Below are 144,179 nucleotides of genomic sequence, written 5' to 3'. Positions count from 1 at the left end.
ACTACAATGGCGCGTAACTAATATGGCGCGTAACGACTTACGCGCGCGGGGGGGGGGGCTTGGGGTTATTTGCGCGAAGTGCCCCCACCAACTAGGTGTTGGGGTGGCGCGAAGCGCCACCCCAACAGCTAGTATATATATATATATATATATATATATATGTATATATATATATATATATATATATATATATATATATATATATATATATATATATATATATATATATATATATATATATATTATACATACATATCTATATATATAAAAATAAGTTGTCTGTCTGTGGATCAGGTGACGTCATGTTTCTGTGTCGACTGACGTCATGAAGTTAGTTTTCATCATTTTTGCTATGACGGTGACGTCATTAAAGATATTTAAGACATATATGTTCACGTAGAAATCTATTAATGTTAAGTTTAAAATGACTGATGAACTTACAATGGCAAAAGCCGATTAAGATGCTCAAAGAGTCTATGCCAAAAAACTTGCTGCTGATAGAGAAAGTCAGAAAAGAAAGCGTGCCGAGGAACTACAAGAGCAACGCGAAAGCAGACTTGCTGCTAAAAGAGAAAGTGAAAAAAGAAGGCGTGCCGAGGAATCACAAGACAAGCAAGAAATCAGGCTTGCTGCTGATAGAGAAAGTAAGAAAAGAAAGCGTGCCGAGGAATCGCAAGAACAGCAAGAAATCAGGCTTGCTGCTAATAAAGAAAGTAAGAAAAGATAGCGTGCCGAGGAATCAGAGCAACCTGAAAGTTATCGCCTGGCATTCAGGTACAGCCCAGTCGATGATTATAGCTTGAGTAGATGTGTTCAAATCGGGACAATGTCTAAAATTTGTCCCTATTGCAAGGCCTTGAAATTCAATGGTGAAACAATGGAAATGTGTTGCGCCTCAGGAAAAGTTAAACTTCCTCTATTGGCTGCACCACCAGAGCCATTGAAGACTTTCCTTACTGGAACTACGTCAGAATCTAAGCGTTTTTTGTCAAAAATCAGAAAATACAACTCATGTTTCCAAATGACGTCGTTTGGAGCCCAAATCGAAAATCCAGATCAATTTATGTCTACTTTCAAAGTAAAAGGGCAAATTTATGATAGAGCAGAGTCCCTTCTACCATTCTCAGGCGAGAATCATAAATTTTTACAATTGTACTTCATCAGTGATAGAAATTCTGAATTGAATGCACGTTGCGAAATTTCTCCCAAGGTTGAAAGGACAATCGTTTCCCAATTGCAACATCTTTTCCACGAAAATAATAATTTAGTGCGTCTGTTCAAAACAGCCATCGATTTGATGCCTACTGATACGCATAAAATTGTTATTTCCGCTGACAAAACGCCTCCTGGCAAACATGTGCGTAGACACAATGCTCCAACTATCGACGAAGTGGCAATCGTTATGGTCGGTAATCAGTTTTTACCTCGAGATATTATTCTTCATAAGCGAAACGCTCAGTTGTTAAGAATTGCTGAAACTCATCGATTCTACGATGCCCTACAATATCCTATTTATTTTTTGGGATGGAGCCGACGGCTATCACTTTAATATTAAATTTATGAATCCAGCCACTAACAAAGAAATGAATAAGAAATGCAGTGCAATTCATTATTATTCCTATAGACTAATGATTCGGCAGGATGAAGAAAATTATATTTTAAAATGCCGTGAATTGTTTCACCAATTTGTCGTTGATATGTATGCTAAAATTGAATCAGAACGTTTGCTATATATCCGCCTGAATCAGACCAAGCTCCGCTCTGAACAATACATTCATTTGCGAGATGCAGTTATAAATGACGGTAATACCACAAACGTTGGAAGATTAACAATTTTACCTTCGTCATATTCTGGCAGTCCCCGTCATATGCATGAATATGCTCAAGATGCTATTGCGTATGTTCATCTCTATGGTCGTCCAGATTTATTTATTACATTTACATGTAATCAATCTTGGGACGAGATACTGCAGCTTTTACTTCAAGGACAATCGGCGGTTCATAGGCATGACATTACGGCCCGTGTCTTCCGGCAAAAGTTGAAATCACTGATAAACTACATAGTAAAACTTGAAGTGTTGGGTCAGTGCGATGCTGAATGTACTCAGTGGAATGGCAAAAACGAGGTTTGCCACACGCACATATACTAATCTGGCTACATAAAAAAATTACTTCGAACGAAATTGATGATGTGATTTCCGCTGAAATACCTGATAAAAATGTCGATAAGGGGTTACATGATATTATTGTAAAAAATATGATACATGGACTTTGCGGTGCACTGAACGAAAATTCACCATGCATGGACAAAGGAAGGTGCACAAAGCAATATCCTCGACTTTTAGTATCAAAGACAATTACTGGCAATGATGGTTACCCACAATATAGAAGAAGATCTACTGAAGATGGCGGTAAAACAGCAATAATAAAGAAGCGTAACTTTACCACCATCGAAGTAGATAACCAGTGGGTTGTTCCATATTCCCCATTATTATCAAAAACATTTAATGCACACATAAACGTTGAATACTGTAACTCCGTAAAGGCAATCAAATAAATATGTAAATACGTCAACAAAGGCAGTGACATGGCAGTTTTTGGCTTGCAGCCTGAAATCAAAGATTTCGACGAAATCGTACAATATCAGGCTGGAAGATACATAAGCAGTAATGAAGCTGTTTGGCGAATTCTTTCATTTCCGGTACATGAACGTAGTCCAGCTGTTGTTCACTTAGCGGTACATTTACAGAATGGTCAACGTGTTTATTTCACGGAAACCAACGTGCAACAAAGAGCCCTGAATCCACCGGATACAAATTTAACAGCTTTTTTTTACGCTTTGCAAAAATGATTCTTTTGCAAAAAAAACTGCTGTATACTGAAGTGCCTTCGTATTACACGTGGAATACTACAAAAAAAGTATTTGAACGTCGAAAACAGGGTAAGTCAGTCGACGGCCAACCTACCATCTTCAAAGATACCACGATAGGAAGACTCTACACCGTTCACCCCAATCAACATGAATGCTTCTTTCTACGCCTGCTTTTGGTGAATGTACCCGGTCCGACATCCTTTGAGTATTTGAGAACTGTAAACGGTACTATACATGACACTTACCGTAGTGCTTGCCAAACTCTGAATTTATTGGAGAATGACCAACACTGGGATAACTGCACCAATGACGCGTGCGAAACGTCAACCCCAAGTCAAATTCGTGCATTGTTTGGCATCATTTTAACAACTTGCTCTCCACCAGCTCCTACAGAGTTATGGGAAAAATATAAGTCAAAAATGTCCGAAGATATACTCCATCGAAAACAGTTAGAGACGTCAGATATGACTTTTGATTTTACATCAGAAATTTATAACTACACTTTAGCTATTATAGAAGATTTGTGCGTACGTATGGCAAACAAACCTCTTCAGGATTTGGGAATGCCTTCACCTAACCGTATCGCTGCTGTTTCGACATGTGCAGAATTGGATTGTGAACAAAGTTACAGTACGAGTGATCTATTGTCGTATGTACAAAATAATATTTCCAAGTTAACGTCGGAACAACATTTATGATACGATAATGCATTGTGTCGATAACAACGTTGGAAATTTTCTTTTTGGATGCGCCAGGAGGTACTGGTAAAACGTTTGTGATAAAACTGATTCTGGCATCAATTCGATCAAAAAATGATATAGCGTTGGCAATTGCGTCGTCCGGAATAGCCGCAACATTGCTGCCTGGTGGAAGAACTGCTCATTCCGCTTTGAAATTGCCTCTGAATTTGCATTCTACAGAAACTCCCACGTGCAATATTTCCAAATCATCTGGGATGGGTAAAGTATTGCAGCAATGCAAACTTATTATTTGGGATGACTGCACAATGGCACACAAAAAATCGCTCGAGGCTCTGGATCAATGCTTGAAAGATTTGAGAGGCAAGTCAAAACCCTTTGGCAGCACATTAATATTGCTTGTGGGAGATTTCAGGCAAACATTACCTATAATACCTAGATCAACTCCTGCAGACGAAATGAATGCTTGCCTGAAAAATTCTAATTTATGGGCACACGTAAAAATATTAAAATTAACTACAAATATGCATGTCCGATTGCAAAACGATGACTCTGGTCAAACATTTTCAGATCAATTGCTGGCAATTGGAAACGGAAAGTTCTCAGTAGACTCAATTTCAGGACGTATACAACTACCTGCTGATTTCTGTAAGTTAGTGACGTCCAAAAATGAATTGATTGAAAAAGTATTTCCGAATATTCTAAAAAATTATAAAAATAATAAATGGCTAAGTGAAAGAGCGATAGATCTTTCAGGGTTTCCACCACACGTGCTACAACTAAAAATAGGCGTACCAATAATACTTTTAAGAAATATCAACCCACCAAAGCTTTGCAATGGCACGCGACTTGCCGTAAAAAAAAACAATGGAAAATCTAATAGAGGCCATAATCTTGACAGGACCTTTTGAGGGTGAGGCTGTTCTTGCATTCCCATGATTCCAACGGATCTGCCTTTTCAATTTAAAAGATTGCAATTCCCAATTCGATTAGCATTTGCAATCACCATTAACAAAGCTCAAGGTCAATCATTAGAAAAATGTGGTATAGATCTTAATACTGATTGTTTTTCCCATGGACAATTGTACGTTGCATGTTCGAGGGTCGGTAAATCTGACGTCAAAATTTCATGACGTCAGTCAACACAGAAATTAAGTTCTGAAATTAAGTCATGAAATTAGTTGCCGTCATTTTTTCCTTGACGGTGACGTCATTCAAGTTATATAAGACATATGTTCACGTAGAAATCTATTAATGTTTAAGTTTACAATGACTGATGAAGATGCTCAAAGAGTCTATGCCAAAAAACTTGCTGCTGATAGAGAAAGTCAGAAAAGAAAGCGTGCCGAGGAACTATCAGCAGCAAGTTTTTTGGCATAGACTCTTTGAGCATCTTCATCAGTCATTGTAAACTTAAACATTAATAGATTTCTACGTGAACATCTTATATAACTTGAATGACGTCACCGTCAAAGCAAAAATGACGACAACTAATTTCATGACGTCAGCCGACACAGAAACATGACGTCACCTGACAACTAATTTCATGACGTCAGCCGACACAGAAACATGACGTCACCTGATCCACAGATCCACAGACAGACAACTTATTTTTATATATAGACTAGCTGTTGGGGTGGCGCTTCGCGCCACCCCAACTCCTAGTTGGTGGGGGCGCTTCGCACCCCCCCCCCAAGCCCCCCCGCGCGCGTAAGTCGTTACGCACCATATTAGTGACGCGCCATTGTAGTTGTGTCCCTATGTCCCACCTGTGATATATATATATATATATATATATATATATATATATATATATATATATATATATATATATATATATATATATATATATATATATGTTTTTAACTACGTAAAACTTGCGAATATACAACATTCTTTGCTGTCCCATTGTCTGTGCATATAAATAGATTGTCAGGTTTACCGACTCTTGAACATGCAACATATAATGGTCCATGGGAAAACAATCCGTATTCAGATCTATACCTCATGATTCTAATGATTGCCCTTGAGCTTTGTTGATGGTGATTGCTAATCGACCATTCCCTGAGTCGCCATCGTCATTTATATATCCCCCTGTGCACCCCGGCGTCCCCTTTGTAGTTATGTCCCTGTGTCCCGGTCGTCATTTATATTCCCTGTGTCCCGGTCGTCATTTGTGTCCCGGTGTCCCAGTCTGTGATTTCTCTTTGAGCGTCCCGGGCGTCATTTATATTCCTTGTGTCCCGGTGTCCCGGTCGTCATTTATATCCCCCTGTGCCCCCGGCGTCCCCGTTGTAGTTGTGTCATTTATATTCCCTGTGTCCCGGTCGTCATCCCGGTATACATTCGTTTTTGAATTGGTATATGATGAAATAAATTTTTAATTTTTTCCCTTTTTTTCCTTTTAGTTTTTTTTTATTGGTTTTGACCTTTTTTTAGGTTTTTTAGTTTCTTTCTTTTTCTTTTTAGTTTTTTTTGAAGTTTTTATCTTTTTAGTTTTTTTACTTTTATTTATATTTTTTTAGTTTTCTTTTTCTCCTTTATTTTTCAGTTTTTTTCCTTTTTTTAGTTTTTTTTTCTTTTTTAGTTCTTTTAGTTTTTACCTTTTTAGTTTTTTTTAGTTTTTTAGATTAAATTTTTTTTTAGTTTTTCACCTTTTTTCTTTTTAGTTTTTTATTGGTTTTTACCTTTTTTTTAGCTTTTTTATTTTTTTTTGGTTTTTTCTTTTTACTAATTTTAAGTTTTTATCTTTTTTATTTTTTTTTATGTTTATTTTTAATTTTATTAGTTTTCTTTTTCTCTTCTATTTTTCAGTTTTTTCCTTTTTTTTAGTTTTTTTTTAGTTTTTAGTTTTTTAAGTTTTTTCCTTTTTTTAGTTTCTTTAGTTTTTTTAGTTTTTCGGCTGTTTTATTTTTTATTAGTTTTTATTTTTTATTGTAGTTTTTGCCTTTTTTTAGTTTTTTCAGTTTTTTTTTTAGTTTTTAGTTTTTTACCTTTTTTAGCCTAACCAGGATTTGAACCTGGGACCTTCATTCTCCGTTCTGACACCCTCTCTCACCGAGTGACTACTCCAGCATGTTCATTTTGGTGTTTTAAATGGTATATTATTAACCAAATTAATGTGTTTTACAATATACTAAGCATTGTCATAACAAAAATGACGACAACTAATTTCATGACGTCAGCCGACACAGAAACATGACGTCACCTGATCCACGATCCACAGATCCACAGACAACTTATTTTTATATATATAGATATATATATATATATATATATATATATATATATATATATATATATATATATATATATATATATATATATATTTATATATATATATATATATATTATATATATATATATATATATATATATATATATATATATATATATATATATATATATATATATATATATATATATATTGTCGGCTGACGTCATGAAATTAGTTGTCGTCATTTTTGTTATGACGATGCTTAGTATATTGTAAAACACATTAATTTTGTTAATAATATACCATTTAAAACACCATAATGAACATGCTGGAGTAGTCACTCGGTGAGAGAGGGTGTCAGAACGGAGAATGAAGGTCCCAGGTTCAAATCCTGGTTAGGCTAAAAAAGGTACAAATCTAAAAACTAAAAAAAAAACTGAAAAAAACTAAAAAAGGCAAAAACTACAAAAAAACTAAAAACTAATAACTAAAACTAAAAAATTAAGAATAAAAATAAAAAAAAATAAAAAATATAAAAACTAAAAAAAAGTAAAAAGAAAAAACGAAAAAAAACTAAAAAAGCTAAAAAAAAGGTAAAAACCAATAAAAAACTGAAAAGAAAAAAAGGAATAAAACTAAAAAAATTTTCATCTAAAAAACTAAAAAAAACTAAAAAAGGTAAAAACTAAAAGAACTAAAAAGAAAAAAAAAACTAAAAAAAGGAAAAAAACTGAAAAATAAAGGAGAAAAAGAAAACTAAAAAAATATAAATAAAAATAAAAAAACTAAAAAGATAAAAACTTCAAAAAAAACTAAAAAGGAAAAAGAAAAAAACTAAAAAACCTAAAAAAAGGTCAAAACCAATAAAAAAAAACTAAAAGGAAAAAAAAGGGAAAAAATTAAAAATTTATTTCATCAGATACCAATTCAAAAACGAATGTATACCGGGATGACGACCGGGACACAGGGAATATAAATGACACAACTACAACGGGGACGCCGGGGGGCACAGGGGGATATAAATGACGACCGGGACACCGGGACACAAGGAATATAAATGACGCCCGGGACACTCAAAGAGAAATCAGAGACTGGGACACCGGGACACAAATGACGACCGGGACACAGGGAATATAAATGACGACCGGGATACAGGGACATAACTACAAAGGGGACGCCGGGGTGCACAGGGGGATATATAAATGACGATGGCGACTCAGGGAATGGTCGATTAGCAATCACCATCAACAAAGCTCAAGGGCAATCATTATAATCATGAGGTATAGATTTGAATACGGATTGTTTTCCCATTGACCATTATATGTTGCATGTTCAAGAGTCGGTAAACCTGACAATCTATTTATATGCACTGACAATGGGACAGCAAAGAATGTTGTATATTCGCAAGTTTTACGTAGTTAAAAACATATATATATATATATATATATATATATATATATATATATATATATATATATATATATATATATATATATATATATATATATATATATATATATATATATATATATATATATATATATATCTATATTCACAGGTGGGACATAGGGACACAACTACAATGGCGCGTAACTAATATGGCGCGTAACGACTTACGCGCGCGGGGGGGCTTGGGGGGCGCGAAGCGCCCCCACCAACTAGGTGTTGGTATACCAACAGCTAGTATATATATATATATATATATATATATATATATATATATATATATATATATATATATATATATATATATATATATTTACAGGTTTGAAGTTTACAACCGAAAATCCTCTAAATAACGGTTCTCTTATGCGCACAAACAGAAAACAGTTGGTTTCTCTCGATAATGGGCTAAAAATCATTTATTTGGTTTATACGTTGTCTTTAAAGCATATAGCTCTATGTAGCTTTGAATAGGTTCTAAGTCTCATAAAGGCTTATAATGCAAAACGCGCTTAGCTGGATCAAATAGAAAAATGTTGATCCCCTTCCCAACAAAAAATTAAAGTAGAAGTTCCCTTCTCCCCCTCTCAGCAATATCATAGACTACAACTCCATCCCCCAAGCCGTCCTCTAGGTGCTGCGAATATGTTATTTTGATAACCTGGATACACAGAGTGTCTTTCGATTTATTCCTTCTCCCCACTCCCGACTCTTAGTCTGAGATCCACACACTTTCGCCAACCCTCCCTAAAAGTTTCAAAACCGACCCTCCAAGCCATCCGTGGGATATTACAGATCACCTATTTTGAAAACTCGGCTACATATTACGTATTTTGTTCTGCTCAGGTGCATGCGTTTCACAAATATACCCTTGAGAATACCAAGGAGTTCCCAAGAGTTCCAGGCTGGTCAAATAACCGAGATCCAGCATGCCCTCGTTAGCCACTAAAAACTCTAAATGAACAATTGGTGATTTATATGACATAGGATCATTGCCCCTTGGGCTACTTGGTCATGTAGACCTGGATGGCCCACTTATTACATTTATCTGCTGTTCTGAATAGAATGAATAAGTTAAAGTTTTTATCTGATTGCTGTAGATAAAGAGGTATCAATTCCTGCGACAAGGGATAGGGGGGATACTGTGACGTTATATAAAGATATAGTAAAGTGTTCATGCGATCGCATAAAGGGGCTTAAGGGTATGTTGTACAAGGAGAAATTGAAGGATTAGGGACGAATAATAGGATGTACAGGGGGCAAATCATCGCTGCGCATAACGGGATAATGTTCGATTCGTAAAATATTCTCACTTTCAGACCGACCTAGGAACCCCCTACTTTCTCTTCTAGGAAGAAATGACATCAATCCACCCCCCTAAGAGTCCAATAATATAATTTCAAAGGGGTATCATGAAGACTAAGGTTAGGAGTATTAAAGGAGTGCGCGGAAATGTAAAACAAGGCTAACGAGCATTAAAATAAAAAAAGTTGTTTGAAATTAACAAATAAAGCCCCTTTTTTCTTAAAGCAGAAATCTAAGGTTAAGACTGTTAAAAGAGTACACAAAAATGTAAAAGGAAGGCCTAATTAGCAGTAAAAGACATTTGAATATGTCGCCTGATCTCGAATCCCAGAATGGCCAGTGCCCCTAAGATGAAGCCATATAATTCCACCCGTTAGGTCCAAAATGAAATTTTCCAATATGTTTTTCCAATATGAAATTGGAAAAAAAGCTTAAATTAGAGAAACTTAAAAAACACAGCCACTCTCAAACCCTATCAGGGCCAGTGCCCCTAAGATGGAGCCATTTTGACTCTTTGGACCTAAAAATATTTGGAGAAACGGAAATATGATACCCCTGCAAAACTTAAAAGTTGGACTCTTAGGGTGATGAATTGTATGATATTCCTAGGCCTTAAAGAGAAAATATGCTACGAATTGACCGTCATCCTGTCATACACAGCGATGATTTGCCCCCTGTGCCTCCTGTTTTCCGTTCTTAACTCCCCGTTATCTCCCTATCTGACATGCCTGCAAGCCCCGTATCTCATTAGGTGATGTTGTTAGGACTCAACTTTGTCTATATACATTGTCGCAGTATGCCCCAACCCTTGTCACAGGGATTAACACCTCTTTATCTACTGACACCAACTTCCGATGCTGCCTAAAGGGAAAAAAGTCATGAGAGGGGGGTTTCTCGGACTCCAATTAATTTTGAGACTTAAAAAAAGGCATCATAAGTTTCAAATTTTCGATCAAAAAATTTCCCTTTCAAGCTTGTGCGATCTCGCTTTCCATAAAGAGTGGTTGAGCAAAAAAAAACTTGGGAGGCATAGGGCTATTTACTACGTCAAGATCAGTGTTTTGACTCTGACTAAAGCAATTTTCATTTTGGAGCCACGTTCAAGGTCACCAACCCTCTCCATGCCGTGTTTGGCACGAGTAGCACTTTAGCAAGTGCTACGGCTGCAAATAGAACAAAAAATAGTTCCACACTGACTTAGCCTTTTTAAATCAGAACTTTTTCTATAGTCGGGTGTCAGAACACAAAATGCATATTTAGGGCAACATAGGGCAAGTTCTTTCATAGAGATTGCTAGCTCTCTCCAAGCTCAAGGGGAGGGCGAATATTCCCTAATAACCTTTTGTAGAGACTAAAACGACACTTTGACAAGGGTTGATCGATCTTTTAACTGAATTAATTTGAAAAAAAGTTTCCACAAAGAAGTGTTTACAATAAAAGTAAGGAAGAGCTCCATTAAGCCAAAGACCAGGAGAAATAAATTCAAATAATTTTACAAGGTTAAATTGCCAAAAATCATCATCAATAAATAAACAAAAACGAAGACGAAGGGAAATTACAGTAAATAACCAAGTTAAACTAACACAACAAGGAGTAGGGCTAAGGCCCCTCTATATTCTAAAGACTAAAACATAATTTGCACTTTAGTGAAAACAATTTGTTTTATTTTGCTTATCAAGTATGTGTTTTTGTTTTCATTACATAAGAAAAACCACAATCATAACCAAGATTACTGAAAAAACCGAAAATAAATGTGGATCGAAAGTTTAATATACATACAGTTTAATATTCGCAATTTAAGACTTATTAAAGTTAAAAAAGAGAAAACGTTTGAAATGCATTTTGTTTTCAGCAAAGGACAAATTATGTTCTGGCCTTTAGAAGTCACAGGGGACGTTTGTGGTACTTTTTGCTTCTTTTGAGTTTTGGCTTCGTTAATTATTGTAATTGTGTTGCGAGAGCAACACTTTGGTTTTGTCCCGTTTTTTTTTTTTCTTTTTTTTTCTATGCCGCCGATCTCAGCTTATTCCTGGAAACTGGTAAGGGTAACCTTTGCAGTTTTTACGGAAAGTGTGGACCTCAGGTCGGATTAATGAATATGACATTACATTTTGGAAAGCTCCGCAGAACTCTTGCCTTGGACCAAAAAGGACGGTTTTTGCTTGTCCACCAGCCAGAGCCTATGATTTGCGAAGTGAAGTGGAGTTATATAGCCTATGTCAGAGAGGAGTATCTGAAGTTTTGCAGCCAAGCTTTCGTTTCATCAAAGCATGTTTCTGCTTTCGAGTGGAAAGCTCCGCTCTAGCAGGCAAGCAAGCAGGCACCACTTTCAAATTGAAGATGGACTAAAATCTATAAGTGTTAAATATATGCGGCAGTTACCCGGCCCCACAGCCAATAGATTATATCTTCTTTGAGTGATAAATAGAAAAATTTATAGAAGCAAAAATGTGGCATTTTCCCACGGGTCCGAAAGTGCTGCCATCTATTGTTTCTATCCATTTCTGTTCGTGATTTCAACTGAGTTTATCATTCGGTTTTTCGGACTTGGGACTGCAGTAGAAAAATGGTATCAGATGTACCTATAAACTTTAAAAGTTCTCTCATTGCTAAAGAAATTGGAGCTTATCCTTTGCTCCTTTCTAAGTGGTGACGTAAGAAAGTTGGCCTACGGCAAAAAATCAAGTTTTGAACTAAGACAGATATAATTTTTTTTTCGACGGCAATCGATAGCGTTACTTTGATGAGCTGATCAAAGTAACGACATCCATCTTTTGGCACAAAAATCTCTTCATGAGGTATACCTGTTTGAAAGTTTCAAGGTAGTAAGGTACACACTGAAACGAAATCGAGGCCGATGCAGATTGTGAGACATATAGAGGACTTGTAAGCAACAGTTGGCTGTTAGGTAATACTCACTTTAGGTAATGAGTTAGCAACTTTTGCTAGTTGGTGTATTTATCATTTGTTTCCAGTGTATTTGATGGTAAACCCAATTTGGTTCCAGTGGTAAGACATGGACTTGTAAGTAATAATCTGCTGTTAGGTTACAGTCAACTTCAGCGATGAGGGGTTTGCAACTATGCTAGTTGGTGTACCCATTTATTTGTTTCCGGTGAACTTGATGCCTATCACGGGAGAGGGACTTAGAAGTAAGAATCGGTTCACTTTGGGTGAGAAACGGCTGTTTGCTCATAATCATCTTCGGCAATGAGGGGTTTGCCCCTTTTGCTAGTTGATGTACCTACTATTTGTTTCCGGTGTATTTGATGGTTAAACCAATTTGGCTCCAGTGGTAAGACATGTAGGGGACTTTTAAGTAATAATCGGCTGTTGGGCTACAATCATCTTCAGCGACTAGGGGTTTACAACTTTTGCTAATTGGTGTACCCATTTATTTATTTCCGGTGAACTTGATGTCTATCATGGGAGAGGGACTTGTAACTAAAAATCTGTTCACTTTGGGCTAAAATTTGTGCAAATGGGTGCACATTGTACTGGATATCTTTAAAGCTGACAGAATGAAGTGTTTACGCAACGGGTACAAACGATAACGTAAAACAATGAGGTAGCTTCGTAATAATTAGTGTCACGTTATTTTACTCCTGAAAAGTTACGGATAGCTTTATAATACCAACTAGATTATATAAGATATTGTTCTAAGTTTTCATCTGTCACGATGTCTACGATTGAAAAGGATAAAGTTCAACTGGCTGCAAAGTCAATTTAGTCCCTTCTTTCGATATTATTTTGAAGTTTTTTTTTTTCAACGTTGAGGAATAGCCTTTGTCATATGATAACTGATTGCGTTATTGTTAGAATATACCGTTTTAAAAACTTCGATAGGCTGAAAACTTCATCATTTAACCGATAGTGAAGAAACAAGCACAAACGAGGATGTAAAACAATGAGATAATATCGTAATAATTAATAGAATGTCATCTATGGTATTTTGATCCTTAAAAGTTAGGGATAGCTTTATAATACCAATTAGATTATATAAGATATTGTTCCGAGTTTTCATCCGTCACGATGTCTACAATTGAAAAGGATAAAGTTCAACTGGCTGCAAAGCACATTTAATCCCTTCTTTCAATACTATTTTGTTGTTGTTTTTTCAATGCTGAGGTATAGCCTTTGATCTTGTGATTACCGATCGATAGCGAAGAAACAAAACCAAAGTGTTGCTCTTGAAATATTATAGCCGGCGAAGCCAAGCAAAGGTTGCCGCAACACTTCACGTTGCCCGGGCAACGTAGGTCTAGTTTCTGTTCATTTTGGGTTTTGTATTTTTATTGATGGTGATTTGTTGTTTTATGATGATGTTACTACGCTGCCTATGAAAGAAAAAATTGTATCAGACCTTCCAACAAAAGACCTCTAGTCTTTAGAAGTCACAGGGGCTGTTAGTCCTACTCATCTTTGTGGTGCTTTCTGCTCCTTTTGAGTTTGACATCGTTATTTATTGTAATTTCTCTTCGTTTGGGTTTTATATTTTTATTGATGGTGATTTATTGTTTTGTGATGATGTTACTACGCTGCCTATGAAAGACACATTTGGTGTCAGACCTTGTAACAAAATCAGGCCTGGCTGCTTGTTTTAAAAGTATTCTATTTCGAGTGGTCAAGATTAGTAATTTCCCTACGTTTCGTCATTTGCATGGCAAGGTGAGGTAGGGAAAAAGAATTGAATGAAGAGAGGAAAATAGAAAAGGACCAATAGCTTGTATATGCCCCTGAATTAAGAGTTGTGATTATGGATGTGTTTTTGATGTGACAAAACTTGGTTGTTTTGGCCTATAGTTTCTGATGCGATTATACTTGGTTTTTAGGCCTATAGTTTCTGAGTTCCTAATCTTTGTGCTATAAAGTGGGGTTAGCCGTGCCCTTGATTTGGGAGTTATGCATTGAATGTAGGCACTGGCATGGATAATAATCTGACACTCTTTTCCGGTAAGATTGTTTCGTATATTTTTACATAAATATGGAGAAAAGAAAGAAGCAGAAAACAACTGAAAATGCATCAAGTGATGATGGCCCGTCAAACCGCTCAATGTTTGATATTTCGGATGCATCAAGTGGTCTAAATTCAGTGTTTTCGAAAGCTAATGATGAGTTATCTTTAAAATCTTTGGCAGATAATTTCACTCAGATGTTAGAAATTGTAAAAGATAATAAGAAGGTTTTGGAAGATAATAAGAAGGTTTTGGAGTCAATTGATGGTAGATTAAAAACTTTGGAATGCCGTATTTCAACAGTGGAATCTGGACATACAAATTTAAACACAAAAGTTAATCGTGTTGAAGCTGAAGTTACTGGTGTGAAAAGCGAAATTGACGAAAAAAGCGAAATTGTGAAAAGCGAAGAAACATATCTGTGTTGTCTCGGAAGAGGCTCGTTTCTTCAGAGATTATACATCTAATTTATCAAACCGCCTAGCGTCCCTTGAATATAGATCTAATGACAGCAACCTAATTGTGTGGAATGTACGTGTGAAAGCCAAAATGAAGCTAAAGTCATTTTTGAAAAAAATTGTGAGGACGGTCTGCAGATGTCTGAAGTACCGGAGTTCTCTATTGTGATGGTAAAGAAGGAGAAATTTTTTTTTAAAGTGAATGTTCGGTCATCTGATGCTAAGGTAGATATATTAAAAAGAGGTAAACGGCTGAAAGGCAAGTCAGTAGCTAATCACATTAACATTCATTTGAGTGATGATGCACCTATTTCTATTCGTGTTGCTAGAAAAAAATTATTTGCAATGAAGGATAAATTCACTGCACTGGGTATATCGTCTTGGGTTTCGAATTCCGTTCCGCCAGTTATTCGAAAGTATCGAAGTATCGAAAGGGCAAATGGAGTGAAAGCTGTTTATCAATGTGATCAATTCATTCCCGAAATAAGCCAACCAATGTGTTTAGGAGGTGTTCCACAGTGAAATTATAATTATGTAGTATGTCCATGTAAATGTTTGTTTTTTTTTGTTTTTTTTTGTTCTTTTCCCCTTTGCTTATATTTTTTCTTTTAAGTGTATGTTTGTAGATGTTGTTTTTGTTGTCAAGATTAATTTATGTCAAAGAGAAAAGTAAATATTTTCCCTTTTTTCCCTTTTAGTGTGAGTGTGTGGTGTGTTTGTGAGTGTATATTGTGTAGGAATTCCGTAAATAAATATTGAGAATTATGTTAGTTTGCAATTCATTCCTTCCTTGGCCGGAAAAGTATTGCTTGTATCTTTTTTCTGTTTGTATATTTTCTTAATCTATTTTCTTTTAATTCACTTGCTTGTGTTAAGGATAATTATTTCAGTCATATTATTGTTGGTTATATTTATTTCCGTTTTTGAAGGAAGTTACTAAAGTCTCTTTTAACTTTCATTCGTCCCGGGACTTACTGAGAAGAATAAAATCGAATAGTTATGATGATATTTTTTCACTTGACCAGTACCGTTTAAATGATTTTGAAAATGGTTGTAGATTTTGATAGATTGTGTCTACTTGAGAATAGTCCACTTAATTTGGCTCATTTGGAGTTAGTAGATGAAAGTAGAGGGATTGATGATTTTGTTGTAGAGGAAATTAAAATAGCAGTAAGCTATATTAGCCCGGTTGATATTTCTGAATCGATGCCTAATGACTCTTTTACAGTTTTTCATTCGAATTGTCGGGGACTGCAAAGCAGTGTAACATATTTAAACGAACTATTTATGTTTTCTGGAATTCAAATATTAGCTGTAATTCAAACTTGGTTACAGAATCATAATTTTAGTTAATTAGAAATATGTAATTGTCGATTGTGTCTTAAGAATAGGGAGACTCGTCAGCATGGTGGACTGGGTGCTTACATTAGAAAAGACTTGCTAGTTATAGAAAGAGAGGATTTAAGGGTTAATAGAGAAATGGTATTTGAGAGTTTGGTATTAGAGGTTAGCAAGAAATCCAAGGTGTTTTATTTGGTTGTTGTTTATAGACCTCCGTCGAGTAATATTAACGAATTTTTTATGTTACTAGAAAAACAGTTGGACATGATTAGGAGTAGAAACTGACCTATATTTTTTTGTGGTGATTTCAATATTGACCTAATGAATTTGTTTATTAATACAGAAGTTAGCCAGTTTTTAAATATTATGCTGAGTTGGGTTGAAGCCTACGATTACAGTCCCAACTAGGGTTACTATGAATTCAGCATCGTTGATTGATAATATTTTTGCTAATGTCAGTTACCATAATGCAAGTGTGATAATAAATGAAGTATCTGACCATTTTGGGGTATTTTTAAGTGTTCAAAATTTTTTTAGTAGAGGTACTAGGCCTAACACAAATTCACAAAATAGATATAAAAAGTGATCATTGATAATAATGTGCTCATTCTTTATAAAGTAATGTTAGAGAAATGTAATTTTGAATTTTTAAATAGTGATGAACTAGATATTAATGCTAAGTTTCAAAATTGGTATTCAATTATAAATAGTTTATAGGTTGATTGTAGTACTTGTAAAAATGTAACTCGTCGTAGAGAAACTCCAAAGAAACCATGGATAACCCGAGCTCTTTTAAAGCTCTTTTAAATTAGAAGAAGCATTTGTTCAAAATGTGTGCGGCTAGTAATAGTGTAAGTGATAAAGCAGAATACAAGATTTATAGTAACCAGTTAAATACACTACTTCTTAAAACCAAAGCTGATTACTATCGTAATAAATTTAATATCCGTCGTAATAAATATCCGTCGTAAGTTCTAATAATGATGGTATATTTCCTGACGGTATACATAATGATAGTACAATTGCTGATAGAATGTGCCGTTATTTTGCTAATGTGGGGAAGGATTTGGTCCAAAGTATAGTTATTTCTGAGCATGATGGTAGTTTTAAGAAATATTTATGGAATGCAAGTGATGTTTCAGTATATTTGAAGCCAATCAATGCTTCTGAGCTTTCTGAAACATTGAAAAAATTAAAAACTGGAGCTTCAGGCTCTGATTTTGTAACAGTTAAAACTTTAAAGTATATTTACCCTGTTATTTCCGGTCATTTAGTGTATTTATGTAATGAATGTTTAAGGATTGGAGTGTTTCCAAGTTTCTTTAAAATTACGAAAGTTATTCCTGTCTATAAAGGTGGAGATAAAAATGCACTAGGAAATTATAGGCCCATTTCTTTATTACCAGTAGTATCCAGGTTGTTTGAGAAATTAATAGTTAAAAGAATGGTTGAATTTTTGGAGAGTAAGTCATTTTTCAATCCAAATCAATTTGGTTTTAGGAGGGGTTCATCTACTGAGCATGCTGTTTTATTTTTGACAGCTTTTGTGAGTGATGCGTTGGATAATGGTATGAAAGTCGCTTCTGTTTTTCTTGATACTGTCAAAGCTTTTGACTGCGTTGACCATTTTATACTCATTGCCAAATCAGAAAATTACGGTTTTAGAGGACCATTTCTTGAATTACTGTCCTCGTTTTTAAAAGAAAGAACTCAATATGTACAACTAGGAGATAATGCTTCTTCAGTCAGTAGTGTTAAATTTGGAGTACCTCAAGGATCTGTTCTTGGTCCCCTGTTATTTCTAATTTTTATAAATGATTTATCTAGAGCTTTTTAATATGATTTCGTATGATCTTGACATTGGATGTGACGGGGAAAAATTAATTGTTTCCAGCTTTGCGGATAACACTCATATAACTGTTGCTGCACAAACAGGAATTCAGCTGTTGAGTCGTATTAGTTCTTGTCTGGAGTTTGTACAAAATTGGATGAAGCTTAGTAAGTTAAATTTGAATTATAGTAAATCTTGCTTTTTATTGTACGGTAGGAGCTCAAATTATTACCCTTGGATAGAAAAACTTAATATTGCTGATATGAGTATTTTACGAATAAATTGTACAAAATATCTAGGAGTTTTAATTGATGAATGTCTCAGCTTTAGAGAACATATAGATAATATTAGTCTTAAACTCGCTAGGAATGTTGGCATTTTAAGAAAGTTGCAGTATATTTTCCCAAGAGATATTTTAAGAACACTGTATTATTCCTTAATTCATCCTTATCTGCTATATTGTTGTAATGTTTGGGGTAGTACATTTCCTTCTCATCTCCATCATATTCGAGTTTTGCAGAATAAAGCGCTTCGAGTGTTATGTGGTGTAGGTTTAAAAGACTCAAAAGAGTCTTTTAAAAGACTCAAAAGTACAAAAGAGGTATATAGAATGCAAAATCTTGCCTTTAGCAGGACTTACTACTTTTTATCGAAGCCTGTTTATATATAAATATTTTCAAAATTGTTTACCAATATGTTTTAAAAGTATGTTTGAATTAGGAAGTGATATTCATACACATTCTACGAGACAGTCCGTTATAATTCGTCGTCCACTTGCTATTACCCGTGGATTTCAATTTTCTATTCGGCATCTAGGACACCATGCATGGAATTGTTTACCCACGACTTTGAGAAACATTGATAATTATCTTGAATTTCGGCGGGAATTAAAGCTATTTTGCCTTAATATTTATGGTTTTGATAGTTGAGTGGACCTCAAGTGTAGCCAAGATGTTGGTTTTGTTTTTGGCGATACTGGTCAAGTGGTTTTAGTTTCTTTTGTTTTGTCTCTCTTGAACTGTAATTTCGTTTCGATTGAAATGCAGGGTAAATGAATTTTTTTCTTCTTCTTTTCTTTTCTTTTTTCTTTTCCTTTTCTTTTCTTCTTTATTTTCTTCTTCTTTTTCGTATCGTTTTTATTTGTATGTGTATTGGGGTTGTAAGCCCAAACAAGCTTTGCTTCGGGCCATTTGCTTGTTTTGTTTTGTTATTTATATTAATAAACCTATTTTTCTCTCTCTCTCTAAAAAAAAAGATGCCAAGAAAGAAAAATTGGCATAGTAAGGAAACGTTAAGCAACCGATAGTAATCTGAATATTCGATCTCCGCTCACCAGTTGAATTTAGCCATTCAGAAAAATTAATTGAGCAATTATGCCAGGTTCAATACAACATCCCACAATTTTCTCATTAATAGCTCCTTATAATTGGATTAGTTCCACGTCTATGCTTTCTTTCTCAAGACAATACTTCCAAAACTACTGAGAAAGCAGACATGACTGGAGCCGTTGCTCTAGACTTTCTTATTCGTATCATTTCAAGAAAATAATCACTTATTCAGCTGAACGTAAATTGCTAGGCAGCAATGAGAGTCCTTTCCGCAGCAATTTCCTTGTGAGGGTTGCTAACATAAACCAAAATGTTAAGATTTACCGTCGAAAGGTAAAATAATATAACGTAGGTTATATTATGTAACATAATTTCATCTCTACTCATTTTCATCACTCCCACACTTGTCGAAGCCATCGCATATAAAAAAGGAGGAACAGAATGGTATATATAGGAATATCCTAACTAAATTAATGATGAACAAAACTTGGCATAGGAAGGCACGTCGTAATTTCTTTTGATTTTTGCTAGAACTGTACTGGTTGTAAATGTTTTAATGCCCATAGTTGTGTGATGTTTTTGAAGACACCATTCCTTGGTAATGATAAGCATTTCGCTGTACGATGAAACTTTTTGGCCCATTGAAAATGTTTAGTTGAAAAATTTTCGTGATGTTTTCTAAGCTCCATTCTTCGGTAATGATAACAATTTCTCTAAACAGTGAAATTAAACATTTTGGAGCATTGCAAATGCTTACTCGAAAAATTTTCAAGTAAATTTTACTTGAACAATTGCCCCTTCCCCTTCTCCCCATACTTGGGTTTTGCCCACCTGTAACGGTTAATAGTGTGAAATGATAAGAAGAATATACTAGATTTATAGTTCTTGTATTAGGTGTAGGTCTGTAGTTAGTTCAATAGAATGATGATTTTAATATTTGACTTTCAAATATTAATACTACAATAAAGTTACAGCTTCCTGGGCCCAATGAGAACAAGTATTCGATCTAGTCATTTTCAGCATGTACGGAGCTTATATTGAAAGGCCAATGAGAATACAAATTTAAACCGGTGTTTAAGGTAAGTTTATTTCATTTTATATTTAACATTAAAATAATACTCCTTTAAAATGTGCTAGACCTTCGACTATCATCAATGTTACGCTTTCGTAATTTATACATAAATATTTTATCAATTTGTTGTTCACTATCTATCTATTGATGGTAAATTCTCGGTTTAGTTCTATAAAATATCATCAAGAGCCAAGCTGGAAACCGTAGGATGGCTCATTGTCGTAGAAAGCGACATAATTTATAGCAGCTACTATTAAATATGTTTCTGCTGCTAAAATATACAATCCATTATTAAAAGTAGAAAAAAACACTCTTAAAAAAAACAGAACAATATATTTATTTTCAGACTCTTTGATGTTGACTCTTTGGTTCAACACCAAATACAAATACGAGGATTAGAATTGTTCCACTATTAAAGAGGGTATCTTATAGATAAAGGATGGTAAAGATGGCATTATAGATGATAGCGAGTATGCTCTTCATGTTTTTAATTTGTTAAATTTTAAAGTGCTTTGGGTAAAATTCTAGTTTAGTGACTTTTTGGCTATCTCGGAAAGGGGTTAGGCTGGGAAAATGAAAATTTCGTGAATGGGTCTATAGGCTGAAGTATATCCCGGGAAGGTATTTTAAAGTACCCACCTCCACTCCTTCTTCCTTTAGAGGGCCTTGAAATTCACCCACATGACAGGTCCTATACCTATTGAAATTTTGACAAAACACCATTTTACCTTAATTTTCAGTTACCAGTTGCTTTTCTCTGCCTTTAGTTCTGAAAATGCAATTCCTGTTATTTGAGTAGAATTCTGAGCCATATCAAATTTAAGCCCTGTTTGAGCTCTTGAAAATGACCAACATATTTTTTTTTGTTTTTGGGTAAAAAAAGACTTAAAACATTATTTTCAAACTTACTGTTTCATTATAAATCCATTCTTTTAAATGTTAATGGGCCTAGGAGTGCCCTTATTTGATTTACATCAAGTGTCCTTCAGCCATTATTCTCCTGTTTAGTTACAAGAAGTTAGCAAACGATTCAGCAAACGATTTGTAGTACCCTTCACCCTATTGCCTAGTTTCCAGATATGTTCAGATATGAAATCAAGAACCGAAATGACTAGTAACAAAATTCGCAACACTTTTGGAACACTAGGCAAAGATATCCTCTTTGGATCTTTTTATTTAGTTTGCTTATTATTGCAAAAATTTAGTTGATGATGGAGTCAGGAGCCATTGCAATCCGTTCGAAAGCTTTTGTGAATTAAATAACTTTCCATGTACAATTCAAACGAACTCAAATTATTGAAAATCATCCCTTATGAATCTTCGTTTACATTTTTATAATGAGTATCTAAGACAGGGTAAGTCCTATATCGCTGAAACGATTAAAGCTTTTTGGTTTAAGCACCTATAAGCTTTTCACCACCTTGTATATCCCAACGACAAAAACGTACTTTTCATGCAATTGTTGTGTTATATAATAACTTTGTGTAATAACATGTTACCCTTCAAAAAGTGGTAGCTAAGCCTCCAATGTAGTACGAAAAAATAATTAGGGAATACGAAGACCTTACACTAAATGGGGCCTCCAAACACCAGCGTGATACAATTGAAGCTTTCAAGTCCGTTAAATCTCTCAATCCTGAGGAGTCTGTATTTTTAACAAGAAATTGCGTTAGCCTGGCTAAAGAGATTCTTGCAACAATTTCAAAACGAGTAAAGAAAGCCCATAACCGCAGTGTAACTTTGATGACACTAATGACAAGTGTTTTAAGTCATTTCTTCTCTATGAACTGTTTATTTTTCGTATATAGAATTTTTTAAGTAACTGGATATGTGTTTCCTCCGTGCTTCCTTTTCCTTGGAAAAAAATTGTAATCCAAATATGAGACAACATGCTAGTTCAGGGGCTGCATTTAGTTTCTTTCTTTTCTCCATCTTAAGAAAAAATCATTTGTCGAGCTAAACGTAGAATTGTAAGCATTAATGAGGAGCCTAACGATTCCTTTCTATAGGATTTTCTTTCGTTTGTTTTTTCTGTTTCGTTTGTGGATACCCAGAGAGACAAGATAGGAAATCTATTGATACAGGCTAGTTTTAAAGGCTAGTTACTGAGCTTAACATTCAATACGCAATCTCTTAGTTTTTTTCTTCTTTTTCATTTTGTTTTCTTACTTGGTTATGAACACCGTCTATGTTGAATTAAAACAAATTCTTTTATCAGCGTAATATACTTGTGTAAATTCCTGGTCTATTTTAGTTTTGTACATATCATTAATGACAAGAAATTGACTCTGTTATTGGACCAATCCTTTTTTTTAGCTTTTTGAAAGTAAGCCCGCCTTGAGTCTCAGGTATTCGCTTAAATTTGGTTGGAAACAAAGTAGTGAGCATAGTAATCTTATTAGACTAAGAGATGGCGATGACAAAGGATCTAAGAGAAAAGCAGTAGGACATAAAAGAAAGATACGATACACTGACTAGGTTGTTATGCTTAACTTCACAGCCGTGAAGTGTTTGAATAGCCAGACCGATTTAGTCCGAGTGTATAGATTAGGAACAGGCATGTAATTTTCCTAATATGGTATGTGATGATCCTATTTTGGCATAATAAAGTAAATATGTATTTTAAAGTGACCATTTATATTGGAATTGTAACAATAATAATTTATTTGCACTCAATTCAAAAAGTTCAACAAAACAAAGCAACAAGTCAGCAGAATTTAGTGCATAGCACATAAATACGATCCATCACCAGCCTATAGAAAAAGAGCTCTATGGTCCAGTCATAGACTCAGGAATATCCCCTTATGATTTCCCAAAAATCCTTCGTTCTCAACCAATTATTTTTGTCAAAAAATTTCACCTAAGAATTATTTCCTTGATTCCACCAGTTCTTACATTTCCCTGCAAAATGACAAAGGTTTTCTTCATTACCGCAGCACATTGGGCAAAAGCAAGGATTGTTCTGGCTTCCAGTTTGACCCATATACTTCCTTTTCCCCCAAGCGACATATACGAGAATAAAACTGTCGTGGTCAAAGTAAAAAGAGAGGTAATTAGTTGGTTTGCAGCTAAATCAGGAGTTGCGCACGGGTTTGTCTTTATCCCATTTGTATAGATTAATCTGATAAACTCTGTCCTAAAGAAAATAACAAAAGCGACTGGAAAGCATGGGATTAAAAGAGAAGATAAAACTCTCCTTGTTTTAAACCTCACCTCGCACTATGTTAATAATTCGAGTATCTTAGATACAACATGTTACACAAATGGATGAATTGTTGTGAATTTAGAGAGTTCTTGATACGATTATTGGTTTAAAAATTAATATTAAGAAGACTAAGTTTTTTCATCTACGATGCAAGAGTAAATAAGGTTGAAGAGGCAATGCTAGGTAATGAGTAGATCGACCGAGTTATTTGTATGACAGTGTATTTTTTCGGATCATATTCTTTGTTTTTCAATTTCGTTATATTTTTAAGCTGTTAAGACAGCTATTTAATGGACAATAAAGTAAAATAAACTTAATGTTAAACATTCATACAATCACGAATCTGGCTCGATTCTACTACAACCAACTTCAAGGAGTGGGCGATGCAGCGAGCATACAGGGCCAGTGGGTATTTGCTTCAGATAAAGCCTGGACACCTGACAAATGTCCGCTCATGTATGAAGCATCATCGTACCCTCGTCTTCTGTGTACTTTCATATCAAGACCAAGTTTCTCAGTTCAGCTTAGGGTAAACTGACCGAAGCTATCGCTTCGCAAGTATTCAACAACAACAAACTCGACAAACTCTTCCCTGAAAAGTTTGCTGCCCGAAAACCAAAGTCTTAGAGCAATCAACTCCTGCCTTGATATGTTGGTTGTCTCATCCATCAGAATGGTAAAAAATGGCCGATTTTTACCTGATCAATAATCCTCGCAGTAATAAGCTGTCAATAAATATCTACCAGTTGGTCTGGAATTCCGGGATTGCATTTTATAATGTAAAACAAAATAAGGGTGGCGCCCGCACTTTTCTGAAATACTATCTTCACTATTGTATTTTCTTTCATCCGTTAGTGTAGAAAAATGTTAAAATGCCCGTTATTTTTACAGGCTCTACAACAATAAATTTTTCTGAATTTACGACCTCACGCAACATAAGTCCTTGTCATCCACAAATCAGTATTACTTCTGTGATGGGATGGGGTGTATTCTGCTTATTTTTATTTCTTGTATTTACTGAATATTCAAGATTTCCACTATTGTCTGCTCACTGTTGCCAGACCCCCCCCCCCCCCTAGACAACAGTGTCTTTATGTGGGGTTTGACTCTCATGTCAAGAAAATTTTTTCTGGGTATTATTCAATTCACGCGAGGCTCCTTGGAAAGCTGAATTAATTTTTGGTGAGACCACCTTCTGGCTTCATAAAAAACAAACAAAGCACAATATTTGCAGAAAAACTTTTTTTCTCAGAGAAAACCACCCAAGCGTACTTATCTGTCCAGTTAACTTGAAGCTTCCTTTTTTGAGCCAGTGACATGAACTGGGAAAAGACTGGCTTCGTTAAAAATGTCTCTTCTGTAAATTAAGCCTTTGCTTGGTTCGAAACCGAACCTCTTTTCTTCCGAAAAGATTCCGACGTCAAGGTCAACGTCAGTGTTTATTTCGTTTTGTTCGTCTGCTACTACCTTTTCATTGGAACGGGCTCTTGAGCTGAAGCCGAAGATTCAATCGCAATGGCAATGTCCAGATGATTCCTATTGTTCTTTTTTTCAGGCCCCATCTCGCTAATTTGTCATTTTTTTTTAAATCAAAGGCTGGAGAACATTCTGTTTTGCTTTCAATATTTTAACATTTGTCCTATATTTAGCAACACTTGGTTTTAGGTTGTTAACTGACTGGGTTTGATTCTATGAATGACCGCTTTATTCCTTAGAGGCCACAGAAGGACCAAGATCAGATGATATTTCACACTAACAGTTAGTGTTGGTTAATAGTTTGATTACTCAATCTATCGATACATCGATGTTTTTTTTCTGTCGATATCTGATAGATCAAAATCCTTATTTTAAATCAGATTTTTGCTCAGATTAACTTTTGATATTGCCAAAGCTTAGTAATAAAAATTGCATTAAAAGTGTATTTTGCCAATTTTTTTGAATTTAAGCAATATAGAATAATACAGAAACAATAGAAAAACTTTGATTCCATAAATGAATATCACGAAAACCATGATTTGAAATTACTTGGGCTCAGGAAAAAGAAAAATAAACAACAGGCTAATTTTGGCTATTAAAAAAAGCATTTGAATGTTTTTCTTCAGGGTAAGTTTTTTATTTTAGTAATTGAGTGGCCAGCCTTGGAAAACACTCTCGGAAGGGATACTGGTGGCGGACAGACATTAATTTCATGGTAACCTTGTATAGGCATTTTTAAGATCCCATATTGTGACACCTCAGTGGATAAGTTTTTCTCGGAACTATTGACAATCGATTGAAAATCTGAAGTAATGATAGATTCAGCTGCTGGCTGAGCATACCTGGCATTGAATATTAAAATCTTGTTGTTTGAACCGGATAAACTGGCTTGATTCTGCTGTAGCTAAATCACAGAGACGGTCACGGCACTCATATTCACTGATTCTGATTGAGCAGCCAGTAAGGCAAAGTCCCTTTCTCTTGCTATTTTACTATCAACCTAAAGAGGATCTTCAGAAAAGATTTACATTTACCTCGAACGTATATCAGGGTATATGGTAGTCGTGACCGGTGTGACCTGACCAAGGCTTACAAACCTAGAGAGCCTTTTATCCATACGTGACCACTATCATCAATGTAGCTTCCAATATTATAATCCAATAATATTAATTAAATATTATAATCCATATAATATAAATATTCCATATAATTAAATATTATAATCCAATAATAATATAAAATATTATATTCCAATAAGCTCACAGACGTGTCTTCCTATTCTTTAAAACTTTTTTTTATAACTATGAAAAAACACCCTGGGCCTTAGGGATTCTACTTTTAACATCTTCACTGCGCCCACCGTCTTTAATAATAATACTACCTATGTAAGGGAAGATGTCCATCTGATTGACGTTCATCATCTTCACTTATTCGTAGTTTTAGCAGCTTAGTCTTCTGAACATTAATTTTTAAACTATACTTGGGTCCCATGATCTATAAGGATGAGGACAAATGGGGCCTGTTGAACACGGTACTTCTCACTTACATTAATCTAAGTGGGAAACTTTGCTCGAATTATCCTCTCCCCTCCCTGAAACCACACTGCTCCCTCTCTCTTAAGCTCTTGTCTACAGTGTCTCTAAGTCTAAAAATTATATTTATACCAAGTATTTTACTTCCTGCAGAAACCAAGGTAATGCCTCTCTAATTACCAAACTCACTCTTATCATCTTTCTTGTACTACAGCTACTACTAAAAAATCGCTGCTGCACCAAGCTGCCTGAGGCCAATAAAGCTACGCATGCTACCCCTTCATCCTAATCTACTTAAAGCCATCTTTACGCCCTCCCAGGATATACCTATTTCCCTTAATTCTTTATTTACAGCATCCTTCCACCCCATTCCAGGACGTCCTACTTTTCGTTTTTTCCCTAGACGAAAGGGGTTTGATTAGAATTGTCCTAAAATAGCTAGCTAATTCCTCCTTTTTAAAAACATATTCAGAATCATCAGTAATTTATTTCTAACTTCAGAACCACCATGTTAAAAAAAGTCATTTACTGCACTATCAGCAGGTGGGGCTTTTCTTTTTTTTAAATCTTTTGTAGCACTGTCACTAATTCTTCCTTACAAAATAAATCTTCCTTCTCTTCCAATGTTTCACAAACTTTTTTTTATTCTTTGCCACATAGCTTCATGTATCTTTATCACGGTTTAGCCCATTCTCAAAATGTTCTGCCCATCTCTCATAAACACTTTCTTAGTCACTAAATACCACTAATCAGCAGAAGTGTAAACATACATTTCAAGGCCATCGTTCACGGACTAAACACACAGTGTCACATTTTTGTAGAAATTGAACCTCCGACAAGAAAGGTCTCTTTTATTTCTAATTTGATGATGTAATTTTGACCAATATCCTTCCCCTTTTTGGCGTGTTTTGCCTTTTCCGAAAATTAGGCAAGTTTCTCAGTCTCATAATCTTTGATGGATAACTTTGAAAATATTGAATTTTACATTGAATCTAGATAGAAAATTGATCTTTTAATACCTTCTTTGTTACCAAAGCTTTATTTTTAGAGCATGGGCAACTGTCTCTCCTTACTAATAGGTCCTTGCTACTATTTGTTTTAAATGAACTAAGTCTTGGATACTCACGCGATACGAGGACTAAATTAAACTAGTCTGTTCCCTAAGAAAACAGGCCTTAGATAAGCTTTGGATCCTCGATTCTCTTTACACATTCAGTACCAACCATCGTTGCCAGAGGCCTAAGAGAAGACAGTGCGGTCGTAAAAGCGGATATGTGCCTTAGGCCAATTCTATTATTAATTAAAAAAAACAAACAATTTTTTTAACTGCAAGTAAGGAGTGACATTAAAACTTAAAACCAACAGAAATTATTCCGTTTATGAAAGGGGTTGTCCCCTCCTCAACGCCCCGCTCTTTACGCTAAAGTTTGACTCTTTCTCACAACTCTAATTTAAAAAACAAAACAAAAAACTTTAGCGTAAAGAGCGAGGAACACGATTTAACGTGCAGTTAAAAAACTTATTTTTTTTTCATTTAATTTCTGAACGTTTTTGAAGTAATGCATGTTTTGATTTTGGCTCACCGAACATGAATAATTAAAACAAATTTGAACATTAATTTTTTTTGGCTAAATTGCTTTCGCATAATTTTGACCGGACGATTTTGATAAAAAAATCGGGGGAGGAGGCCTAGTTGCACTCCAATTTTTGGCTACTTAAAAAGGCAACAATAACTTTTTTTACGGATGTTTTAATTAGTAATAAATATATGTAACTTACGATTAACTTACGTAACGAAATTCTATAATTGTATATTTTTATTACGTAACGGGGGTTCTCCCCGTCGTCAAAACCTCGCTCTTTACACTTAAGATTCAACTCGGTCCCAATTCTTTCAGAACGACCCCTGAATCACAAACGCCGTAGAATAAGTAGCTGAAATTACTAAAAATACTTTAGCGTAAAGAGTCAGGTATTGTGGAGGAGACGAACCCCCTTATATACGTAATAATTTCTGTTCGTTTTAGGTTCTAATGCTGCTCCTTAACTCCATCCAAAATAAAGTTTTTTTAAATTTATTTTCTTATTGTTCTTTTAAAAAATGATAACAAATCCTGCGGCCCCTTCATGGTAATTTTCTTTCCTCATGATAAATTCCTCCATGAAAAATCCTTCCACGTAACCCCTCCCCCACCCCTCTTAAACGTGAAAAAGTCCCCCTAAAATCGTCTGAACACGTCCCAATAACCATTATTTTATGTAAAGAATGGTCAAAGTTTGTGACTTGCAGCCTCTCCCCCGGGGACTGTGGGGGAGCCAGTCGTCCCCAAAGACATAATTATTAGGTTTTTTGACCATGCTGAACAATATGGCTATCTCAAAACTTTGATTCAGTAATTTTGGGAAAAATGAGCATGGGAGGGGGCCTAGGTGCCCTCCAGCTTTTGGTCACTTATAAAGGGCACTAGAACTTGTAATTTCCGTTAGAATGAGCCCTCCCGCGACATTTTGGGACCACTGGTTCGATACGAACACCCCTGGGAAAAAAAAAACAAAAAAAAAAACAAACACACATCCGTGATCTGTCTTCTGGCAAAAAAAAAAAAAAAACAAACAAAATTCCACATTTTTGTAGATAGGAGCGTGAAACTTCTACATTAGGGTTTTCTGATACGTTGAATCTGATGATGTGATTTTCGTTAAAATCCTTTGACTCTTAGGGGGTATTTCCCGCTATACTCTAAAATAAGGCAAATTTTCCCAGGCTCCTAACTTTTGATGGGTAAAACTAAACTTGATGAAACTTATATATTTAAAATCAGCGTGTCAAACAGTTTGTTACCACGAACTGTTTGATTTTCTTTCTTAAACGTAATTCAGAGCATTATGCGATCTACGAAAAATTCTAAGAACATTTTCATTTTATTACTTCTGAACACAAAGGAGGCTAACTTTGCATCGATGAAACTTATATATTTAGAATCAGCGTAAAAATGTGATACTATTGGTCAAACACTTCGTTACCACGAATTGTTTGATTTTCTTTTTTGAACGTAATTCAGAGCATTATGCGATCTATGAAAAACTCTAAAAACATTTTTATTTTATTGCTTCTAAACACAAAGGAGGCTAACTTTGCATCGAAAAATTATTAAAGACACAAATGCGGCATTTGAAAAATTCGACATGCAACCCAATTCAAACACATATAACGCAATTCTGCTCAATCTGGGATTGCTAGTAGTAGCAGTTGACTAGCAAAACTAATCGTGACAACAACAGCCTCACAGCTTTCGGCCTTTGTTAGCATTTCAAAGGAGGCCAAGAAGAAAAATGAATTAAGCGTTGCGAACGCTTTTGCCGAATTGGCTGATTTTACTGATAAGCATCTCGAGATTAGTGGTTCTAGTTTACCAGATACATCGGCGAATTCAATAAATTCTGCTTTATCGGACTTGGACACGCTAAAATCCAATATCCGAAATGATATTGAAAAAGAAGTACGTGAAAAAGTTGGATTATCAAATAGTGCGGATATAATTGACTCTAATGTTTCTCAGATTCACGACTCTATACTTGTCCAGTATTTGACCAAGTTTGATGAGATTGAAAACAAACTACGGGCTCTCCAAAACGCAAACCTAGCCCTAGAAAACAGGATTGAACAGCTTGAAACCCGTCTTGATGATATGGAGCAGGAAAAGCGACAAAATCAGCTTGTATTTCATGGTGTTGATCAAAGTGGGGGTCTTCCCATCTCTGAGTGTATATTGAATGTGATTACGGACAAAATGCAAATTTCTGATTTTTCTTTGACCGCAATAGTTTCTCTATTTAAATTTCGAGCATATTTTACTGATCCGGACAGCATTGTAAATGCAAAAAAGCGTCCTGCGTCTGTGTTGGTTGTGTTCAAGTCTGCTGAAACTGCAAGAAAAGTGTTTTCATGGAAGTCAAAACTTGCTCGGTCGGAAATATTTGTTACCGAGTACCTAACATCAAAAAAGAAACAGATTCTTGACTTGGCTAAAAGTAAGCTCGGAAACAGAAATGTTTGGTCGAACAACGGGACAATTTTTGGAAAAGACTCAGCAGGAGTGATCCGTAAAATTAGAGCTATCGCTGAAGTGGTCCGTTTGCCGAATCCGACCGCATAATTTTGAATTATGAAATTATGTTGTTGCACTACCTGTATGTTTGTTTTCCTCTTTGCATTTTATAGCCAAAATGTCAGTTTCTTTCATGTTTATCTCTTTCTTTTTCCTTCTTCTTTCTGCCTATCAGACTCTTTTTTTGTTTCGTATTAAATAGTCACCTTAAATGAGCGTGAACAGATATGATGACGCTTTGAATGAATTTGAACAAAACCGGTTTATTCTCGGAAGCCAAGCTCGTGACACACTTGCGGGGGATGATGAATGCATCAATAATTTTTCGTTGAATTGTCGCCCAAGTAATTATGTGAATCCGAATAATCTTTATGAGTATTCAAAACCTGTGAGTGCAGATGAAAGAGCGATCGTGTTCTGGAATTGTCAAGGTCTAAGAACGGCATATTCTCCTTTATGTGAGATTTTAAGTTTACTAGATAAGAAACCGTGCATTGTAGGCCTATGTGAGACATTTGTTTCTAGCAAGTCACTGCCCTGGGATTTTTCTTTTCCGGGATATGTTTGCGAGCGAAGAGAACGGACAACCATGGAGCGGGGCGGTCTATGTATTTTGATAAATGAAGGTACCCAATATTGGGTTAGGGATGACCCCTCCCTGTGGCTGGAAGGTAGGATTGAAACCCTTTTCATCGAAATAAAAAATGAAGGGAAAAAAATTCGATTTTGGGGTTAATTTACAAAAATCCGTCATGTGATATTAGTTTTTTTATTGATGAATTTGAATTGTTATTAGACAAAATTAACAATGAAAATAAAAATAAATTTATGATGGGAGATTTTAATATTGATTTACTAAAAAAAGCGAATAGCTCAGATTTTGTTAATATGATGGTGTCACAAGATAGTTTTTCTCTTGTAACTATTCCAACTCGGATTTCGCATCTTTCGGCCACCTTAATTGATAATTTCTTCGCTAATGGTGGATTACTTGAAAGATCCCAAGCAGATGTGATTGTGTCCGACGGGTCGGATCACCTTGTTTTAATAAGTAAAATAAAGCTGAATCAGTCAAAGGAAAATAAACGGTGTGCAAGGGCATCGTTTTACCGTGAAATGAAAAGTAAAAACCTAAACAGTTTTGCAAATAAGATGGATGAAACGAATTTTTCGCGTGTAATAGAGGAAAAGTGTCCAAATGCAGCATATGACCTCTTCAGTGAGATAGTGACTAATGTAATGAATGAAACATGTCCCTTACGGAGAATTAACCCTAATAGAAATTTTCCTAAGAAACCATGGATAACAAAAGCCATTCTAGTTTCAATAAAGCAGAAAAACCAACTTTATGTGAATTATTTAAAGGATCGTTCAATTGATAATTTTATAAAATTCAAAAAGTTTCGGAATATTTTAAATTCAGTAAAACGGAAAGCTCAGAAACTTCATTTCCAAAATGTATTTCATGAAAATCAAGGGAATATGAAAAATACATGGAAAACAATAAATAAACTTTAGGGTAATTTTCACAGTAGGGAGGAGGTGAGAGCCATGGAGACGACGGAAGGTCGTCTTACTGATTTTCAACACATAGCGGAATTTCTGTGTGATTATTTTGCAAATGAAGGAAAAAGACTTTGCGATCAAGCGCGGGCTAGCTTACGCACATCTGTGAGTTTTGGATCTGTTATTGAAAGACAGCCTGCAAGTGAGAATTCTTTTGAATTTGCAAGATGTTTGGAACGGAAAGTGGCACAATTCCTGGCTACGATGAAATCGAGTTCTAGTGGGATGGATGAGTTTTCGCTGAAACTCATAAAAGCCGCAAAAACGAGTGTCTTACCTGTCTTGATGCACCTCATCAACCTTTCTCTGGATCATGGAGTCTTACCGAAAGCACTAAAAATTGCAAGAGTGGTTCCTCTTCATAAAGGAGGGAAAAAAGATGACCCATCGAATCGAAGACCTATATCTATTCTTCCATTTTTCTCTAAGTTATATGAGAAACCTGTACATGCCCAGTTAAGTTATTATATTGAAAAGAACAAAATTCTAATGGAAAACCAATTTGGGTTCAGAAAAGGACTATCTACAGATATGGCAGTTCTGAAATTGGTTGATTGGATTAATGATTCATTTGAAGCTGGTCTTATACCTGCAGCTGTGTTTTTGGATATGAGAAAAGCGTTCGATACGGTGGACCACCCAGGGCTTATTCAAGTTCTTGCCTCGATTGGGGTGAGGGGTTCAAGCCTTGAGTGGTTTTCATCATATCTACACAACCGGTATCAGATAGTACAGAATGGATCATTTTTATCTTCAAAAAAGAAAATAGAGTGCGGGGTCCCACAAGGGTCAATCCTGGGACCCCTCCTTTTCATCATTTTTATTGATTGAATGAAGCATTACCTGTCGGAGGCTAATGTCATCCTATTTGCAGATGACACTTTGCTCTTTCTAGCTGCGCCTTCGCTTGATGTTTTGTATAATAAAATTCATAATGCTGTCTCTGAATTTCTAACTTTTTCTCAACAAAATTTGTTAACCCTAAACTTTTCTAAAACTCTTTTCATGATATTCTCTAGACTTTCGTCAAGTGTTGGCAATGATCAAATCATGGTTCGAGGAAATGTGATAAAAAGAGTAGCAACAACAAAATATTTGGGGTTTTTAATTGATGAAAACCTGTCGTGGAAAAACCATTCAAATGCTATAGCTGAAAAATTAAGTAGAGGTCTTGGGGTGATGCGAAGAATTAAAAATCTATTCCCAAAAAAGACTCTAAAAATGATTTATTTTTCTATATTTTGTCCATATATTAGCTACGGATGGTCTATATAGGTAAGTAATTTTGTAACATGTTTCAAAAGGGTACAAAAACTTCAGAATAGAGCTGTAAAATTATTATCGGAATTTTATGATTCTGATGATGTTCCTGCTCATGAGCATTTTAAAAAGAATAAGTTAACGGATGTATCCCAAATTCGTGATTACCAAGTTGCGATTTTCTCGTATAAATATTTGAATCGCCTGCTCACCCCTGCTTTTGAAAATCTTTTTACTTTTAATAGAGACCATCATGATCATAATACAAGAAAAGCTGATAACTTAACTCATGAGTTTAGGAGTACTACTCGGGCATCTTTTGTGATTCGCCATTATGGTCCCCATGTTTGGAATATTTTGCCCGAGGGTGTGAAAAATGTGCCTAGTCTTCTGGCTTTCAAGTCACGGGTAAAGAAGTTTCTTTTATCTCGTGAATAATTTTGATGTAAGCCCTGTTCCAGGTTGTCATTCTATTTAAGGCATTTCCCTGATTTACTTGCTGTTAATTTTTTCTGTTAATTTTTTATCTGTCTTCTTCTTGTCTTTTTCCTCTTCCTCTTTTTCTCCTTTCTTCCTTCATCAGTTGAGTTTCTTTTGTATTGAGTAGCGTGATATGAATGTGTTTTTAATTAGCTGAGGGTGATAACCTCGCTTGCCTTTACAAGCTTATTGCCTTTCTTGGCAGGCGAATGGCGAATAGTGTTTGTTTTCTTTTCTTAATAAATGTATATCTCTATATCTCTACAAGTAAAAGGCCATCTATATTTCGTCGTCTCAAACGTTAACATTGACGCAAATGAGCTATGACCATATAATAGTACAGAAATGCAACTTATTATCCCTGCAAAATATCACAAGACTATTTTTAATTTTGTTAGGCCAAGATATTGTAGCATCAATAGGAATATGCATACCAACATAAAATCCAGTTCCCTTTTAATCCCCAGACTCTCCCCATAGCTTCTCGCATCGGTTTGAAATTTTGAAATCGTCGTTTCACTAAAAAATGGTCAAAAATGGCCTAATAATTATTTTACATTTTGTTAAAACCAGAAAAATGCGAACAGTCTAGCAAAGTACTTAAGTCCACACGATCGGAGGCACACAATGGGTTCAAAACCCATAACAAAGGTTACTTAGCAAAAAGTCATGCACGTTCTTGGTCGTTTCAACAGGAAATTTTGTAAAGGATTGCATTATCAGTACTAAAAGGAGCTACTTCCAATCTATGGACTTGTTTGGGATCAAAACAAGCTAAGCCTTGACTCAATTCATATAGGGTAAAGTACATGCTTCGGAATATCAGTGACGTTGTATAAGAACGAGTGAAGCCTTGAATCAGAGTAGAAACAGACCAACCATTACTTGATGCAGGAAAAACCAAAGCCTCTGGTATGAACATATGCTAAACCCTGACTCAATGTAAAAACAAGCTAAGTCCTGATTACGAGCAAAAAATGTCTGGTGTCGACAGCTCTAAGCGAGTCAGGAATAATCTTTCCTCTAAGAGTCTTCCTAGCAGAAAGAGACGTAGGTAGAGTTTTCATTCTCTGCAATTAGAAGAACGAAGTAGGCCCGTGGACTCTAAACACCACACGATCGCCATCAACTTTCTTTGTTGCAAGGTAAGCAAGATACACTTGTTTGAATTAGAGTCTTACAAGCATTTTTAATCTGAATGATTTGAGGCACAAAATGGGATCGCTGCGCTTTCAATCCCACTATCATCTTCAGCTTTTCAAAGTAAAGGTAGATCAAATTTTATAACTCGGGTCAGTTTTAAACTTTTGGGTCAGTAACTTGTGCCAGTCTGTGCCAGTGAATTCATTGTTTATTTAAACATATGTTCGTTTTACCTTTTATTTACCCCTTCACATCATTTACTGCTCGTTATAAGTTTGACCTGTGTTACGATTTTGTTCCAGCTTAGTTTTTTCCAAAACTCTCTTATAATTTATTATTAACGAAGACGGACATGGAAGCATGATTAATTTTTTCCCTCAAGTGCTATCGTATTAATTTAGAGATGTTAGAATTTATATGGTCTTTTCTGGTAACCGAAAACTCGCTAAAAAGTTCCATTTTTTGGACGTTTTGCTGTATAGATTATCAGTTATTAGTATAACCGGGCCAAAAATGTTATCGACAAAAACTTGTGAGGTAGTCAATAATTTTAACGATCTCTTGTATATAATGTAAAAACCTTTTAATATGGCTCCCCAGTTTCTGAAGACATGCTGCAACCGTTAGGTGCATTGTCGTGGCTCTTTGGTAACAAATAATTTGGTAACAAATTTGGTAACAAATAAGGGGATGGAATCATTTAAACAGAATTTCAAGGTGACAACAGGGATAAAAAAGTAGAAGGTATTTTAACAACGAGAACTATTCTTGGTAAGATGTTAAATGTGATTGTTTAGCTACGAGATGCAAATAAAATTTTTACTTGTATCAAACAGTTCGTGGTAACGAACTGTAGTAAGGAGCGACCCGACTCAATAGTAACCGAATCTCTAAAAAATGAAATTTTGATACCAATAGCTACATAAAAAGAATTGCATTTTGATGCTGGTTTCAAATATATAAGTTTCATCAAGTTTAGTCCTACCCATCAGAAGTTACGAGCCTGAGAAAATTTGCCCTATTTTAGAAAATAGGGAGAAACACCCCCTAAAAGTCATAGAATCTTAACGAAATTCACACCATCAGATTCAGCGTATCAGAGAACCCTACTGTACAAGTTCCAAACTCCTATCTATAAAAATGTGGAATTTTATATTTTTTGCCAATCACGGATGCGTGTTTATTTGTTTTTTTTTCTTTTTCCCAGGGTTGATCGTATCGACCCAGTGGTCCTAGAATCTTGCGAGAGGGCTCATTCGAACGGAAATGAAAAGTTCTAGTTTTCTTTTTAAGTGACCAAAAAAATTGGAGGGCACCTAGGTCTCCTCCCACGCTCATTTTTTCCCAAAGTCGTCGGATCAAAATTCTGAGATAGCTATTTTATTCAGCAGAGTCGAAAAACCTTATAACTATGTCTTTGGGGACGACTTACTCCCCCAGGGTCCCCGTGGGAAGGACTGCAAGTTACAAATTTTGACCAGTGTTTGCATATAGTAATGGTTTTTGGGGAAGTGTACAGACGTTTTCAGTTTTTTTTTTGGTTGGGAAGGGGGTTGAGAAGAGGGGTTTATGTGGGGGGTACTTTCCATGGAGGAATTTGTCATGGGGGAAGAAGATTTCCATAAAGGGGGTGCAGCATTTTCTAGCATTATTTAAAAAAACAATGAAAAAATAAATATGCAACAGTTTTTTCAACTGAAAGTAAGGAGTAGTATTAAAAATTAAAACGAACAGAAAATATTACGCATGTAAGGGGTTTACCTCATCCTAATACCTCAGTCTTTACGCTAAAGAATTTTTAGTAATTTCAACTATTTATTCTACGGCCTTTGTGATTCAGGGGACAAAATTTAAGCTTTAGTGTAAAGAGCGAGGTATTGACGAGTGGGTGAACCCTCTCATATACATAATAAAAACGTATGAATGTAGACGTTTGTTACGTAAGCTAATTCGTAAGTTACATATATCTTTTACTAATGAAAAAGTTCGTAAAAACTAAAAGTTCTAGTTGCCTTTATAAGCCTTTATCTACTTTACCCAAAAAATTGGAGGGCAACTGGGCCTCCTCCTCCTCCTTTTTTCTCAAAATCATTCGATCAAAACTATGGGAAAGCCATTTAGCCAAATAAATAAATATACAAATTTCGCTTTAAGTATTCATCTGCGGAGAGCCGAAATCAAAACATGGATTAACTAAAAAACGTTCAGAAATTAAATAAAAAACAAGTTTTTTAACTGAAAGTAAGGAGCAACATTAAAACTTAAAACGAACAGAAATTACCCCGTATATGAAAGGGGCTGTTCCCTCTTCAACGCCCTGCTCTTTACACTAAAGTTTTTACTGTTTTAAAAATTAGAGTTGAGAGAAAGAGTCAAACTTTAGAGCAAAGAGCAGGGCGTTGAAGAGGGAACAGCCCCTTTTTTGCCGTAGCAAAAAACGTGTTTTTTGCCGTAGCAAAAAACAGCAAATTTGCAGTCTCCGGTATTCGTCGTCATTACCTCTAGGATTCGAATTGGCCAGAGGGAATAGCCCGCAAATTTGGCTAGGAATAAATCACCGAATTTAATGTTCGCAGGATTCATGCCTAGTAAATGAAAGATTATAAAGGGAAAGAAACTTATCTTTCCGTGAGGGCCGAGCCTCACTAATGTATCCAAGTGAACAATCAGTCTAAACTGTGCGAGGTCGGCCCAACTGCTAATCCTTCTCGACACTAAAAAGTGTAATTATCGCGCAGGCAAATTATATCCATTTTTCTCTACACACCACACTTGGCTATCGTATCTAATTTTCTCAAATTCAAAACGCCAAAAATCTGATTGTGTAATAAATTCAAGTATTAGATTGCACAATTTCTGTAGTCACGGAATTAATTCATGGCTAAGGAATCAAGTTCAAACAATTCAAAAGTTCAAACAGGTGTTATCCCTTTGAGAGCTAGTTCAATACTGCAGCATATCAGTATACTGCAGGCATCTTCTTTGAATCAAATTCATTTTTTCGGTAATCTCGGTTATAACGTTTTTTCTGATATTATGAGAAATAGAAACGTTCAGATCGAAATAAAGATTTTTAATTTTATGAATGGCTTAAGAATATTAAGTCGAAACTTTCAGGGCATGATGAGGGGGCTGTACAACTGACGAAAAGGCAATATGCGCATACTTCCTTGTATGAAATTACTCCGTATATGAAAGGGGCTTGTTCTCTTCAACGCCCCGCTCTTTACGCTAAAGGTCTTTACTGTTTTAAGAGGTAGAGTTAAGAGAAAGAGTCAAACTTTAGCGTAAAGAGTGGGGCGTTGAAGAGGAAAAGCCCCTTTCATATACGGAGTAATTTCATATAAGGAAGTATGCGCATATTGCCTTTTCGTCAGTTGTACATCCCCCTCATCATACCCTGAAAGTTTCTACTTAATATTCTTAAGCCATTCATAAAATTATAAAATCTTTATTTTGATTTGAATGTTTCTATTTCTCATAATATCAGAAAAAAAACGTTATAACCGAGATTACCAAAAAAAATTAATTTAATTCAAAGAAGATGCCTGTAGTATACTGATATGCTGCAGTATTGAACTAGCTCTCAAAGGCATTACACCTGTTTGAACATTTGAATTATTTGAACTTGATTCCTTAGCCGTGAATTAATTCAGTGACTACAGAAATTGTGCAATCTGATACTTGAATTTATCACACAATCAGATTTTTGGCGTTTTGAATTGAGAAAATTAGATACGATAGCCAAGTGTGGTGTGTAGAGAAAATTGGATATAATTTGCCTGCGAGTTAATTACACTTTTTAGTGTCGAGAAGGGTTAGCAGTTGGGCCGACCTCGCACAGATTGGACTGATTGTTTACTTGGATACATTAGTGAGGCTCGGCCCTCACGGAAAGATAAATTTCTTTCACTTTATAATCTTTCATTTACTAGGCATGAATCCTGCGAACAAAAAAATCGGTGATTTATTCCTAGCCAAATTTGCGGGCTATCCCCTCTGGCCAATTCGATTCCCAGAGGTAATGACGACGAATACCGGAGACTGCAAATTTGCTGTTTTTTGCTACGGCAAAAAAAGATGCTGTTCCCTCTTCAACGCCCTGTTGTTTGCGCTAAAGTTTGACTCTTTCTCTCAACTCTAATTTTTAAAACAGCAAAAACTTTAGCTTAAAGAGCAGGGCGTTGAAGAGGGAACAGCCCCTTTCATATACGGGGTAATTTCTGTTCGTTTTAAGTTTTAATGTTGCTCCTTACTTTCAGTTTAAAAAATTTGTTTTTTTTATTTAATCTTTAACAAAAAGCAAGTTTCTGTATTAAGACATAAATTTTCCCAGGCTTGTAGCGTTTGATGGGTAACACTAAGTTAATGAGCCTTATATTTGGAATTAAAATAATAATTTATTTCATTTGATATATCTCTTGATATCAGAATTCTGTTTTTTAGAGTTTTGGTTACTATTGAGCCGCGTCGCTCCTTACTTATAGTTTCTCTATAAAACACTTTCTTTTTGGAAAGTGTTTTTAAATCATTCCCGTGAAATATTAGAGGTGATGCTATGATGTTTGATAAAAATGGAATATGTACCTTACGTTGCGAAAGCCACTGACAATTCATCGAAGCGCGATTACAACATTCATATCCTATCTATTGATAAACAGCGCGTCTTTTATAGCCATTGATTTATTTCTTTTTACGAAACTTTCATTTCACCATTCTATATTGTACGTATAGCCTAAATTTGTGTGACTGCAAGTCTGTTTTTGACAAGTCAAACACTTGTGACTTTTTCTTTTCTCTTTCAATGAAGAAATGAAGTCTTTAGAAAGTATGGCTGATAAATTGAGACTGAAAAATTTTCTCTATAAATAAATAATTCATTCAGGTGTGTTATTGACAGCCGATATTTGTTTCTTTTGTCCAATTGGTTTACAATATCGGGGGTGGACTGGGCCGCCGGTCTACCTGCCATCAGGCATGTGCACCCTCAAGAAAAATGGCACCTGGTGCCCTTCGAAAAAAAAATGGAAACGTGATTTTTAAAGGGAAGTGTATCAAGTTTTCAATGTATGCTGAAATCTAAAACTATTATAAAGATTAGACTAGCCATTGGTCCCGATTTTCATATATTTTTGTAATTAAGTTCATAGAAAATAGCAAAAAAGGATCTTATAAAAAAATGTACTACTAGACGGAAAACCTATAAAAAAGTGGACTTTTAAGTAGGTCTAATCAAAATTAATTTTTCTCAAAAAAATTGTTTTGTTAAAATCCGGTATAAAAATGCACAGGTATAAGAGTAGAAATACCCTAAAAAAGGATTGAAGGATGGTAGATTTTCAAAAAGTTCCTTGGAGAGGACCCCATGACCACTTTTTTTATGGAATTGGGGCTCCCCCTTATCTCCTCCAGTGAATGCAGTGAAAGTGCCAGTCTTTGTACCCACCTTGTGGGGCCGGGTTTTATTTTAGCTTTGAGTTATGATTCTGTTTGAAAATCAAAAGTAAGGCTGTAGCATATTAGGTTTTAACATCACACTTCTCTGAAACTTTTTTCTCTCGGGAAAAGCTTTTGCTACGCGAATTGAAAAAGTATCAATATTGTTTCTTCATTTCTATTTTTAAAAAATCATTTGTTTGAACTAAACTGAACTTACTTCTAAACGGTTTACACGAAAATCATGACTTTGCAGCACCGTTTTACTGAATGTGTTTTTGTAAGTCAAACGTTCATGATGTGTCCCTTCTTTTGTCGGTGAAGAAATGAAAGACTTATAAAGCTTGGTATTTGGTAAATATACTCCCAAGAACTTTTTCTTCATAAATGAGAGATTGAAGTGTATTCCAAAACTAATCCCTATTTCTTTTGTCCAAGCAACTTAAGCTGCGTTACAAAACATGTAGTTTTCTTATCTGGCTTATACAAGCCTTGCAGCTTGAAATCGTTACCTCTTCATTTTCCTCGGAAGAACAGGGAAAAGCTTGGAAAACATACTATTCAATCTCTAGGCTTAGTGGTTAGACTGGTGATTAATATCTTTGTAGCCTGTCTAGTGCTCTTAGAGAGTCAAATTTCATTGCGTTTTTTTCGTGAGTTGATTGCCTAAAAGCAAAATATCCAAGACATCAGATTACTAATCTAATTCGCGGTATCAGCCGTGAAGTTTAGGTAAAAAATGTTCATAACCTTTAGGTTTCCAAGCAATATTTTATTACAAAGATACACACCAATAAGATACTAAAGCATGAAATATTAGCCTAAAATTCAGGCAGGTAAGTTTCTTAACTATGAAACATCCGTAGCCTTAATTATGTGTAACAAAAAGCATGTTCAAATAAAGTAAAAATTCCCTTGGTCAATAAACTTCAAGCAAGCCTTTTGAAAGTGACACATGAGTAGTATTCCACCTTTAGAGTTTTAGAGGCTCCCCGCTCCATTCATAGCCCCAATTTCAAAGAACTTTCGTTTTATTTAATTAAAATCTTCCGGATAGTTAATGACCGGTTTTGATGTGTAAATAGAGACTAATATCATATTTTATCATCTCTATCAATGAAAGTGACTTGGGAGCAAAAATTGGACAGAATTCTCAGAAGCAAGGAGAACGTTTAGACACTTTTGTGTCTAATCAGCAGTACACATACTGCTGATTTCTGGAGTACATTTATAAGAATAAATTTCCTCTCTAAAATTAAGTTGATCTTATCATCAAGTAGATCATGATACATTTCTTTTCGCTGTAGAACAGCTTTGAGTGCCAAACAAACGCTAAATTCATATGAATACCCGTACCGAAGTGGAGCGGGTTCCACTTCGGTGGAAAATTTATCCAGCCAAGTACCCAAGTACTCCCTAACTTCACATTAAGAAATAAATTTGGACAAAGCGTGCACCGTTGGTGCTAACAGGTATTATTGTATAAATATCTTGAATATGAAACAAAATGCCATACCTATATATTTCCCTATGCAGAGGTTCAAAGGGTAGGTATTCTTAAAGTACATAGTTTGATCCCTCCCAATCTCCCAGAAACATTTTAAATGAATTGAAATTTCGGTTTGGGCAGTTAAGATGTCGAAATACAATTTTGCAGGCCAAAAACCCTCCCCTTGCACCTGTCTCAGATATAGTATAATCTTATTTTGTTGTGCAAGAATTTATATGTTTGTTTTATAAATTTTAATGGGGAATTCGATATATAAAACACTTATAGTGTAAAACACTTGACGCTACGCTATCTTTCTACATCTATTTCTTTTTAAAACATTCTCAGGAAACCACTAGTTAAACTTGAGCTCTAAAACCAAGAGGGGGGATTGATGGGGGAGTAGCTCTCATTGTTGTACTAATAGTTCTTGTTTAATCCCATGTTTAACGCTACTTTTTAGTTTCAATTGAAAATAATTAATTGAGTTTGCTCCAAAAGTTTAAATTACCACCCTTAACCTTTTGAATCAATAGTAAAAAAAGAAGAGAATCCTGATTTTTCAAAATTTTGTCACCAATTAGAATTTCAAACCAAAGAGCCGGAAAAATCAAACCTCTACATCCTTTTCTATAATAGGCTATTAAACCCCTTTTTCTGAATGTCGTTAATCATTTTTTCGTATATAATTTTGTTAATTTGCAGAAAAGGCATACTAAAATTATATAATTTCCCATATCTGAAATTAACAAAAGTACAAGCAAACAGAAGTATCATGGAATTTATGTGTTCTTATCGTAGTTAATATAAATGTGAAAACAATGTAGCATTTGCAATGAACTTTTGCTGCCTTAAGTTGGCCTAAAACTTAATTCAAAGTAACGTTTGTAAAAGAAAAGCCTTACATATACAATCAAACATGCTTTATTTTCAATGTAGTAAAATAACATAGACTAGATTGTTTTGATTTTATGTTTCTATGAATTTTTACTGCTTCACATCAAGCTACTAATTGTTCGTGCTGCTCTAAGTTATGTAAAGAGTATGAATGTTTTTGTTTTTCCACTGCAAATTGATATATGACTTTGTCTTCGCCAACACTGTGAACATATCGATGTTCCACATTTGGGCACTTGTAACGAAGTATCCTCGCTGGTCCATCTAAAATAAAAAAAAGCGCTGTAATAACGAATACATTTATACTTTTTAAAAGTATGAAACAATAAAATTCAAATTGATGAGAGGAATATTCCAAAGCCTCGTTCACTCAACTTTTAGCTACACATTTGTTTCCAAAGTTATTACGTTAGAGCAATCAGGGCTGCTTCTTGAGGAAGAACTCCACTGTGATTGGTAGAAAATGATCATGATTAGACATTAATTTCTAGCTGATCATGCATACAAGTCAGACTTAAAAACGAATATACTAAGAGTCTAGTGTACTAGCAAACATTTTAATTACCGAAAATTTAGAAAATTAATTACTACAGCCATATGGCTAGGAAACAAAATGTGGAATCTCACTTCTAGGTCTATGTCCCAATGGTTTGAATTACTCCTACTACATAACATCTTTAAATATTGATGATCTCATTTCCGATCAGGAAAGTACTTTGGGTGAGAAATAATGAAATTATAACGAGAGAACATTGATTCATTTTAGTCTGTATTTTTAAGGCTGGTTGTGTTGATGTGACACCTCAAACTGGGCCAACAAATTTATTTTCTTAAACATACAGAATTGTAGACAGCGACAGGGAGATCTCTTAGAAGGCAAAATGTATGGAAATACTACTTTCTTAATTCGTGATACCCGAAACAAGATCAACTTTCTTTTGTCTCTATTGTATATTGGGTCAAGCAAAGCTGAGAGGAAAAAGAAATAGCTTGCAAAGAAAAAGGGGTTATATCGATTTGTAAGATCCTGAAGTGAACCTGTCATTTCTCTCTTCCAGTCGGCATAAGACTCCAAGAGTAAGTAGACTGCACTAAGAGGAACTGAATGAGGACATCAGATTTTGGAAGAACATGGGGTTATATCGATTCCTGGTGGAAAAGATTTAACTTTTTTCCTATTCATCAATTTTAAAACGTCAGGTCGTGTAGACGCTTTAAGTAAAAAATCAAGTCGAAGAGGGCCTAAATTAAAACAAAAATTAGAGGAAAAGAATCTGACTGTACTAACCCGTTCTGCCTTTATTTTGAAGACAAAAAAAAAGGTAAATTAAGCAATAGCTTAAAAATCCTTTTTGTAAACAAACAAAGAGTGACAGGAAGATATAAAACAACAATTTTTTTTATTAAAATGGTGGATCAAGATACGTATATATTCAAGGGTGCTCACGGGATGGTTGATCTGGATTACGCAGATATTTAATTCGTCTGAATAATAATCCACCCCCCCATTCATTGGAAATTGATACCAATCTGTTCTATTGCCTTGAAGATAAAAAACTACAAAGGAACAACATCTAATATCCAGCATATTGCAGCAAGAAATTCGCAATTTCGGTAATTCGATTCTACCTAGGGACAGCTCGAACAAGGAACCGTGTTTCAGCATATGTCTAGGCTAAGCATGATGGGTAACGTTGCTCAACATTACCAAAGCTACAAAAAAGGTCAATTTCCAGCTAAAGATAGACCGAAAGAAAGAGCAACTTTAGTTCAAGTTTAGTTCATCAAGAACATTTAGAACATTTAGAGCATTCAGAACATTTAGAGCACTTCATCTCATTCGGGGCACATGGGCAGTGAGCTAACGAATGATGGATACTTTGGCATCTATGACACCACCTGGCAGTCCTTGTATTCCGACATTTTAAAAGACTCGTAACCCAAGCGTAGACTTGTAGCGATGGCAGATTTTAGTGCAGCGGGATCAAGGAACTCTAAAGGGAATGTAAGAGAAGAACCAATCTGGGTGGCTTTAACAGGACCAGGAATAGTGGAGATAAGTATACTGCTAGAAACACTATCGGGAATTCCCCTAATGACTCCGAGAGGTTTGCGATCGATCACTTTAGTAGAATATCTGGATAGCTCGCAACAGCAGACGCGGCAAGAGAATAGGCGGACACTTTATCCCGCGTGACAACAACCCATCTTTTCCTTACCGGATCGGACTTTACCGACATAATTCCGTCATATCCGGCAAAAGAATCAAGCTTTTCCTTACGAAAAGCTATTAATTTCTCAAATAATCTGGATACCATCGGTAACAAAGAAATCAGCCTATAATTTCCTAGTACATTTTTATCACCGCCTTTATATACAGGAATAAATTTTGCAGTTTTAAAACCATTTGGAAACACTCCAGTCCCAAGACATTCATTAAATAAATACACTAAATGACCGGAAATAACAGGGTAAATATACAAAGTTTTAATTGTTACAAAATCAAAGCCTGAAGCTCAAATTTTCATTATTTTCAATGTTTCAGAAAGCTCAGAAGCATTGATTGGCTTCAAATATGCTGAAACATCACTTGCATTCAATAAATATTTTTAGAAACTATCTTCATGCTCAGAAATAACTATACTTTAAACCAAATCCTTCCCCACATTAGCAAAATGACGACACATTCTATCAGTAATTGCATTATCATTATGTATGTATGTATGTATTTATTTATAACCCATCATACAAAATAATGAAGTGATGGAGTAAAGTAAAAAAAAGGGAAAAAAAGAAGAAAGAAAAAACATATCGTAATTACATTCTAAAATACAAACAAAAATAATTCTACGTCAAAAAACAACATTTTGCCATTCATGGCCGGTTTGCTTATTGTACATGTGTGCATTCAGCTCAGCTAACTTAGCACACGGGTCAGACACCGTCAGGAAATATACCGTCATAATTAGGACTTACGACATATTTTATAATTTGCCATTTTTTTCTAGGGTTACCCCCACAAGATTTAAATTGATAACGATAATAATCAGCTTTGACTTTACGAAGTGGTGTATTTAACTGGTTACTGAGACTCTTATATTCTGTTTTATGACTTACACTATTACTAGCCGCACACATTTTGAACAAATACCTTCTTCTTATGAGCCTTTAAAAGAGCTCAAGTAATCCATGGAGTTTCTTATCCACTTTGGAGTTTCTCTACGACGAGTTACACTTTTACGAGTACTGCAATCAACCAGTAAACTATCTATAATTGAATATCAATTTCAAACTTAGCATTAATATCTAGTTCATCACTATTTAAAAATTCAAAACTACATTTTTCTAAAATTCCTTTATAAAGAATTAGCATATTATTATTATCAATGATCATTTTTTTATATCTATTTTGTGAATTTGTGTTAGGCCTAGTAGGCTACCACTACTAAAAAGTTTTTGAACACTTGTTAATATCCCAAAATGGTCGGATACTTAATTTAATATTACACATGCATTATGGTAACTGACATTAGCACAAATATTATCAATCAACGATGCTGAGTTCATAGTGACCCTTGTTAGGACTATAATCGTAGGCTTCAACCCATAACTCAACATAATATAGCCAACAAATAACCAACAATATAACCAACAATAATATGACTGAAATAACTATCCTTAACACAGGCAATAAGTGAATTAAATGAAAATAGATTAAGAAAATATGCAAACAGAAAAAATTACAAGCTAAACTTTTCCTCCGCAATATCGGCCAAGGAAGTTATGTACTTTTCTTTTTATCATAAATTAATTTTGATAACAAAAACAAACACACACTGAAAAGAAAAAAATATATGCAAAGGGAGAAAAAATAAAACAAACAAAAAAACATTTGCTTGGATATACGAAATAATTTTAATTTCATTGTAGAACACCGCCTAACCACTTTGGTTGGCTCATTTCGGAAATGAATTTATCACAGTGATAAACAGCCTTCTCTCCAATTGCTCTTTCGATACCATACCTGACGGAACGGCATTCGAAATCCAAGACGATATATCCAGTGCAGTCAACTTATCTTTCATTGCAAATAACCTTTTTCGAGCAACACGAATAGAAATAGGTGCATTTTCACTCAAATGAATGTTAACGTGATCAGCTACTGACTTGCCTTTTAGCCTTTTACCTTCTTTTTAATATATCCACACTAGCATCAGATGACCGAACATTCACCTTAAAGATTTTTTTCTCCTTCTTTGCTATCACAATAGAGAACTTCGGTATTTCAGATATCTGCAGACCGTCCTCACAATTTTTTTCAAAAATGAATTTAGCTTCATTTTGGCTTTCACATGGAACATTCCACACAATTAGGTTGCGGTCATTAGACCTATATTCAAGGGACATTAGGCGGTTTGATGAATTAGAGGTAGAATCTCTGAAGAAACGGGCCTCTTCCGAGACAACACAAAGATGTTTCTTGAGTTCATTAACTTCGCTTTTCACGCCAATAACTTCAGCCTCAACACGATTAACTTTTGTGTTTAAATTTGTATGTCCAGATTCCACTATTGAAATACGGCATTCCGAAGTTTTTAATCTACCATCAATTGACTCCAAAACCTTCTTATTATCTTTTACAATTTCTGGCATCTGAGTGAAACTATCAGCCAAAGATTTTAAAAGATAACTCATCGTTAGCTTTCAAAAACACTGGATTTAAATCACTTGATGCATCCGAAATATCAAACATGGAGCAGTTTGATGGGCCATCATCCCTTGATGCATTTTCGTTTCTTTTCGGCTTTTTCCTTTTCCCATATTTATGTAAAAATATACTAAACGATCTTACCGGAAAAAAGATTATCAGATTATTATCCAGACCAGTGCCTACATTCAATGCATTAGTCCCCAATCAAGGACACGGCTAACACCGCTATTTAGCACAAAGGTAAATCCAGGAACTCATAAGCTATATAGTAGGGGAAAGATACGAAAAAAAAATGGTCGAACCAGGAAAAAATTGGTACAGAAATTATTTTTGCACCACTGTGTTCAAAAAAGAGAGCTCTACAACATATCAAAAATCTAAATCTCCATCCCGTTGCGAAATTCCCTTTTTTTCACGTTTTTTGCGCCTATTTTTTAGATACTTCCAGAATCCGAGAATGAGGAACCGTGAAAAGAAAAGTAGTTTATTGATGGTTTCCCTTTTAAGAAACGATTGTTTTTGTGCGCTTTTATTAGACAGAAACATCACGTTTAATCATTTAATTCTTTTTTATGTTTTGTTTTTGTTTTTGTATGAAGTAAAAAAAAAAAAAAAAAAAAAAATCAAGCGACACACGATCACGGGGTATTTTTCGAAGAGGAGCACGAATTGTTCGGTTCAGAATGAGGGTTTTCGTTGTAACATTCACCGACAGCTCACTTATTCCCAGTTCTCGTTTTTAGATGGCTGAGACCGCAGTTTTATGTCCCCTTTGTGAACGTTCAATAGACACCTCAGAATCGTCGGTACTGGCAGAAAAAGGAGCTACGGCGATCAATGAAGCTAGCAAAACGAGAGGTACCAGCATCTCTGTCGAGGCAGGGAACCAAGTCCATGTTGCTTGCAGAAAGACTTTCACAAACAAAATATACCTGTCGAAAATTGAGAATGAGAGACGACGAACCTTGCAAGAAAAGACGGAAGCAGAAAAAGTGGTACTCCGATCACGGACTCCAAGTTTCAACTTCCAAGAGTGTTGCTTTTTCTGCACTACAAGGATAAATCTCCACACTACCCACAGAAAAGGACACGAGTGGTACAAGGTTCGGACTAAAGACTTTGAAGAGAGTATAAAGGCAGTGTGCGAAAGCCGTGATGATGATTGGTCAAATAACGTTTTCCGTCGAATATGTGCAGTGTGAGACCTGCACGCAGTTGACGCCATTTATCACGCAGCCTGTTCTTCTATGTTTCGATTAAATAAGAGCCTTCCAGCCAGATTTGCGACGCAAGAACTTTTTGGAATACTCGAAGATACTGAGCCAGATAAAAAACGTCCAAAAAGGGGGAGGCCAGGTCACGATGAAAGATATCAGGCGTTTTTGAAGCTGGCTACTTTTTTCGAAGAAAATGACGAAGAACAGTATACAGTCAGTGAACTTGTTGTTAAAACGGGAGAGCTTTTGAATGGGACAGACCTTGAACCGTACTGTAACAAGTACTTGAAGAGCAAGCTTCTGGAATATTTCAGTGACCAGCTAGTATTTGCAACTATTGACGGTAAGGCTGACGTGGTGACATTCAAAGAAAAAGCATCAGTGATACTCCAGAATTTTTATTACTTGAACAAAACCGATAACGAAGAGAGTGAGAAAATCAAGCTTATTAGAGCAGCAGCAAAGATTATCAAAAGTGATATCAAAGGACTACCAGCACAGAAGGAATCATATATGACCGCAAAGCAGATTTCTTCTGGAGAACAGCTGGAAGGCTCTCTACCTGATAGCCTAATGGTGTTCTTAGATGAAATATTCGTTGGAACCGATATTTCCTTCAAAGTGCTTGCCATTGGCAATTCCATCGTTCAAGCAGCTCGCCCGCGTGCCCTAATTTGTCCACTGCAACTAGGCTTAGCAGTGCAACTGGATCACCATTTCAAGTCCAGATTTCTTATTGACACTTAACACAGCCATGGATTCTGCTCCTCCTATGCTGAAGTCCAGAAATTTAAACGCTGTGCATCAGTCCATGATGAATCTAGCCTTGCAGGAGTTACCTCCGCACATGCTGTGCAGCATGTATCTGATAATGCAGATCACGATGTTTGCACGATGGACGGAAGAAACACTTTCCTTGGGATGGCTCTGCTAACAACAGTCACGCCTCCTCTCATTAACAGCCGATCGCCCATTCCGAGAGTTGAAGTTTCATTAGATGAAGTAGCCCAAAAAGGAAAAATTCCCATCTACCCTTACCGCTTAAGTGAGACAGTGCTTTCAAAGGTGCAATATGAGAAGATCCCTGGCAAAAATGTCAACGACCCGTATGCCTCACTCGATCAGCTCTGGTTAGCTACCGGGCTCCTGAATGTCCCAAGGCCGAGCTGGAATGGATTCATGCAGTCAGTTTTCTCTAACCAAATACATCATGAAACGGGAAACCTTCGCAGCAAGGCAAGCGTCTTGTTTTTGCCCATGATTGACCTCCCGTCTAGCAACGAATCCTGCCTTTACTCAACCTTGCGCTTTGTAGCTTCGCAAGGCAGAACCTACGGATTCACACCCGTTCTCACATTTGACCAGCCGCTCTGGTGGAAGTCTATGAAGATCCTCAAGTCCGACACGACGAATGAGCTGAGTAGTATTGTTCTCAAGTTAGGCGGTTTTCATTTGATGATGAGTTTCGTCGGATGCATAGGACACCTCATGGAAGGTTCTGGTCTGAAAGAGGTTCTGGAATTGGTATACACGACTGGTGCAGTGCCGCACATTCTTTCTGGAAAAGCGATTTCTAGAGCTGTTCGAGCTCACATTCTCGTGATCTCGGCCATATGTGCTCATCTCCTCGAAGAAGAGCAAGCGACGTTGACGTCTCTAGACATGTCTACTGTCTTCGCTAACGTACTGGATGGATACCTCCCACCCGAAGATCTCAGTCATGATCCCCAGCTCAAGCAACTTGAAAACTTTCTCAAGCAGAGACGCCAAGACCTGCTGACTCAGACAACTGCGAAGCTCTGGTTTCAGTATCTTGACAGGGTTGGGATACTGCTTAAGTTCATACGTGCCGAGAGACTAGGCCTGTGGGATTTGCACCTACAATCTGCAGTAGAGATGCTTCCGTTTCTAGCAGCATCTGGACATAACCTCTATGTCAAGTCGGTCTGGATATATCAGCAAGAGATGGCTAAGCTTCAAACTAGTCACCCACCAATCTTCGAAGCATTTGAACAGGGAGGTCACACCATTAGAAGATCAGAGCGACGCTGGGCTGGGCTCTCGGCAGATCTTGTCATCGAGCAGCAGTATATGAGAAGTTTGAAAACATCGGGCGGTCTTACAACTGGAGGTGGGATGACAGAACAGCAGAGAGCCATTTGGGTTCTGTCAAGACCAGCATGCCTGGAGATCAACCTCTTGATGCAAAATTTGACAAAATTGGTTACTCGACAAGTGAGCAGCACCGCGACATGAGTTCCAGTAGAAAGGAGCTTGACTTCGACGATACCCAGAAGCTCGTCGGATACTTCGGAGAATCTTCTCCGTTCAGAGGTGACAATCAGCTTAGAGACATTGCCAATGGCATAACTTCTTCCCAAGATGTTAATGTTGACGAGGCCGATGTGGCTGGAAAGTTGATTTTAAGTAAGATGACGGGAAAAACCTTGAAGGAGCAAGTCTTCAAGAAAAAAGACCAAGTGACCCTAATGAATGCCAAAAAGGCGGGGTCCTCTGTGGTAGCGCACATAGATCCGGCGCTCCTTTTCCAGCGGTTTATAATAGTAGTCCAACGGACTGACCTCCGAGAAGAATACTTCAAGTACGAACTTTGTACGATTCCTCCTTCTCTTTTCGAAAGCGATGGCCTTATGAGAAAAGCAAATAAGCCAGAGCTTGCAAAAGCGATCTTTCTGGCTTGCGGGATTGAGACTCAGTCACCCTCAAGACCTGATTCTGCGTGTAACATCGTCTTGGATGGTGGTTCTCTTCTACATCGAGTTCCATGGAAGGTAGGGTCAACCTTCAAGGTCATCTGTGCTTCATACGTACAAGCAAGGTACCCTAGTGCGATCGTTGTGTTTGACGGATATGAAGGTGGTCCAGCAATCAAAGATGCTACCCATTTACGTCGAGCAAGGATGGTTGGCCGCCAAGTCTTTTTCACCGAAGAGATGACCCTCTGCATGAAGAAAGAAGAGTTTCTTTCATGTAAGACAAACAAAGGACGTTTCCTGAAGCTGCTTGGCAACCATTTGGAAGCCGTTGGTTTCCGAATTTTCCACTCGGAAGGAGACGCCGACGTTCTGATTGTAGAAAAAGCCGTAGAAGCTGCTAGTCTTACAGACACAATCGTGGTTGCTGATGATACTGACATCTTGGTTCTTCTGATCAGTCGATCAGATTCGCGTTCCGGGCGTTTATATTTCTCACCTGAAGCTAAGTTTGGCGGTACTAGTTCAGCTTGGGATATTAGTGAGATGAAGCAGAAGCTAGGAACAGATGTCAGCAATCTGATACCGTTCTGTCATGCCGTGCTGGGTTGTGACACAACCTCTCACCTTTACGGAATAGGAAAGGGCAAAGCCGTTCAGCTGCTACTTTCCAACAAGAGTTTCAGGGACAGCGCTGCTATATTTGGCGACAAGCTCGTATCGCTTGACGATATTGTGGCAGCAGGAGAGCGAGCATTGTTGATACTGTACGGTTGCCCTGATGTTTCGAACCTGGACACTGCCAGAAAGCTAATCTTTCACAGAAAAGTGAGCACTGCCACCACTTTCGTGCATCCACAAGAACTACCACCGACTCAGGCAGCAGCGAAGTACCGCTCGCTACGTGTCTACTGCCAAGTTCAAATCTGGCTCGGGAACCCAGTGGACCCTTTACGCCTGGGATGGAAACTGCAGGATAACGAAGTTTTTGCGCCAATAAAAACAGATCTCCCTGCCGCTCCGTCTCAGCTGCTGAAAATTATCAAATGCTCGTGTCGTATTGAGGGCTGTGATAGTGAAAAGTGTACCTGTAAGAAAAACGGACTTGAGTGTACTATAGCCTGCCGTACCTGTAAGGGAAGCTCGTGCAACAATTCGAAGTTTCAAGAAGAAGAACTTAGTGAAGAAGAATAACAGTTAACTGTGATGATGAAAAATCTAGTTCCTATATTTTGATGATGTGCAATTTTTATATATTTGAAAAATAAGATAAAAGCTTTTCTCTGAACACATTAAGTTAGAACCTACCTTGTCTCATGGTGTTTGGCGCTGAGGTGTTTCGTCATTCCTGTTTATTGTTGTTTAGTTTGTTTTTTTTCTAAGCCTTTCGTTTACATAGCCAAATAGACTACATCGCTGGTAAGAGTTTTTTTCCCCAAAGACACAGTTTTTTTCCCCATTTTTTTTTTGCTGATAAATATTTTTCTTTTGGTCAGGTAACGAAATGAGTATCAGAAATGAATTCAGAGCCAAAAGCTGATCTAAAAAGATGTGTAAAGCATTATAGTTTACGTTTTTAATTTTTTTTCCCGGTTTTTGAGAAAATAAATAAAAAAACATTAAAAAAAACAATTTCGCATTGAGCTAGAGATTTAGATTTTTGATATGTTGTTAAGCATTTTTTTCCGGTCCGGGTGGTGAAGAAACCATTTCTGTACCAATTTTTTCCTGGTCAAAACTTATTTTTCTCCTACTAATAGGCAAAAAAACAAGTATAATCGCGTCAGAAACTATAGGCCAAAAGAACCAAGTTTGATCACATCAAAGATACATCCATAATCATAACTCTCAATGCAGGGACATAAACAGGCTATTGGTCCTTTTCTAGTTTCCCTTCTTCTTTCAGTTCTTTTCCCTACTTCACCATTCCATGCAAATCATGAAACATAGGGAAGTTACTAATCTTGAACACTATAATTCATTTCATCGCACTTTTTGCGTAGGTACCCGGATTATGTTGTTACTCCTTCAAAGTCAAATTCGTGAAGTAATACCAGTCAAACTAGTTCAATTCAAAGCAAAATATCCAACAAGTTATTATCCTCTGACACTAAATGATGTTTATGAGGGGGGATTTAGACCCTTTCTTACAAGAATGCCTTATAGATACTCCAAACTAATGATCAAATTTATAATGAACTTCCAATCTAGACATACTAATCCGGTTATGCAACTTAGATAAATACTATAACAAGAAACCAGTTTTTCTCACTGATAACTTTCAGAATACAGATAGGTGTTCACGGAATGAATACTACTTCAGAACTTTGACTTCTACTTTAATAATTGAAACACACTATGCCCACATAGGTTGTCAAGAGGAAGTATCAGCACTGCTTCAGGACTTGTTGATGGTACTAAGTTAAAAATGTCATCCTGTGTTGAAGAGGATATTGAAAAAAAGGTGCTATGTGCATACTGCTAATAATGCTACTTCTGCTATTACAACTGCTACTACTACACAAGCTAAGGAAATTAAGGTGAAGTTTTTAAGAAATATTTAGACGGACACTTAACAAAATCAAAATGAACTATGATCATGTAGATTATCAATAGGGTGACAACGCAATATTACAATAGAGGCTTACATTACTGACCTAGACTTTTAAGGGTAAGTTGTGACGTAATTTAAACCGCCAGAAGACACTATGTGTATACTTTTAATACTACTCCTACGGTTATTGTAACTAATGACACTAAGGGCATTAAGTTGAAACGTTTAGGGGGAGTTTCAGTTGAACGAAAGAACTATACGCATGGAAATATTAAAAGGGTATATAAGTAATATCATAGGCAGTGCTGCTCTGTCATAGTAAGTAATATCATTAATAATTTAAAGAAGCTAATTTAATTGGAAGCTCGAAGTTCTTTAGTACCCGTTTTAAGAGTTAAAAGTTATTGGAGGGAAATCAGCCTCCCTCTTTAGCTCATAATTTTCCAAACACTTCCAATCGAAATTTGAGAAAGCGATTTTGTAGAGCATAGCTGAATGGTCTTGTAACTGTATATCTAGGGCTACTACATAGGATAGCCCTCATAGTTATGCAATTTGCCCATTATGTTCAAAAACTGGATGTTGCCGTAAGATTAAATCAAAAAGCACTGTATGTGTGCTGATTTTATATTTCAGCAGTATCCCTAGAATGACTTAGGGTATTATGTTCAAACTTTCGGGGCTACTTCTGCTACTTCTGCTCTTAAAATTTAACTAAATCAAAAGAGTGTAAGTGTGTCCAAGCTGTTGAAGAGCCTAGACAGATTTTTTCATGAATGGTATCAAGTTACATTTTTTTTAGGTCAACTAGTGGAAGCATAAAATTAAATTAAATACTACTATTTGTGCCCAGATTCCTAAAAGGGTGTATGTTGTTAGAAACTGTTGAAAAGTTTTCTTCAGTATAAAAACAGCAGACCAAACTATAAATTCTTAAAGAAAAACCAATAAAATTAAAACTATTACGCATGCAACAAGTTTGAACACCCTACCCCCCCTCCCTGGATACGGCCTTATCATTAACTGAAGTAGTTACTCGTGTGTTTTCTAATTTCTGTAGCTTCATAATAGGAAACAAAAGAAAAAAAAAACTGGCTTTCCATGCGGAAACCCATGGCTTTCCAGAGGATGATGACACTACAAACGATTGTTGCTGGCCGTCTTGATTTCAGATTTTAGAGAGATCGGTGGTTTTTCCCTGAAAAGACTATGCCAATATAAAACGAATAGAAATTAATAAAAAACTTTTTTCTACAAAGTAAATTTTTCAAAGAAAAGTAAAGAACTCCATTAAACCAAAAATGAGCAGGAATAAAATCAAATAATCTACAAAACATAAAACTACCACAAATCAGCATCAATATATAAATGAAACCCAAAACAAACAGAAACTGCAATAAATAACCGATCAAACTTAAAATGGGAGGAGATTAGCACGAGCAGGGCTCAAAACCCCCTATTTCTTCCCAAAACCAGAGCATAATTTGCACTTTATTAAAAAATTAATTTTAAATGTTTTCCTTTTTATAACTTTAATAAATCAAATACTATTAAAATTTTAAGGAATAAATATCAGCATATGTATATTGAATTGACAATGCATATTCATTTGTATTTTATCTATTTGCGATGCTGATTTGCGGTGGCTTCACACTTTATAGATTATTTGATTTTATTTTGCTCGTTTTTGGTTTAATGGAGTCTTTTACTTTTTTTTGCAAAACTTTTTTTGTTGAATTTTTTTTTTTAATTAATATTAGACAAGGAAGATTCTGGTAACGTTAATAAAGAAGATTCCCGTCCAACTGGGACGAGTCTCTGTTGAATTATACAAATCGATGTAGAGAAACACAAAGATAAGATTATATGTTTTCCAATCAAATTAGATAAAAACATTTATTCAACGTGATTTGCTATATCCTTGCAACATTACTGCAAAAATACTGCGATGCTACAACAGACCAATCAGGAGAAATGTTGAGCATGAAATTGTCATACGAAATGAAAACCAACTCACCTGGAATCAAATGATGTTCTGGAATTAAAGAGAATTGAGTTTAAGTTGGAAATAAAAAATTAGATTGAGGAAAAAATGATTCAGCCAAGCTGTAGCAACTGTAATAATCCTACGAATTGCATTTTAAGAAGAAACAATGAAATAAGAATTTCTATCGAGAGCAAAAATTGAGTATAATTGTAAATAGTAAAAATTACTTGATAATTAGAGCAGATAAAGTTGTAGGACTTCTTTCCACTGCCAATTAGAGTTCTGTGCTTGACTACAAATGTGGTTACTATCAAATAAACGACAAAAAATGTGGTTAATAGCCATTTTCATACAGTAGAAAATGGCACAATTAGGCCAAAGAAAAGAAGAGTAATAGTAGTTAAAAATTCCGAAGAGCTGAAACCTGGGGAAAAAACTGGGGAAAAGTGTGCTTTCATTACTCTTTGTGGCACCTTTGTATGATTTGCAATGTACTTCTGGTCCTTTTAATTTACTTTAAAGATACAGGGATGAAATGTTTTGTTAAAAGCGTTAATTTTGTTGAGCTCTATATGACAATGAATTTTTTTATTTAAGGCTCACCGAAATATTTCCAGAAATTAACCGTCCTTTAGCATTATCTTGTTCTCTGGGAAGACAAACATAAAAAGTTGTTCAAGTAATTAAAATCTGTTCTTTTTTCTTGCCAAGTGCTGAGCAGTCCAGATCTTTCAGTGTTCAGAATTCAAAGAGCCAGTAGCGATTTTATTCTACCTCTTGTATAGTCCCAAGATTTTGCTGACAGTCAACATCCTATTCTGTCTGTATCATGAATACTCCTAAGAAGGAAATCAATTATTCAGCGATTCAAAACGTGTCTTTAACATTTTATGGGGCAAATTCGAATCTTTGGTAGTACCTATATTGTCGACAGTTTTAGTTGGAATCTTACTCTAAGAAGCTCCAGTAGTGAGATCTAGTGAAAAGCAAATAACCTTGCTTATATGAATGGCCGATCTTCGACACCTCAACTTTCAGTAAAACAGTAAACCAGAAAACAGGAATGGTAATACAGATGCCATATCCAGATTGAAAACGAACAATTAAACTCAAGAATAATTTTTTTCCTTCGATTAACTAACATGTGGCATTCGTCTTTAGTACGAGTGGTTAGAACACAAGAGACAATGAGAATCCATATATAGAAGTCTCTCGCTTGCCATGCTTGGGCCCGGTGGTGAAGCTGCCGGGACCCAGCACTGTCTGCGGTTAAAACTCAAGGGAATATATATATATATATATTTTTCCAGGCCCTGGAACTTGGCTCGTGGCAGGCTTCTATATATGGATTCTCCTCTTTGCTCGTCTTCTAACGACAGGCAATTTGAGCCTTTTCTTGATGTCGTGACGTCACCATAGGTTCAATAGAGCCACCCTATGAAAAACAAAAATTCTTTCTTATAGTTCTCTTTCTTGTTGTCCAACGGTAGACATCATTGTCCATTTTTGTTCATCTTTACCTCAGAAAGTTTTTCCTACGCTTTTGCCTTAGCAATTTAAATTTATACATCATCTTATTTAATTTCGTAAGGCATTACAGATAACGGATACGTCTTTCCCAATTTCCAACCACAGGTCACTGTTAAAATTTCGGTTACAATTCAATGTGATTCTCGCTGTTGTTTGTTCCATACGTCATCTTATTTAATTTCTAAGGCATTATAGAAAACAATGAAGTCTTTTCAGTTTTCAACCACATATCACTTTCAAAATGTAGATTACAATTCAATGTGATTCTCGCTGCCATTTGTTTCATGTCGTTGTCGTTTGCCACTGTTTACTTATAGTTTTTGCTATTGGGAAAGGGGTGTATGTTTGACCCTGGGGGTCTAAAAAGGATAAGAACTTTAATTTAAAGCTTTCAGGGAATATTGAGGAAAAAGTTGAACTAAATCAAAACACATTATGTGCATGCAGGTTGTCAAAAGGGCGTATCAGCAATATCTTAGAAAAGACACAGAATACTAAATTGAAACTTTAAGGGCATGATAAAAGGGATATTCATCTGACCAAAAGGTGATTTGCACATCCTACTACTGCTTCTACTGCTGTTACTGCCGCTACTACTACTACTACTACTACTACTACTACTACTACTACTACTACTACTACTACTACTACTACTATAGGGCAGTGACGGTTGACCTCCAACTTGACCGATCTTGTGCCAAAGACCAAAGTTTATTCAAAGTGGTTCGGATACTCGTTGTGTCTTTCTCCAGGGATCTACCAAGTGTGCTACTTTGTCTTCCACTCTTTCGTATGCCGGGGTCCAACACTATAAATCGTGTGGGAGGCGCCCTTCGCTCATGCGGGTAATGTGCCCCCAATACTTCCATCATCTCATTCTTGTCTCAGTTCTTTACCCTTCTTTGTGATTTATGGTACTTTAACGCATAAAAAACTAATTGGCTTCATTTCTGTTCATCTTTGGTTTAATATCGCTCTTTAGTTTTCTTTTAAGACTTTCTTTTGTGAAAAAAGTTTTTTTCTAATTAATTTCTATTCAATTTCAATTAACATAGTATTTTCATTGGCTAAGAAGAGAATATTTCAAATCTCTTTGGTTTTTCTCTATGATAATCCATGTTTTTGCTTGTAATTTTTTTATTTGACAAAATTGTGCAACAACTTTAATAATAATTGTACTATAATACTTCGGTTTGAAGGGCCTAGGGAAAAATATTCAAAAGTATCGGTTAAAAATTTTCTTAATGTTTGAGACTCTACACGGATGACGCAATTTTATCCCGTATTATGTTACAACCTTGAGTATATACAAATATTAATCATCATTCCCATCCAAATCTCCTGAAAGATGTAACTTAATTTTATGAAGATTTGCTGAGATATCGCAGGTACACCCTTTTGACAAGCTTGAATACACACAGTGAATTTTGCTTTGGTTCAATTTCTAACTCTTGTTCGACTACTCTTTGTGTGATATTGTTTCGGATCGTTTTGAGTTTGACTTGGTTATTCTTTGTAATTTCTGCTCGTTTTGGGTTTCTTCTATTTATCGATTGGGACTTAAGCCGATTTTACGCTTGAAAAATTACTTGACTTTATTTTTTCTCATCTTTGGTTTCATGTAGCTCTTTTCTTTCTTTGAAAAACTTCTTTTATAGAAGAGTTTTTTAAATTTATTATGTAAAAGACCAAGTTTTTTTTCAAATTAAAGAAAAAATGGCACTAATAATGAAAACATACAGAAAATTTTTCCGCATTTGAGGGAAGGAAGGTTGTACCATTGTTAAACACAACTCTTTTAGCTGAAGTTTGACTTTTTTGTCAAACTTTTGTCGATAAAAAATTTTGTCTATACAGCCTTAATTAATCCAATAATGCTTGGATATCTTTTTGAGGTTATACGTATCCACTTAGATTGGTCTAGACAATACTCAGTCATTAAAGCAGCCTTAATTCTCAGTCTCGAAGACATCTAATCTAGTCCAAGTTTCTTAATAGCTTTTTTTCTAGAAGAGTTTCAGCTGCTTCTACAGCAATATTTTCAAATGCTGTAATTCAAATGTTACATTAGTAACATTTCGCAGGGACTATGACGAAAAATAAGAAATAGGATATGGGCATGAAAACACACTAAAATAGCTCTAATTACGACATTTAACTGTGTTTTGTAACAAAAATAGCTGGCTCCAAATAATAATATTAAAAATTAGGGTGAAAAAAATCATAGGCAACGATATAGCACTGCCTAAGTAAAGAGCGATATAGGCACAATATATCCTAGGACCGCTGTGCGCTTCTATTTATATATAGTCAAGGCCATGTCCAGGAAGAGAGGATAGGGTGTTTTACCTGATTATGTTTAAAGGACGGCTGCTCCAGCACAAGGGTGATTGAAATGGAATAGACAATATATTTTTTACAGTTTCTAAGCAATGGAAATGCTTACTGATTTAGTTTTGCCTTAAACACTACAAGTTTCATTTTAAATATTTAAAAATGCAATCGTTTGCACATTTGTTGTCCTCATTAATGATTCTAGCATAGAACTATCAAACTATAACGTAGAGTAAAGCGAGGGGCTTGGAAGGGAAAACCGTTCTTATTCAAAGAATAGTCTCTGTTCCTTTTATTATCAAGAAATAGCATGGCTATTTACTTCCAGTTGAAAAAATATTTTAAATTTAATTTGCCAAGTAAGCCTGTGTATTTTTTATTATTTATTAGTACTGATTCAAACCTCAGAGAGAATGGATGCCATGTCATATTTACCCATTTAGACAAGAATACCTTTTAAAATTCAATGATATATCCGTATGTTTATTCTCCATGTTTAGTTAATCGTAACACGACTATTTGACATGTAAATCTTAATCAAGTTTTAAAAGTCGCTATTGCCTAGAGTTATTTATAAAATTGATGATAATTGGCTTGGTCTTTACTTTTAAGTAAAGACCAAGCAACGATTTAAATATGCATGTATCATGCTTAATTAGATGGATTTGTTTTAAATAACCAAACATATTTACTTTTCCCACAACTACTTATGATAAGTTTGAGGAGGGCTGGTCAATTTTTTGTAGGTTGTGGGAGGGTGCTTGAAGCCCCAAAAAAGTGTTCATTATGCTGAAAATTTTCAATTCTCAATGAGCCTCAGATAAATAGAGAAAGATGTTTAGAAAGGGGAAGGGTAAAAATTTTCTCTAATTTTCTTAAATCTCTGGGAATGTTTTTGTACTAAGCCTGTAATATGGAAGCTGCAGGATAACAACTCCTCTCTTATCGTGGAAATATTTTTCCTGTGTAGCATAAAAGATTATATTCCTATCCTTAACGGTCAAAGAGAGAGAGGCCTGACTAGCCTCACGAGTAACGTAAAAAAGAATTCCAGATGAGGGGGGTCGGGAATTAATTGCTTCTAAAAACTTAGTTTTCACCGGAATTTAAAGGGGAATATTTCTCGGTTTCCTAACTGACACATTCACCCTTTAGCTCCCTTGCTGGCGTCCATATCAGACATCCGTATAAAACAGATTTGCTTAGTAAACTCATCTTGAAAACGGTGGGAATGATAACCTTATAATCAATTTTGGCATTTTAGACCCCTCCCTATAAATATTTGAGGATTGTATTTTTTTCAGAAATAATTATCATTCCCGGATCTATATTTCTCGAATATTAAGCTTGAAAGTGAATAAATATGGGTTGAAAGAACGAGTAGTAGCTTCTCTCACATTAAAAAGAGCAAGGGTCGAACAGCGCATAGTAATACACTGCAAGTGAAGAGTGACCCTTGTCAATAGAAACCCAGGCTCTAAAAAAGATAACAAAGTTTTGATTAAAACATTCGGAACAGCAAAAACTATTATATTTGCTTATTCTGAATATGTAAAATGTATTAATTTTAAAGTTGATTACCAAAATCAAATAGTAAACCAAAATGTTTAGCATTTGAAATAGGATTTGAATTTCCCAAAAAGCGGGCACGATCTTGATGGAAATTATATAAATAAATGTAATATGTACAAGAACCCTGAATCCACTATCAACAAGACATGAAATATCTAATTGTTTCAGAGAAGAATGATCAAGGATATGACAAGCTATAGTTCATAGGGCTAAATTATTAAAAAAGAACCTGTTCTACTAAAAAACTTAAGATCTAGTACCATTTTTAAGCAACTCAAGACATCACGCTAAAGGAAATTGCCACATTCCAGAATTTCCGTCTGTTAAATATTTTACCTGAACATGACTGTGGACCAAATGTTATTGAACAGAAATGCTCAGAATAATTGAAAGCATATTTATAAACATCCTAGTCTCAGAGGTCCTAAAGGCGTGCAGAGTTCTATTCATCTCTGAGCAGAAACATTGCCCAAAAGAATGAACTGTTATTACAGACCATCATTCCGGTAAAATAACGGCTATAAAGCATTATCTATTCGGGAATTCTTTAAAGGTTGGCCTAATTGGTTCGGGAATTGGTTGGTCAATGCTTTCTCTTGTAGAGCAAGGTCCCTAGGCTGTACAAAGCGTTTCAGGCTCATGTTTTCAAACTTTAAATGAAAGGTGGTTCATTTAATTGATTAAATATTTAGAAGTTTATGGATTTAACCTCTTACCTCCCTCCATTAAAAAGAATATTAACTTAAAACGGACAGAAATTATTATGTATATGAGAGAGGTTGCTCCTCCTTAATATGCTCTCTTTACGGTATAGTTTGACTTCTTGTCTCCAATGCTTTAAGAGTAACTGCTCTAGAACAAGGGTGACTTATCAAACAGTTCGTGGTAACGAACTGTAGTAAGGAGCGATCCGGCTCAATAGTAACAAAAACTCTAAAAAATTGAATTATGATATCAATAGCTACATCAAAAGAATCGCATTTTAATGGTGATTTTAAATATATAAGTTTCATCAAGTTTAGTCTTAGCCATCAAAAGTTACGAGCCTGAGAAAATTTGCCTTATTTAGGAAAATAGGGGGAAACACCCCCTAAAAATCGTAGAAATTAGGGGGAAACACCATCAGATTCAGCGTATCAGAGAACCCTACTGTAGAAGTTTCAAGCTCCTATCTACAAAAATGTGGAATTTTGCATTTTTTGCCAGAAGACAAATCACGGGTGCGTGTTTATTTGTTTTTTTTTTTTGTTTTTTTTTTTCCCCAGGGGTCATCGTATCGACCAAGTGGTCTTAGAATGTCGCAAGAGGGCTCATTCTAACGGAAATGAAAAGTTCTAGTGCCCTTTTTAAGTGACCAAAAAAATTGGAGGGCATCTAGGCCCCCTCCCACGCTCATTTTTTTCCTAAAGTCAACGGATCAAAATTTTGAGATAGCCATTTTGTTTAGCATAGTCGAAAATCATAATAACTATGTTTTTGGGGATGACGTACTCCCCCACAGTCCCTGGGGGAGGGGTTGCAAGTTACAAACTTCAACCAGTTTTTACATATAATAATGGTTATTGGGAAGTGTACAGACGTTTTCAGGGGGATTTTTTTGGTTTTGGGGGTAGGGTTGAGGGAAGGGGCTATGTGGGAGAATTTTTCCTTGGAGAAATATGCCATAGGGAAAAAAATTCAATGAAAAGGGCGCAGGACGAATCTGGTCACGTTAGAAAAACGTCAAATTAAGAGCTTAATATACAATGCTGGGTGTTCGGAGCCTCTCTATTATGGAGTATAATTTGAAAATAACACAACTATACGAGCGATAAAACATATATACCACAACCATAACTCAACTAACGAAAGAACTGCCAAAAGATAACACAACTATAAAGCGAAAACAGGTGAAAACTAACGGGAAAATAAACGAACTAAGAGGTGGAAGGGGCCCAGAGAAAAAATATAATCCTTTTTCAATTTTGAGCCTGACTTCCGCAAAGGAGTAATAATGTCAGAAGCCCCGAAATACCGAATTATTTTCTTTTCAAACAGTTCGTGGTAAGGAACTGTAGTAAGGGGCGACCCGGCTCAATAGTAAACGAAACTCTAAAAAACGGAATTTTGATGCTAAAAGATTCATCAAAAGATTTGAATTTTTACGCTGATTCTAAATATATAAGTTTCAATTAATTTAATCTTTGTCATCAAAAGTTACGAGCCTGAGAAAATTTGCCCTATTTTGGAAAAAAGGGGGAAACATCCCTTAAAAGTCATAGAATCTTAACGAAAATCACACTATCGCATTCGGTATATCAGAGAACTCTATAGAAAAAATTTCAAGCTCCTATCTAAAAAATGTGGAATTTTGTATTTTTTGCCAGAAGACAAATCACGGGTGCGTGTTTATTTGTTTGTTTGTTTTTTTTCCCAGGGGTCATCTTATCGACCAAGTGGTCCTAGAATGTCGCGAGAGGGCTCATTCTAACGGAATTGAAAAGTTCTAGTGCCCTTTTTAAGTGACCAAAAAAATTGGAGGGCAAATAGGCCCCCTCCCATGCTCATTTTTTTCCAAAAGTCAACAGATTAAAATTTTAAGATAGCCATTTTGTTCAGCATAGTCGAAAACCATAATAACTATGTCTTTGGGAATGACTTACTCCCCCACAATCCCTGAGTGAGGGTCTGCAAGTTACAAACTTTGACCAGTGTTTACATATAGTAATAGTTATTGGGAAGTGTACAGACGTTTTCATGGGGATTTTTTGGTTTGGGGGGTGGGGTTGATGGGAGAGGGCTTTGTGGGAGGATCTTTCCTTTGAGGAATATGTCATGGGGGAAGAAAAATTCAATGAAAAGGGCGCAGGATTTTCTAGCATTACTATAAAAAAAACAATGAGAAAATAAACATGAAAACGTTTTTTCAAATGAAAGTAAGGAATAACATTGAAATTTAAAACGGACAGAGATTATTACGCATATGAGGGGTTCTAAAAATACTTTAGCATAAAGAGCGAGGTATTTAGGAGGAGATAAATACCTCGCTCTTTATGCTAAAATATTTTTAGTGATTTCAACTATTTATTCTACGGCCTTTTTGATTCATGGGTCATTCTTAAAGAATTGGGACAAAACTTGCGATTTAGTGTAAAGAGCGAGGTATTAACGAGGGTACAAACCCCCTCGTACACATAATAAAAATATAAGAATATAAAAGTTTGTTACGTATGTTAATTCTTAAGTTAAGTATATTTTTTACTAATAAAAACGTTCGTTGAATATTAAAAGTTCTAGTAGCCTTTTTAAGTAACCGAAAAATTGAAGGGCAGCTAGGCCTCCTTCCCCACCCCTTATTTCTCAAAATCGTCTGATCAAAACTAAGAGAAAGCCATTTAGCCAAAAAAAAAATTAATATACTAATTTCATTTCAATAATTTATGTGCGGAGAGCCAAAATCAAACATGCATTAATTCAAAAACGTTCAGAAATTAAATAAAAAAAACTAGTTTTTTTAACTGAAAGTAAGGAGCGACATTAAAACCTAAAACGAACAGAAATTACTCCATATATGAAATGGGTTGTCCCCTCCGCAGTCCTTCGCTCTTTACGCTAAAGTTTTTAATTGTTTTAAAAAGTAGAATTGTGGCAAAGAGTCAAACTTTAGCGTAAAGAGCGAGGGACTGCGGAGGGGACAACCCATTTCATATACGGAGTAATTTCTGTTCGTTTTAAGTTTTAATGTCGCTCCTTACTTTCAGTTAAAAAAACTAGTTTTTTTTATTTAATATAAATAATGGAAGAGGTCTATGACCGGCATTTGCTTTAGACAATACATTGTTAGTTAAAACATTTGGAAAAAACATTTTTAAAACCCATTTAACTCAACCTTTGTTCAAATCAATTCTGATTCAACTAACCTCCTCGTGGAATGCAGCCCCCAATTCACTCAGACTCATTTAATTCAAATTCCATGCAACTCAGCCCCCAATTCAATTCAGCTCCTGTAACAAGTTAGGCTAAATTGAACTGGGGGTGAATTTGCTGCAGTTGACCATATTTAAAAGAAAATATGTTGATAAATGAAAAGCAGGACTATTAGGTTTTTTATATTTGTGTTCTTGTCAAAAATCATAATTGCTTTTCTGACAGCGTGCCCCTATCCCCATAATGGTCCTAGGATATATAAGAAAAAATTGAAACAATGAAATTCCTAAAATGTTGACGATATCCAGAAGGAACTGTACAAATAAAACCAAGTGGTACCATTAAATTCCTCATTTTGTGTTCTTTCCAAATATCATGGTCACTATTCTGACAGTGCATTCCCCTTTTCCCCCTAACGGTACCATATATAGCCCCAGGATATACAGAACAAACTAGGAGATAACACACAAAAAAATCTTAATCTATTAATAGAGGTTGTTATCAAATCCTCACTTTTTCTTCAATTGTTATACACGTTTTTAAGTGACACCAAATAATACATAAATGTATAATAATAAATAAATGACAACAAAGTCATGTCATTGAACAATATTCAAATAATACTTATTAGCATTATGAAGAAAAACGATCATGATACTTGGAAGGAGCATATAATCCGGAATCTTGTCGCATTATTTTTCACTTATTGATATGTTTTCTTTGGATTTTGCCAACTACAGCAAATTTGCCCCACTAAACAAAGCCTAACTTATTTCAGGGGTCTGAGCTTAATAGGGTTGAGTTGCACAGGGTTTGAGTTATATGATGATCAAGTTAAATGAGGTTTGAACTGCGCGGGGTTGAGTTGGACGGGGACCGAGTTAAACGTGGGTTGAGGTGAGTGGGGTTGAGTTGGTTGGGGTTTGAGTTGAACGAGCTTCAGTTAAACATGGGTTAAGCTACACGAGAACCAATTGTAATTCTTCTTTAGTGATCGATATGCTCTACTACATTCATCTTCCAAAGAAAATCTATTGTTTTATTCTTCTTTGAAATACTGTTTAATTGTTTTCCTGATTAGATCATTTTCAGGCTATAATAAGCAGAAAATCAGTTTTTCATTTTATGTGTGTCAATGTGCTAATAAAAAGAAGCTACAAACAGTTTATCAGCCGTTTAAAGCTACAATTTAGGATCTTGCTCCTTTATTGGTCCCCCTTTTGTACATAATTAAAATTGGTATATTTTTTCTATGCTTTGTTCCCTGCCTCTTCCTTGATGAGACCCTTGTCGGGTTTACGTTGTATTTCACAGGAAATAGCCTACTTTCTGTTTTCAGATGTACATACTTACTTATATGTTTGTTATTCATAGTATTTGCTGTATGCAGAACAACTGAATTCGATGGTATGTCCTCTCAAAGCTCTTAAAAATTTAAAGATAAATAACCCAAAGCAAACTTTTGTCGATGTTAGTAAAGAGTAAGACCCCGTAGAGCTACTATACTCTTAATTCTAAAAATAAAATTACAAGACTCAATACCAATTAGAACTTTCTTTTTCTTTTCTTCTTTTTTGTTTTGTTTCAATGGTAATGGAAACTAGTGCTAATTCTCTTACATTGAACTGACTTTGTGTATCGAAGTGTCATGTTGTTTTCTCTGTTCCAACTAACTTCTGGCAACTTTCCTAATGACAGTAAGCACTTGAAATGTTGTCGAAACCTGAAAATGACAGAAAAGTTACTTCGATATTTTAAAGTCTAACAGTAGGAACACGAAACTTCGTTTCTAGAACTTACATCCTTGGATAAAGGAGACCCAAAAGAAGAAGGAATAATCGAAAAAAAATAATGCTTCCCCTAAAATGGGACCCAGAAAAGGGCTAGAGAAGGGCAAAATTTTTTCACTAGTCACTTTGTATTGAAGAGGTTCTTAAAAGAACTTATAAAGGGGCTTATTCGATAGGAAACTGGAAGTTCCAGGGCTCGTTTATAAGGTTCGAAAGTGATTCTAGAGCAACCACTCTCTCTTCCATTCATTTTTATGCTATCCATCCCCTCCCTGTAACACCCATGACAGTGGATCAAAATTTTTTGATATTCATTTTATTTAAAAGGTCATAAGAGAGTGTCTCCAGTGTCAAAATAACCCGCAACAGCCCCAGAGAATTGGCCCTAAACTATGTTTATTATCCCTTGTACACAAATAGGTTTCAGTTGAAAAGGTGTCCATGTTTAGTCTTAGTTTTTCGATCAGCTATGAGCTCTTATTGGTCGCTCACTAGGAAAGGATTCCCAGAGTTTCTCAAGGCATACGCTGGAGACAAAACACGTACCTGAGTAAATCAAAAGATGCTATGTGCACCCAAGTCTTATAGTTTATCTGCAATGTTACAGGAATAAATTTAGAGATCGCGTTGATACTTTCAGGGAGCACTGAGGGGGAGACATGTAGGTGTTAAACCATGACTTGGGGAAGGTGCAGAGTATTGGAAGAGTACATTGTATATGCGATATCTCGAAAACAGCTTGGGGGATGGAGTTGAAGCTTTCAGTTAGCGCCAGAGAAGAAACTGGGAAGGGACAGGGGGACTTCAAATTTTATATTGGAGGGAAAGGGGCTAAAAAGATATGTTTCCACCCAAGCGTTTTTGCTCTATAAACAGTTTTGAGAATTAGAATTTATTCATGTCCTGGTACCAAGGTAAATCAAAGGACTCTGTGTAGTATAAGGCTATTAAACTAGTGTGGTTACGTTAACTTAGGAATGGCTTGGGGTATCTAGAAGAAACTTTCAGAGAGTGCTAGGGGGCCAAGTGAACCTCATATTACACCTTGAAGGGAGGAAACAGAGGGAGGAGGCCAAAATTATTTTTTCTACAACAATAAAGTTTTTTTACAGTATACTTCTATCGGACGTATATTCTGTTCGTGGTTTAGCTTCAATATAAATTGAAAGAAACTTTGTGTTGCCAGGTGATCGAGACACCGTATTTTCAATATTCTGGGAACTGCTATTGGTATCAAGTTGAAACCTCCAGGGAGCTTTTTTAGGGGGTAAGAAAAACAATGGATCTCAAATGTTGACTTTGGGGTAGGGGCAAAGGCTAATGGTATTTGGATTGGTTTGCAGTTTATTTGAAATCTTTGGCCCTAAGAAGCCCTCTTGGACCAGAATCTAATCCCGATGAAGTAGCGATGTAGAGCAAAAGAAACCATGTGTACTCGGATTATCTCAGGAACAATTCGAGGTATCTGAGATTTTCAAAAGATTTACATCGAAGTTTTGGAGGTAAATCAACTTAATTTTTTGGACGGTTGGGGATTCGAAGACGGAAGGAGATTTCGTATTTTAGGAGGAGGGGGTTGATCTGTATTTTAAATTTACGTTATATTTTCCCTCTCGAATACGCTTGAAAATTACTTGTTATTCATTAGGGCATGTAGATAGGAATAGGCAGACCTGAGTTAATACTAAAATACTTTGAAGATTGGTTGTATCCATACGTGACACCCAAAATTGGGTCAACAATTTGGAGTCTTAAATTAACTTAAAAGTCTAAGCTATTGAAATTTTTTTTTATTGATTTGTGCCACCCAAAATAGGTCTAATTTGCCCTGTCTCCGATCGGCTAGCATCTTACTGGGTACGCATGCTGGGCCAAAGAAATCTAAAAGGAAAAGCATATTTTGAGTTAACAACCCACCATGACATATATTGTGAGGGAGGGGAAAGAGTGGATGTAGCACCTACCTTACTTGTAGATCTTCTTTAACTTCTTTAACTTCTTACTTGAGATCTAATTTTGTTGTTGTGTTGTTGTTGATAATATGACAAATAAAAACACACTTCAAATAGAACTTGTTACCAGTAGAGTGTCAATAACGCTTTTGATTTTAAAGGGCATTATTCCCTCCCCTGTCAGTGGTAATTTCTGTTTTAAAACTTGTTTTAAGTTAGAAATTAAATAAAAAAAATTGTTTTTTTGTACCGTAAAGTAAGGAGTGACATTAAAACTTAAAACGAACAGAAATTACTTCGTATATGAAAGGGGCTGCTTCCTCATCAACGCCCCGCTCTTTACGCTAAAGTTAACTCTACTTTTTAAAACAGTGAAAAACTTTAGCGTAAAGAGCGGGGCGTTGATGAGGAAGTAGCCCCTTTCATATACGAAGTAATTTCTGTTCGTTTTAAGTTTTAATGTCGCTCCTTACTTTCCGTTAAAAAAAACTTGTTTTTCTTATTTAATTTCTGAATGTTTTTGAATCAATGCATGTTTTGATTTTGGATCTCCGCAGACGAATAATTAAAACGAAATTTGCATATTTATTTTTTTGGCTAAGTGGCTTTCTCATAGATTTGATCGAATGATTTTGAGAAAAAAAGGAGCGAGGGAAGAGGCCTAGTTGATCTCCGATTTTTGGTTACTTAAAAAGGCAACTAGGACTTTTAATTTCTTACGAATGTTTTTATTAGTATAAGATATACGTAACTTACAAATTAGCTTACGTAACGAACTTCTGTATTCTCATGTTTTTATTACGTATATGAGGGGGTTCACCCCCTCGTCAGTACCTCGCTCTTTACACAAAAGTTTAAATTTTGTCCCAATTTCTTGGTGAGCCCATCATAAGCGTAATAATTTCTGTTCGTTTCAAGTTTTAATGCTTCTCCTTACTTTCAGTTGAAAAACTTTTTCATATTTTTTTTATTGTTTTTTTTTTTTTAATAATGCTAGAAATTCCTGCGCTCCCTTCATGAAACTTTTCTTCCCCCATGACAAAATACTCCAAGGAAAGTTCCCCCAACATATCCTCCTCTTCTCAACCCACCCCAACCTAAAAATACCCCAGAAAACGTCTGTACACTTCCAAATAACCATTACTATATGTAAGCACTGGGCAAAGTTTGTAACTTGTGGCCCCTCCCACGGGAACTGTGGGGGAGTAAGTCGTCCCCAAAGATATAGTTATAAGGTTTTTTGACTAAGTTGAATAAAATGGCTATCTAAGAATTTTGATCCGGTTACTTTGGAAAAATAATTAGCGCGGGAGTGGGCCTAGGTGCCCTCTAATTTATTTGGTCACTTAAAAAGGGCACTAGAACTTTTCATTTCCGTTAGAATGAGCCCTCTCGCAACATTCTAGGACCACTGGGTCGATACGATCACCCATGTAAAAAAAACAAACAAACAAATAAACACGCATCCGTGATCTGCCTTCTGGCAAAAAATACAAAATACCACATTTTTGTAGATAGGAGCTTGAAACTTCTACAATAGGGTTCTCAGATACGCTGAATCTGATGGTGTGATTTTCGTTAAGATTTCATGACTTTTAGGGGTTGTTTTCCCCTATTTTCTAAAATAAGGCAAATTTTCCCAGGCTCGTAACTTTTGATAGGTAAGATTAAACTTGAATGAAACTTGTATATTTAAAATCAGCATTAAAGTGCAATTTTTTTTATGTAGCCATTGGTATCAAAATTCCATCTTTTAGAGTTTCGGTTACTATTGAGCCGGGTCGCTCCTTACTACAGTTCGTTACCATGGACTGTTTGATTGTTATATAACTATACTATACAAGCCCCCCCCCCACGCGCGTAAGTCGTTACACGCCATATTACTTACGCGCCATTGTAGTTGTGTCCCTGTGTCCCACCTGTGAATATATATATATATATATATATATATTTATATATATATATATATATATATATATATATATATATATATATATATATATATATATATTTATATATATATATATATGTTTTTAACTACGTAAAACTTGCGAATATACAACATTCTTCGATGTCCCATTGCCTGTGCATAAAAATAGATTGTCAGGTTTACCGACTCTTGAACATGCAACATATAACTGTCCATGGGAAAAACAATCCGTATTCAGATCTATACCTCATGATCCTAATGATTGCCCTTGAGCTTTGTTGATGGTGATTGCTAACCGAACATTCCCTGTGTCGCCGTCGTCATTTATATATCCCCCTGTGCCCCCCGGCGTCCCCGTTGTAGTTGTGTCCCTGTGTCCCGGTGGTCATTTATATTCCCTGTGTCCCGGTCGTCATTTGTGTCCCGGTGTTCCAGTCTGTAATTTCTCTTTGAGTGGCCCGGTCGTCATTTATATTCCCTGTGTCCCGGTGTCCCGGTCGTCATTTGTGTCCCGGTCTGTATATACATTCGTTTTTGAATTGGTCTTTTTTTTAGCTTTTAGTTTTTTACCTTTTTTTGTTTTTTTTTTAGTTATACCTCGTGATTCTAATGATTGCCCTTGAGCTTTGTTGGTGGTGATTGCTAATCGAACATTCCATGTGTTTGTGTCGTCATTTACATATCCCCTGTGCCCCCCGGCGTCCCCGTTGTAGTTGTGTCTCTGTGTCCCGGTCGTCATTTATATTCCCTGTGTCCCGGTCGTTAGCTCTTTACTTCACTTTTTAAAACTTCTTTGTTCGGAAATGTTTTGTGGTCATTTTCTATTTGTTTTTATTAACACGTTTTTCATTGATTAGTAAAGAGAATGTTTGAAAATCTTTACTTCAATTTTTCTGCTAAAGAATTAAGAACTTGGCTTGCTACTTATATCTTGGACAAACTTTTGCAGTCGATTTTAATAAAAATCTTATAACAGAGTTTTGGATGGATGAAGAGGGAAAATAAAATTCAAGTTGGTGGATAATATGCATAATTATTTGGGTCACTATGGGGCTGAAGCCATCCTGACCCCCCTGCTGCTTTAACCTTGAATGTAAACTAACATTCATCAACCGATTTTTACAAATATTTTATTTTGTTTGAGTACTTGTTGTTAATTTGAATAAATAAATTTTAAGCTTATGAATAAAAAGATTTCTCATTTTTTGTTTAAAAGATAAAAATAAGAAGAAGTGAACGTCAAGATAATACAACAAGATTGTTTCCTAAGTGAGGTTCCCTTGTTTCTGAAATTTAAATTGAGGTGCGTTCATTGCATGACATTTTAAAAGTCCATAAACAAATGAAACAAAATATTTAGCACTAAGAACCAATAGAACCACATCCTTCTTCTAAAACTTATTGTCCTTGGTTATCCCCATTGGTCCTCAAAGTCAAATTTAGGACCTCTTTGATCCCCCTTGCTTCCAATATTCCTTAAAGTTTCCTCAAATTCCCCTTACTGAAAGTTTCAACTGGGTTACTTGAGCCTTTAATTTCCTTTCCCGAGATACTACAAGTTTGGTAATTCGATAACTCCAGTGAATATACTGTCTTTCAATTTAGATTTACCATTTCTCCCAACTAAAATTTAATGTCAACTTCCCCAGATATTCCCTTAAAATTTCATTTAATATCCTGAGCCATTCCTGAGATACTGCATATACGTCATACAGACAAGTTGACTGCACTTAGTGCCTTTTGATCTACCTAGCTACTTAAAATTGCCTAGATTATAAATCAGACCGGAGCTTATAGTGCAAAATAGAATTTACGTATGGATTTGGGACGAACTGATTAACCCAATCCTTATCCCTAAATAATATGAAAAAAACTTCGTTTTCTTAAAGAGTTAAAGAGGCTGCGTACCTAAGTCGAACCTTAAAACGTACAGGAATTAGGAGAGGCAGTTGAGGGGCTGCCGCCCCCCAAACCCCCCACATAAACCCCAACCCCCCCGCTTTTAAAGACTCTTTTGTACAGGTTTTTTGTTGTGGGGGCTGCCGCCCACCTAAACCCCCCGCTCTTGGCTTCGGAAAGGCCCTCTTTTAATTAACAAAACAAAAAACCTGTACAAAAGAGTCTTAAAAAGCGGGGGGGTTGGGGGGAGGCAGCCCCCCAACTGCCTCTCCTAATTCCTGTACGTTTTGAGGTTCGACTTTGGGACGCAGCCTCTTTAACTCTTTAAGAAAACGAAGTTTTTTTCATATTATTTCTGTACGTTTTTCTACAATCCATGGTGGATGTGATTTAATAATTCCTGTACTCCTCGTACAGGAATTAGGACTGCCTCTCCTAATTCCTGTACGTTTTAAGGTTCGACTTTGGGACGCAGCCTCTTTAACTCTTTAAGAAAACGAAGTTTTTTTCATATTTTGTGAAAAAAAACCGCCCGATAAGGGACTTGAACCCTTGACCTTAGGATTAAAAGTTCCACGCTCTACCGACTGAGCTAACCGGGCATGTTTGAAGTCGAAATACCTGCATGTGTATAAATATAACTTTTAAATAACTTTTAAGAATTTCAAAAATTAACATGGGCTCTTATGGGGAAATGGGTTTTTCTATGCTAGAAAATCGGGGGGTTAAGATTTTCCGACGAAACTTTCCAGGAAAATTACTCGGAGAATTCCGCGTCGAATGAGTCTTCGTACACCCAGATCCGATGTCGGCTGTGACCCGTAGGCGTGGCAGAAAAAAAAACAAAAGGAGAACATGAACATTAAGTGGCTTATGCGTGGTTTCTGGAAAACAGGGAAGGAGTTATCGGATCGAGCTGAAATTTCGCGGATAAGCTCCTGGGCCCTAGGGGACCTTAACTTGTGAATTTCAGCCCGATCGGACAACGTTAAAGGGGGGTGGGGTTGGGGGGTCGAAACTTTCGGCCAGATTTTCCCTATGAAGGAAAAGTCAGAGGGGGATGAAATTTGGCAGGTTTCTTAGTTGGAGCTTGGGCTACGAAATGCATCCCTCTGCGACCTCTGGAACCGAAGATCGCTTAGCATTGTCTTGGTTCGCCTCTTTAAAGAGGCACGAGTGTGCCTCCTTGATAATAAAAGGGCTCAACCGAAATATAACTAATAAGGAGCAAAGAGTTTTAAGGTCAATTTTGAGACTTCCTCTTGTTCCCAACAGAATATGCAATTTCCTTAGCCTGGAGAATCACCTCCGAAAGGTTCAAGCTAAGCACAGACCAGAGATAAAACATGAACATCTTTTCCATTACAAGATTATGTGTAAAGAATGGGTAACTTCCATAACTTACGACACTTGTCCCTGAGGTTATATTGGTTATGTCATGTTCGGAGACTAATTTGTTGAACAATTCAACAATTTTGAAAAAAAGCTATGTCAAAATTTTTATCCGATATGAAGGTTGCACAGGAAAAAGGGACTTAGGAAATGGCTTTTCGTCCTCTAATCACTTTCGATTCTTAAAAAGGGCACTAAAACTCTTAGCGCCCTATTTTCAGTGACTCATTTCTGATCTGGGGACATTGCAGACATCATCACTTAGTGTCTTTTAAATAGACACCAAAGTTTCAACTTAGAACACTATGTTCCTTGGATGTTACTGGTAAGTCCTTTTGACAACCTGGATGCATAGTTGTTTTTATTTAGGTAAACATTCCCTATAGCATTCTCTGAAGGTCCTCACTTAATACCCTTATCCAGTCGTGAGACCTTGCAGACAGACCTTTCCGACAACCAAGATGCACATAGTATCTTCTTCTGATTTAATTTAATACCCCCTTAACGTTTACTGAAAGTTTCAACTAAATCCCCTCGGCCATTCCTGAAATATTTAAGATATGCCCTTTTGAGAACAAGATGCACACAATGCCTTTTGATTTACTTCCAAAATCCCCTCGAATATAGGCTGAATGTTACACCTTAATACCATTGGCTTTTTTTGTGCCTCTAGGATCAAACATCCCCGCCCTAATCCCAATTATAAAACCTCGATGTAAACAATAGGAACGTGCATAAATTACAGCGGTTTGCCAAGGGGCCGTGGGTGATCTGCCTTTGGGGCATTAATATGCCCGCCTATGATTAGGCATATTAAATGGACTTTTCGACATTTTTAAACCAAATGGCAATCTCGAAGTTTTGATCGGTTATCTTTTTATTGGGGAGGGTTGCTAAAAATGGCTCGGGAGGGAGACTAGATGCTCCCAACCACTTTCGACGCTTAAAAAGAGCACTGAAACTTCCAATTTCTAATCGCACGATTCCTCTCTGAGGTTTTACGACCATTCCTTCCATGAGAAGGGGCAAGGTTAAAAAGAGAAAAATACTTTAAAGCATTATCTCTCTTTACGGAGGCAGCGCAATAGGCCCGCCTAGATTGTAGTATTTGGTATTTTTATGTTTGATTATTCCTTTTAATTTCTGTTCTTTGTATTCAGTTTGAATTATTATATGGCTTATTCATACTCTTCTTAGGCTTTAATGTAGCTCTTTAGTTTTCTGTAAAAAAAACTCATTTTTTATAAAACATCATTTAAGTTAGTTACAATTAGTATCATTGAATATTGATGATGCTTAGTGCGTTTAGTAGGTGCATTTGTAGACAAAAACCACTTTCATATCATACCAGATGTAATTCTATTTCTTATGTATCCAAATGAAGTAGCTTAATTAAGAAATACGCTTAAAATTCTACGGACTTTTTTTCAGTCTAAGTTTTCCAAATAAGTGTTCCCTCCTGAAAAACTTTAAACCTGATTTTACTCTTCTGAGATAGTATAAAGCGTCAGATACATCTATTAATTATAACTATGATTAAATAATACCAAACATATGGTAGAATAATAGAGGTTTTTAAATACCTTGTATTCATGGCATAATATAATAGAGGATTAATCATTGCGTTTGACATTGCCAACCAGTAGACAGCAAGATATACATGTTTGACATATGTAGTTCCAAGAAACTCTGGATCATGGTATTGATAAATAAAATAAATGTGATAGGGAAGCCAGCATATCGTGAACACAGCAACTAAAATGATGAACATCCTCACAATCTGAAAATTTAAATCGTTTGTTCAAAGATTGGTTTTGGTTTTTAACTTTCTTTATAACAATTTGTAAAGTTAAAAAAGACTGCAGCAGGTGATAAGTCATTTTCAATCAGTCTCTTTAACAAGTTCAGTTCTAATAATCATCAAAAGGATAAGAAAGGATAAAGAGCCTCCAGAGCCATGGATGACGCATAGGGCCCAAATTGACGTTTCAGTTGCTAGGTCTTTTTCAACGGGAATATAACTTTGAAGACCACACTGCCTTTCCATGACGAAAGTAAAACAGTTCAAAATAGGGATGAAACCTTTTTTTGACAGTGAATAGATATAGGATTATTTAACTAGATATTTCGAGCACATACACAGTGTTCATCATCAGCTTTACTGCTGATGATGAACAGTGTATATGTGTTCGAAATATCTAGTTAAATAATTTTATATCTATTCACTGTCACTAAAAAGGCTTCATCCCTATTTTGAACTGTTTTACTTTCAACGGTTAGCAAGCCTGCTGCTCAACCTTGCGTAAGCGAGAATCGATCCTTGGGCCCCGCATTGCTAAGAAGAGCATCAATCAAATGTACTGCCACATAATCATCATCAAAACAAATGCAAGATATTGTCAGAATTTGTCTTTTTTGAGCCTTCGAATTGGCTTGGTCATCTTATTTTCTACCTCAAAAGTAAGGAATGATTTACACCATTACGCTTTATATTCAACCGGGTCTTTCTTGGAATTATTTGGTCATGAAGAGTTGTAAAACTTTCATCTAGACGCAGCATTTTGTCTCTAACAAAACCATGAGGGTGCCCGATTTGGATCTTGTGTTAGAGGTTTTTATGGTCATTCGACGATCTTATCCCTAGCCTGTAACCACTTTCATCCTGCTTCTAACTTCATACTATGGGCTTTTCTTTTCTAATCTTAACTTTCCTTTTAATTGGCCTTATATAGTTTTTATTAAATTGTCAGCTGTTATGTACTTTATCGTACTCGAGTCAGCTTAGTTGTGGTAGTACGTAACGCGATATGTGACATATTTCTTAGTGTGAAACTTATAGCATTGACTATCTGCCTAATAGACACAAAATACTATAATGTGAAATTTAAATATGAAATTCATAGCCCACGTTCTCAAACTTAAAGGTCTTCTTGACTGGTTGAACACATTTGACCGTGTGTTATTTGTTATTCAGGAACCATTTTTTTCGCACAAAAAGAAAATTTTTTCAATAAAAGTTGAAACACCCAGACCACATTTTTTTCCCTCTACACTCCTCTTCTAAAAGTGTTGTCTTAATTTAAGGTTAAAAAATATATTTTAAGCGTTTTTTCTTTTACAATTATATCATTGAATGCACAAAAATTGTTGATTTTATGTTAAACCGTTAATTCACTATTATTAGTTCTTCCCAGTTACGTCGATTTTTATGAATATTCTATAATTTTTTTTTCTGTTAATGTTTTGAAAAATAAAATCCACTACGTTCAGAATGTATATCTTATTCAATTCAACAAACTAATGCTCAAGCCGTATGGTGGGTCGGAGAGGGAAAGGAAGCAATACCACTTTTATTCCCAAGACATGGCTATTGTTAGGAAGTTCTTATTGCACTTGGCATTTACCAAGTGACATATAGTGATCGCAATTTCTGTTGGTCTGTCTGTCTGTCGTTCCCGGTTTTGCTGGTTTGGGCACTTCCAGATAAGGCAGGACGATGAAATATGGCAGGCATATCAGGGACTAGATCAAATTAAACTAGAAATAGCCGTTTCTCCGAATAGACCATCTGGGAGGGATGGGGGAACGGTTAATTCGGAAAAAATTAGAAAAAATGATATATTTTAAAATTTCAAACGAGTGATTGGATCTTAATGAAATTTGATAATTAGAAGGATACTGCGTCTCAGAGATCTTATTTTAAATCTTGATCGGATCTGGTGACATTGGGGAGTCGGAGAGGGAAACCTGAAATCTTGGAAAACGCTTAGAGTGGAGAGACCGGGAGGAAACTCAGTGGAAAAAACAAGCACAAGTCCCTGATAAGTGATTGAGAAAATATGACCGGATCTGCTCTCTTTTGAGGAGTTGGAGGGGGGTAATTCGGAAAAATTAGAATAAATAAGGTATTTTTAACTAACGAAAAAGTGATCGTATCTTAATGAAATTTGATATTTAGAAGGACCTCGTAACTCAGACATCTTGTTTTAAATCCCGACCAGATCCAGTGTCATTAGAGGGAGTTAGGGGGAATCGGAATTCTTGGAAAACGCTTAGAGTAGAGAGATCGGGATGAAGCTTGGTGGGAAGATTAAGTACAAGTCCTAGCTACATGATTGATATAACTGGATCGGATCCACACTCTTGGGGGGGAGCTGGCTGGGGACCTAATTTGGTAATTCGGAAAAATTAGAAAAAATGCGGTATTTTTAACTTACGGACGGGTGATTGGATCTTAGTGAAATTAATATTTAGAAGGACCTCGTGTCTCAGAGATTTAATTTTAAATCTTGACCGGATCTGGTGACATTGGAGGGAGTTGGAGGAGGAAAACCGGAAATCTTGGAAAACGCTTAGAGCGAAGAGATCGTGATAATACTTGGTGGGAAGAATAAGCACAAGTCCTAGATACGTGATTGACATAACCAGACCGGATTGGCTCTCTTTGGGTGAGTAGGGGGGAGGGTTAATTCTTAAAAAAATAGAAAAAATGATGTATTGTTAACTTACGAATGGGTGATCAGATCTGAATGAAATTTGATATTTAGAAGGACCTTGTGTCTCAGAGCTCTTATTTTAAATCCCAAACGGATCCGGTGACATTGGGTTGAGCTGGGAGTGGAAGGGCGGTTAATTTGAAAAAATTAGAAAAAATGAGGTGTTTTTAACTTACGAACGGGTTATCAGATCTTAATAAGATCTGATATTTAGAAAGATATTGTCTCTCAGAGCTCTTATTTTAAATCCCGACGGAATCCTGTGACATTGGGGGATTTGGAGGGGAAAACCGGAAATCTTGGAAAACGCTTAGAGTGGAGAGAACGCAATGAAACTTGGTTGGAAGAAGCTCTTGTCTCTAGGCTCTTCCGACCTCATCACAAGTGCCATATGAGCTCTTGCCTCTTGTTTTCTTATTGTTTGGTTGTTCATGCTATGACAACGAAAACACTTTTCTCGTGTTGAGTAAACTGCAAATGACGTTTTAGCCTTTAGAAGGATTAGGGTGGCAGTAGCCCTACTCCTGTTTATGGTAAGTTCTTTTAATTTGCAATTTGAATTAATCTAGTACTTCTTTTTACTTGTCTTAGTTTTTTACTGTTTTAAAAGTAGAGTTAAGAGAAAGATTCAAACTTTAGTGTAAAGAGCGAGGCATTGAGGAGGAAAGGCTCCTTTAATATACGGATTAATTTCTGTTCTTTTTAAGTTTAAACGTTGCTCCTTACTTTCATTAAAATTTTTTTTTTTATTTATTTAATCTTTAAAAAAGGCTTCCCTTAAAACAATGATCAGTATTGAGGGATGGGGAAGTGCATAAAAAATTGATTTTAATTATTACATTTCACAGTTGTCCATGAGATTTCTTCAGAAAACTATTTACAAAAAAGGGCAAGGACAGATTTAGGAGGGGGAGTGTGGGGAAGCAGGGTGCCCTACTCCGGGTGCAAGTTCATAGGGGGCACCAGTTCTTAAGGCATTTATTGATCTGATAAAGTTTGAGCCCTAATTCTCCTGCTCCAGGGTGTGTCAACGCTTTGGAATAGGAATCACGCGTGGCTTTGTTCAAGGAGTAAGAGGGATTGGAGGGGGGATGGGTAGAACGACAAGGGGAAAGTCCTCTTCCTCAAAAAATCTTTGTAGGTGTCCTTACTAGTAGGAAACAAATTTTGCATTCAAAAGGTGCTTTTAATTTCATGATGGCATCAGTGGAAAAACGCCTTTCTGACGTTTGAACACCAAAGCAATACGTGTGTGTGGTAGGTATTGTAAAATTTGCATTCTGTGCTTTCATATTTAGGACAACACATCTTTTATCTATTTTTTCATCTGTCAACTTGAATAATAATATAGCGCCTCCAGTAGCGACACAACTGCATCAATACAACTATAGCATTAAGTTACAAGTTAACTATTTTTGTGAATCAATTGGTTGAAGTAAGCTGGCGTTTTGAAAAAATAAGTAGAAAGACTTTTATTAATTTTTGCTTCTTTTCTACTCGAGTTTCTCAGTTACCAAAAGACCCCAAATGGAAAAATGCATAATCTATTATTTGTAGTTGGAACATCCTGTAAGGGTATAAAAAAATGTTTTTTTTTTAGGCTACGAACTCTTTTTTTTACTTTCTCATTGTCACATTCTGTTCAAAGTTGCAATTGTTGTTTTGTATTTATTTACGTTTGCTAATAGATTTATAGTCGGGACTATATTTATATCATGTACACGGTTCGATATCATAGGAACTATGTTCAATATAATTACTTTAAGGGTATTATGAAAACTATCTACTGGACAACTTTCCGCAAATTTGAGAAGAAAAACTAGAGGTTGAAAATGAAAAAATAAAACTTAACTCCCATAACTTAAATGCAAATAAAAATATTTAAAAGCCCATATCCGTTGCTTCCGATGAAAAAAGCCTTAGCAAATGGAACTTATTTAAAAACTATCTTAGAAACAGGACGGCCGAGGATCGCTCGACGAGCTTCAGTTGGCTATAATCCGCATTGAACATGATATGGCTCCAAAACTTTGATGTGAAGGCATTACAAAACATATTTGCTTCAAGAAAAGCACGTAAAGTTTAGTTTCAGTGATATTGATTGTATATAATTTAAATTGTATGCGTACTGTGTCACCAACTATTTTATGATTTACATAAGAAATTAATTAATAAAAGCAAAGTAATTAAATAAAAATACAATAAATAAATACAGTCTTTAGAGAAGCAGAATAACCATTTATAATTTGTTTGTTGACCGGGAGGCACCAAAAGTTGGTCTTGCCTCGGGTACCGACAGGTCTAGGATCCGTCCCTGCAAAGGAGTTGCCTCCTCTCATACCTTCTCCCTCTGTGTATTTAAGAAAATAAATATAGTGTAACTTATTATGTTGATCTTTAGAAATATCTTTAACAAGAGGGAATCTGTGTCGCCGCAGAACCCGTATTCGGGGCTTAGTCCAAAATTATTCCTCAGCTCGAAGAAAACTTGAGAATTGGGCCACAGAATACACTTATTGAATGTTCTAGTACCCTCAAACCAAACAGAAAGACCAATCCGGCCTCCTCCGTAATCTATACCCCCGCATATATTCTTATGAAGAATCAAACGAGCGAGTTCTGGATTGCAGGCCAGAGGCTCTAAATATTATATACTAAACCTCATTACATATACCCTAAACCTCATTAGCATATTAAAGATGGAACATCTCATTAGCATATTACAGATGGTGCATACTTAATATCCAGCAGTCTCATTTCTATTCTATAAGAACATTTTTTATTCAGGTTAAATGAAATTGGCTTACATTTTTGTCGGCTTCCTACAATGAGTGAATATAAAGCGGGATTTTAAACGCATTTCAAAATATGAACCGAACTTTAATGAATCAAAAAGCGACAAGTCTGCTACCCTTTTTTTTTCTTATGGCGCGCGCTTTGGTAAAGTAAACCGGCGAAATGATGTCCCCAATGGATCAATTGCTATAACATTTTTCTTAGAGGAAACTTGTGGTCATCGATGTTCCACCTCCAATGACCTTTCAATGTCCATCCCCCAACTTTCTCCCTCTGTTTTTGAAATGGAAAACAATTTAAACTTAGAAAATTTTTCAACTTTCTTTTAAAACATCTTATAAAGATATTAAATATACTTATAACGGAAGCAATTCACTTGTGATAATGTCAAAATACAGAATGAAGATGATATTGACATGGCACTCGTGATGTTTTCCTATTACAAAAATAATGTTGTTGTGAAATCTTTCTTTAATTTACTTATTTTTTTTTTGTACTGAATTCATAATTTTTTTTCAACTTTTTTTCATGTCTTAAAATGACACTATGTATATATTTATAACAGAAGGTTCTTTTTCTCAAAACTGAAACGTAAACTTCTTAGTAGATAAATCCAGAGTGTCTATGCTGCTGACGGAGTATCAAAAAGTTAATAAAAGCACTTTTGACTACAATAAACCTAGGTAGTTGATAAATTTCGAGTGTTTGTTGCTGGCTGAGTACCAAATAAAATTCATAAAATCACTTTTGACTTCAACAAACTCAGCTAGCTGGTAAATTCTGAATGTTTTAGTTATAGACTGCGTATAAAAATTTAAAACCACTTTTGAGTAGAACAAACTAAGCTACTTGGCTAATTTTGAGTTTTTTAATTGGTGACAGAGCATCAAAAATTAAATAAAAGCACTTTTCCATACAAAAACTGAGCTAGTAGGTTGATTCCGAGAGTCTCAGTTGCTGACTGAGCATCAATAATTTAATAAAAGACTAAAATAAACTCAGATAGTTGATAAGTTTTGAGTTTTTTAGTTGCTGCCTGAGTACAAAAAAAATTAATGAAAGCACTTTTGACTATAACAAACTCAGCTACTTGGTAAATCCTGATTTTTGTAATTGGTAACTAAGCATAAAACTATTAAATAAAACCACTTCTGCAAACAAAAACTCAGATAGTAGATAAGTTCCGAGTATCTTACTTGCTGACTGAGCATCAAAAATCTAATAAAAACATTTTTGACTACAATAAACACAACTAGTTGATGAATTCCGAGTGGTTTACGTGCCGATTGAGTACCAAAAAATAATAAAAGTAGTTTTTGACTACAACAAACTCAACAAGCTGGTAAATTCCAAGTGTTTCAGCTGCAGAGAGCTTATAAAAAAAATTTATAAAAGCACTCTTGAGTACAACAAACTGAGCCACTTGTTAAATTCTAAGTCTTTTAATTGGTGGCTTGAGTATCAGAAAATTAAATAAAAGCAATTTCAGCAGGTAAATCCGAGTTATATATGTATAAATATACTAGCTGTTGGGGTGGCGCGAAGCGCCACCCCAACACCTAGTTGGTGGGGGCGCTTCGCCCCCCCCCAAGCCCCCCCGCGTGCGTAAGTCGTTACGCGCCATATTAGTTACGCGCCATTGTAGTTGTGTCCCTGTGTCCCACCTGTGAATATAGATAGATACATACATATTTTTAACTATGTAAAACTTGCGAATATACAACATTCTTGGCTGTCCCATTGTCTGTGCATATAAATAGATTGTCAGGTTTACCGACTCTTGAACATGCAACATATAATTGTCCATGGGAAAAACAATCTGTATTCAGATCTATACCTCATTATTCTAATGATTGCCCTTGAGCTTTGTTCATGGTGATTGCTAATCGAACATTCCCTGTGTCCCCGTCGTCATTTATATATCCCCCTGTGCCCCCCGGCATCCCCGTTGTTGTTGTTTCCCTGTGTCTCGGTCGTCATTTGTGTCCCGGTGTCCCAGTCTGTAATTTCTCTTCGAGTGTCGCGGTCGTCATTTATATTCTCTGTGTCCCGGTGTCCCGGTCGTCATTTTTGTCCCGGTCGTCATTTTGTTCCGGTGTCCCGGTCTGTAATTTCTCTTTGAGTGTCCTGGTCGTCATTTATATTCCCTGTGTCCCGGTCGTCATTTGTGTCCCGGTGCTTTGTTGATGGTGATTGCTAATCGAACATTCCTTGTACCCCGGTCGCTTTCTCTTTGAGTGTCCCGGTCGTCATTTATTTTCCCTATGTCCCGGTGTCCCGGTCGTCATTTGCGTCCCGATGTCCCGGTCTGTAATTTCGTCAGTCGACAAACATGACGTCAGTCGACACACAAACATGACATCACTCGACAGACACACAGAAAACTTATTTATATATATATATATATATTATATATATATATATTATATATATATATATAAAGTCTTGTATATTAGGAAAAATTTAATGAAGACTGTTATTTCCCTGGAGGACAGAAGGCAAAAATAAGATATGAAATTGTGATTGTTGTAGCCTACTTTTTGATCGGTTATTTGTTTTAAGAACTCTATGAAAAAAATGATCCTTGCCTTTTTCTTGGCTTGTATGTTTTCAATCTGAGATCCAGTGCTCTCGCCGATTCCTTTTCCGTTGCTATGCAAAATTAAACACATTTTGGCATACGTAAAACCCATTATACTGACAGGTATCAAATACGTTATGAAAAGAAATCCGACGTTATACCTATAAGAAAAAAAAACAAAAGAAAATTAAACAAGCAACTGCTATCATAATGCAAAATAACCACTATTTTTTTACGCATAGAAAGAAAACAGTATTTTTGTCGAAGTCTAAACGAAAAGAAACAATTGTAACTAGGATCTCGAATAGTTCGTAAGGAGTGACTCGACTCAATAGCAACCGAAACTCTAAAAGGCAGGATTTATAGATGAATCTGAATAATTGCCTGTTTGATTCCAAATAAATAAGAGCCTGAGAAAATTTGCTTGATTTCCAAAAAAGAGGTTTTAACGGAATCTTAATGAAAATCGTACCATCGTAATAATTACAAGCCCCAAACTTGGGCTTGCGCATTACTTTGGACCCCCAAATTCCCCTCCAGGGTCCTATTTCCACCACCAGAACCCTAATGGCTTCTATGACAGGTGTATAGCGTATAAAAAAAAAAACCTACTGTAGATGTTTCAAACTCCTATCTGCGAAAATGTGGAATTTGTATTTTTTCCCAGAAGATTGGTCATGGATGCGTGCTTATTTGTTTGTTGTTTTTCCCCCAGGGGTGATCGTATCGATTCAATGGACCTAGAATATTGGGAGAGGACTTATACTAGCCGAGAATAAAATTTTTAGTGCCCTTTTAGGTTACCAAAAAGACTAGAGGGTAACTAGCCCCTCTCCCACGCTCCTTTTCCCTCCAAAATCCTCCAATCACCATTTGAGACAGCCATTACCTTCAGCATAGTTGAAAACTGCAATAACTGCGCCTTTGGGGATAATATGACCTCCAATAAACTCTGGGGATAGAGCTGTAAGCTGTGAAATTTGTCCAAAATCTACGTATAATATTTGTTATTGGGCAGCATAAAAACTTCTTTGCTGGCTGGGGGATGGGTTCTAGTTCGGGAGGGGAGAGGGGGTATTATGGGCAGAATTTTTCACGGGTAAGGAAATTTTCCGGGGGTGAACGTTCCAGGGAAAATTTTACGCTCGGGAATTTGCCAGTATTCCTACACGAAATTCTTTGTATCTCTTATTTATCTTTTACCGACCCAATCTTACATGTGGAGATCTTTCGAGGGAATTGTCCGGAGAATATTGTCATGGGGGGGGGGAGATTTTCCGTGGGAGAAATTCTTCATGGGGGAATTTTTTACGAGAGAAGTTTTCGAGGGGAAATTTTCCACCAGAATAACTTTCCAAGACCGATGAGAGGACCCGGGAAAAATTCTGCGGAGGGGTGGTTTTCGTTATGAAGTTGAACAACTACGAGAAATACTGGTCCTTTTCAAATGAAAGTATGCTAAGAAAAATGTTTCAGACGGAATTGTCCGCAAGAAATTTTCCGGGAAGAAATTTTAGGGAGAACGGAATTGTCCGGGGGAAATTTTCTAGGGACATTTTGCATGGGAGGAACTCTTCATGGAATATTTTTTCGTGGGGAGGGTAATTTTAATGTTGGGGGAGCCGGATTTACCCTCACTACTTGAAAAATCAGAAATTAGGATAAAATCATCAGAAAATTAAATAAGAATTAATTAAAATAAATAGGAATTAAAATAAGAAAATTAAAATCAGTAATAAAAATATAAGGAAGTATAAAACATATAAGAAATATTTATAAAGTAAAATGAGAAACAAAAAATTCAGTTATAAAATAGAAAAAACGTTCTCTCAACTGCAAGTAAGGAGCAACATTAAAAATTGAAACGAACATAAATTATTCCGTATATGAGACAGAGGTTTTCTCCTCTTAAATATCTCGCACTTTACGATAAAATTTGACTTTGTGTCCCAATTCCTCAATAAAAAATCTTAAAATAAGAGGGCCGTTTAATTAGAATCTAATACTTATATATATATATATATATATATATATATATATATATATATATATATATATATATATATATATATATATATATATATATATATATATATATATATATATATATATATATATATATATATATATATATATATATATATATATATATATATATATATATATATATATATATCATGAAAAGAGAAATCACCAATGCTACAGCACAAACACAAAAAAAAAAAAAAAAAAAAAAAAAAAAAAGAGACAGAAGGAGAAAAGGAAGACTGTTTTCCTAAATTAGTGATTAATATAGACCAGCACTTGAATGAGGCCTTAACCCTACTCATCCATACAATCACATAGGTCAAACAGCATAGCCACACACAATCAACCATAAAGAATAATCCATGGACAGGCAGTCATGTCGTCAATAAGTATAAGTCGTCATTTACCAAACAATAGAAAAAATAATATAGACAAATAATTCAGAGGCAACACCCAACATAAGGGCTCATCAGGAGAATACACTGGCCTATATAGGGTTTCGCCACTCTAAATTCTCTACCCAGCACAGTGTTGTGGCTACCACAGAATATCCATGGCATCCCCGCGTCAGGTATCAGGTATATATATATATGTATAACAGTGGCTACGCTGCTGGGTGCCAGCACAGCTACGCGACAGGCTTGTATAAATTAAATCTTGTTTTCACTTGTCTTCTAATTGCAGCCTTTTCTTGATATCATGGCGACATAATAGGCTCAATTCAACCACCCTGAGAAAAATTCAAATTCTTCCTTCAACTTTTGAACTATTTGGATCGTTTTTGTGGCCAGAAATATTAATATACCTGTTTTACGAAAAAAAAACATGTCCGATTTTGAGGCCATGCTCCGGCACTCGTCACGTAGGAGGCTTATATATGTTGTTCTTATTGTCGCTTGGCTTCTACCCACAGACAATGTGAGCATCTTCTTGATGTCACGCTGTCATCATAGGTACGATACAACTACCCTGGAAATTTTTTCTTTAATCAAATTACCTATTTAGATCGTTTTTATGGCCAGAAATGTCAATATGCCTACTTTAAGCAAAAACTGGGTAGCTGATTTTGAGCCAGGCCCCTGCACTCGGTGCGCAGCAGGCTTGCATATATTGATTTTCGTTGCAAGTAGCAACCTTCAAATGAATCACCTTTGTTCGCTACTCTTTCCTTGGGAAAATGGAGGGCTCCACGGGGAGTACATATAACGTTGAAGGGTCTCAATGACTTGTCGGTTTCAGCTTCGACGCGTCCGGAACCTTGCTGTCGCTTGTAGTTCTTGGTGCCAAAACAAATAAATATAAAATTACTCGTTTAAAGGCGTATACACATTCGTTATTCTTTATTTCAAAGTTATGAGGGCTCAAATAAGCAGTTACAACTGCGATAAAAAATTTTGGTGTTAATTCAATTCCTCCTTCCTGTTAATATAAAAAAATTATCCATTTTATTTGATTTGCTTTCTGGGACTCGTTTTTATCCTCACTGTTGCTTCTCTTCTAGTCGCAGATTTCATTTACGATTCGATGTATTTGTTATGATGATAGTTGTCACATGTCTTCTAGCCGCAGCACTCGCCACAGCGAGAACAATGTGGCTAGAAGATACGCAGAAGCGAAAAATTACAAACGACAGCGGGAATAAGAATGTGTCAAAAATAAAGGTGACATGTCATTGGAACCCTTCCACTTTATATATGTAGGCCTCCATTTTCCCGAGGGAAAAGTAGCAAGCAAAGGTGATTCGTGTAGAGGTTCCTACTTACAATGAGAATCTACATATGTAAGCCCTCTGCATGCCAAGTGCCGGGACGGCTTCGAAATCAGCTACATATTTTTTTGAACTGGCATATTGAGATTTCTGGCCACAAAAACGATCTTAATAGGTCACAACCTTAAGGAAGAATTTGTATTATCCCCAACGTATCCGCCATGACATCAAGATAAGGCTACGGTTAGAAGAAATGTGACAATGAGAATCAATGTAAACAAGGCTGCCGCCTAGTCGTGACGGGGCCCTACGGCACAGCCCCCGATCTCCCGATACTATATCTTTAAGCGAGTGTTTATGTTTTTATTTATGTATAATTTTTTTTCTAGTATGATATGTATGTTTTTGCATTTGCCGTATTTTTGCATATTTTTTTAATTAGCAACCCTGGGACTTCCTGGCATAAAGAACTATCTAGATATGTTACGATTTGAGAAACTTTGTTTAGAGCCTTATTCTTTGATGTGAGGTAACGTCATATTTATATACACTTAAAGAGCATAAATTCCGTAATTTTTTCCTCAATAATGGTCGCATCGTTTTTATTGTCTACTAGCTGTTGGGTGGCACTTCGCGCCACCCCAACACCTAGTTGGGGGCGCTTTGCGCCCCCCAAGCCCCCCCCCCCTCGCGTGCGCAAGTCGTTATGCGCCATTGTAGTTGTGTTCCTGTGTCCCACCTGTGAATATAGAAATATATATATATATATATATATATATATATATATATAAATATATATATATATATATATATATGTATATATCTATCTTCTATCTATATATATAAAAATAAGTTGTCTGTCTGTCTGTCTGTGGATCAGGTGACGTCATGTTTCTGTGTTGACTGACGTCATGAAATTAGTTGTCGTCATTTTTGCTTTGACGGTGACGTCATTAATGGTATTTAAGACATGCGTTCACTGAAAAATGTTTAATTGTAAAATGACTGAAGGTTCGGCGATATGTACTTCATAGTGACGCTGAAAAATAAAGAAGAAAAAAAACTGAAAAAATGTAAAAAACTAAAAAAAACTAAAAAGAAAAAACACTCAAAGATAAATTACAGACCGGGACACAAATGACGACCGACACAGAGGGAATATAAATGATGACCAGGAACCTCAAAGAAAAATTACAGACTGGGACACCCGGACACAAATCACGACCGGGAATATAAATGACGACCGGGACGCAGGGACACAACTACAACGGGGACGCCGGGGGCACAGGTGGGATATATAATTGACGACTGAGACACAGGGATTGTTTGAATAGAAATTACTGACCGGGACACCGGGACACAAATGACGACCGGGACACTGGGACACAGGGAATATAAATGACGACCGGGACACTCAAAGAGGAAATACAAACTGGGACACCAGGACACAAATGACGACCGGGACACAGGGAATATTATGCTATTTATATGCACAGACAATGGGACAGCGAAGAATGTTGTATATTCGCATGTTTTACGTAGTTAAAAATATATATTTATATCTATCTCTATTCACAGGTGGGACACAGGGACACTGCTACAATGGCGCGTAACTAATATGGCGCGTAACGACTTACGCGCGCGGGGGGGCTTGGGGGGGGGGCGCGAAGCGCCCCACCAACTAGGTGTTGGGGTGGCGCGAAGCTCCACCCCAACAGCTAGTCTATATATATAAAATAAGTTGTCTGTCTGTGTGTCTGTCTGTGGATCAGGTGACGTCATGTTTCTGTGTTGACTGACGTCATGAAATTGGTTGTCGCCATTTTTGCTTTGACGGTGACGTCATTCAAGATATTTAAGACATATGTTCACGTAGAAATCTATTAATGTTTAAGTTTACAATGACTGATGAACTTACCATGGCAAAAGCCGATGAAGATGCTCAAAGAGTCTATGCCAAAAAACTTGCTGCTCATAGAGAAAGTCAGAAAAGAAAGCGTGCCGAGGAATCAAAAGAACAGCAAGGAAACAGGCTTGAGGCTGATAGAGAAAGAAAGAACAGAGAGCGTGCCGAGGAATCAAAAGAACAGCAAGGAAACAGGCTTGAGGCTGATAGAGAAAGAAAGAACAGAAAGCGTGCCGAGGAATCAAAAGAACAGCAAGGAAACAGGCTTGAGGCTGATAGAGAAAAAAAGAACAGAAAGCGTGCCTAGGAACTACCAGAGCAACGCGGAAGCAGACTTGCTGCTAAAAGAGAAAGTGAAAAAAGAAGGCGTGCCGAGGAATTACAAGAACAGCAAGAAATCAGGCTTGCTGCTGATAGAGAAAGTAAGAAAAGAAAGCGCGCCGAGGAATCACAAGAACAGCAAGAAATCAGGCTTGCTGCTGATAGAGAAAGTAAGAAAAGAAAGCGTGCCGAGGAATCAGAGCAACCTGAAAGATATCGCCTGGCATTCAGGTACAACCCAGTCGATGATTATAGCTTGACTAGATGTGTTCAAATCGGGACAATGTCTAAAATTTGTCCCTATTGCAAGGCCTTGAAATTCAATGGTGAAACAATGGGAATGTGTTGCGCCCCAGGAAAAGTTAAACTTCCTCTATTGGCTGCACCACCAGAGCCATTGAAGACGAATGAATGCTTGCCTGAAAAATTCTAATTTATGGGCACACGTAAAAATATTAAAATTAACTACAAATATGCGTGTCCGATTGCAAAACGATGACTCTGGTCAAACATTTTCAGATCAATTGCTGACAATTGGAAACGGAAAGCTCCCAGTAGACTCAATTTCAGGACGTATACAACTACCTGCTGATTTCTGTAATTTAGTGAGTATATGCACAGACAATGGGAAAGCCAAGAATGTTGTTTATTCGCAATTTTTACGTAGTTTGAAACACATATATAAATCTATCTATATTCACAGGTGGGACACAGGGACACAACTACAATGGCGCATAACTAATATGGCGCGTAACGACTTACGCGCGCGGGGGGGCTTGGGGGGGCGCGAAGCGCCCCACCAACTAGGTGTTTGGGTGGCGCGAAGGGCCACCCCAACAGCTAGTATATATATATATATATATATATATATATATATATATATATATATATATATATATATATATATATATATATATATATATATATATATATATATATATATATATATATATATATATATATATATATATGTGTGTGTGTGTGTGTGCTTTTAACTACGTAAAACTTGCGAATATACAACATTCTTCGATGTCCCATTGTCTGTGCATATAAATAGATTGTCAGGTTTACCGACTCTTGAACATGCAGCATAAAATTGTCCATGGGAAAAACAATCCGTATTCAGATCTATACCTGATTATTCTAATGATTGCCCGTGAGCTTTGTTGATGGTGATTGCTAATCGAACATTCTCTGTGTCCCCGTCGTCATTTTATATATCCCCCTGTGCCCCCGGCATCCCCCTTGTAGTTGTGTCCCTGTGTCCCGGTCGTCATTTATATTCCTAGTATCCCGGTCGTCATTTGTGTCCCAGTGTCCCAGTCTGTAATTTCTCTTTGAGCGTCCCAGTCGTCATTTATATTCCCTGTGTCCCGGTCGTCATTTGTGTCCCGGTGTTCCGGTCTGTAATTTATCTTTGAGTGCCCCGGTCGTCATTTATATCTCCCGGTCGTTATTTGTGTCCCAGTGTCCCAGTCTGTAATTTCTCTTTAAGTGTCCTGGTCGTTATTTATATTCCCTGTGTCCCGGTTTTTAGTTTTCTTTTTTCCCTTTATTTTTCAGTTTTTTCCTTTTTTCAGTTTTGTTCTTTTTCAGTTTTTAGTTTTTTTTATTAAATTTTGTTTTTTTTTCATTTTCTTTTTTTTGTAGTTTTTATCTTTTTTTTAGTTTTTTTTAGTTTTTTTTTCCTTTGCAGCTTCCTCGGCTGTTGCCATTGTAGGTTCTTCAGTCATTTTACAATTAAACATTTTTCCGTCCAAGATCTTCTTACCCCGCGCGCGTAAGTCGTTACGTGCCATATTAGTTACGCGCCATTGTAGTTGTGTCCCTATGTCCCACCTGTGAATATAGATATATATATATATATATATATATATATATATATATATATATATATATATATATATATATATATATATATATATATATATATATATATATATATATATATATATATATATATATGTTTTTAACTACGTAAAACTTGCGAATATACAACATTCTTTGCTGTCCCATTGTCTGTGCATATAAATAGATTGTCAGGTTTACCGACTCTTGAACATGCAACATATAATGGTCCATGGGAAAACAATCCGTATTCAGATCTATACCTCATGATTCTAATGATTGCCCTTGAGCTTTGTTGATGGTGATTGCTAATCGACCATTCCCTGAGTCGCCATCGTCATTTATATATCCCCCTGTGCACCCCGGCGTCCCCTTTGTAGTTATGTCCCTGTGTCCCGGTCGTCGTCATTTATACTCCCTGTGTCCCGGTGCTTTGTTGATTGCTAATCGAACATTCCTTTTGTCCCGGTCGCTTTCTCTTTGAGTGTCGTCATTTATTTAGATTGTCAGGTTTACCGACTCTTGAACATGCAACATATAATTGTCCATGGGAAAAACAATCCATATTCAGATCTATACCTCATGATTCTAATGATTGCCCTTGAGCTTTGTTGATGGTGATTGATAATTTAACATTCCCTGTGTCCCGGTCGTCATTTATATTCCCAGTATCCCGGTCGTCATTTGTGTCCCAGTGTTCCCCTTTTAGTTCTTTTTTATTGGTTTTGACCTTTTTTTAGGTTTTTTAGTTTTTTTCTTTTAGTTTTTTTGAAGTTTTTATCTTTTTAGTTTTTTTATTTTTATTTATATTTTTTTAGTTTTCTTTTTCTCCTTTATTTTTCAGTTTTTTTCCTTTTTTTAGTTTTTTTTTCTTTTTTAGTTCTTTTAGTTTTTACCTTTTTTAGTTTTTTTTAGTTTTTTAGATGAAATTTTTTTTTAGTTTTTTTCCTTTTTTTCTTTTTAGTTTTTTATTGGTTTTTACCTTTTTTTTTTTTAGCTTTTTTAGTTTTTTTTAGTTTTTTCTTTTTACTTTTTTTTTAGTTTTTATCTTTTAGTTTTTTTGAAGTTTTTATCTTTTTAGTTTTTTTATTTTTATTTATATTTTTTTAGTTTTCTTTTTCTCCTTTATTTTTCAGTTTTCTTTCCTTTTTTTAGTTTTTTTTCTTTTTTAGTTCTTTTAGTTTTTACCTTTTTTAGTTTTTTTTAGTTTTTTAGATGAAAATTTTTTTTAGTTTTTTTCCTTTTTTTCTTTTTAGTTTTTTATTGGTTTTTACCTTTTTTTAGCTTTTTTAGTTTTTTTTTTCGTTTTTTCTTTTTACTTTTTTTTTAGTTTTTATCTTTTTTATTTTTTTTATTTTTATTCTTAATTTTATTAGTTTTCTTTTTCTCTTCTATTTTTCAGTTTTTTCCTTTTTTTTAAGTTTTTTTTTAGTTGACGTCACCTGATCCACAGATCCACAGATCCACAGATCCACAGACAACTTATTTTTATATATATAGATAGATAGATATCAATTGTAAAATTACAGAAGATGACAAACGGATCTGAACTGCTGAAGAAAAAGGTGAGGAACAAGAAACAGTAAAAATCATACTGAATTGCAAACAAAAGTGTTGCACAACGAAATTTGTGATTAGAAGCAAAGCAAAATTACAATAGAATGAGAAACTTGTTAGTTTAGCGTATTTGAGTCTTTAGTTCATAAACAGGAAGGAGGGATTAATATTAATTATCTATGACACATGCAAATCACACAAGATGAAAAACAACTCTGAACAGCTAAAAGAAAAAGGCATGGAACATGAAACAGTAACAAATTGAATAAACGAAAATCTTGTACCACGAAGTTTGCGTTTAGTTGCAAACGAAAATGTGGCTTAAAACTAAAGAATAATACAATAATTACGCAATTGCGGGATCTAGATATTCCAGAAAGTTAGAATTCAATAAGGCAAGTGTTATTTTACCGTTTGTAAAGGACAAGGATGAAGGAAAAAATTGAACTGACGACAGAATTTCTTAAATTCAACTTAACCTGCTGATTTGCAATCCTATAACTTGAAACTGGAGAATCAACGATGACTATCAATGCATATTATAAATATTTCAGAGGGCACAGGCACAGGAAAATTCCAAAGTTGGAGATAATGATGCACGAAAATGAATTACAAACGAGTTCCGCGGCTAGAAGACATGCGACAACCAGTTTCACAACGAATGCATCGAATCATATATAAATCTGCAACTAGAAGAGTAGCAACAGTAAGAATCAAAATGGATCTCAGAGGAAAACAAATCATGTTAAATGGATGTTCTTTGATGGATTAACAAGAAGGAGGTATTGACTTAATGCCATAATTTTCTAAATCAGCTAAAATTGTTTATTTGACCCTCATAGCTTAAAAATTATGAATAGCGAATAAATATATACTCCGATTAAAAGAGTGACTGTGTATTTATTTAAGTAGGCTATGTATATGTCCACAATTTATTTTGAAAACGATTTGAAGAAATCTGGATAGCTAAGGCAAAAGACATGGGAAAACGTCTGATGCAATGATGCACGAAAAGGCTAGGAGACATGAAACAACAAGCATCACTACGAATCTCAGATGAAAGGCTGGACAACAAATTCTGCGGTTAGGAAAAAAGTCACAGGGATGATCACACCGGATCGTAAATACAATCTGCGGTTAGTAGAGAAACAACAGTGGGAATTACAACGAGTCCAAAAATAAATCAAATCCTATAAAATCGGTGATCTTTTGATGTACTAACATGTATCAAGAAGAATAAATAAAATCCAAAACGAATAGAAATTAAATCAACAATCGTAGCAAACAAACATACAGCAGGTACTAACACAAATGAATAAATAAATATTAAAAAGAATAAAACTTAAATTGAATATGCACATCGAGCTTAAAACAAAGAAAAATTACTACAAACAATAGTTTGGATACAGCCCCTTTCCTAAGTGTAAAAACCTAAAGCTTACTGCGTCATTGTCGCTTTACTGAAAACTATATGTGTCTTGAACAGTCTCGGAAAGAACTAATAAAATTAAACTTAATATTCAACATATAATGATATCAATTGCTGAAAGCTCGTCGATTGAACATTTAAATTCACTGTAATTTTTATTTTTTATTTTCAATGTTGTAGTACATTGAAATCCGTTACTGAATTTTGTGACTAGATTGATGCTTGATGGTACAAAAATTGACTTGATTATCGGGAAAGATGTTAGCTTCTTTGATCTTTTGATCAGTGCTAAAGATATTTTATACAAGGAGGTGCTGCTTGAAACATGCCAAGGATAAAGATAATGTACTCGATATCCGCATATAGCTGAATCGGGTCGCAAAGGACAATCTGTCTATTCCTACTTTTGTGACCTTATCGTCGTCTGAAACCTAGTCAACTGGGAAAGCAGTTTCAGCCACATTAATTTTGAAAGTGAATGAACTTTCTCAAGAAATTGATGGCTTCCTAGAGAACGCGACGCGTTTGGGTCCAGTCTGGCCGGCAAAAAGCGATGCCAAAGCAGCACCTATCCTGGGCCCAGCTCCATCATTACAGTTGTGTTAAAGAACTGTCCAGCCAATCTGGTCTCACCTGGTGCCCGTAAGGACTTTGCCAGCCAGCTGTGCCCTAAGACCTCAGATGAAATCACTGAGCTTAAAAAATTGGCATTTATTTTAGAAACTCCTCGTTAAGACAAAACGTGCAGCGAACAAAATTGCCAAGAATGACAAAATCTGTACTTCTGGTATTTTAGCAAGTCTAAAATCCGCACTATTTATCAGTGTCCTGAAGCTAACTACGATGAGGACCGAAAGGTCCTCATCATAGTTGCACTGAAAGATCTAACTACGATGCACTGAAAGGTCTAACTTAATAATGTAAGCTGTTCTTGAAATAATACTTTGTCACCCTTTTGACAGTTTACATGATCATAGCTTGTTTTGGTTTAATTCAACGTCCGCTTAAATATCCCTTGAAAGCTTCACCATAATATCTTAGCTTGTGCAACAACAATAGGTGTAGTAGTAGTTGTAGTATTAATAGAAATATGCCAAAGGCATTATAGGTTTTCTCCAATTTTACCTTCAACACGTGATAAAAGTTTCAAATTAATATCACTAACCGTTCCTGAAGCTTTGATTATACGTCCTCTTTACGACCTACTGGGGCATAGTTTTTTTTCGGTTTTGTTCAATGGTTTCACTGTTTTCCAAAATTTTACCTTAATACCCATACCTTTAGTAGCAGTAGTAGTAGCTACATATTGATAGTGCTAGCAGTAGTACTAGTAGCAGTAAAATTAATAGCAGCAGTTTCGGCCTTAGTAGCAGCAGTATAGAAGCAGTAGTAATGATAGTAGCAGTAGCAGTAGTAGCAGTAGTAGGAGTAGAAGCAATAGCATTATGATGCGAATATTGTCTTTTGGTTAGTTCAACCTCCTCTCCAGCAAGCCCTATAAGTTTTAACTTAAGACACAAAGCTGGTCCTAAGATATTGCTGATATGCTCTTTTCACAACCTGCATACGAATGGTGTGTTGTGATTCAGTTTATCTTCACCCAAAAAATTCACTAAACATTCTGCCATACTGTTAGGCATAGTTATAATAGTAGTAACATTATTTGTAATAGATTACCAGTAGTGTATTAACAGTAACAGCACTAGTACGAGTAGCATTATATACCTTTCAATCAGTTGAACATCCCCCTCTTCATGTCCTGGAAGTTTGCTGATATGTTCTTTTGATAACCTGAATATTAACATAATTATTCAAAATTTTCATCTTAAATCTTATAGCCTTTCAAGTAGTTGCAAAAGAAATAGTAGTTCGAGTAATAGTATCAGTAGTAATAGAGCTAGTAAATGTATCAGTGGTAGTAGTATTAGTAGTAGCTTGCACCTATTGCCTTTAGGTCAATTGATCAGCCCATTTTTGCCTTCTCTGAGAGTTTCGACTTAATAAACAACTAAATTCTTAAATTACGCTCTTTTGACAATCTAAAAGTACATAGTTTCCTTTGGTTTAGTTCAAATTTCCACAATATTCTCTCAAATTTTACCTTCATAGGCTTTGCCTTCGTAGAACTAGTATGACAGTAGTCGTGATAGTTGTAGGAAAAGTAGTAGCAGTATTAGTAACAATAGTAGCAGCAGTATTGGTAACAGTAATAACATTTAAATGTTGCCTTTTGGTCAGTTTTACATCCCCCTCATGATGCTCCTGAAGTTTCACCTTGATACGATAAGCCGTTACAAAAATATATCTGATGTGCCCTTTTGACCGCCTTTTTGATGACCTTTTCATCTTAATACTCTAAGCTTTACAAATTGTTACAATTGAAATAGTAGTTGGAGTAGTTTAGCAGCAGTAGCAATAGTAGTATAAGTAAAAGTAGCAGTGGTAGTAGCGTTAGTAGTGGCATGCATATAAAACTTTTTCTCAATTTCTCTTTCCCTTTCAGTATTCTCTGAAAGTATGAACTTAATTCTCAAGTTCATTCTCAAGATACACCCTTTCAACAATCTGTAAGCAAATAGTGTATTTTCATTTAGTTCAAATTTCCTTTTAATATTCGGTCAAATTTTACCTTAACAAACGTAGCCTTAATTGTACTAGTATCATAGTAGTAATGACACTAGTAGAAGCAACAGTAGTAATAGTGTATTATTAGTAGCAGTAGTAACAGTAGTAGCAAGTATATCTTACCTTTCGGTCAGTTGAACACCCCCCATCCCAATCATGATGCCCAAGAAGTTACCTCTTGACAGGGTAAGCTGTTCTAGAAATGTTGGTGATACGCCCGAATTAGCAGTCTGTATGCACATAGTATATTTTGATTCATTTCAACTTTTTCCTCAACATTTCCTCAAATGTTGATTTCAATATCCTCAGCCTTAGTAGTACTAGCTGCTGAAGCAGTAGTTTTAATGATAGTAGTGGTAACAGTATTAGTAGTTGTTGTGGTAGCAGTAGAAGCAGTGATAATTGTAGCAGTAGTATTAGTGGTACCGTGCAAACATTGTCTCTTTGGTCAATCGACTATCTCTCTGATCATTTCCTAAAAGTTCCAAATTAATATACTCGCACGTTCCTCAGTTGCTCCTTGTGTCAACCCACATACGAATAACATGTTTTGGTTTAGTTAAACACTCCCCTCAACATTCCCTAATAGACTCACCTGAATTCCCTCCGTATTTTGGGAAAGAAAGGTCAAACATGCACACCTTTCTCAATAACATATACTAAAGGTAAACGACGAACTAATAGCCTATCTTACTACTCATGCCCTGAGTGCTTTGGAGGGGGGGGGGGGGTTGGCATCTCCAAAGGCGTAATTCTGGACCCTTCAACAATTCTGATGAAAATAGAAGTATCAAATTTTTATTAAATGTTTGTTTTGGGAAATGATGGGTGTGTTGGACTGGCTGCCCTTAAATAGCTTTTGACTCTTTAAAGGACCTTAGAATTTTCAATTTCAAATCAAATGAGCCCCATCTGAAGTCTATACGACCACTCATTCCATAAGGACCTTATATACCCCAGGGCATAACTTACAACCCTTGTCCCAGGGCTCTGGGAGGCTGTGTCAGCCCTGGATGCATTGCTATATATCCTTTAGACTATTTTAAACAAAATGGGTATATCACAATTTCAATCAATACGTTTGGGGAAAAAAAGGTAGTCCGGATCAGGGGGTTAGTTGGGATCGGGGGGGGGGGGCTAGTTTCCCTCTATCAGTGTTGAACTTTAAAAGGGAACTGGAACTTCTAATTTCCAATCAAATGAGCCTCCTCTAAAATTTATGCGACTATCTTTTCCATATGAGCCTTATATGCCCCCGGAGTATAACTCAAAATCATCGCCCCCAGACACTGGAATTTTTTTTCAACCCCGAAAGCCTTGTTATATGATCTTTTGACTATAGAATAAAATGGCTATCTCAAAATATCTATTGGATGTATTTGGGAAAAGAAGATATGGGGAAGCGGGGAGGGGGGTTTGTCCTCCAATCACAATTGAATCCTAAAATTTACACTACAAATTTTGATTCCCAATCACACGAGCCCCTCCCAATCCTATACAACCATCACTTTTATTAAAACCTTATACGTTAATAATGGGCAACTAGTATAACTTAATAACCCTTGCTCTGAGGGCTGTGAGAGAAGGGGAGGTTGTCATCTTCAAAGACTTAACAACCGGACCTTTTAATTACGCTAAACAAAATGGCTATTTCAAAATTTTGATTGAATGTGTTTGGAGAAATGATAGGTGGAGGTCATGGGCTGATTGCCCTTCAATTACTTTCGGCGATTGAAAAGGGCACTAACCCTTTCAATTTTGTAAGACAACTCCTTCTGTAAAAAGTGCCTTGGTCTAAGAAAAACAACAACAATAAATAATGGACTGTGCCAATATCGTTCTTTACTTAGGCAGAGCTCTTGCGCTGCCTATGATTTGTTTCTACTAATCTTAAGCTTAATATGGCCTTAAATTTTCTTTGAAAAACTGATTTTTCAGAATGGTTTTTTAATTGATCTCAGTAAGTGCCACATTAGCTTTGCAATTGTATCATAAAACAGAAAAAAAAAGCCAATTATGTGCATACAAATATCCTTTACAGAAACTTTAAACCTATAAGGTAACGCCCGATACAAGAGAATATTCTGGCTTATGGTTAATGAGAGCACTTTATAACAAATATACATTCTTGCATAATAATTAACACAAAGATAAATAACTTATAATTTAAAATACCGCAAAATAATGTAACATATGTAACCGTCTAAAGATACTATTCTAAAATAGTAAAAAAAAAAAAATATAAGTCTGACAATTGACTAGTTCAAAACCGTTTGGCATTTCTAAGATTAGTATCCACTGAGACTCTAAGTTCTATTTCTTTTTCAATTTCAGACCTCTCTGAGTGTAAATTAAGACGACGCTGCTGTCTTCAAAGAGTCTCCATGATAATTTAAAACGATTTCTATTTGTCCTAACAACTTCTAGTATTTGAAAATTTATCGTTTTATTCCTCTTTCGAAATCTGCTTTACATTAGCCAGGCTTACCCTGGTCAAGTCCCAGAGCAAGAATTGATAATCAGAACATGTTTGAGGGGTCCCTGTTTTCGATGAATTGCATTCAATCAGAGTTCTAAAAGTTCGCAAGAAAGAGGTTATAAAAGAGAAAATGTATTTTTGAACAACGGAGCTTTTGAACTGTAGTAAAACCAAGAAGTAAAGGGATATCATTGGGTTGTTAGACGAGCTCATTCCAGTTTTTATGATGAAGATATTCTTTAGGATATTTAAATCTTTTTGAAAAATTCCTTGTCTAGGTAAACAATAAGCAATTTGCACAAGTATTTTAAACTGCCAATTGTCTATAACGGGGCACACTCATTATCACCCACCAAATGTCCGTGAAATTGCATAAAGGAAGGAGATACAAGTTAATTTCTTGTTAGCAGAAGTAGAGCAAAGGGAATAATTAGTAGCAAAGCAAAGGGAGTAAGAGCAAAGCAAAGGGAATAATAAGTAGAGCAAAGGGGTAATTTAGAATTAGATTTCAAATGTGAAGCAAATGTATCAAAGAAAATATCAAAAAGCTTGCTCAAACAAAGGAAGTGTGGAATAATTAAGAGCTTTGGATTCTAACTATAGCTAATTTTATTTCATCTAAAGTTGAGTTAATTTTCCACTATCTCAAGCAAATTAAGTTAGGATTCTTTTAAAAAAGATTGACATCCTCCGGTAGCCACGAATAGATTACAGCAAGTCTATCAGCAAAAAACCAACTTAAACAATTAATCCAAAGGCGATACTGGTTTCTCTTCCGCCAAGGGCAAAATCTTGATTAGTGCCCCCTCCCTGTCTCCCAAAAATTTTCGGGCCAAATTTTAGTTATATTGGAATTTTTCAACAAAATGTTTTATTTATTTGTATCTGACTTTTCTTACTTTAGTCTTTGCAAAATTATTAATTATTTCGTATTGATTATCTCCTTAGGAATAGTGATGAAGATATGGGACAAACGAAATTTTAGATTCAATTTGGTTATACTTACTACCAACTGCACCCTCTACTTTATTTTAAAAAAAAATTCAAAAGTTCTAAAATAATAATAATTGCTAAATTATTTATTCCAAATATTGCGTCACTAAAATCTCGGTACCCCTCCCCCCTAAAACCATCTCTGGATTAAACCCATACCTTTTTCGTCCTTAACAAAATAGCAAAAGCCAAATTACCTTTTGTTGACTGGCAGTTTTCTTATTTTCTTTTAAGTTTTGACCTTGCTCTCAGTTTTTACGATATGAGCTTCCTAATTCCAAAAGAAAATTAGGAACTGCATATTTGATAAGGAAAGTGACAACTGAATGACACACAAAGATAACTGGATTAAGTTAAAGATAACAACAAATAGCTTCAGAAGAAAATAACACCGGACAACCGACAGCTTGGTGATGGATGTTTGGTAACAAAATAGTTGGCAATAGAAGAACTGCATGCTTTTTTTCAAGGTATGTTATAATTAGATAATCATTTTGCTTTGATATAATAGAAATATCAAGTTCAAAATAGTCTTCCTAGTTTCTAGAAACTAAATGCCAATCTACGTGATCAGTATAGTTTCAATTACAATAACTTTAATTCCGAAAAAGGTACAACTCTGTATAGAAAACGTGAGTGCAAGCAGGACTCCACTCACCCAAGGAAAGGAGGAAGGATCTGAAAGAAATCTCTGAACGCCCATTTTCAGAATTAAGCAATAAAACAAATTATGTAGTTTTCTGGACTAGCTTTTCATTACTAAAGGTAAAGAATACGGCGTTGGACTTTACAGTCCCTACCGGTGGTGCTGATCTCGTTTTCTTGGCCCTTCAGCCAGAAAGTGCAATGGTAGGAGGAGAGGGGTGCCAACCATCCTGTGCTTTTGCAGACCCTTCCTATTTACCTTCTCCAGATTTCTCCTGGTGCCCATTTAGAGCTGGGTTGAGTCTGGCTGAGCTTACAGAGTCAAACCCCTGACCCTCGTCAGTGGCGCTTCATTACCATTAAAAAAAGAAATCACATCACAATGATATAAATACTACTATTACTAACAACTCATGATAGCTACAAGCCGCCTGAGGTCAACGCAGTTACGAACTCTCCTCCTCCATCCCAATCTATTCAAAGCCTCCCTCGTTACATCCTCTCAGGAAGTTTCCTTTTTCCTTAAAATTTTCTTTATGACATCCTCATACCCCGATCGCGGGTGACCTACTTTCCGTTTAGCCCTAGACGGTTGGTCGAAAAGGACAATCTTTGGTAATCTGTCATCCTTCATCCGTAGAGCGTGCCCTAACCGTCTCAATCTTTCTCTCATAATAGTGTAAGAAAGAGAGATTGAACCACACTTTTCGTACAGGCTACTGTTTGGAATACGATTAGTCAGCCAGGTACCCAGTACAATCCGATAAAACATCTAGCAAATCTTCATTCGTTTTTTGACAGCGCCCATGCTTCAGAATCATATTTGGCCACTGCAGGCATAATTGGGAAACACTGTCACTCACTAGTTTTAATTAGATAAAAAACAAACAAGTTTTTTTTTTTTTTTTTTACTGAAAGCAAGGAGCAACACCTAAAACGAACAGAAATTATACCGAATATGAAAGGGGCTGTCGCCTCCTCAACGTCCCGTTCTTTACGCTAAAGATTTTCATTGTTTTAAAAAGTAGAGTTGTGAGAAAGAGTCAAACTTTAGCGTAAAGAGCGGGGCGTTAAGGAGGGGACAGCGCTTTTCATATACGGAATAATTTCTGTTCCTTTTAAGTTTTAATGTCGATTCTTACTTTCAGTTAAAAAAATTATTTAATTTCTGAACGTTTTTTAATTATTGCAGGTTTTGATTTTGGCTCACGGTACATAAATAATTAAAACAAAATTTGTATGTTAATTAGATTTTTCTGGCTAAATGGCTTTCTTAAAGTTTTGATCGAACGATTTTGAGAAAAAGTGGAGGGAGGGGGAAAAAAATCAAAATTTTTTGATTACTTAGAGACGCCACGAGAACTTTTAGTTTTGTTTACGAACGTTTTACTAGTAATAGATATACGTAACTTACAAATTAACTTACGTAACGAACTTCTATATTCGTATATTTTTATTACGTATATGAAGAGGGTTCACCCCCTTGTCAATACCTCGCTCTTTGCACTAAAGTTCGAATTTTGTTCCGATTCTTTGAGAATGATCCCTGAATCACAAAGGCCGTTTAATTAGAATAAATAGCTTTTTTTAAATTACTAAAATTACTTTAGCGTAAAGAGCGAGGTATTGAGGATGCGACGAACTCCCTCATATACCTAATAATCTCTTTTCGTTTTAAGTTTTAATGTTGCTCCTTTCTTTCAGTTGAAAAACTTTGTTTTTATTTAATTTTTTTTTTTTAAATAACGCTGGAAAATCCAGCAGCCTCAAAATGGAAAGTCTCTTTCCCCATGATAAATTCGTCCATGGAAAGATCCTCACATGTAGCCCCCCCAACCCCCCTACCACCAGAAAAAATCCCCCATTAAAACGTCAGTATACTTCCCAATAACCAATACTACATGAAAGAAATGGGCAAAGTTCATAACTTGTATTCCTTTCCCCCTGGACTAGTGGGGATTAAGTCGTCCTCAAAGACATAGTTATTAGACTTTCGATTGTGTTGAACAAAATGGCTATCTCAGAATTTTGATCCGGTTACTTTGGGTGACCTTTAATTTACGTTAAAATGGGCCCTCTCACGATATTTTCGGACCACTGGGTCGATACGACCACCCCTGAAAAAAAACATGCATCCGTGATCTTTCTTCTGGCAAAAAATACAAAATTCCAGATTTTTGCAGATAGGAGCTTGAAACCTCTAGTTGGGTTTTCTAATACGCTGATACTGATGGCATCATTCTCATTAAGATTCTATGACTTTTAGGGGGTGTTTCCCCTTTCTTTCGAAAATTAGACAAATTTTCTCAGGCACATAACTTTTGAATAGTAAAATTGATGAAAATTTTGTAGTTAAAATCAAAATACAAATCCGATTCTTTTGATGTATAAATTGGTGTCAAAATTTCGTTTTCTACAGTTTCGGATGCTATTGAGCCGGCCAAAATCAAATAATAAAAAAAAAACTTTTGAACATGTCTACAGAAGATCTAAATGGCTCCTTTTTTGGTCATCTACCCATTCCAATTTTTTTAATGACCAAAATTATGACCAATTACAACAAAGTACATGCCAAATTTCTTGAGAGTCTATTATAGTGGAAACCCTGGCAGCCTCAGCCCCGTAGCAAATTCTCTAAGGAGTTGCCACATGCTATAGATGAAGCATTCCAGTTGAAGGGGCATTGCTGACTTTCTCTTTAATTGTCATACTGTCTCTGTAGTGTCCGAACCGATTCAGATAGTACTGTGATTTAACTACGAATATTCTAGTTGCTCACATTCCTTTTCTTAAAAGCAAATGTGCTTTTCCCTTTTATTTTTCTGCCTCTTTTCAAAGTGTCAATAGATATGACTGTATTGAGAGTGATCCATAAATAAATTCACATATTTTTCCTTTCTCAGGCTTGTATAAAATATCAAACAGTTCATGGTAAGGAACTGCATGTAAGGACCGACTCGCTCTATAGCAACCGAAATTCGAAGAAACAAACTTTAGATACTAGTAAATCAAACAGTTCGTGGTAAGGAACTGTAGTAAGGAGCGACCCGGCATAATAGTAAATGAAACTCTAAAAAATGGAATTTTGATACTAATAGATATATCAAAAGAATTTGGTTTTTATGCTGATTTTAAATATATAAGTTTCATCAAATTTAGTCTCTGATCAATTTCTCATCAAAAGTTACGAGCCTGAGAATATTTGCCTTGTTTTGGAAAATAGGGGAAACACCCCCTGAAAGTCAGAGTACCTCAACGAAGATTACACCATCGCGTTCACCGTATCAGAGAACTCTACTGTAAAAGTTTCAAGCTCCGATCACGGGTGCGTGTTTATTTATTTGTTGTTTTTTTTTCCCAGGGGTGATCGTATCAACCAAGTGGTCCTAGAATGCTGCAAGAGGGCTCTTTCTAACGGAAATTAAAAGTTCAAGTGCCATTTTTAAGTGAACAAAAAATTGGAGGGGACCTAGGCCCCCTCCCACGCTCATTTTTTCCCAAAGTCAACGGATCAAAATTTTGAGATGCCATTTTGTTCAGCATAGTCGAAAAACATAATAACTATGTCTTTGGGGCTGACTTACTCCCCCACCATCCCATGGGAAGGGGCTGCAAGTTACAAACTTTGACCAATGTTTACATACAGTAATGGTTATTGGGAACTGCATGGACCTTTTCAGGGGGATATTTTGCTTTGGAGGGGGGGTTGATTTGATGGGGCTACGTGGGAAGATCTTCCCTTGGAGGAATTTGTCATGGGAGAAGAGAAATTCCATGAAGGGTAAGCAGGATTTTCTAGTATTATTAAAAAACAATGAAAAATATATATGAAAAAGTTTTTTCAACTGAAAGTAAGGACCAGCATTAAAACTTAAAACGAATAGAGATTATTACGCATATTGGGTGTTCATCTTCTCCTAAATACCTCGCTCTTTACGCTAAAGTATTTTTAGTAATTTCAACAATTTATTCTACAGCCTTTGTGATTCAGGGGCCATTCTTAAAGAATTGGGACAAAATTAAAGCTTTAGTGTAAAGAGCGAGATATTAACGAGGGGGCAAACCCCCTCATATACGTAATAAAAATATACGAATATATTAGTTCGTTACGTAAGTTAACTTGTAAGTTACGTATGTTTTTTACTAATAAAAACGTTTGTTAAAAATAAAAAATTTAGTTGCCGAAAAGGTGGAGGGGAACAAGGCCTCCACCCTTTTTCTCAAAATTGTCTGATCAAAACTAAGAGATAGCCATTTAGGAAAAAAAAGTAATACGCAAATTTTGTTTTAATTATTCATTTGCGGAGAGCCAAAATCGAACATACATTAATTCAAAAACGTTCAGAAATTAAATAAAATTTTTTTTTTAGTGAAAGTAAGAAACGACATTAAAACTTAAAATTCACAGAAATTATTCCGTGTATGAAAGGGACTCTTCCCTCCTCAACACCCCGCTTTTTACGCTAAAGTTTGGCTCTTTTTCTCAACTCTACTTTTTAAAACAGTAAAAAAATTGAGCGTAAAGAGCGGAGTGTTGAGGAGGGAACAGCCTCTTTCATATACGGAGTAATTTCTGTTCGTTTTTAAGTTTTAATGTCGCTCCTTACCTTCAGTTAAAAAAACTTGTTTTTTTATTTAATGAATCATAAGGATCATCATGTTCTTGCTTATGCTGATTCCAAATGTATATGATTAATCAAGTTTGGTGCTACTTATCAAAAGTTACGAACCATAGAAATATTTGTCTGATTTCAAAAATAGGGGAAAATTTCCCCTAAAAATCTAAGAATCTTAATGAAAATCACACCATCCGATTCAGCGTATCAGAGAATCTAATTGCAGAAGTTTCACTCTCCTATATACAAAAATGTGGTATTTTGCATTTTTAGCAAGAAGGATGATCACGGATGTGTTTTTTTTTTGTTTTTTGTTTTTATTTGATTTTCAAACAGTTCGTGGTAACGAACTGTAGATAACGGAATTTTGATGCTAAAATATACATCAAAAGAATCGGATTTTCATGCTGATTTTAAATATATAAGTTTCATCAAATTTGGTCTTTGTCATCAAAAGTTACGAGCCTGAAAAAATTTGCCTTATTTTAGAAAATAGGAGAAAACACCCCCTAAAAGTCACAGAATCTTAACGAAAATCACACCATCGCATTCAGCGTATCAGAGAACCCTATAGCAAAATTTTCAAGCTCATATCTACAAAAATGTGGAATTTCGTATTTTTTGCCAGAAGACGGATCACGGGTGCGTGTTTATTTGTTTTCTTTTTTTGTTTTTTTTTCCCAGGGATCATCGTATCGACCAAGTGGTCCTAGAATGTTTCAAGAGGGCTCATTCTAACGGAAATGAAAAGTTCTAGTGCCCTTTTTAAGTGACCAAAAAAATTGGAGGGCATCTAGGCCCCCTCCCACGCTCATTTTTTCTCCAAAGTCAACAGATCAAAATTTTGAGATTTCCATTTTGTTCCGCATAGTCAAAAATCATAATAACTATGTCTTTGGGAATGACTTACTCCCCCACAGTCCCTGGGGGAGGGGCTGCAAGTTACAAACTTCGACCAGTGTTTACATATAATAATGGTTATTGGGAAATGTACAGTCGTTTTCAGGGGATTTTTTTTTGGTTTTGGGGTTGGGGTTGAGGGGAGGGGGCTATGTGGGAGGATCTTTCCTTGGAGAAATATGTCATGGGGGAACAGAAATTCAATGAAAAGGGCGCAGGATTTTCTAAAATTACTATAAAAAAAATGAAAAAATAAACACGGAAAAATTCTTTCGCTCTTTACGCTAAAGTTTGACTCTTTACCACAATTCTGCTTTTTAAGACAATTAAAAGCTTTAGCATAAAGAGCGAGGGATTGCGGAGGGGACAACCCATTTCATATACGGATTAATTTCTGTTCGTTTTAAGTTTTAATGTCGCTCCTTACTTTCAGTTAGAAAAACTAGTTTTTTTTATATATCTTAGAGGTGATTGTATCGACATAGTCTTCCTTAACGATCGGGATAGGCTGTGTTCGAACGGAAATTAAAAGTTTTATTGTCGTTTATGAGTGGTCAAAAAGATTGGAGGGCAATTAGCCCCCCTCCCTAGCCCCTTTTCCCCAAAGTTATCCTGTCAAACTTTTGAGAGAGTCATTTTGTTCAGCTTAGTTGAATTATCCAATAACTATGTCTTTAGGCGTAATATGATTCCCAAATCCCATGGGGAGAGGTCTGTAAATTAAGAAATTTCCCCACTGCTTACGCATAGTATTTGTTATTAGAAAGTATACAGGCATTTTTGGGAAGGGGGAGGTATTTGGTGCTTGGGGTGTGTTTACACCTGGAGAATTTTCCGTAGGGAGGGAAATTTCTGGGGGTGAACCTTCAGGAGCTATTTTACACTAAGGGGATTTGACAGAGTTCATATACGAAATTCTTTTTATTTGTCTTACTTCCTCTTTGCCAACTCAGTTTTACACGTGAAAATGTCCCAGGGGAAGTATCTGGAGGCTATTTTCAATATGTTTGAATTTCTAAAAAAAATTTTCATGGAAGAGGGATTTCCGGAATGATCGGGATTTTTTTTTTCAAATGAAAGTATACTAACGAGAATTCTTCAGACCAAATCATCCGCAAGAAATTTTACGCTGGAGGGGGTTTTCAGCGGGGACAGAATATTCTGGAGAGAATTTTACAAGGAAATTGTCGGGAGGGAATTTTAAGGTGAAAGCTTATTTTGTATGACACGAACTGTCCACGGAGGAATTTTATTTGAGCGAAGGAAGTTTTTCTTGGAATTTAATAAAAAACAAGTTTTTAATTCAAAGTAAGGATAAAAATTAAAACTCAAAACGAACAGAAATCATTCCTTATATTAAGGCATTGCCCCCTTTCTCAATCCCTCTCTTTTTTACACTAAAGTTTGACTGCTTGTCCCTATTTTAAGAACGACTCCTGAAACCCAAGAGCCCTTTAATTAGAATAGTAAGCTTTTTTAAAATTTAGCGTGAAGAACAAAGTATTGGGAAAGAGGGCAACCCCTTCATGTACGGAATAATTTTTGTTCGTTTTGAGTTTTAATGTTTCTCCTTACTTTCACTTGAAAAAACTTACCTTTTTTATTTAATGAATACAAAGGATGCGATTCAGTCCGAGATGCCACCCAGATGTAAAAAATTCTATTTAAATGATATGAACTTCCTGTGGTACGGCAGTCGTCGGGAACTCCTGACGATAAAACTTATTTTGTTCTCCTTTAATTAATCTTCAATCAGCACTATACCAGTCTTATAATAAGGACTGGTAAGCACCAATTCAAAATCAAAGGCTATTCTCAAAATATTGGAACATATTTTCATCAAGTTCGCAGGAGCTATATCAGTGTACTGTGATTCTCTTTTATTTCGTCATAAAACAAGATTCAAATCTTTTAAAATGGACGTTTTCAAATGTTATGGTTGACATTTTAAGTTAAAAAAGGGGTAAAGGATACGGCATTAGACTTTACAGTCCGTACCGACGGTGCTGATCTTCGTTTCTTGGCCCTTCAGCCAGGAAGTCCAATGGGGGGCTGGGGGCCAGCCATCCTGTGCTTTCGCACACCCTTCCTGTTTACCTTCCCCAGATTTCTCCGGGTACCCATTTAGAGCTGGGTCGACTCTGACTAAGCTTACAGAGTCACGCCACTGACCCCCGTCCCAAACTGAAGAATTGGGTACACTGGGATTCGAACCCGTGTCCTCTCAGACAAGGGATCCCGAATCCAGCGCACCAACCCACTCGGCCAGGACGGCTCCTGGCCGAGTGGGCTGGTGCATTTTAAGGTAACATAGACACCGTCACAGAACCAGCCTTGAGAGGACAAGAGCCGAAACCCCTTGTATATTTTGGTGTAATTCAAATTTTATGTTGGACCTAATGTTCGTTTTAACTATTTCTATCTCTTGATTGTATGGGCGTCATAAGGAGAGATAAAGGGGTTAACACGCCTACTTTCATGATTTTCTCGCTCGAAAAGTTTTCCATTTGTTCTAAATAAACATGAGTTCTTAGATTTCTAATTTTGGGGTGTTAGCGTAACTCAAACCCCCACTTAACTCAACTCCTTCCAGCTCTATCCCCGTTAAACTCTGACCATTTAACTCAACCCTCTTTCAACTCAGCTCCTGTTCGACTGAACCCCGTTCGGGTCAAACTTAGTTTAACTCGACACCAATTTAACTCAACCCCCATTCTGGTCAACCTCATTTATATCAACCCTATTTAGCCCAAACACCGCGCAACTCATCCCTAGTTTAATTCTACCCTATTTGACTCAACCCTGTGCAACTTTAATCCCCATTCAACTCAGCCCCAATTAAAATCAAACAATACAATAGGCTAGATTAGATTAAGTAAAGTTAAATGGGTTTAAGTTTCCTGCGGTTGACCATGTCTAAATTAAAATGCTAATAAAAGCAGTACCATTAGATTCCTTCTTTTGTACACTTAAAGTTCGTTTTTCTGACATTGAACCATTGAACCTCCTTAAATGGTCGTCTCGGATATAGCCCTTGGATACATAAAAAAAAATCTAAAAATAATGAAATTCTTATATTCTTATCTCAGTAAGTTACTACTACGCAAATCATTATGCTTCCTTTCATTATTCTCCACATTTTTCAATAATTTTATATAGTATCTTTTCCCAAAGCTATTTTGAAATCAGTTGTTTTTCAACGGCTCGAGGATTCGAGAAAACCGGTAAAAAAGAAGCGAAACATAACGTATTACGAGATGAAAAACAATGGACCAATTTGTGGCACTTGGTATTTACCAAGTGGCATATAGCGTAGCAGGTCAGCACTCGCAGGTAGCTTGCAAGGATATTTTTCAGCCAACGAAAATGATATGGACGATCCAAACACGTAAATCGTACCATAACGGCATTTAGTACACCTCTAAGTATGGTCACTTTTCAGGTGCCCAGGATACCTGAACCACGGGCCAAACGCGACCATGCTAGGATAATAAATCCATGTGACGATCAAAATCAGCCTATCAGAAAGTCATGATTAGTGGGAGTGCTCCGCCAAGAAGCACCAGTTGAGTACAGTGGTCTGGAGGTGAGGTCAAGAGATGGTGCAGGTGCGTCAAGAGAACAGTCTAGTCACGGGATTATAGTAGCAGTTGGCGATGAATAGGATATAGAGGGCCATAGCGATCATTCTAGTGAAAGGGTAGTACGTATGGTGCATTGGAATATACAAGGGTTTTCATCGACAAAACTAAGTTGTCTGTTGAAAGAAGCGTGTATTGATAATGATAAGAAAGATATAGTTGGGTTAGTAGAAACATGGAGGGATGGAAAAAACCCATTAAGTGTTGAAGGGTATAATGTTTTTGAAAGAGTGAGAAGTCAATCGAGTAATGGCCGACATTATGGGGATAGCGGTATTGATCCGTGATGGTATTTTTGATAGACTCCATAGGCTATCAAGGTTTTCAGAAAATATAGTGCGGTTACAGATGTCCATGTGGGATAAGAGGTATGTTATAGGCTGTGTATATATTCCCTCTGAAAATAGTTCTTGTATGAATAAATATACAAGGGACATATTAATTGAGGAGTATGTTAATTATGTTGAGCTGTTTAGTGACCATTTTTTTGTATTACTAGGTCACTTCAACGCCTACATGGGTACGAGTACGGAGGTTGAAGACACACAGTTGGATCTTAGCAACCCTGGTTTGTCAAAAATGGAGAGTATGGATGAATGATATTGAAGAAATGGATGCCCGAATGGTAGGACAAGCAAAGATGAAACTAGGAGGAAAATAGGTGGGGCCATAAGATGATGTATTTTGTAGAGAGCGTCGGTTGATAATTTTGAATGGAAGGGTGGGAAAAGATCATGAAAGGGGAGATTTTACGTGTTTTGGTTCGGGGAAGCCTAGTGTGATTGATTATATTATGGTTGATAGGAGGTTACGGGAAAAAATGTTTGGATTTTTATATTATGGTAGTTGTAGGATCTGACCATCAGCCAGTAGAGGTGGATATGAAGGCAGGGCAGGCGAGGAAATGGATGAAAGAGAGGAAATGTGACAGATATAGTTGGAGGAAAGAGGGAAAGATGGAGGAAAAAGGTAGGAAGTTAATAAAGCACCAGATTCGGCTAGATTATAAGGAGGAAAACCGTATGAAAGAATTGTTGGAAAGTGAACAGATGCAGAAAATGGCGGGGGAATGTATATATATACTGGGAGAAGGGAAATTAGAAGGAGCCGTGGAAAAAATATCATAGGAAGTATATCAGAAATGTAGTGGAGTATCAAATAAGAAGGTGATGGTGAGAAATACAAACGAATTCTTTGACGAGGATTGTCGGAGGCTGAAAGAAAACCTTGTTCAACTTCTCCGGAAAGTGAAAGGAGCCCAAAATGACCAAAATGAAAGATCTACAAGACATTAATAAAAAAGATAAAAAAACAAGAGAAGAGATTAGGGCCACAAAGATCAGCGAGGAATACTTGTCAAAAGACCCAAAACAGTTTTGGAGAGAAGTAAGGTGGGAATTCAAGGTCAACGACCAACGCATTCCTCCAGCGGAGTCGTTGACAACATACCTGGAGCAGGACACTAGCAAAAGGGAGCAATACGGAGACGGTATAGGGAGTTTAGCAGAGGAGCTGTGGCAGCAGAATGGTTTCCTCTTAAGACAAGAGGATTATAGTCTCTTAGAACCGATCAAGGGAGAGGAAGTATGGGCAAGCCTAAAAAGAATGAATGGATCTTCGGCGCCGGGGATGGATGGAGTACCAGCAAAGATTTGGAAAATAGGGAAAAGAGTTCTAGTACCATTATTTGCAGCAGTTTTCAGTTTTGTGACTGAAAAAAGGAAATGGCCTGACCAGTGGAATTTGTCAGTAGGAATACCAATTTTAAAAAAGGCAATAGGCAGGATCATAGCAATTATAGAATAATTAGTTTAGGAAATGTAATGAGTAAGATTTTTTGCAAGATTATAGATTCAAGATTAGGAAAGTGGTTAAATGAAAAGGAACTTTTATCCCCTTTCCAGATAGGGTTTAGTAAAAACTATAGTGCAATAGATAATATTTTTACTTTGAGATTTTTGGTAGAGAAGTATAGGAAAGGAAAAGGGGGAAGGTTATTTGCAGCATTTTTAGAGCTAAAAGGAGCGTATGATAATGTGGATAGGCACCTGTTGATCTTTAGGACTGTCCCATTATTTTGTATTGTTGCTGTGTGAAATGTATAGGTACGTGAAGTTAGTAGTGAGAGTGGCGGGAAAGTGCTCAATTCGAGTGTTATCTGTATTGAGACTAAAGCAGGGATGTTTGCTGTCACCGAAACTGTTTAGCGTTCATTTAAAGATGCCCAATGATATTAAGAATTAAGAGCAATGAACCAATGATATCAATAGATTTGCTTAAACTGTGCTTACTGCTATTTGCTGACGACATGTATTACTGGCTGAATCAGAGGAGAAACTGCAATAATTATTGGAGGTTATGGAGGCTTATTTGGAAGAGTCTTCTCTTCCAAATCCTGAACACGTTGAAGACAGTGGTGATGGTATTTGGTTGTAAAGCCAAGGAAAGTGAAGATGTGAATTTTTCCTTTAAAGGTGAAACTATATCAGTGAAGAATGAATTTGTTTATCTTGGGGTTAAGTTTACTAGTAATGGGAAATTAAGTGGGCATCTGGATCTAGCGAATGCAAAGGGGAGGTATATTAGCGGTGAAATAACGAGGAGTAGTCTCAGACGGGTTAGAAATATTAGAGTACATAAGAGGATTTGGGCAAGTAAGATAGTACCGGCGATGCATTATGGAGCAGAGGTCTGGGGCTATCGGAAAGGTCCAAACTTTGAGGTGGTTACGATGAGATATTATAAAAGGATGTTGGGACTAGGGGATACTTTTAGTAATTGGGTAATCCAGGGGATTTAGGGTTAGCATCACTGCGATCTATGAGGCTAGTGACTATGGTGAGATATTGGGTTAGGATACTGGGTATGCAGAGATTTACGGTAGCAAAGGCAGCATACCTAGAGGCGTTGAGACAGAAAAGTAAAGTAGGATGGCCGGCAGAGATTAAGGATATCTTAGGTAAGTGTGGATTAGGGGAATGGTGGAACGAAGGAAAGGGAGATATTGGTATGGAGGAAATATTAATAAGGGAGGTGCGAGAAAGGACGAAGAACAAAGAAACACAGATATATTGGGCAAGTCTGGATCGTTCAGTGTCTTTAAAATTTTATAGACAGATAAAGGGTAGTTGGGGGAGGAGGTATTGTGAAAGGTTGGGCTGAGTAGAGAGGATTTGAAGGCATATTTGGATTGGAGGGGAAATGGATTCTTGATTGGTAAGAAAAGAAAGTATCAAGGGAGAAAAGGGGAGAATGTAGAATTTATTGCTTGTCTTATGTGTGGATCTCAGTATGAAAGCTTGATACATTTTGTGAATTGGTCGAATTGAATGAATGGAGGCGAGAGACGTATGGTAAAGAAAAATTTAATGAGGTATGTATGGTAGATAGAATGAAAGAGACAAATTTTTGGTGTATTAAAAAGATAGCAAGGTTTGTCAGGATTGCAGCTGCACATCGTGAGCCTTTTCTTTAAATGGTATTAATTTATTTTAGTTTAAATTGTTGTTTTGTTTTTATGTAAAATTCCTATGACCCACGGGCTTTTTCTGGAATAAACTGTATAGCGATCGCTGATAGTTGGCAGGTGTATCAGAGACCAGGGCAGACTAAATCAAAAATAGTCGCTTCCCCGATTCGACCATCTAGGGTGGAGTGAAAGGAAGGTTAATTCGGAAAAATTAGAAAAAAATGAGGTATTTGTAACTCACGAACGGGTATTCGGATCTTAACAAAATTATATATTTAGAAGGACCTCGTATCTCAAAGCTCTTATTTTAAATTCCGACCGGATCCAGTGTTATTTGGGGGAGTTGGAGGGCAAAAATGGAAATCTTGGGAAACGCTTAGAATGGAGGGATCGGGATGAAACTTGATGGGAAGAATAAGCACAAGTTCTATATACGTTAATGACATAACCAGACCAGATCTGATCTCTTTGGGGGATTTGTGGGGATTTCTTGTGCTTTGGGGAATTTAAGAATAAGCACAAGTTCTAGACGCGTGATTGGCACAACCAGACCAGATCTGATCTCTCGTCAAAAGTACCATATGAGCTCTGAGCTCTTGTTTCTTTGGGCTATATGTGAGACCATCAGGAAAGGGTTTATTCTCAGTAAAACAACCATCATATTTGAAAAAAAAAAATATAAAATAAGGAATCTTATGGCACGAAATATATTTCTACCATATTTAATGTACTAAGATTGTGGGATCTGCATGTAGCAACTTTATAGAATCGTCAGTTTTAGTTCGTGGCTCTGCATCAACTTACAATGCAGAATACTTTTTCACCGAATGTGTGGTCTTTTTTTCTTTTCTTATAAATGAAATACTTATCATACTTCGATAAGTTTATATTTGATTTGAGTTTATACGATTTGATTTGACTTTATGCGCTATGATTTGAGTTTACACGCTTGCTTGATTTTGAAACGAATGTTCATATAGTTCTTTCATCCTATTCCACCTAGCACCCTTTCGAGAAGTTCTTTGGGATTTTTCCTTGTTAGGTAGGCTATCTTTCAAAGAAAGGTCATTTCATCGTGTCCTAATTTACTTTTAAAAGTGAAATCAATTGAGAAATGCAGTGGAGGCGAAGAAAGGGTATCAAATTTTTGTTTAATTAAATTTCAAGGAACATTTTTTTCTGATGGAAATAGAGGCATTTGAGTTTGGAATAATAACGTTTGTCTAAGCAGGGATTTGGGGAGTATTCACTTAAAGTTTTATACCTAAACTTAATTAAAAGCAATTTAAAATGCTACATTGCAAAACCAAACGAACCTGCAATAAAAAGACCTTCTAACATAGCAACTAAAAAGGCGAGAATAGTATTAAAAACATGCCCTTGGTTTGCATTTACCTGTGCCAATTGCCTCGTTTCGTATTGTATTTATAGTTAAGACAGTTTTAAGTCATTTAAATTTGGTTTAGATGATTCCACTTAATTGCAATTCCACCAGGTTAATTGTATCTTATTTAGTTAAGATCTAATATAACCTCTTGGATATTGAGCCAGAATATATAATTTAAGGCTTAGAAAAATTGCCCTTCCTGAACTAATTTGCCCAATTTTTTGACCTGTTGCTGTTTTTATAATATATAAGGCCCTGAATAGCTTGATCAATAGTCATGATACCGGTAACTTTTAGCGCATAATTTGAACTCTCTCTAAAAAAAACTTTCAAGTTTCGCTTTTTAATTCTATCAATTTTTTTTTAATTTTTGTTTGCATTAAGGTTTCTTAAGCATGCAAAATAAACCTAAAAAGGTGTTTCTCTGACTTAGACGAGGGAGATGAGAAAAAAAACATGAAGTTTTGTCAAAACATGAATTTAAACATAAGTTCTACTACCCACCTCTCTTAAACTCACCCACGAAATATCTCCAACTATGTCACATGGAAAAGAGTCTCGATATAAATTACTACCAATACAGTATATGGAATATTCATATAGCAGATGAATATTCCAATTATTATAAAGTATCGTCTTCGTTTAACATTATATTTTTTATGTAATGTCTAAGATTTACTCATTCAGTGTATAGTATAAGGAGGAATTAAGCAAAAAAGGTGTTCATGTTTAACTCTTGGTACTTTATTTCTGTATGACTTCCATAAAATTCATGTGCTCAAGTTCTTCAAATAAAAAAAAAGATCGTTAGGGCTGTGATATAAATCCTGTATCTGGATTATAAACATAAAAGGGGGGAGAGAGTTGGGAGAAGGGAATTTTTGAGAGTGGCAAAAAATGAGGCAACAAAAGATAGACAAAGTCGTTATGTATTTTTTGTGAAGAACACCAATAAAGGGACATTGAAACTTAGAAACTTAGAATAAACATTATTCTATATATGATGGGGACAACCCCCTCCTGAAATCATCACTCTTAAAATAAACACTGAATTTCGATCCCAACACCTTGAAAACGACTGCTCAAGCACAAGTACTTTTAGTCACAGTCAAAAGATTTAAACCTAACTTGTCTGTGCTATTTGATGAGTCAACATTATTGCCTTAATTGGATTAAATATAGAAAAAATATTTTACTTCAGCCTCCAGAAAAATACTATTTAAAAGAGAAAATACAAAACAGAGTAATCCTAATCAAAGTCTTTTGGAGTTTAGGTTGAGTACACCAAATGATATTGGAATGGAAAATGTGGCATAAAATGAAACTTACAAATAATCTTGCCAAGAAACTCCAGGATCACCATCAGGCCATTGCATATAACACTGGGTTATTGTGCCTCCGTCAAGTTTTCTAGCATAAAAATATTTTGCAGTTAGTAGAAATCCTTAATATTAAAAAAAAAGACGTTCCTTTGCTAGCAAATTATCAATATACCACCGCTTTTAGTAAAAAAATATGTTAATAAACTCAGCTTCTCTTGGTTAGTATTTTACCACAATCATATATAATATCTAACTAAGATGAGTTGTGTCAATAGTTCTCCATATTTAAATGAGATATGGCTCTTTTTGCGCTGTAACTTTTCCAAGTGAATTACTTGGAAAAGTAATTTTTTTGGTGTTTACTACACCAAGTAGTAACAAAGAAATTTACGAATAATTTCTAACTAAGATGAGCAGTAAAAAACCACAATATGCCACATTGGAGGTTATAGAAGTGGCACTTTTACTAACCATTGGTAAATTTACTAAAATATTACCAAGAAAGTTTTTACTGCAATTTTAGTAAATAACGAAAATCTACTGAATATACTTGCAGTTGACTGTGTAATATTCAAATCATTTTAGGGATATTACTGTTTTTTGTCATAGAGACATCTTTTTGTTAAATTACTTAATCTTTTAGTTTTATTTCTAGTTTTCTTAGTAAAATGATTTTTTTTTGTCAAATCACTACTTTTACAAAACTTGTACGCACCAACTACTTTAAAATTGCTAAATTTCACAGTTGTCTTTCTAATTATTTCTGTGAAAACACAATGTTCCCTTGTAGATTTATTGTAATAATGGGAGGACTTAATCCTCCCCTCCACTGTTCTAGAAGTCAAATTTTTCTGGTTTCTCTCGTACTCCAACATCCCCTGAAAATTTCAGTTCGATATATCAACCATTATTAAAGTATTAAATACTGTTAATCCTGTTTTCTCTAAAGCCCTTTTGAATGGTGGTAATCAAAATCTTTCAAATTTTTACCGAAAGTCGCAATGAATTGATTGAACAATCTTATTAAGTCACTAAAGTAAAACTTTTCGCAGAAGAAGTTTTTCAAAAAAAGAGTAAAGAACTGCATTAAACCAATGACAAGCAGAGATAAAGTCAGATAATGAAAAAATAGTAAAGTCAGATAAAGTCAGATAAAAAAATAAGCAAAATATAGTAAGCTTTAAAAAAAATCATTATCAAATAATAAATGAGACTCAAAACGACGTAAAATTAAAACGAATACTCAAATTTAACGTAGAACGAAAATAGATTACCAGAAACAGGAGAAAGGCTAATGCCCCCTAAGTTTTCTAAAGACCAGAGCGTCATTTTTGTTCTATTAAGATAGTTATATTTTGAGCAGAGCATTTTTATTTTTTATATAATCAACAACATCAAATATAAGAAAATACAAACTTTTGAAAATGGTCTAAGAAATAAAAATGATTTTTTTTTTAAAGAATCTGGGAAAACTAGTGAAAAGGAGGAGTTAAAACTGACCGAGCTTTACATAACATAAATATAACATTGATCTAAGTTATAAAATGTGTGAAAGAAAAGTCGGCGAAAAACGAAATATATTCTACTTTTTAGTCCATTTTGAAAACGAGTTAAATTTTTTACTTGTAATTTTCGAGGTTTCAATCTTCTCTAATACAAAAGTTTGTCTTATATGTCTTATTCGAAAAGAAATTTTAACCTAAGTTGCTACAGCCACAAGCCAAGTGTTCTTATCGCTGCTCTATCAAATTTTGTATAATTAAATAAAAAGAACACGTTTTTCTAACCGCAAGTAAGGAGTAACATTAAAACTCAAAACGACCAAAAATTGTTCCGTGTATAAAGTGGTTGCTCAATCCTCTATACCTTGCTCTTATCGCTAAAGTTTTTAGCACTTTTGGAAAAGATTACTGTTTTAATTAAAGGGCTCTTGCGTTTCAGGATTCGTTCTTAAAATTTAGGACAATCAGTCAAACGTAAAGAGCAAGGTATTAAGGAGGGGACAACATCTTTATATATGGAAGAACTTCTATTTATTTTGAATTTTAATGTTGCTCTATACTTCCGGTTGAAAAAAATTGTTTTTTCATTCAATTTCTGATCGTTTTTTATATGATATCGGTAAACCTGGCTCACAATCCATGAAAAATTCCCTCTCCTCACAGGAAACTCCTCTTTCAAAAGTTCCTTTCACGTAAAATACAGTCCTCCGTAATATTTCTTACAGACAGTTCCATCTTCGCTTAAAATTCTTCCCCCTCCGTAAAATTTCCTGCAGATGATTCAGCCTAAAAATTTTTTAATAGCACACTCTCATTTGAAAAGGACTTCAAGCTCTAATCGTTTTTCCGATCACTTCAAAAATTCCAGTTCCGTGGAAATTATTTCCTGGAAATCCAAACACGCATAAAATTTTCCTCGAACAATTCCCACTGAAAATCTCAACATGTAAATATGAATTGGCAAAGACAAAGTAAGACAAATAATTAGATCTACCGGTGCATGGACAACGTGATGTGTTGCGGCAACCTTTGTTTGGCTTCGCTGAGTAAAATGTTGTGAGAGCAACACTATGGTATTGTTTCCTCTCTTCTATTAAACGCTGAAGTTGTTAATCTGTAAGGATCTTAAAATAAATACTAGGTACACCAACTCACAAAAGTTGCAAACCCCTCATTGCAACTAGTAAAAGTTGAAAACTCCTAATCGCTGAAGATGCTTATAGCCTAACAGCCGATTATTACTTACAAGTTTCCTACGTGTCTTACCACTGGAACCAAATTAGTGTTACCATTAAATACACCGGAAACAAATAATAGGTACACCAACTAGCAAAAGTTGTGAACCCTTAATTGACGAAGATGATTATGAGCTAATAGCCGACTGTTATTTAAAACACCCTATATATATCTCACAATTGGTATCGGCCTATTTTTGGTTCCAGTTTGTACCTTACAACTGAAGTTGTCAACCCCTTTGAACTTTCAAACTGTTTTATTTCATGAAGGAGTTTTTCTACCGAAAAATAGATGAGATATACCTTGGTCAGCTCATGAAGAGCTGTCGACTGCCTTCAAAAAAAATCCATATGTCTTAGTCCAAAAGTTGACTTTTTTGCCGTAGGTCAAGTTTCTAACGTCATCACTTAGAAAGGAGTAAAGAATAAACTCTAACTTCTTTAGCGATGAGGGAACTTTTAAAGTTTAATAGGTACATCTGATACCATTTCTGAATCGGCTCATTTTTGGTTTAGCGTTTACCTACGTGTCTTACCACTGGAACCAAATTAGTGTTACCATTAAATACACCGGAAACAAATAATAGGTACACCAACTAGAAGTGGTAAGTTGATAAACTCTAACTTCTTTAGCGATGAGGGAACTTTTAAAGTTTAATAGGTACATCTGATACCATTTCTGAATCGGCTCATTTTTGGTTTTAGCGTTTACCTTACTACTGAAGTTGTCAACCCCTTTAAACTTTCAAACTAATATATCTTATAAAAGAATTTTTCAATCAAAAAATGGATAACATATACTTCGATCAGCTCATCAAAAGCTATCAACTGCCTGCAAAAAAAATATATATAATTGTCTTAGTCCAAAAGTTGACTTTTTTGCCATGGGCCAAGTTTCCAACGTCATCACTGAGAAAGGAGCAAAGGATAAACTCTAATTTCCTTAGCAATGAGAGAACTTTTCACGTTTAAGAGGCACATCTGATACCATTTCTCTGCCGCAATCCCAAGTGCGAAAAATCGAATGATAAACTTAGCCGAAACCACGAAGATAAATGGGTAGAAACAATAGATTTTTTGCCTCAGGCAAGAGTTTTACGAAGCTTTCCAAAATGCAAAGTCATATTCATCAATCCAGCCTAAGGTCCATACTTTCCATAAAAACCGCAGAAGTTAGATCCTTAACAATTTCTAGTAATAAGCTGAAATTGGGGTGCTAGTTAGAAAAAAACACGACAAAACAAAGTGATGCTCTCGCAACACAAATATAATTTCACATAGGAATTCTGTCAAAAGCCCCAGTGTAGAATTTTATCTGGAAAGTTCATCCTCAGAAATTTCCCTCGACACAAAAATCATCCCCATGGAAGCCCATACTAAGCACAAAATCCTCCCTCCCCCCAAAAATATCTGCATATTTCCCAGTAACAAACTCTTTACGTAAACAATGGACAAATTTGGTAACTTAGACTTATATGGGGGACGGATGGGGGGGGGGGTCATGTTATCTCCAAAGGTGAAATTTTTATAAACTTTTCATCTGTGTTAAAAATGGCTTTCCTAAAATTTTGATCAGACGATTTTGGGAGTAAAGAGGGCGGGAGGTGGGCTAGTTGCCCTCCATTCTTCTTGGTCACTTAAAAAGGGCATTAGATCTTTTCATTTCTATTCAAATGAGTCTTCCGATGTTCTAGAACCATCAACTCCGTACGATCTCCCCTGGAGAAAAAAAAAACAACAGCTACAAAATAATAAAACAAACAATCATCCGTGATCTTTCTTCTGACAAAATTTAATATTCCATTGACACCTCAACAATAAGGTTCTCTGATACGCTGAGTCTGATAATTTGCTTTTTATTAGCATTACTCGACTTCATTGAAAATCAGGTGAATTTTCTCAGGCTATGAGCACTCGGTTTATATGAATTCAAATGGAATGGTAGATTCGGCGTAATCAGTGGAATGACCACTTAAGTCAACCATTTTATTTGATTTAAAATGGACTAATAGAATTTATGATATATCATTGAGCTTTATTTGACAGCATATATTAATGTAGGCATAGCGTAGCCGGTTGTATCATCATGCTCGTGAGAAGGAGCGCTTATATCAAAACTTTTTTTTTTAGAGGGAACTTATGGTCATTCATGTCCCACCTCCAAGATTTTAATTGGTGTTTTAATTGGTTTAAGTGTTTTAATTGCTGACTGAGTATCAAAAACTAATAAAAATAAACTTTTGCATAGAACAAACTCAGCAAGTTGGTAAATTCCGAGTGTCTTAGTTACTGACCCTGCATCGAAAATGGGTAAAATTCTAGTTAATTGACTTCTTGCTATCTCAGAAAGGGTTTAGGTTAGGAAAGTGAAACTTTCAGGGACGAATCTACAGACTAAAGTATGTCCCGGGAAGGTATTTTGAAGCAACTACCTCTGCTCCTTCTCCCTCTAGAGGGTCCTGACCTTCAAAGACCTTTAAAAATATGCGTGTTATAAAAGTGAAACCTTGCAAAATAGATCTTCTGCTTAATTGAAGTACAACACAATTGTTTTCAGCTGTATAAATTTGCTCAATTCCATTTTATAAGGTTTTAATGATATGCAAATACATTTCCTAAATTTTGAAAACAAAACATTGATGTGGCTCAAAATTCTACTTAAATAACAGGAATTGTATTTTTCAGAACTAAAGGCAGAGAAAAAGCAACTAGTAACTGAAAATTCAGGCAAAATGTTGTTTTGTCCAAGTTTCAATAGGTATAGACTTGTCATGTAGGCAAATTTCAGAGCCCTCTAGAGGGAGAAGGAGTGGAGGTGAGTACTTTAAAATACCTTCCCGGGACATACTTTAGCCTGTAGCCATCCCTGAAAGTTTCATTTTCCTAACCTAAACCCTTTCTGAGATAGCGAGAAGTCAATTAACTAGAATTTTACCCGAAAATGTACTAAAAAGCACATTTGACTACAATAAACCGAGGTAGTTGATCAATTCCAAGCGTTTTGCTTTCTAGCTGAACACCGAAAAAATAATAAAAGCACTTTTGCCTACAATAATCTAAGCTAATTTTTAAATTTAGAGTCTTTTAATTGGTGGCTACAATGAACTCAAGTAGCTGATAAATTCCGAGTATTTTAGTTCCTAGCTGAGTATCTAAAAAATATTAAAAGCACTTTTGACTACAAAAAACCTAGACACTTGGTAAATTCCTGAGTCTTTTAGTTGGTGACTGAGTATAAAAAGTTAATAAAAAAGGACTTTTGCATACAACAAACTCAGCTAGTAGGTAAATTCTGAGTGTCTTATTTGCTGACTGAGCACCAAAAATTTTGTATAAGTACTTTTGATAAGTTAGTAGTACTTGCAGAGAAAAATCTGGATGGACGGGCAGGGGAATATTTAAACAAATGGTTTGAAAATATGCATAATTTCGGCCAAACACCAATCATGCTATAGCCTTGCATATGCACGGTTATTAATCAACCCTTCTATTATAAGAGTCTTTTGGAGTTATATTTGTTTTATCTAATTTTTTTGTTACAGTAAATAAATTTTGAAATCGCTAATCCAAAACAGGTAGGTGTTTAAACAAATTAAATAAAAAGAGAATGCCAACAATCAATGCAACCAGACTTGTTTTCGGTTGAAGTTCAGTTGATTCAGGGTACCTGAAACTTCAACTGAGGTGTTCTTACGGTCTGAAGTTTCAAGCAGATCAACTTACAGAAAAGTATATTTTACTTTAAGAATCAGTACAACTACCTTTTTTTTATATACCTCTTGCCCTTTATAAGCCACCCTTGGTCTGTTATCCATAGTCAAAATCTAATATTTACTTGATCTCCCTGTCCAACATTCCCTCGAAATTTGATCTTGGTCCCTTAAGCTGTTAATTAAATTCCATTAGCATAACCCGAGACACTGCAGAGACACCGTTTTGACAACTTGGGTGCGCATAGTATCGTTCGATTTAGCTTCAAAGCGTTTTAAAAATTCACTGATCTTAGCCGTTCCCGTGATATAGGACTTTTGCACGTTTGACACCCCGAAAGCATCTCGTGAGTTTAAGATTTTGTTCAAAATTTTTTTGAACAAATTTGTTCTCCTCAATATTTGTTGAATGTTTTCCGAGCTTTAATCGGAAGTTGTTCAAAGAGCCTTTTGTGCGGTTTGTCCATAGAAAGTCTAAGGCTATGGCATATTTCCCATGTGTCTAGCATGGAAGGCCCATGACAGTAATTATGGCACACAATATTCTTGAGGTTCTATAGTTGGAGACATGGTGACAAAACAACGATTCAAACAATCTAATTAAACATATTAACCAGTAAAAACTAAGCACCCTTCTATCGAGTGAAAAAACTTTGATTCCGAGTCTGAATCAACATTTAGGGGAGAATGGAAAGCAGTTGTTGTACAAGGATAATTCCTGCTCCCAAGAAAGACAATTTGGCTCGTGTCAAATACTACTTTGCCTGTTATTATGGAAAGCGCAGTTGTCTTTACATGATTTATAAGGTTTTTCTGCAGTTCTACGTTCATTAAGATTTTGTGATAATCATAAATCAGACATCAAACATGCTAGCTTTAGCTCATTTCTTTTTATGTAACACAATATTTGAATTTATGTGTCATATAACGGAAACAAAATCACACTGCTTGTAAGGGTATATAATCGAAATAAAGGCAAACAAGATATTTTATTGATCTTTTCTAGCTTTGTTTTTAATTGCATTACAGTTGATATTATCATTTTATTTTTGTAAGAAATCTTATCGAGAGAAGTAAAATTTATCTTTTACAAAGTAATTTTTTTAAACTTAGAAGTTATAAGGAAATATAATAGCGCGCATTACAAATAGCTGGGAACGCAATAAATTAAAGTTTGCGTTTACCGAAATATATGCAGTTCTTCTTAAACTCAGTAGGCCTTTTTGCTAATTGGTTGTAAAAACACAATACAAGAACTCAGGATAAGATTTTGAATCAAGGCTTATTGAATCAAGAATTCAATAAGCCTTATGACACATTGTTTCCATTTTTCTTCTTTCGGTGCTTTGGGGAGTTCGAAAGCGTCACCTTGTCTTATCAATTACAAACTTTTTAGTTCGTGAAACCGAAATATTTGGAGTTGATTAAACGGTCTTGCAATAACTTTTAGACCTTGAATAAGAGATCTGAATAAATTATAGGAAACTAAAAGCCGACAGCTACTTTCCTAGACATCTTAGATAAACCATGTAGCTTTTCCTGTTTTGTGCGGGATATACAGATATTCAGTTTCAATGACACTAACATAACTAGAAAGTGTGAATTTTGTTTTTTCGATTGAACAGAGCATAATTTTTCTTTGAAAGTTTCCCAACATATTTGCTAGGAATACTATAGAAGTCAGCTCAAATGGAGAATTATTCGACCAACATGGCAGCATTGGAAGTTCTCCACTGTGCTACTCACTTTGATTGAAAACCATGCCGACAAAGAGGATGTAAAATTTTCCTGTTTTTAGAGCCAAATTCATATTCAAACCGCGCATTCTCAACAGCTCTCTATGATAGTTTTTCCCCTGAGGGAATTCGGTAATCAGCCTTTTTTTTAAGACGGTCAGACGACATTGAGATTCATAAAGGTATTTTCAGGTATCGAATCCCCTTAATCCATTGTTAGTAACATTAGTGTATTGGATGTGAAAAAATGAGCCGATTTTCTGGATAGATCCCTATTTAACGAGAAAGATATTTACAATCAAAGGTCCTGAATCTTAGGTGTTTGATTGCTTAGAGACTTGAGAGCCTATTTCTATGTTTGAAATATTTTAATCAGTTATTACAGCTCACATGAATTATTTGGGTTCTCTTGATAACACAAGCTATGTATATATTTTACTCACTTATCGTCCACTGTTCTTGAGTACAGAACGCTAGGAATTGACAAAAGGCAACTGGATGCCCATATGGCAGCAATCACTGTACCAGCAGTCTTCTTTGACATTCGGTTACATAAAGGCCGAACTATAGCAATATATCTAGAAGAAAGGTATTACTAGTTATGAATGTTGATGCTTTTCGGGTGGGATTAAAGAATGGAAAAGGGTTTTTACTTTTGTGTGCCAGGACAGACTAAGACCCAATATTGTCCCATTCTTCAATGACACTTAGTTATCTTATAATCCAAGGAAGATTTCTCCGAAGCATGCAGAGTGTTTATTTCAGATTTTCTGTGTTAGTTTTGAATGACTTTAAAGGAAACAAATAAAACATGAAGAAATTGGATAGACTAAAAAGACAGTCCTTAAGTTTTTATATGGTGAAGTTGCTTGAGTTGTAAGCTTAGGTGGTACGTAAATAAAGTTATTGGTTTTGGAAAGCGAAAACGTTAGTATTACTGAGATTAGAGGGGGTGGGACAAAAAAAACCAAAATTTAGTTGTTACATGCTAAATGCGATGACAATGGAAAAAAAACATCATGTTCGAAAATTTATAGTAAGTGAGATAAAATTTTAGATAGATAACGGTGTTTCTACATCTTGAGCCAAATACTGCTAAGCAATGGTAAGCTTTGTATATGAGAGGATAGAGAAATGAAATTTGATTTCAGAAGAGGGGGATTGCCGTAGTCCCAGATATCGGAATGCTTAAGATCTTCTTACAATCTGTTGTATTTTCTATATAATTTACTGGATTTTTGTGCTGTTGCCAACTTTTGACCCCCAAAATAACAATAGTATGCTAAAAGTAGGTTCAAAGGTTACACCCTTATCTGGGCACTATAGGTTGCCGATAGTCCAAATTCTACTGCCTAAGGGTTGTCCTAGTTAATTGTCAGATAGAAATAAGATTTTTTGTGCAACTAGTTCTAAATAGAACTAGTTCTATTTAGTGTGCAATTAAATAAAAAAAACAAGTTTTTTAACTGAAAGTAAGGAGCGACATTAAAACTTAAAACGAACAGAAATTACTTCGTATATGAAAGAGGCTGCTTCCTCATCAACGCCCCGCTCTTTACGCTAAAGTTTGACTCTTTCTCTCAATTCTTCTTTTTAAAACAGTAAAAAACTTTAGCGTAAAGAGCGGGGCGTTGATGAGGAAGCAGCCTCTTTCATATACGAAGTAATTTCTGTTCGTTTAAGTTTTAATGTCGCTCCTTACTTTCAGTTAAAAAAACTTGTTATTTTTATTTAATTTCTGAACGTTTTTGAATCAATGCATGTTTTGATTTTGGCTCTCCGCAGAGGAATAATTAAAACGAAATTTGAATTTTTTTTGGCTAAATGGCTTTCTCATAATTTTGATCGAATGATTTTGAGAAAAAAAGAGCGGGGGAGGAAGCCTAGTTGCCCTCCGATTTTTTGGTCAATTAAAAAGGCAACTAGAACTTTTAATTTTTTACGAATATTTTTATTAGTAAAAGATTTACGTAACTTATAAATTAGCTTACGTAAAGAACTTTTGTATTCTCATATTTTTATTACATATATGAGGGGGTTTGCCCCCTTGTCAGATCCTCGCTCTTTACACTAAAGCTTAAATTTTGTCCCAATTCATTAAGAATGACCCCAGAATCACAAAAGCCGTAGAATAAATAGTTGAAATTACTAAAAATACTTTAACGTAAAGAGCGAGGTATTAGGAGGAGGTGAGCCCCTCAAATGGGTAATAGTTTCTGTTTGTTTTAAGTTTTAATGCTGTTCCTTACTTCCAGCTGAAAGAACTTTTTCATATTTATTTTTTCATTGTGTTTTTAAATAATGCTATTAAATCCTGCGCTCCCTTCATGGAGATTTTCTTCCCCCATGACAAATTCTCGATGGAAAGTTCCCCCAGCATATCCCCCTCTTCTCAACCCCTCCCCAAACCAAAAAAATCCTCCTGAAAACGCCTGTACACTTCCCAATAACCATTACTATATGTAAGCATTGGTCAAAGTTTGTAACTTGTTGCCCCTCCCATGGGGACTGTGGGGGAGTAAGTCGTCCCCAAAGACATAGTTATAAGGTTTTTCGACTACGCTGAATAAAATGGCTATCTCAGAATTTTGATCCGTTGGCTTTGGTAAAATAATTAGCGTGGTGGGGCCTAGGTGTCCTCCAATTTTTTTGGTCACTTAAAAAGGGCACTAGAACTTTTCATTTCCGTTAGAATGAGCCCTCTTGCAACATTCTAGGACAACTGGGTCGATACGATCACCCCTGGGAAAAGGAAAAAAAAACAAAAAAAAACCCAAAAAAACAAATAAACACGCATCCGTGATCTGCCTTCTGGCAAAAAATACAAATTCCACATTTTTGTAGATAGGAGCTTGAAACTTCTACAGTAGGGTTCTCTGATACGCGGAATCTGATGGTGTGATTTTCGTTATGATTCTAAGACTTCTAGGGGGCGTTTCCCCCTATTTTCTAAAATAACGCAAATTTTCTCAGGCTCGTAACTTTTGATGGGTAAGACTAAACTTGATTAAACTTATATATTTAAAATCAGCATTAAAATGCGATTCTTTTGATGTAGGTATTGGTATCAAAATTCCATTTTTTAGAGTTTTGGTTACTACAGAGCCGGGTCGCTCCTTACTACAGTTCGTTACCACGAACTGTTTGATTGTAAAGAAATTTGAAAAGTGGTTCAGTGACATATTGTTTTGTATATAGACTGCATGTTAATGTGGTAACAGTATCAGCTTGGACAAAGCTTCAAAATGAACAAGCGATTTTCAATGTAAGTAACTAAGAATTACATATTCCTTATCTATTTTATTTTTCGTTTAAGAAAGTCTGTTTTGTCAATCTGAATGCCTTAGGCATATTCAACTGTTAAACAGGGATAATTACTCTGAAAAGTTATTCTGATAGTCTATAGAAAACTGCTATTTGGAGTTAAATATGTGAATCAGAAGATATTTAGATGAATATCGTATGGAAGATAATGATATTAAAGCAAATATGAAAAGAAGAGTAGAAACATATTAGTTAGCAGTTAAATATGTTTAAATCAAAGAGGGTTGAATTAAGACAATCAAATATATGGGTTGATATTGAAACAAAGATTTGGGGAGCAGTATTATATGGTACTGGAAAAGGACCAATTTCCTTTTTTTATTTTATAGTATAGCACACTACTGACGGTAAGGAATCCAAAGGTGCTATGTGCAAACTGCTGCTAGTACTGCTAAAGCTATTGCTTTCTATACAAGCTGAGGGTATTAAGATGAAGCTTTTAAGGAATTTTTAGGCGGATGTTGAACTAAATCAAAACAAACGATGAGCATGTGAATTTTCAAAAATGTAGCAAAGCAATATCTGAAGACAACTTATATTATTAATTAATATCTTTAAGGGTAAGTTCTGTGGGACTTTAGATTAGCCAGATGGCACTATATGTATTCTTTTAATACTAGCGCTACAGTTGCAGTAACTAATGACGGTAAGGGTATGAAAATGAAACTTATAATAGACACATATGAGTTTCAGTTTAACGAAAAACTATATGCATGCAGGTTTTCAAAAGGGCATATAAGCAATATCATGGGCAGCACCACTCTATAAAAGCTAGAAACATTATTGAAACTTTTAAAGGTGCTAATTCAATTCAAAATTAAAAGTGTCCTTTTTAAGACTAAAAAGAGATTGGACGGCAAGCAGCCCTTCTCTCAAATCCATTCATTTTCCAAACGCTCCCAGTCAAAATTTTGAGACAGCCATTTTGCCTAGCATAGTCGAACGGTCCAGCACCTATGTCCTTAGAGATATTAGGCATGTCAACCCCCCACAATATGCAATTGTCACCTTATACTTTAAATCTAAATATTGCTGTAATATTAATAGAAAGACTTTGTATTTATGGTTGCCAATAAGACACCTCAGCAGTATATCGAAAACAGCTGGGTGTATTAAGTTGAAACTTTTGGAGATGCTAATATTACCACTTCTGCTTTTACAGTTTGAATAAATAAAAAGAGTGTAAATGTATCCAGGTTGTCAAAGATCACAGAGAAAATCTTTTGGGAATGAAATTAAGTTTTATTTTTCCGGACAACTTTAGAAGCTATAATATTAAATTTAAAAAAATTGTTTTTCTCAGGATTAACAAATTTTGAAAAAGCTTCTTCAACATATAAATAGCAATCCATACTGTGGATTCTTAGAGAAAAAACTGAAAATAGGTGAAAGTTTTTCAAAGAAAAGTAAACAGTTCCATTAAACCAAGAATGAACAGAGATAGTCAAATAATCTTTCTAGCCTAAAACTACTACAAACAAATATTAATAAATAAATGAAACTCAAAACGAACAGAAATTACAATAAATAGCTGAGTCAAACTTAAAACGAGCAAACAATAACATGAGTAGGGCTGATAACCCCCACGCCTTCTGGAGACGAGAGCACAATTTGAACTTTACTGAAAACAAAATACGTTTTGACTCTTTTTACTTTTCTTACTTTTCTGAAAAAATCAAAACTTTAAAGAATAAATTTCAGCATATGTCAATTAAAATGATGATCCATGGTCAATTTTTTCACTAAAGTGCAAATTGTGTTCTGGTCTTGAGAATGATTTAAATTCTTCATTATATTATTGTCATTTAATGCACCTTAAAAAATATCTTACAGTTTTGGAACTTCATTTATGTTTATTTGCTAGTTAGTTCATAGCCAGGAAAAACATAAATTCTTCAAGCTAGAGTCCCCCTCTTGGAAAAAGGAGAATATATAATATTATCGCTACCTACATTTAAACTGTTTTTTCATAACAATTTGTAAGACCTTTCTAATGTAAAATGCTCACTGCCTGAGTATTAGACCTAAGAGTTAAGCTTATCAAAAGATAGGGGACAACATGAAAATGCTTTCTATTGTTTTCACTTAAAATGGTGTTTTTTGGATAAAGCCACTGGAAAAATAAAGAGCAAAATTAAGACCGAAAACGAGTAGAAATAAGGTCACATAATAATCAAATTTAAACAAAAAGAAATCTCAAAGAAGAAAAAAGAAAACTTTAAACGTGGGAAGAAAAAAAAAGCATGATTAAGTTAGATTTAAACCTAGAGAAGATACCACAGATAAGAGCTGGGCTATCGTCCCTCTCACGTCTCCCTAAATGCACTGGAGGTATTTATCCTAATCTTTATAGTTTCTGTGCACTTTAAGTTCAAAATGTTTATTTATTTTATTTGTGATATTTTAGAAGTTTAATTCACTCCTCTATCGTAATCTTTGCTCGTTTTAAGATTTAGCTTCTTATGTGACTTAGTTACTGCTCGTGTTAGCTGTTAATGTCACTCTTTACTTTGTTTGAAAATTTCTTTCTAAAAATATTTTTCTAAACTAATTTCTCTTCGTCTTTGAACACGCATTACTCCAATATATATCAATTGCGAGACTATTTATGATATTTTTATTTTTATTTTTCGTTTGCCTAAGAAGAAAGAGCATTGAACTAAATACAGTCCTGCTGAAATATTTAGTACTTTTCATTCAGCCCATTTTCGTACATATCCAATTAAAGGTAGCGCTATAAATTTCTTCAGCCTTACCTCATCTTATTTTTCCACACTCAGGCCTTATTCAGTCTTTGTGATAAGTCAGGAACTAGATTGTCATTTCTGGAACGTGTGTCCCTTCTTTGACCCTTATAGAAGATGATCAAATCTGCTCTAAACTCTTGCTGCAAGTACCTTGCTTCCTATAGAGGATCGCCGGGAGATCCTCTGACGCGGTTGTAGTTCAATTTTGGGCAATTATTGCTTTCTTTTATGCTATTCCATCGATTCCACTCTTCGTGTCCTCTTCGTTGTGTTGATATCGTTATTAGCTCATGGGGATGCAGTACTAATGTCCCTTCTCTTTAAAAAGTTACTGGCAGTTTTACAAGGAATAAGCACAAGGCCTGGTTTCTATGGAAACTCAAATCCTTCGCTATGTGTCAATCTGTACGAACGTCCTATCCTGCCTCAGGGAATTCTGCAATCTCTTACTAGGCATATACAATAGGAGGAGCTTCTATTGAAAGTTAAACCTTTGTCATGGTTCAATCTGTACGAGCGTCCTATCCTGCCTGAGGCATTTTTGCCATCTCTTGCTAGGCATATACACTAGGAGTGGCTTCTTTTGAAAATTAAACCTTTATCATGGTTCAATCTGTAAGAGTGTCTATCCTGCCTGAGATATTTCTGTCATCTTTTACTAGGCACATACACTACGAGCGGTTTCTGTTGAGAGTCAAACTTTTGTTGCGGTGCCATCTTTACGAGCGTCCTATCCTGCCTGAGGCATTTGTGCCGTCTCTTACTAGGCGTGTACACTAGGAGCGGTTTCTTTTGAAAATTAAAACCTTGATATGTTTCAATCTTTGCGAGCGTCCTATCCTGCCTGAGGTATTTCTGCCATCTCTTACCAGACATATACACTAGTAACGGTTTCTGGTGAAAGTTAAACCATAGTTATGGTTCAATCTCTACTAGTGTCCTATCCCGCCTGAGGCATTTCATGCAGCTGTTACTAGGCCTAGGCACTAGTGGTGGTTTCTATATTTCTTTTATCGATTTAATACCCTTTGTTGGCGGATGTCCTTTGTTCACCGAGGTGAAACTTTCTAAGGCTTTTAAAAGGATAAAGTAGTTTAAATACTTTATTAGTCAATTAATTATAACTCAATTAGTCATTATCAGTCATTGCATGTAACAAGTCATTTCCTTATTATAAATTCAAGGGCTTGATGAGAATTTTCTTTGTAACTAACCCTTTGAAGGAAATGATGAAACTTTTGAGGAGATGACTGGAAGCAAATGGTCCCCATGGCACTTCTTAGCCCATGGCACTCCATGTCCTCTGCTCCCCTCCCGTAACCATGACCCTCCCTGAACCATGACCCTCCATGCCACCATGGTGCTCCATGGCCAGCTACTCAACATAGACCATGGCAATAAAGGATCTGTGGCACTAGATATCCTGTGGTTTCTCGTGGACCATAGCCCGAGGCACCCTTTGTCACATGCCCCTTTGTGGCTAAGCCCCCCAGAAAGAAAATAATACCATAGGAACTTATTTCTGCTGATCTTAAGTTTAGTATGGCTCTTTACCTTTATTCGACATACTTCTTTTTATTAAAAATTTCTTTTCAAAAATTATGCTCATTTTTATTACCAATTTTTCTTATTGATTTGTAAAATGAATATTTTACAGTTTGTCACGTCTTAGACTCAAAAATTAAAATATATGATTATGATTCATTATCTACCTATTGAATTGTATTATCATGTGAATTTATTTCTGCTAATCTCAGGCTACAGGTCACCCCTAGGAAAAAACAAAACAAAAAAAACAACAACAAATAAAACGCGTCCGTGTTCTTGTTTTTGGCAAAAAATCCAAAATTCTACATTTTCGTATGAAGAAGCTTGAAACCTCTACAGTAAGATTCTCCGATATTCTGTATCTCGTGGTGTGATTAGTATCACGATCACTTGATTTCTTAGGGGTGTTTCTCCCCTTTTTCAAAAATTGGTCAAATTTTTTCAAGCTCGTAGCTTTAGACGGGTAACATTAAACTTCATGAATTTGATATATTTTGAATAAGCGTCAAAATTTGACTCTTGTGATTGTTCTAGTATTATCAACGCTCTGTTATTACGGTTTCGGCTACTATTGAGCCGCATCACTCCTTGCTTACACTTCGTTACTACGAACTGTTTGATATCCTGAACAATAAAAAGCCATTCAATATTGGGGAAGATCCTGTATTACGTGCTGATATTAATATGGTTGAAGTACTACAAGAAAGTAAAAATTGCGTTGGTATTAGTAAAAAATCCTTTGTCAAACAACCCTGTCTAAAATAGAATTTCTGATATTAGCAAGGACAAATTAGTGGAACTTCGTACAAGAATTAGAAAAAGCACAAAATTTTGTGGTTGGACAAAACAACTGGTATTACTAGATCGGTTCACTTGTTAATAATTGTCAGGTACATTTACTAAGAAAGCTTGGAGGAAGAATCATTAATTTAACTTCCTATGAAAAGACTACAGAGAAATATATACATTGAAAAGTTGACAAGTTTTTAAAACTGAAGGTTTGGACTCGAAAAATTGCTGTGAAATAGGGAAAATGGTGCGAGGACGATGTCGGCAAAAATATTGGTTTTTAATCATTTTTCAAGCTGCTCATTATGATCATATAAATTTCACGCATTGCCTTATTCACTGAGAGGCCATTGGAGCAAAACAAAAAATTACCACTGGAAGTGAACAATGTGCTTCAGAATGCTGCTAAGATTATAGATTCTATTAAGACACGTGATGAAACAGCCACTTATTTTCAAATTTTTGTAAGGATACGGTGCGGATCCCAATTACACAACTTTATTGTTAAATCTAAAAGTGAGATGATTGTCAAGAGGAGAAAATTTGAGAAGATTGTTTCTATTAAAGGACGAAATCAAAATGTTTTTTTACCGAACCAAAATGTGATCTTTTTTGAATATGAAGATTTTTTTTAATGACTTATGGCCATCCAAGTTGTGTTATTTGTCAGATAGACTTTGCAAAATTAAACAATCTCAATTTGTTTCTTCAAGGAAAAATTGCAATATAATAACTTCAAACGATAAAATGAAAAGTTTGATTTAAAAGATCGACCTTTGAAAAAAGTAGGAAGTTCGTTCGAAATGTTTTCCAGTGTTGACAATTTTATATTCGAAAGAAAGCATTGTTTAAATTTTATTGCAAACACTATTGTAAATAACTTAAAAGCGCTGTAAAAACAGTTCCATATACAATTTATATTAAATATTAATATTGAAAGGGTAGATAGGATCCAAAAGCCTTTTTGGATCGGCTTAAGTGAGATTGATCATCTGCCACTTCAAGCTCAAGAGGAATTTGCTGAGTTTTCGAGCGTCTCAAACTTAGAAATACAATTTGCGAAAATCCCTCGACTGAATTCTGGATCAGAACTAGAACTGAATTTCCCACAATCACTGATATGGGGTTAAAATGTTCTTCTGCCATTCAACATGTTTATGTGAAGTTGCTTTCTCTGCTTTAACACTTATTAAATTCCAAAAATATCCTCCATCTCCAAAAAATGTTGAAGAGGTCTTACGTTCAGCAGTGTTAAAGATCCCACCGAGATTTAATTTGTTATGCAATAAAAAGCAAGCACCTTCATCTCATTCATTTTCTTACTTTAATTTAATCTAACACTTACCACTGAATGGTTGCGTTCGAGTATAATTGAGTGAACTAAGACTGTCAAAAATTCCTTTTATTTATGCTATTGCGAAGAATGCAATTTTGATTCAAAATTGGATATACAATTTTTTGTAAGTATTAAATACATTGAAATTTTTAAGATTTTGTTTATGTTTCCAAAGAATCCTAAAAATATGTGTCTTCATATGTATATGTATATTATTATCTGATAAATAACTCACCAAAAAATATTTATTTATCTTTCTTTTATATTTATGTGGGATTCCCAAGAAACTTACAATTATAAATGGGGTCGTGAATGAAAAAAAGTATAAGAAGCGGTGCTCCAAGTGATTTATGATCAATGAAGTTGCCCCTTGGCATTGAATCTCCGATCGAATGAACCCCTTTCCCAAGTTTCTACGATTACAGCTTCCATACAGTCCGGCCAAGAAAAAAAAATACTTGAGAGGGTCATGGACCTTTACTAAGGCCATTCTAGAGCGTTGCCTCTTGTAGTTCTAAGGCTCAGGCCTATACTAAGGCTTAGAGAATAGAAATTATAACTCACCTGTCGACGGATATCACAACTAAAGTAAAACATCCAGAAGCGACTGTTGAACTAGCAACATAATTGCTAAATATGCAATATGCTTCACCATACACCCAGTTCCTGAAAAATAAAATAACAAAGTGAACAGTAAAACAAAAGAGCTTTCCTTTCGTACTAAATAATGACAAAGATGAAAGCGATGCTAACTTGTCCAAAACAAAACGGAAAAATTAAACAGATACTATGTTTTTCGATGGCCGAATTATATTGAGATAAGAAAAATGCATTAAAAGGAACTTTATACAATTGTACTTTTTACTTTTTTTACTTTTTACTTTCTTGTCTTTATTCAACTTATAAAATACAAAAACAGCATTATGCCCCAATAGAGAGCAGAGCTCTTAAGGCTGGGACAGCGCAAAAATATAGAAAAAAACATCAACGTCTCATCGTAATAATGATTCCAAAATTTTACACGGCAAAAAGACAAACAAAATAGAAAAAAACTTATAAAAGACAAGTAACAAGGATAAGTAAATAAATAAATATCGGGCAGGAGGGGCGTGGGAGGTAATCCCAGACACAGGGACAGAAAAACAAAACATACAAATAAGAAGATCAAATAATTTAATTTTCTATCATCAATGGTGAATAATCAAAAATTTAGCAAACAATCTTTAATATTTGCTTTTTTAAATTTAGTTGAGATTTTTGGGATGGATCAAACAGAATTTTATCATTCAGCTTATAATTGTTAGCAATGAAGGGTATTTGGTACCTAATCGAAAACCTTGACCTTTCAGAACTTACAAAAGGAATTCGGTACATCCCAGTTTTCCGACAATCCGAACGAGGAAAAAAAAATTAACAGACATTTGTCATAGAAATAATTTTTAAAATTTTGGATTTGAAAATGCCATATGGATCGTATACCATCTAAATCTAACAAACTTAAGAAAAGAAAATAATCTTAGTTTCCGAAATAGTTTCAAGTTTTGAGGGTCGATGTAAGAAATTTCCAAGTATTCTTATTGCCCTATTTTGTAGTACCTGTAAGGGTTTTATATGCTTCCAAAATGTATTAAGATATACAACTGAGCAGTAATTCAAATAAGAAGTAATTAGAGAGTGGTAAATTCTTTTTAAAATGGTAAAAGGAAAAATATTCTTCACACGATACATCGACCCAATATTTTGAGCAAGTTTTAATCTTAAATTCTCAATATGATTATTAAATGACAAAAGGGGACCAAGAAAAACTCCTAAATAACGATATGATTAGACCCTACAAATTTTTGGTCACCAACCTGAAGCTCCTGACAAGATATCTCTCGAGTGGCACGTTTTGAACGACCAAAAACCATAAAATTAGTTTTTGTAGAATTTGGTACAAGATTATTGGAAACAAATCATCGATTTATTGAGGTAACACTTATAGTCAGATTTTCGATCAATGTCAATGAATTCCTAGCTCTAACTGTTATAGCTGTATCATCTGCAAATAGAATTGCACGGCTATTATTCTCATGCAAACCTCGTGGAAGATCATTAATATAAATCAAAAACAAAAGTGGACCTAATACTAAACCTTGGGGGACACCAATATCAATAAGACATTTTAAATTAGTCATTTTTCCACCGACGTCTACTGTGATTTTGCGTCCGCACAGGCATGATTTAATAATTTGTAATCCTTTCCCTTTTATGCCAAAATTTATCATTTTGTTAAGAAGAATTTCATGATTTAAAGTGTCAAAAGCTTTTTCTTTATATTATAAAAAACAGTAGCCACATGGAAATCACCATCTAAACAATCATTTATTCTTAATGAAAGAGCAACAACTGCGTGCTCTGTCGAACGGTTTGCCCTAAATCCAAATAAATATTTGGTAAAGAAATTTATTTTATCTAAATAGCTAGAAATCCTTTCTTTTAAATTTTTTTCAAACACTTTAGATAATGGTGATAGAATTGCAATTGGACGATAATTACTTACATCAGCTTTATCGCCTTGTTTATACAACGGAATTACTCGGGCAATTTTCCATCTACTAGGAAATATACCTGAATTGATACTCAAATTGAAAATGTGGACAAGTGGTTCAAAAATAACTCGGGAAATACTTTTTTACAAATTTGTTGATAATTCATCGTATCCCACTGAATTACCGTTTTTTATATTTTTAATAATCTTATGGAATTCTGCAAAACCAACAGGGGCCAGAAATATGCTCTTACATTCATTGGGGGGTAAATATTCTTTATGCGACCTGTAAGGGGATAAATGTATTCCTGCTGAAACAAGTGCTTGACCAACACCAGCAAAATAATCACTAAACATATTAGCAACATCTTGCGGTTCTCTAACTTCTACACCGTTTATATTAATTAATACCTCAGGATGTGGCAAATTTTTATTTTTTCCAATTTTATCCTTAATTAAATTCCAAGTTTTTTGAGGAGAATCAGAATTTTTAAATGAATTTTCATAATACACTCTTTCATTTTCTCTAAGAATCCTTACTAACAGATTCTTATAGTTTTTAAAACGTATTATATTTATTTCAGTGGGATACTTCATTCTAATTTTATATAAGCGATTTTTTCACTAATAGACCTCAAAAGCGATGCATTTACCCATGGTTTTCTTGGTGTTTGCCTCTTTCCTTTCAGATTTCTATACGGGCAAAATTTATCAAGCTTTTCAGTCAATATATTATAAAAATTATCTAAGGATTGATCTGGATCCATTTCATCAATTACTGAACTCCAGCCTACGTCACCGAGTGCTTCTTTTAATTTTAACAAATTTTTTTCCTCAAAGTCTCTTCGCTTTGTTGACTTCTTTTCATTATATGGGAAATATAGCGAAAAATCAGCCATAAGTATGCAGTGATCAGATGAATCATCAGGAATGACATATGTACTAACAGCACTTTCAGGTGAAAAAATATTATCAATTTGTGAATATGACGTATCAGTTATTCTGGATGGTACAAGACATACAGGATATAATCCATGAGATAGCGGACATTCTAAAAACCTCAAAGTATTACTATCCAGTCTATTCTGATTAGCAGAAACAAGGTTCATTAAGTCAATATTAAAATTTCCCATAAATAGATAAGAAGTATTAAGACTAGCTAATTTATCCAAGAATTTTTCAAAACAATTTCTAAATTCTATCTGACTAGCTGACGTACTACGGTAAATAACTGCGATTAGAATCTTCTCATTATTTGAAAAAAAAAACATTCAACAACACAAGATTCAAATAACATTTCAATATTCATTGGCAAAAAACCTAGTCTTGCATGGGCTGGTATGCAACTTTTAATTAAAACACCAAGACCACCTTTCTTTTGCATGCTCCTCCCAATATGAAACAATTGATAACCATCAACATGAACACTTTCAGTTGAAAACTCATCTAAAAAAGTTTCGCATAAACCGAATATGTCCGTATCAGATGTCGACAGAAAAGTGTCGATTGTATCCCTTGCAGTCCTCCAGCCCCGGCACTTCCAAAACGATATCCTCCTTGTTCTAGAATTTTTCTTCGCCAATTTATTCAAAAATAAATATTTATTTTTTGGTATATCTAAAATGCTGCTATTATCCTCATTATCACTTGCTACAATATTTTGGAAAACTGAATAAAATAAAAAAGAATCTCGCTCAAATTCTTTTAACCTTCATGATAGAATTCCATCATTATCTCTATCCATTATCAAATATTACGACCAAGTCAAGAATAACCACAACACAACCCATGCGCCCAACAAACAAAAATAAAAGGTAACAGACATAGAAACAACTAAGAAAAGAAAAAAAGAAATGTCTTCATTCTAAGGCAAATTGTTTCAATATTCTACCGCTATTCATAAAGACCTCTGTGTGCTTCAAAACAAGCAGTAAAAAATAACTAAAGAGAAAGAATAGTAGTAAATATATAGAGCAAAATTAGTGAGAAGATAAATAAAAAACAGATAAATACGAGACAAAACATGATTAAACACTTCCTACTTGTATATTTAAAACATACTAACAGGGTGCTTTACTATTTGACGATATGATTTTATTTCACTGAAACATCACTTGGAAAACTATGATGTACATGTCCTCGGGCGTTCGGAAAGTCGTCAACCTCTGGTATGCTGTCACTAAATGAATATTTTGTAATTGAGCCATCAGTTTGTCTGAATCCCCTTTGATATCCATGACTCATATCTAGGAATCTTCTGCAATTTATCCCGTTTCGCCAAAATCAGCTTACGTATTTTACGAATTTCGGCTGGAACATCATCACTAATAAGCAAGTTGCTATTATTCCATGAAATGTCTTGTCCTTAAGCTTGCTGGCATTTTTTATAATAGAAAACTTGTCGTCTTTTTTATTTAGTGTCACCTTTAAAAGTTTACGATTTCTGTCATGTTGCGAGATTGTAAAATTTACTTCAGGCAATTCTAATCCATGGCGAACAACTTCTGTGAATATTAAATAAAAAAAACTAGTTTTTTTAACTGAAAGTAAGGAGCGACATTAAAACTTAAAACGAACAGAAATTACTCCGTATATGAAATGGGTTGTCCCCTCCGCAGTCCCTCGCTCTTTACGCTAAAGTTTTTAATTGTTTTAAAAAGTAGAATTGTGGCAAAGAGTCAAACTTTAGCGTAAAGAGCGAGGGACTGCGGAGGGGACAACCCATTTCATATACGGAGTAGTTTCTGTTCGTTTTAAGTTTTAATGTCGCTCCTTACTTTCAGTTAAAAAAACTAGTTTTTTTTATTTAATTTCTGAACGTTTTTGAATTAATGCATTTTGGCTAAAACGTCTGTACACTTCCCAATAACCATTACTATATGTAAACACTGGTCAAAGTTTGTAACTTGCAGCCCCTCCCCCAGGAATTGTGGGGGAGTAAGTCATTCCCAAAGACATAGTTATTATGGTTTTCGACTATGCGGAACAAAATGGCTATCTTAAAATTTTAATCTGTTGACTTTTGGAAAAAAATTAGCGTGGGAGGGGGCCTATTTGCCCTCCAATTTTTTTATCACTGAAAAGGGCACTAGAACTTTTCATTTCCGTAAGAATGAGCCTTCTTGCGACACTCTAAGACCACCTGGTCGATACGATGACCCCTGGGGAAAAGAAAAAAACAACAACAAACAAACAAATAAACACGCACCCGTGATTTGTCTTCTGGCAAAAAATATGAAATTCCACATTTTTTTAGATAGGAGCTTGAAATTTTTGCTATAGAGTTCTCTGATATGCTGAATGCGATAGTGTGATTTTCGTTAAGATTCTATGACTTTTAGGCGATGTTTCCCCCTTTTTTCCAAAATAGGGCAAATTTTCTCAGGCTCGTAACTTTTGATGACAAAGACTAAATTAATTGGAACTTATATATTTAGAATCAGCGTGAAAATTCGATTCTTTTTTTCTCCCCAAAGACATACTTATTAGGTTATTCGACCATGGTGAATAAAATGGGGGTCTCAGAAATTTGATCCTGTGACTTTGGGGGAAAATGAGCGTGGGGGGGCGCCTAGGTGCCTTCTAATTTTTTGATCATTTAAAAAGGGGACTAGAACTTTTAATTTCCGTTAGATTGAGCCCTCTCTTGACATTCTAGGACCACTGAGACTATACGATCATCCCTGACGAAAAAAAATAAAATAAATACACCTCCGGCTCATCAGGAGAACACACACTTGCCTATAGGGTTTCGGCACTATATATATATATATATATATATATATATATATATATATATATATATATATATATATATATATATATATATATATATATATATATATATATATATATATATATATATATATATATATATATATATATATATACAGTAGGGTTCTCTGATACGCTGAATCTGATGGTGTCATTTTCGTTAAGATCCTACGACTTTTAGGGGTTGTTTCCCCCTATTTTCCTAAATAAGGCAAATTTTCCCAGGCTCGTAACTTTTGATGGGTAAGACTAAACTTGATGAAACTTATATATTTAAAATCAGCATTAAAATGCGATTCTTTTGATGTAGCTATTGATATCAAAATTCAATTTTTTAGAGTTTTGGTTACTATTGAGCCGGATCGCTCCTTACTACAGTTCGTTACCACGAACTGTTTGAAAGCTTTAGCGTTATCAATATCCTCGCAAACTTCATTCCATATGATGATATTATTTTCTAACTTGGGGGCTTACGATTTCACAATCCGACATATTGAATCTTCATTTTTTCTTTTTAACTTTGTTAATTCATCAGTACAAGTTTTTAATTGCAAATTGAGGCAGAAAGTATTATTTTCAATTTTTTCCTATTTCCAATTCACTATGAACCATCTTATTTTTAAGAAGCGAATTTCCTTTATCCAGATTATCGACCCTTGTAGTAAGAGTACCTAATTGATTGCATAAGTTGTCTAATTTATTACCATTTTCTTTTACGATTTCAAGAATTTGCTTAAAATCTGCAGCTAGTATTGATATTTCCGTTTTCGAGCTAGAGTTATCATCTGAGGTGCCTAATGAAATGTTCATACCTTCTCGTTTCAGAATTTTCCTTTTACGTCCCATTGTAAATATCCAATATTATTAATATCCAAATATTAATATGTATTACTAAATATCCAACAGTTCTTGAAATAATGTTTTCAGTATTGAATGAGTATCCAAAAGTTCTTGAAATAATATTTTCACATAAATCCACACAGAGGTCTTAAATGCGTCTTACTATGGCGAGAGCATTGAATGAACTGTACTCTGAACTTTACCTTTACTATGCCAAATTCAGACTGAGAGATATAGATTATACTGCATTTCTTTTTTTATTGGTTTTTTTATTTTATTTTCTTTTTTTTTTACAATAAGAACTTAAACGGAATTTTCATTTTATCATGGAGAAGAAGGTGGATTTAGGCCTTCCTTTTAGCAATTCAACTTCAGAATAACCTTGTGACTAGCAATGTACGCATGTATATGAATTTTGTGTTTGATAATATCTTATATATATATATATATATATATATATATATATATATATATATATATATATATATATATATATATATATATATATATATATATAAAGTGCCGAAACCCTATAGGCAAGTGTGTGTTCTCCTGATGAGCCGGAGGTGTATTTATTTTATTTTTTTTTCGTCAGGGATGATCGTATAGTCTCAGTGGTCCTAGAATGTCAAGAGAGGGCTCAATCTAACGGAAATTAAAAGTTCTAGTGCCCTTTTTAAATGATCAAAAAATTAGAGGGCACCTAGGCGCCCTCCCACGCTCATTTTCCCCCAAAGTCACAGGATCAAATTTCTGAGACCCCCATTTTATTCACCATAGTCGAATAACCTAATAAGTATGTCTTTGGGGACGACTTACTCCCCCAAAGTCCCCGTGGGATGGGCTGCAAGTTACAAACTTCGACCTGTATTCACATATAGTAATGATTACTGGGAGGCGTACAGACGTTTTCAGGGGGATTTTTTGGTTTAGGGGGAGAGGGAGAGTTAAGGGGGGATTACGTGGGAGGATATTTCCATGCAGGAACTTCTCATGGGGGAAGAGAATTTCAATGAAGGGGGCGCAGGATTTTCTAGCATTATTTAAAAAACAATGAAAAAACAAATATGAAAAGTTTTTTTCTACTGAAAGCAAGGAGCCGCATTAAAACTTAAAACCAACAAAAATTATTACGCATATGAGGAGTTTACCTCTTCGTAATACCTCACTCTTTACGCTAAAGTATTTTTAGTAATTTCAACTATTTATTCTACGGCCTTTGTGATTCAGAGGTCATTCTTAAGGAATTGGACAAAATTTAAGCTTTAGTGTAAAGAGCGAGGTGTCGACAAGGGGTGAACCCCTTCATATACGCAATAAAAACATACTAATATAGAAGTTCGTTACGTAAGTTAATTCGTAAGTTACGTATATTTTTTACTAGTGAAATAGTTTGTAAAAAATTAAAAGTTCTAGTTGCCTTTTTAAGTAATCAAAGAATTTGAGAGCAACTAGGCCTCCTCCCTTACTATTTACTGTTTTTTACTCTTTTAGTAGTTTTTACTGTTTTAAAAAGAGGAGTTGATGGAAAGAGTCAAACTTTAGCGTAAAGAGCTAAGTACTGAGGAGGAACAGCCCATTTATATACGGAGTAATTTCTGTTCGATTTGAGTTTAATGTTACTCCTTACTTTCATTTAAAAAAACTTGTTTTTTTTAATTTGATTTTATAAAGATCAAGCTACTCTCTTTAGAACCCAGAAAAAATATGACATGCTGAAGACTGTCTGGTCTCCTGAAGAACACTTGTAAATTTCTTTC

At 35.5% G+C, this 144,179-nt stretch overlaps 1 protein-coding gene across 1 annotated transcript; it reads right to left on the bottom strand.

The window, feature by feature from the left end:
- Window positions 1-43,124: 43,124 nt before the first annotated feature.
- Window positions 43,125-135,941, bottom strand: LOC136042346 (tachykinin-like peptides receptor 86C; the record flags this gene model as incomplete). Its single annotated transcript, XM_065727314.1, is given in 7 exon segments — window positions 43,125-43,377; window positions 67,258-67,361; window positions 76,185-76,381; window positions 84,482-84,635; window positions 117,356-117,436; window positions 125,975-126,109; window positions 135,840-135,941. Coding segments are annotated over 7 exon segments (934 nt in total), but the record flags the coding sequence as incomplete, so codon positions are not given.
- Window positions 135,942-144,179: the final 8,238 nt, after the last annotated feature.

Source organism: Artemia franciscana, unplaced genomic scaffold (assembly GCF_032884065.1).
Source record: "Artemia franciscana unplaced genomic scaffold, ASM3288406v1 Scaffold_1156, whole genome shotgun sequence".
In the NCBI taxonomy this organism is placed as follows: domain Eukaryota; kingdom Metazoa; phylum Arthropoda; class Branchiopoda; order Anostraca; family Artemiidae; genus Artemia; species Artemia franciscana.
This window is presented reverse-complemented; position numbering and strand designations above follow the sequence as displayed.